The 141,783-nt window shown below is 42.1% G+C and overlaps 10 protein-coding genes and 2 non-coding genes across 17 annotated transcripts in view; 3 read left to right on the forward strand and 9 right to left on the reverse strand.

Moving 5' to 3' along the window:
* Positions 1 to 4,214: 4,214 nt before the first annotated feature.
* On the forward strand, positions 4,215 to 12,554 carry scoca (short coiled-coil protein a). Of its 2 annotated transcripts, none has more exons than XM_071917133.2 (4): positions 4,215 to 4,442; positions 8,524 to 8,595; positions 8,801 to 8,881; positions 10,317 to 12,554. In XM_071917133.2, exons 1-4 carry the CDS (start codon positions 4,307 to 4,309, stop codon positions 10,457 to 10,459), a joined length of 432 nt encoding a protein of 143 aa, XP_071773234.1. In that variant the 5' UTR covers positions 4,215 to 4,306; the 3' UTR covers positions 10,460 to 12,554. The 2 variants fall into 2 exon arrangements, with proteins under 2 accessions (XP_071773234.1, XP_071773235.1); XM_071917134.2 differs by lacking the exon at positions 4,215 to 4,442 and adding an exon at positions 6,592 to 6,698.
* Positions 12,555 to 13,534: 980 nt separating this feature from the next.
* Positions 13,535 to 27,580, reverse strand: clgn (calmegin). Of its 2 annotated transcripts, none has more exons than XM_071917129.2 (15): positions 27,433 to 27,580; positions 24,640 to 24,921; positions 24,398 to 24,471; positions 24,154 to 24,212; positions 23,802 to 23,943; positions 23,535 to 23,616; positions 22,592 to 22,784; positions 22,100 to 22,289; positions 21,385 to 21,498; positions 21,073 to 21,229; positions 18,558 to 18,773; positions 17,545 to 17,661; positions 17,249 to 17,405; positions 16,928 to 17,088; positions 13,535 to 15,219 (listed from the first exon to the last, which is right to left on the reverse strand). In XM_071917129.2, the coding sequence occupies exons 2-15, from the start codon at positions 24,919 to 24,921 to the stop codon at positions 15,145 to 15,147; spliced, it is 2,019 nt and encodes a 672-aa protein (XP_071773230.1). In that variant the 5' UTR covers positions 27,433 to 27,580; the 3' UTR covers positions 13,535 to 15,144. The 2 variants fall into 2 exon arrangements, with proteins under 2 accessions (XP_071773230.1, XP_071773231.1); XM_071917130.2 differs by having other exon boundaries at positions 13,535 to 15,210; positions 16,922 to 17,088.
* Positions 27,581 to 28,201: 621 nt separating this feature from the next.
* Positions 28,202 to 34,995, forward strand: exosc9 (exosome component 9). The gene is made up of 12 exons (XM_071917150.2): positions 28,202 to 28,341; positions 28,838 to 28,932; positions 29,580 to 29,699; positions 30,052 to 30,154; positions 30,263 to 30,400; positions 30,779 to 30,861; positions 31,983 to 32,115; positions 32,235 to 32,323; positions 32,895 to 33,041; positions 33,401 to 33,600; positions 33,946 to 34,027; positions 34,219 to 34,995. Exons 1-12 carry the CDS (start codon positions 28,276 to 28,278, stop codon positions 34,280 to 34,282), a joined length of 1,320 nt encoding a protein of 439 aa, XP_071773251.2. The 5' UTR covers positions 28,202 to 28,275; the 3' UTR covers positions 34,283 to 34,995.
* A 417-nt stretch (positions 34,996 to 35,412) lies between these two features.
* Positions 35,413 to 35,484, reverse strand: trnaq-cug (transfer RNA glutamine (anticodon CUG)). Its single transcript has one exon. It is a non-coding gene; the product is annotated as a tRNA-Gln (tRNA).
* A 365-nt stretch (positions 35,485 to 35,849) lies between these two features.
* Positions 35,850 to 35,923, reverse strand: trnai-aau (transfer RNA isoleucine (anticodon AAU)). The gene has a single exon. It is a non-coding gene; the product is annotated as a tRNA-Ile (tRNA).
* Positions 35,924 to 39,751: 3,828 nt separating this feature from the next.
* Positions 39,752 to 49,582, reverse strand: LOC139925681 (mitochondrial nicotinamide adenine dinucleotide transporter SLC25A51-like). Its single transcript, XM_078289994.1, has 5 exons — positions 49,388 to 49,582; positions 42,378 to 42,617; positions 41,550 to 41,692; positions 40,797 to 40,879; positions 39,752 to 40,446 (listed from the first exon to the last, which is right to left on the reverse strand). The coding sequence occupies exons 1-5, from the start codon at positions 49,580 to 49,582 to the stop codon at positions 39,932 to 39,934; spliced, it is 1,176 nt and encodes a 391-aa protein (XP_078146120.1). The 3' UTR covers positions 39,752 to 39,931.
* A 1,747-nt stretch (positions 49,583 to 51,329) lies between these two features.
* Positions 51,330 to 52,843, forward strand: LOC139925671 (thymosin beta-b). 2 transcript variants are annotated; one of them, XM_078282533.1, is made up of 4 exons: positions 51,330 to 51,446; positions 51,811 to 51,891; positions 52,267 to 52,402; positions 52,731 to 52,843. In XM_078282533.1, exons 3-4 carry the CDS (start codon positions 52,303 to 52,305, stop codon positions 52,754 to 52,756), a joined length of 126 nt encoding a protein of 41 aa, XP_078138659.1. In that variant the 5' UTR covers positions 51,330 to 51,446; positions 51,811 to 51,891; positions 52,267 to 52,302; the 3' UTR covers positions 52,757 to 52,843. The 2 variants fall into 2 exon arrangements, with proteins under 2 accessions (XP_078138659.1, XP_071773248.1); XM_071917147.2 differs by having other exon boundaries at positions 52,287 to 52,402.
* A 585-nt stretch (positions 52,844 to 53,428) lies between these two features.
* Positions 53,429 to 78,640, reverse strand: LOC139925670 (high affinity choline transporter 1-like). Of its 3 annotated transcripts, none has more exons than XM_071917146.2 (9): positions 78,263 to 78,640; positions 67,414 to 67,619; positions 66,487 to 66,600; positions 64,132 to 64,287; positions 60,598 to 60,746; positions 60,224 to 60,367; positions 59,736 to 59,889; positions 59,375 to 59,592; positions 53,429 to 58,022 (listed from the first exon to the last, which is right to left on the reverse strand). In XM_071917146.2, exons 2-9 carry the CDS (start codon positions 67,595 to 67,597, stop codon positions 57,468 to 57,470), a joined length of 1,674 nt encoding a protein of 557 aa, XP_071773247.1. In that variant the 5' UTR covers positions 67,598 to 67,619; positions 78,263 to 78,640; the 3' UTR covers positions 53,429 to 57,467. The 3 variants fall into 3 exon arrangements, with proteins under 3 accessions (XP_071773247.1, XP_071773246.1, XP_078138753.1); XM_071917145.2 differs by having other exon boundaries at positions 67,414 to 67,622; positions 78,263 to 78,639; XM_078282627.1 differs by lacking the exon at positions 78,263 to 78,640 and adding an exon at positions 68,313 to 68,477.
* Positions 78,641 to 100,198: 21,558 nt separating this feature from the next.
* Positions 100,199 to 104,749, reverse strand: LOC139925683 (high affinity choline transporter 1-like). The gene is made up of 8 exons (XM_071917162.2): positions 104,566 to 104,749; positions 104,165 to 104,278; positions 103,896 to 104,051; positions 103,591 to 103,739; positions 102,414 to 102,557; positions 101,567 to 101,720; positions 100,876 to 101,093; positions 100,199 to 100,732 (listed from the first exon to the last, which is right to left on the reverse strand). The coding sequence occupies exons 1-8, from the start codon at positions 104,747 to 104,749 to the stop codon at positions 100,199 to 100,201; spliced, it is 1,653 nt and encodes a 550-aa protein (XP_071773263.2).
* Positions 104,750 to 110,790: 6,041 nt separating this feature from the next.
* Positions 110,791 to 116,637, reverse strand: LOC139925672 (high affinity choline transporter 1-like). Its single transcript, XM_071917148.2, has 8 exons — positions 116,454 to 116,637; positions 116,052 to 116,165; positions 115,783 to 115,938; positions 115,482 to 115,630; positions 114,164 to 114,307; positions 112,972 to 113,125; positions 111,608 to 111,825; positions 110,791 to 111,348 (listed from the first exon to the last, which is right to left on the reverse strand). Exons 1-8 carry the CDS (start codon positions 116,635 to 116,637, stop codon positions 110,791 to 110,793), a joined length of 1,677 nt encoding a protein of 558 aa, XP_071773249.2.
* Positions 116,638 to 124,074: 7,437 nt separating this feature from the next.
* Positions 124,075 to 130,557, reverse strand: LOC139925676 (high affinity choline transporter 1-like). The gene is made up of 8 exons (XM_071917156.2): positions 130,374 to 130,557; positions 129,983 to 130,096; positions 129,610 to 129,765; positions 129,357 to 129,505; positions 128,521 to 128,664; positions 125,752 to 125,905; positions 124,899 to 125,116; positions 124,075 to 124,632 (listed from the first exon to the last, which is right to left on the reverse strand). The coding sequence occupies exons 1-8, from the start codon at positions 130,555 to 130,557 to the stop codon at positions 124,075 to 124,077; spliced, it is 1,677 nt and encodes a 558-aa protein (XP_071773257.2).
* Positions 130,558 to 135,933: 5,376 nt separating this feature from the next.
* The window catches only part of LOC139925684 (multidrug and toxin extrusion protein 1-like), an 8,818-nt gene continuing 2,968 nt past the window's right edge, over positions 135,934 to 141,783 (reverse strand). Inside the window, exons 5-16 of the mRNA XM_071917163.2 lie at positions 141,412 to 141,454; positions 141,173 to 141,217; positions 140,974 to 141,071; positions 140,499 to 140,596; positions 138,932 to 139,113; positions 138,256 to 138,364; positions 137,687 to 137,762; positions 136,905 to 136,974; positions 136,677 to 136,809; positions 136,484 to 136,578; positions 136,306 to 136,369; positions 135,934 to 136,181 (exon numbers count right to left, since the gene is read on the reverse strand). Coding sequence (XP_071773264.2) covers positions 135,934 to 136,181; positions 136,306 to 136,369; positions 136,484 to 136,578; positions 136,677 to 136,809; positions 136,905 to 136,974; positions 137,687 to 137,762; positions 138,256 to 138,364; positions 138,932 to 139,113; positions 140,499 to 140,596; positions 140,974 to 141,071; positions 141,173 to 141,217; positions 141,412 to 141,454 — 1,261 coding nt within the window. The remainder of the gene's footprint in view (positions 136,182 to 136,305; positions 136,370 to 136,483; positions 136,579 to 136,676; positions 136,810 to 136,904; positions 136,975 to 137,686; positions 137,763 to 138,255; positions 138,365 to 138,931; positions 139,114 to 140,498; positions 140,597 to 140,973; positions 141,072 to 141,172; positions 141,218 to 141,411; positions 141,455 to 141,783) is intronic.

Raw genomic sequence — 141,783 nt, forward strand, 5'->3', positions numbered from 1 at the left:
CTCATTCTCTCCTTGATGAAAGACATTCCTATCTTGGCCAGGAAGAGATTTCCCTCACAGATAGAGAGCAGCCTCAGTTCTCAACCTGCTTTATTACTCCACCTTACCTTTATGGCTCGCTCTCTCTATCTTTTGCTCTCTCTCTCTCTCTCTGTCTTTCTCTTACTGTCCCCTCAGTATGGCTTTGAAGTAAATTCAAAGAAAACACTTGCACACAGCAGTTTTTTAAAGTAACCGTTACAGAAAAGTCAGTGAATGAATGAATGGAGGAGCTAACAAATGCACTGAATCATTCCTATAAGACCTTTGAAGAAGACTGAACGAGGTCGTATTGAACATGTCTCTGAAAACAGAATGTTCGGGGTAAAGGTCAGAGGTCAGGACAGGTGTGTAACTTCCTGTATGCTTCCTTTTTCAGTCTTTCTGCCTTCCTCTATGCCCCTTGACTTGCACTCCAGACAATTAGACATTTTTTCGCTGAATAACATCCAGGTCATGTGGGGTTGCTGTCATGTTGCTATGGCGATCAAGACTGCGAGCAAACGTAAGGAGGAGGAGGAGGAGGAGGAGAGACGGAGACAGAGGCGGGTGAAAGATGAGATGTCATGTCAGCCTCAATGGGAAGACTTAAGACAATTAAAGAAAGAAAAACTTTAATTTTACATGTTAAGATGTTGACCTGCTACTTGTCCAGCTGACAAAAATCTATATCAAAGGCTGCGGTTGATTTAATCGCCTTTGTATTGCTGAAGTCTGTTGTGCAACCGCAGAGATTCAGTGTGGGACTCATTGTTACACATGCACACACACATACCACAAATACAGAAGCACGTCCACACACACACACACACACACACACACACACAATGAGAGGACACTGTAGAGCTGGTCAGAGAGACACAGACACACTGATGTCCTTAGTGCCACTGTGGCAGGGAGATGGACAGATGGACGAGTGCTCTTTTACAGCCTCTTCTTCTCCCTGTGTGTGTGTGTGTGTGTGTGTGTGTGTGTGTGTGTGTGTGTGGGCGAGTGTGTGCATGCCCCATGCCTAGCATAACACTGGCAAAGCATTAGTGCCAAAGTGGGCATCTGGTCTGTGGACTATCACAGGGGAGAGAGAGGAGCATAGAGAGAACAGTCACACCACTATCCATCCTTTCCTTTATCTCTCTCTCTCTATCCCCCTCTCTCTCTATCTCTGTCCCCCCCCCCCCCAAGTTTTCACTGCACAGCAAGTAACTGCAGCACACACACAGACACACAGAAAAAGGAGAGATAGAGATCACTGGTTGCACAAACACATTTCGATCAAACAAACAGTTGTGCATTCAATACACAAATAGAAAGAAAGGCAGAGGGGCAAACAGACAGACATACACACACACACACACACCATGCAAACCACACACACAGCTTGATGCTGGCAGAAAATGGAACCATTGAGCTAGGCAGTGGGTGTGACCTTTATTCTGGCCCCCATTAGGGTGTCCTGTGTGTGTGTGTGTGTGTGTGTGTGTGTGTTTTTGTGCATGTGTCACCACTTTTCTGATTTCTAGGGCAACTGGCCCACTTCAATTGACACCACCTATTTCAATCCCCAAGACACACACACAGAGACAGAGTAAGCTTAGTACAATTTATTTATTAACATTTCATTAGAAAATTAAACACACAGACATAGGTGGGTTGCCCTGCTCTTCCCCGTAACCTTAGTGTTAGCCCACACTCCTCAGTAGCCTGTCCAACTATGACAACCTATGCCAAAGATAACACTAGTAGGCCTACTTTAATTCACTCCACGCCAGTGTACACCGCAATTCAGCAAACCTCAAAAACATATATCCTCCTTCACACTACATGCATAAAATCAAGCTAAATCATTTAACACCATTTGTTTGACACATGTGCATGGTGTTTGTGTGTGTGCATGTGTCTCTGTGTGTGTGTGTGTGTATGGTGTATATTTTAGTGGACTGCATCCAGGTTGTGTAGGGGTCAAATTGTCTCTGGGGCCAGGAGTAACGCAGGTGCTAGAGCATAACACTGGACTGCTGACCACCACACACACACACACACACACACACACACACACACACACACACACTAGTAGACACACACCCCTTTTTCTTTCAATTAGAACTTCACTCAAAACTGAAGCATCAGCCTCCACCAGTCTATAAACAGTCCCGGTCTGCTTTGGGTCTACTTGCCTTTGAGTGTTTATCAAGACTTTCAGAGTTGATCTGCTGTTCTAGGGTCACCAGCCAAGTTTTCTTGGCAGTCTAATTCATTATAATGTGAGTGATAAAACTGATCTGTGATCAGCAGAACTGCTCTGAAGGAGTTGATCAACGGCAGGCTGCAGCGTCTGAAGGTAAGGTTTTGATTATCAGCAAACCATTGCGTGTTAACGGCTATCCCTTTCCGTGAAATTGCTCCCATAAATGTCAGTTTCCTCCTGGCTTTATGAGGCCGGTGGATCCTGTCCAAACACACATGCATGCGCACACACACACACACACACACACACACACACACAACTATGTTCATGTGAACACACACACACACACCAAAGCACAGACACACCCACGTATGTGAGTATGAACACACACATACAAATATATGTAAACATACATAAGCATACATACACACACACACACACACACACACGTATGCACACTTATGCACACCACACACATGTACACACACAAACACACACACACACACCACACACAGAAAAATGCAGATGCAAACACATTGTCTTTCAAACAACAAAACCACATGCTGCTATAATTCATACTATCTGGACAGAGCAACGTTAGTTATTTTCAGCTGGCTAGACTTAAATACCTGATTTTATTTGCCTGCCAGTGTGTCCGTCTGTTGTTTGTATATCATTATGACCACTTTCCCACTATTATTAGCACATAACTCTTAAACAGTAGCATTACTGCCATCTATTACTGTTACTCAGTAAATAGAAGCAGTGACAGACACAGACTTGGTTAATAACCAGTGTATTTTCCCTTTCTTTAATTTATTAGGATTTATGCCCTCCGGGTTGGAATCCCTCTGTTTTCCTTCCTAGCATCCGAATTAAAAATCATTAGAATATTATACCTATAGGGACTTGTAGTGTTTCTCAATACTGTGGTACTCAATAGTGAGTTTATGTGACCTTTTTGCACTTAATGGTATTTTTACCTCCTACTGTGTTATAATTTTTGACCTACAGTAGCTGCAAGATATTTTAAAGTTTTGTTGTGATAATTGTATGGTATTCCTCTATAGTTGTTTTTCATGAGGCTTTATTTTAAAATGACAAAATGTTTTTCTCATAATCTCTATGAATTTATGACCCTGTCCCTCTGAAATCTAATACGTCTGTCAAAACTGTGGTTTAACAACAGCATACAGATCCTGAGCCTTTGTTAAATCTGGATCACTCCTGTATGTGTGTGTAATGTCCACTATCACTGCTCGCTGCTGTGGGCTGCTCCCAGCTGGAAAATGTTATAGTCCGTTTTGCTTGTCACCTATCTGCAAGGATTAACATTAACCACCAGAGGGCAGGCTACATCCACAGATCTAATTCAACCATTTTTCATTCATGTCCTCTCCAATCACTTCAGTTCAACAGGACACTGAAGCTTCTGTTTTAAAGGGTGAAAATACACTAAGAGTTAAGAGAGAGATCCAGACTGTCATGCATATTACAGCAGTCAGCTTTTGTAGTTTTTCACAATAAAGTTTAACTGATTTGCAGTTTTGTAATGATTCTGTTTCTGAGATTCAGGAGAGAAAAGAAAAGAAAAAAGTATTTGACTGTATTTACCTGCCTTCATTACCAGCACACACTCTCGCCATTCAAGTTAATGTGTGACCAAGTGTGCATCCATTGAGGTGTGTGTGTAGGTGTGTGTGTGTCTTCTTTATGGCTCCCCCTTACTGTTTTGCTTGGAGCTTGAACTTCGACCCATGCTAGTTTTACAGGGGCACGCAGTGTCGTGTTTTGATCCAGGAATCGCCATGGTGACCTGTCCCCCCCCCCCCCCCCAACACTGTAATCTGAGCCACCAGTCAGGTAGAGCAGGTAACCGTGGCGATGTGAATGATTCAGAGGGAGACGGAGACACCTGACTGGAGCGGGCGTACAAGAAGGCAGGGCCAAAGGACAGAGAGAGAGAGAGAGAGAGAGAGAGAGAGAGAGGAGGAAGGAGGAAGAGAAAGAAATAAAAAGACCAAAGTTTCAAGAGAGAGAGGGAGAGAGTGACAAGAGCTGGAAAGCACGTGGCACTAATGAATGGCTGTATGTGACACTGTGAGACAAACACAACAAGGAAAACAGAAGGAAGAAGAAAAGGAGAGTGGAGCCATGGAGGGAGAGGTGGATGAGGACGATGGGACTTTCACTAACATCTCTCTGGCAGATGACACAGGTAAAGCCTCAAGGGACACTTTAACAGCTGTTTTCTGGCTTGTTATTCTAAGTTAACCGTCATTCTTTTTTTTTTGCGAACAAACATGAGTTTTTCTAATTAAAACCACAGAACCAGCCTCGTATATAACAAGCCTGTTAAAGTAGGAGCGCTGATCCAGGGCCTCAAACCAGACCTCCTTGACAAACTCATTAATTATCTTCTATAAGTTATAAATGATTCTAGACTTGCTCTCTGTTCTGAGGTGTGTTATAAATATGAAACAAGCTCCTATAGGGTGGCAAGTGACCATTGGTCTCTGTGGGAAAAATGTCTCTAAATTTCAGTGCATCCTTCCACCAAATCATTTTACTTCATCCTTGTGTAGTTAATGCTGAGACATGTGTTTTCTTCAGGATATATTCTCTATACAGAGGCTTCATTAATCTGGATCTTGCGTTCTGCACACTCATGGTGCAGGGAGGGTGAGAGGTGGGGTTTACGTTTAGCTGTACAGCCTGTCGGTCAATCAGTCAGTCAGACAAAGTCAGCCAGCCAAAGCAGTAACAAACAACTTGTAAAACCTGAGTGATTGTGTGGGTGTGTTCTGCTGTGACAGGACTGAGGTGTGGCTTGTACAAAAGGTGCATGGCTTTGTTTTTGATTTATACAAGTCGTGTGTCCCCACACACTCACTCACACACACACACACACACACACACATACAAAAACCAGTTGTCCTTTGACTCAATTTTTGAGTTGAAGGAAAAGCATTTTGTTGACTAAATCCTAAAAAGGTATTCAAGTAAATTCAAGTCGCACACTCTTCTCTTCTCTTTTAGTTTTGTGCTTTATTTATCCTGCCAAATGTTTTCAGCTACATGGCCTTCATCAGGGTGATGCAGAATCATAACTCAGTACAAATTATTAATCTATTGATAACATAAATACATTCAAAACTCACTGTTAGCACTCACATAGTGTTCATCCTTGTATCAACAACTCAGTCTATACATTTGTGAGCAAGGAATGTCTTCAATACAATGGAATAAACATAAATAATATAAAATAAGCATGAACAAAGTGATAGTGAGGCAGGCTCAGTACCACAGGTGGGCCTAAACCCTGATTCAGGATTGAGTTTTTATGAAACCATAACTTCCCTCTGCAGCTGAACTGTAAAACACCCCACAGTAGCTTAGTAGCTCAGTCTCATAATTGCAATAGAGTAGAGGCAGGGAGAGTTGCAAAATACATATTTAGAAATGTTGCATTAGATAGTCAGGGTAAGATAGTTTTGGCACACTCAGCTTGTGACTTCTCTTTGGAACACACACATACACACAGAGCAAGTGAGAGAGAGAGAGAGAGAGAGAGAGAGAGAGAGAGAGAGAGAGAGAGAGAGAGAGAGAGAGAGTAGACTGGTCAGAGTATTGGCTGAAGCAGTAGTGTCCCCAGGGTTTGGCTTGGCTAACAAGCAGCAGCATATGGGCTCCTCAGAGCGAGGAACTACGCGGCGCAGAGGCTGTAACCATACCACACACACACACACGCACACACACACACACACACACACACACACACACACACACACACACACACACAAACAAACACACCAGCACCACTTCATGCATGCACATAGACAGATGGACAGACAGACACACACAAACAAACACACACACACACATACATGTGCATCCAAATACTCATGCATGCACACAAACACAAAATACACAATGCTCCTGGTGGAAACGACATGGCTGGTCAGGCTTTGCCAACTGCTGCTCTATGACTGTCTGCGGCTGCGTGTATGTGTGTGATTTGCTACCGGGGGGAATGAATGAAACGCCTGAGCATCTGTTAGTACTGCAGTGTGTGTGTGTGTGTGTGTGTGAGAGTGTGTGAGTGAGAGAGAGAGAGAGGGACAGAGAGAGAGAGAGAGGGGTAATAAGATCTGAAGCCCATTGCTTCAAAGTGACCATGGGGAGACTGCTGGTTTAGGTTTAGTCTCTCTCTCTCTTTCTCTCTCTCATTACAAAGGGAAAGAGCTCACAGCTTCACTGTTCATCCTAGTATCTATACAGTACAGGGTTGTTATTAAAAAGCTGTCTGTGCAGTAGTCGCTCCCTCTGTCGGTAGGTGTAGCCCAGTACATACAGTGAGGTCGTGATGATGATGATGATGATGATGTTGATGTGAGTGAGATCCCATCATCAGAGCCTCGGTGTTTACAGGGTGACTCAAAACAGGAGTAACGCTAGACTTTTCTTGCTTTGGGTGAGTGTGAATCGTTTTGTTTAACAGAACGGTCAGAATAAATCTCAGCAAGTCGAGGATGGAGTTGACATTTATTCCACATCAAGCTAACTAACCAATCTAGCTAGCAGCAGCAGGCTAGCTAGCTACTAGCTACATTCTGGCCGATGCCAATCTGTCAGGTTTTTAAATGTATAAACGTATAGGAGTTTCCTTTCTAAGTATGAAACCTAAGGTTTGGTTGGTGCTGGTGAAACGCTAGCGTTGTAGTTAATGTTAAACTTGAAAGTAAACTAATGTTAGTTAGCTAAGTTAGTTGACTGGCACTTGCGTTGGCGTGGCTAGCCACAAAGCTAGCTACGATAAATGCATCCATGTTCGGACATGTCCCCGTGTGCCGTGATTCTTTCCCTTTTTCCAAAAAATGTGGACCACGATCCCCACACACAGATCAGCCCACGCCATTTAATCAGGTCTGCCGGTGCATGTGGCAAGTTTTGTAACGATCATACGTATTTCGGACTACAAAGTCGACTTGATCTCTGGCTACCGAAATCGGATTGGGCACATCTGCCTACGCTAGCGTTGGACGAGCAATTTACGGTGTCTCTCTCGGCTTCAAGCCTTGTGTCTTTGGGAAATGATATAACCCAAATACGAACTTGTGAACAAATACTTACACAAGAAAGGCAAATTGACAGCTTTGAGAAGTGACTGGCCGGGAAAGGTCAAAATAACGGCCGTTCAGCATTAACGTTAACGTTAGCTGTCTGCAAACAGGATTGACTGTCCGATAATAGAACTTGGGCTTTCTGCGTTGCATCGGTAGTGGTCAACCAAACGGAAAAACAGTCGTAGATTACACAAACGAACCACATATGTATGTTTGTAGAACTACTTTGATATTGTTAATCGCTGGTTTGTTTGTGGATATACTAACAAAATTGATGACCTTATTGGTCCCCAGAGCTAGCAAAAGTGTGTCCGATAATGGACGTTGTGACGTTAGCTGTGCAGGTCAGCAGCAACAACACCACATCATCACACTGGGCTTGGTGCTCCATGTCGGCCTGGGTGCGGTGTGTCTGCTCCACCCCGCTGCCATTATCTAAACTCTGTTTACCCAGTATCAAACTGTTTAAGTGATATGAAGCTAGGCTATTTTAAGGGGAAAGAACATAAATCAGTGCTTTTCTGGGAATGTAATTGGTTACTGTTTTATTTTGGTGGCTGTTTGTCTCATGATGATCACTGGCTGGAGGTCATAATTGACCCAACTTTTTATTTACAGCATCTATAGCAACTTAATATGTATAGCATCTTCCTGTTTGCATGGCATATAGCCTACCAGTGTAATGGTCAGTGATTCTTTTGACAATCCAAATGAATACTGGTGTGCTGTAGTGTTCATTTGGTGATCTGACACCTATTTCCATGATATCTTGCACACTATAGCCCCAGTGTATGTCCTTATATGAAGAGAGAAGGGACTGGCAAAATCATCATACTATCAGTGTTCCCTCTGTAATGGGATAATTCTAGTTTTGTTCCATATCTGTCACTGTTTGGGTCTAGGTTATGTTTCAAGTTGAGGTTATAGTGCTAAAAATGATTTTTAATCATAATAAAATCATTACTTCTAAAACATATGGACCACACTTACTTTATAATTTTCTCTAGCAGTGCTGGTAACTTCCTTGCTGTGGTGTCACAGCACTGCTAAATGCAGACAGAGGAAACACTGTATCAGTATACTAAGGTGGACTAAAGTCTCTGTTATGATTGTACCATCTCCTCTCTATGACTGTCTATGGAGCCCACATTGTCTGTCATTTGTCCTGTACAGCGGACAGTGGAACTGCAGCCCTGTATACTAAACAAGACGACGAGCTCTTCACCATGAACTGCGACATGGATGGTATGTCTGCTCGTGTGTGTGTGTGCTTCTTTGTGTGAGTGTGAGAGAGAGGAGGAGGGCACTTTTGTGAGATGGATGCATCATGTAATAATAATGTGATAATTTATTGTAATTGCATGTAAACTGCGTGAGCGTGTGGCCTCTCCCTGCGAGTGTGTGTGGAGTGGTTCTAAAACTGTTGTGTGTGTGTGTGTGTGTGTTTCAGGAGACATGGAGAACCAGGTGGAGATGGAGGAGAAGACGAGGCTCATAAATCAGGTTTTGGAACTTCAGCACACACTGGAAGGTAACACACACACGCAACACTTCACACTGTGGGTTTCCTCCACTGCTTGAAAACTGCCCCAACAGCTAGAAAAGCCCCCCATCCCACCTCAGTCCAAAAAACAATTACAGAACAGGAGTCATTCTTAAACTGCAACACACACTGAAAGTTCCTGGAAGGAGCTCAGGAGGAATCTGCATCTACAAAAAAGTCTACAGAAACACTTTCTATTTCTCTCTCTCTCTCTCTCTGTACTTTCCTCACTAATACCAACTCAACAAAAATAAAACCCCAACCACTGCAGTTGTTCTCTCTCCTCGTCGCCGCAGCATATCTGTCTTTCATGGTCTTTTGAGCATTGAACTTTTAAAACACAGATCTCATCTCTCCTTTCTGCCGCTCTAAGTCTTTTTTTTTTCTATCTCTCCATTGTTCATTTATCTCCTCCACTCTACTGTCTTGGTGTAGCCCGGTGCTAATGCTCTTTCTCTAGGTCCATTTTTCTCTCTCGCACTAAAACACACACACACACACACTCTCTCTCTCTCTCTCTCTCTCTCACACACACACACACACACACACACACAGACCAGAGCTCACGTTAGCTAATAAATGCCAGTTTTTGCCCTTAAAAGTGATGATAGTCTGGGAAACTATAAGTTCCAGACAAAAAAAACAAAACATTGTTTAGCCTATAGGTGAATTCAGATTTGTATCTGAATTACATCATTGAATGATAACCAAGTTTGGCAGAAACAGTCACATTTAGCTGTATGTCAGCAGCCAGTAGTTTGTATTTAGGGGAAAAATATTGTGGTTTTCAAAAATAAAAACTGAACCATTTAATTTCATTAAATTGTGCTTCACAAATTATCCACTGGCTGAAGTGGACAGTGTGGACTATTGACACACACACACACACACACACACACAGATTTACTTGGGCTTTACCTCTTTAAAACAGTTTTGGCTCCCTCCTCTCTTAATAGTCTAATACCGCCCTGCGAAGCATTCAGCTTTTTCAGTGAGAAATGTTTTCTGTATTCTTTTTGTAGCATTTGGCTGGGTAAGAGGAAAACAGTAGGAACTGAAGAACTATTGTCTGAAAAAGACTATCAGCTTGAAAACTCTACTATGTAGCTATTCGATGGCAGACTTTACGGCTATTTGCCTTCTTCACAGCTTATGTGGTCGTTTGGTAACTAGGGCAAGACCAGGTCAGGAAACTTTCCCCCCCTGGCCACAGTGTCTCCAAAATTCACCAGCCACTTTCACTGTTGAATCAGCCAGCTTGAACTTCACAATGGAAAAGAACCTCTGAAACCTGGATTAACTTCCCGTTAAGGGCAAGTGGATATAACTGGGCCAGCGTGGATGTTCAATATCTGTATACTCCTTATGCCTGTAGGGTTGTAATATCCTGTGTTTTCAGCTTTCCATTCTCAATGTGTTTCAGACTTGTCAGCGCGAGTCGACGCGGTCAAGGAGGAGAACCTGAAGCTGAAGTCGGAGAACCAGGTTCTGGGTCAGTACATCGAGAACCTCATGTCCGCCTCCAGCGTCTTCCAGACCACCGACACCAAGAGCAAACGGAAGTGAGGAACGCTCCGGAGAAACCTGAAGTCCCAGGCCAGCACCGGGCAGAGTAAACCCACCGCGGAGACACGGAGAGGGGTTTGTCTTCGGAGCAGACTTGGGTCTCTTCTGCAGTTGTTTGAGTTCGCTTACCTGAGTCAAAACGAATTGAATTGAACTGAAAGTGTGAGCCGATCGTTGGTCGCCCGCCCGGCTGACTCAGAAGTATCTGATTAATTGAACGGCAGTCTGGCCCAGGTCTGTTTTGCAGCAGCGTCCTCTCCACCCTACAGACTAGGTAGAGGTCACCCTTCGACCACTAGCGCACGATCAGATGGTTTCTAGCTCAACTGGTCAACAGTAAAAAAATCAGGAGAACCTGAATTTGTATATTAAGTGGTTAAGGGTCATTTGTACCTAGAGTTCCTTCTCATGCTCTCCATCAGACCTGGAGTCAAACAGTATATGCAAAATACTCCTTAGCCTTTGTTTTACCTGCCTGGTTTACTGCATCAGGACAATTCTGATGTGTCAGGTTGTCAGTCATTTAACTGTTTTTCAAATACTTTGCTTTCCAAACTATCTGACACTCATTTTGTCATTCTAAGTGGCAAACTGCAACCATCTGGCACGCAAGAAGGCTAAAAACAAACTATAAATACTATTTGCAAATACTGTTTGACCCTAAACCTCCCTTTCAGCACTGGTTTATTTATTTATGGTTTGTTGTACTGTATTTATACGTCAGCTGGATCTGAGTTTTGGTAGGTCTTGGATGTCATTATGACTACATGTAGCATGACTACATTCCTCCACTTTAAAAACTGGCAAACTGAACAGTATTACTGAGAATGACAAATATATTTGAATCGCATGGTCATGTATGAGTAATACACTTCCTGAACGGTTTTCTTTCTTTGTCTAACAGTTGTTGCATATCTAATGAAATGTCATTAAATTATTAATCACTCGATTGCAGGCTGTTTAAAGCTACTGAAGACTTTTTTAAAAATACTATTACACCATGAAGTGGATACTAGATTCATATTGGTACCACTGAGAGCTCAGCAACAAGATATTGTAAGTGACAGCACAGAGAAACTAAAGGGTTAAGTGTTAATAACTGTGCGGTAGATGTGTAGGTCTTTATTAACACCGGTGATGTTTTTATCTTGAAAATGGTTGCTTTTAAAATCACAATATGTTATGACACTGACGGGAGTTTTTCTTTCAGTAACAGAAGTATTTGCAACCCTTTCAATGTATGAATGATTGTTGGGGCCCAAACCATAATGCAATATTGTGACAAAGAAAACGGTAGGGTTGTAGATGTTGCCCTGCCATCACATGGCTGAATTACACAACATAAAATTGTAATTTGGTTCCTTATTTTTTAACGGCAAAAGATCGCAAAGAGTAGCAGAACAGACCAGGTGAAGTGAGAAAAGGAGATGGAGGAAGAGGATTGAGAGGAAGGAAGGCAGACATGCTTTCCCCTTTAACTGTAAGAAGAAAAGCTGTAATGAGGCCTTGAGTGCTATTGATCCGCACCCACCGGCCTGGAAGAATCTGTCTGGGTATTAGCAGCAAAATGCGCTGATGTCAACATCGTACTCCAGAGTGGGAGGGAGTATCCTGAAAGGCCCGAGCTGCCTTTGTTAACATTAGGATATAAGAAGGTGAAAAAAATGAGACGAGGGCCGAAGGAGATGAATGTGATCTGAACATGGAAGTTACAGGGGAGTTTCTAACTTGAATTAGGAATATGTAATTTATCCACAATGAATAGATATATCTAGTGATTTGATGTCTGAAAAGCAGTAATCAAAATGTTTATACATCAAGAGTGACTTTCTGGTGCTGTTGCAAAAGGGAAGAATTGTGAATATTAAGGAAGGCTGCAAATAACACTGTATCCTGTAATTTATGCAAGTTATTTTGATATTTTTAATGGTTGTACAGTAATATACTCCTATTCCCTTGATCAATGTGTTTCTGGCATGCTCAATATGCCCTACCTACACACATCCTCTGAAAACAACTGCCTTGTGTGTAACGCCCTGTACATTTTGACTAGGTTGCCTTTTAATGTTTTTGTTTTAATAAAAACTTAAGCTCACTCCTTTCTCTGGGTCTGTTGTGAACCTACACAATCCTACGTCATCTGTCAAGGGTGACACCGGGCGAGAGAGAGAACACGTCAAGAATGTCATAAGCACCTTGATATAGAGAAGATTCATGACAAAATGAGAAGAAACTTGCCACATCTTTCAGGGTTGGGGCCATTCATTTATTGAATTGAGAATGCACAGTAAATTCTTACTCAGTTCCTGGAGTTGGAATTGGAATTGCACCGAGCTCTAAGGAAACAGAATTGGAATTGAATAGGCCCTTTTCACGTTCTGTTTCTCAACGCTTCTGCATTGAGAAACCGGTGCATTACAACCCCTTTTGCCAGCTATGGGCTTCACTAAATCACTCCACAACCTGCCCAAAATTTTTAATTTGTTACATTACGTATCTAGTGCTAGTAACCATTACAATTTCGTTGTTTTTGTTGGATTGGTTTGTCAATAAGTCGCAAAAAGACACTTAACACAGGAAGTTGTAATGCACTGGTTTAGCTGTTACCATGATGATGTGAAAAGGGCCCATTGAAATCACAGGAAACAGAATTGAATGAAATTCCATTTCTAAGAGTTTGTCTTGACTCGCTAAACATTATAAATCAAACATTATGAATCAAATAATAGACAGTTAAACAAATCAAATACATTAAATCATAATGTATGTATTATGATTACATGTTATGGATCAAATTCCACCTGAAAGGTTCCTTTAACATGTTACGATATTCAGTATTGATAATATATAACACTATGTGTAACCTCTGATATGTAGTTAGAAAAAAACAAAAACAAAAATGGAATTTTGGAATGGAATTTCCTGAAATTCAAATTCTGCTTCCTGTAGGTTTTTTCAGATTCCAATTGAATAGGAATTGATGAGTTCATTCATGAATTGACCCAGACCCTGACATCTTTTCATCAGACATTTGACAAAGCTTGCAACCTTTTTGTATTAAATAGTTTTATTTCCAAGAGCAATGTACAATTTGCAAACATATGTAAACAGGGATATCTGCCATCGTTGGGCGAGAACATGAACTACAAAAGCTTGAGACAATAATATAAAACAAAAAGTAAGAAATTAGCATCAATGTCTTTCCCAGGCAACATTCTAGGATCAGACTTCCAGCTACTCTAGACATTCTGGGAAAGTCACTGCTGCGTGCCAACTGAATGAATGACCTCCCAACAGGTTCAACGTCCAGCTGTTTGAGGAAACCCACCTATTTATTCTGTTTTCTGACTGACGACTGACTGTCAAGGTGTTTAAAAACTGCTGGATTTGTGCAGCAAGCTACTCGGTGCTGGCAAGTTCAGTGTTTAGATCATAAACAGTACATAAGTACAGCACTTCAAACAGACCTAGGCTCAAAGTAAGGAAATCAGTGGCATAACATAAGAAAACAACTGCCTCAAGTCACTCAAAAAAACTGCATCATAAATGTTTCTTTACTCTTTATACTGGCATAAAATGAACACAAATTTTAAAACAATAAATAGGGTTATCAGTGCTGATCCTCACTTTTGCAAATCGCTATAACTTAGTAAAAAATAAACACACACACACACACATAAAAGTAACTGATGCTTCCTGACTCCCTTTGATAAACTACCTAAAAACAGAACATCCATTTTCTTAAAAGAGGTAATCTTTTGAACCTAAACTGAGGCGACTTATCATCTGAAACGTCCTGACACTGCGGTAACTTCTCAAAAGCAGTCTTTCCTCATCGCCTGGCATCCTCTCCTCCTGGCCCGTTCTTCAAACCCATTCAAGGAACAATTTCATAAAGAGGGAACTTCCGTCGAACTGTGTCCTCAAATGTGTTGTTCTTTCGAAAAGAGGACAACGCGAGAAGTAATAAAAAATTAAAATCAAACTTTTGAGATGTAGCCCCTATGCTCTGCGGTGAGTGCTATGAACAAACAGCGTTGACAGCAGTACAGATGCTCTCTGCTGTCTCACTCTGAGGAGCCAGACTGGTAGATCTTAAAATGCAAAACAGTGAACCCAAAGATCTATGATGAAATATATTCAGAAAAAGAAGACTGGAAGCAGAGACGGTGGGTGGGGGGGTGGGGTGGGGGAGTGAACGGGGATGGGAGGTAGAGGAGGCGGGGCTTTTTTTTTTTTCTTTTTTAGGCTGAGAGGCATTTTGACAGTAATGGCTTAGAAAGGGGGAGGAAGGATGGAAAGCATGGAAGCTCAGGAATGAAGAGGGGGGGGAAAAAGCTAAATGCACAAACTCTCCTGGGAATATATTTGATAGCTGAATGAGCGGACAGGATGGCGAAGACGAGGAGAGGGAAAAGAGATGACACGGGATGTCGTTGAAAAGCCAGCAGACCTTGGATGAGCGTAGCTGAGGGATGGAGGAGAGGTGGAGGAGGAGGAGGAGGAGGAGGAGGTGGAGGTAGCAGCCAGGGTGATTTGCAGGCTACCAGTTGGCTGGAGGAAGTGCATGCTGTTCAAACATGGAGGAGGGGAAGGAGCAGAGACGGCCCCTTCCGCCTCCTCCCCATCGGGGCATGCTGGGAGGAGAGGGGAGAAAGGAGACAGTAGGCATGTGGCTCACATCTTCAGTCTTTCCGTACCCTCCTCTTTCTCACAGCTTGTTTTTGGCTCTCTCCGCTGGTGTCTCCTCCCTCCTTCGGCTGGATGCCGGAATGAAAGTGATTGAGTGAAAGAAAGAAGAACAAGAGAAAGAAGAATTTAAGGGACGGGACATTGAAGACATCACTCTGCCATTTGCCACCATGACCAAAATGCTTAGCAAGGTTTAAATGTAGGGTTACCCCCAGTTTGGTTAAATGAGACTCAAACAGTTCTTTAAGTTATTAGCACCAGGATAGCATAAAACAAGCATGTAATTTGTGATAAACTGTGACTTATTTGGTTCTGTGAAACTAAACAAAAACAACTTATTTGCCAAACCTGGGATTAGACCCCAGGAGCCCTGCATGAAAGTCTGCTGCCCTACCAAATGAGCTAAAGCAGCAGTGTGGCCGCCTGAGAATATTATAGGTCTTGTATCCCTGTATCCTGCAGCTTTGCACAGTGGGGGTTTCTTTTTTGTTTTTGAAATTTAGAATTTTGAACCCGACTCTACCCACCGACCGACAGAGTGACTCATACCAGCTGCTGGTCGCAGCTAAAAATACTGCACAACCCCACTAACTTCAGTCTGAATGGTCTACTCAATACGCATAATGAACTAAATGTGCGTCAATGTGAAATTAAAAGGTTCAACTCATATAAATAGTAAATTATCAGACTTGAAGAGCACCATGAGGACGGCCGGTATGCGCCGCAACCCGTCGGTGCAACTTTTAATCTGTGATGTCATGCATTAGCCACTAAAATATAGGCTTTTAAACTTTATTTAAATTTGTTTCTCTTTATTGATATAAACAGTGAAATATGTGTACATGCATATTTTGAATAAGCTTTGGCCCTAGATTTCCACCTATTTAAGCAGTATAAAAATAGCCGCTTTACACTAGTTCTAGGAAGCATACCAATAGTTTATGATCCAGTTTGGATCTATGAAGTATTGCATCACATTCATTTTGTTATGTTTGTTATGTTATGTTATTGTGGCTGCTGGAGCGAGGAAGAGAAACAGAAAATGTGTCAGATAAGAACCTTAGGTAATCCCATGAACCCTGACAGACACACACACAGTGTTCACGGTGTAAGCTTAATGACCTGAATTGAAACAGTATTTAAATGCACTAGGAGGGGGCATTTTTACATTTTTAAATTACAACACAAGTCTTTTCACTCAAGAAAAAACAAATAATACCAGGTTGTCCTGCGTTCCCAACAGCAGTAGCATCAGACACTCAGATGGGGAAGCACAGGCAGGGACAAACCAGAACACCCTGAGGCCAGCTTTGTGAAATGTCAGGTGTGTTTACGCTACCTTCTGTGCTGGCTCTAAATAGATTTTAAAATCAACTTGAGCATAATTTCTGTCCCTGCGTGTGCTTCCCCATTCGAGTGTCTTGCACTAGGCTACATTTTAAAGATCCCCTATTATAGGAGTTCAAATTTCTATTTTCTATTCATATACATATCAAAGATGTTTAATGAAGACATTGAAAAACCAGAAGATTTTTACATTCTATTTTGTTTGTAAGTGGTTTTATTTTCAGAATACCCTGGTTGTTTAGCATTACAATACCTAGATTTATGCAAGATTTAATTTTGAGAGCAGCTGACCTCACTCCCCTAAGGAAGTTTAAGAGAATGTGGATGGGAAATCCTAGGATCCTGGTTCCAGGTATTAATTCCCAGCTATCTACTGACACCAGCACATGTTGCTGGGCACATAGGAATTATTCAAAGCGAAACACCAACCTCATCTTCTGATGTTCTCTCATGAGCTCTGCTTTCATCTTCTCCTTCCTCCTCCTCCTCCTCCTCCTCCTCTTCTTCTTCTTCATCATCATCCCCCTCTAGATTGTCTCCTCCCGCTTCTGCACCGTCGTCCTCCTCCTCCTCGTCTTTTTCTGTCTCTTCTAAGAGAGAGAGGCAGTGAGGATGAGAAAATTTGATCAGAACAATGTAACACTAAAAGTCTTAACTCCCATTTGCATTTCAAGGGAGTATTTTTTTCTGGTCAAATACAGCGTATAGAAAGGGTTGATGGAGAGCGTGTCCTGTGTTTGCCCTTCTAACCTGCAGCTGGTGCACTTTCAGTAGCTGAGGCCTCAGCTGCCTTCTCTTCCTCCTCTGCCGCCGCTGCCTCCTCCTCCTCTTCCTCTTCTTCCTCCTCCTCCTCCACATCAGCCCGGGGCAGATCCACCTTCTTGTACGCGTAGTCGTCGTCAGATTTCTGGGACAGCAACAGGAGATGGGATCACAGCCAGGCAGATTAAATGTCAAAGAATCAGTTTTGTTGCAGTTGTTGCAGGAGAAATAAAAAATCTTTTTGGTGTGCTTCTGTGTAAATCAGGATGTGATCTGAAAAGTACCTTTGGCCAGCAGAAGAGCACAGCCAGTCCTATGGGCAGGCCCACTGTCAGTATGTAGATCACCCAGAGCCACGGTCTCTCCTCTGCTGCCAACATCAGCTGGGCAAAAACCCCCGGCTGGTGGGATGGAGGGGTAAGAAGGAGAGAAGCGACCAGAGAGAAAGTGGAAACGGTGAGCATCAGCAATTTATTAGTCTGTATACTCCGTGTCTGAGTTTTAGTTTCTGTGCGAGTTTCTCTAGATCAATTGTAACCCCCAGAAACTGGCAGGCCAGTTGTCCACCATATTCCTGTGTAAGCTGATTAGGGTGTATTCCTGAGGTCTCTAGGGATGCAGCAATTAATCGATGTCACCATTTACTTTGCTTTAAAATGCCAAGGTTTTCTACCCGTAAGCATTTTAGAAGCTACAGTATCTTTCGCTACGGTTCTGTGCTCTTGAATGCAGCCTTACGTTCACACAAGATTGCATTTACCAAAAAGCACCTTAAATCAGCACTCTGGGAGCATTTGGGATTCCTCAAAAATGACCAGGGAGTTGTTGAAGACTGATATCCAACTGGAAAACATGCTGACGAAAAGTGTCTGCCAATGGGTCAAACCCATCTAACTTGCTAGATCAGATCGCCATCCATCCTTGCATGATCAAGTCAAGGTAATAAAAGAAAACTGAAACGCGTTTAGCTTGGTAGCAAGTTGCTTAATGAAATGTAAAGTTGGTAATAGATGTTTAGAGTTAACATCAAAAAAGCAGGAACTGGAGTACTACAGTGACCATCAATTACTTTGATTTTCCCATCCTTAATGTAAAAATAAAATCACCTCATAATAATCGTAAAACCGTGACTGACACCTCACACTACAATTGTACCATCAAAATCTCAAACCTTTGCATCCCAAGAGGTGACTGTATGGAGTAGGTAGGTATGTGCAAGAGTACAGCTATGAATTCTTGGCATCCTGACAAGGTATCACATTGCCCCCTTACATCCTAATGTGTCTAACTTCTTTACCTCGTTGGCACTGGCCACCAGTTTCTTCAGCCCCCAGCTGTCAGAGGCCCAGCGGTCAGCCACCTCCTTGTGAGAGGTGATGATGAAGTTGTCGAAGTAGATATCCGAGGTCATGGACCACAGCTCCAAGCCCAGGGCCTTGAATGGAGTCATCCTGAACGGCTGCAGGTCCTCAAAATAGTCGGGGTTGTCAATCTTACGGGGGCTCCAGACTCCCTGGGAGAAGAGAACAAATGTGGGGGCAACAATTAAGAGTGAGAGATTTAGGTTTATGCTCATTTTAGGTCTGGTAAAGGTATACTGACTTCATGTAAAGAGGACAGCAAGGAGTGAGGGGGAGTGAGGTATCCCAAGGTATTTTCGGGTGGCAGTTATTATTCAGGGTTTCTGCAGGTTTCAACAAGTTAAATTTAAGACTTTTTAAGACCTTTTTAAGACCATTATGAATGCAATTTAAGATCTATTTCACATCCATACTGGCAAAAAAAGTACGAAGGATATGAACATTTTTAACAATAAATAAATAAATAACAATAAATATTGGGGTAGCAGGATGGACTAGTGGTTAAAGAGACCATCCTTAAACCAGATGATTTGTGCCCCATGTCAGCAAAAAACCAAAGTGTCCGTGAGCGAGTCAGTGAATCCCTAGCAGCTCACACACAGTTATTTATTATATTTATTGTTTATTGCATTATAGGATATTATAGATCCGTGTGTAGTCCAGAGCACCTCTGCTTTTAATGTTGGCGTAGATCCAAACGCTGTCCGGAGGTTGCTTACCGGAGTTCCAGGAGTTGCATCTGGACTTTGATGCTCCCGATGTGAAACCAGAATATTGGGTGATGGCAGGCGTTTGCTGCTGGCTTTTTACGGCGGCTTTATGTTTTTCAGACTTCCCATGCGACTCTAATGCCTTTATACCCAACGTTCCTAATTTCAGCGTTTTCTTGCACAAGGTGCAGCGGGCTTCAAATGTGTTTTCAACCGGCTTCAACCAAGCACTAAATTGGCTGTTCTCGAGCCAGATCTCGTTGAACTTGCACTTGCCCATTTTAGATGAAAGTAACGTTAGCCCACACACCACATCGCGACTCACTAGCTGGGTGTGCTCCGATAAATTCTGACCGGGCTGCACAGTTTGCATTAGTCGTTATTGGTTCCATGTTGGTTTCGTTTTGTAGTTTTGTTACAGCATGATCAATATACATTTTTCCCAAAAACACATTTAAAAGCGAAACTGAAGTTAATGCAACTTTATAAAAGTAATGTTAACTTCATAATCCAATCAATTTTTAAGATCTGTCAAAATCGTATTTAAGACATTTTAAGGCCTAAAATTCAGATTATTGGATTTTAGACTTTTTAAGACTTTTTAAGGACCCGCGGAAACCCTGTTATTGCTCCAGCTCAGACACCTTGAGCCTCCAACAGAGGAGGTTGGGAGTCGAGCACGTAGCACAGCGAGTGAACAGTCTTCTGTGTGAGCGCTATAGGGTCCACATGACCTTTCACGCTTTACACAAGGGACTGTCTGTAAATATAGGTGTATACACTGTATAGCATAGAAAACATAGAAGATGATGGCATATGTCAAGGCTTTTTGGACTCATTTGGCTACAAAATACTTGGATTATGCTTCACATGCTGTTTAGGGAAATCTGATGGTCATTTTATTTCCTTTTTGGAACTCTAAGAGCCCCAGCGCCCCTTCACTTCAGTTGTTTGGGAGACGGCTGAGATGGAACTGCAGGGATTAACTAGAGGCTTAGTGGGACACAAAACCACTAATGATTAATTTGTTATTGATTAATGTGGATTCATTTTTTAATTCATTTAAAAGACTTATTTACAATAACAAAAACGTTTCAAAGTCGACATTTTGGATCATTACAAACAAATTACATTCAAGCCTATTTTAGATTGAGTATTATGGGTGCGGCTGAGAATTACCCAATTTCCCCACAGTGATAAATAAAGTTTCATCTTATCTTATTATGGCTATTTCTAGCTACATTTGCAGTACATTCCTGTGTACAGACCTATCCAACCACTGTAGCACACCTGAGGCTGCCAAAGAGCTGATGTTATTGTAGACAGGGAAACTCAAGGCAGCTGACTGACAATTTGCTCTGCAGGGAATGAAGCTACACTACCATTATACACAGCTGTTTCATCGATGTAGCGGAGGACAGCAATTTGGCCGTTACACGGCAATAGCTGGCAATAACATGTCACATTAACTATAGCAAACTAGCTAGCAAGTTAACCTGACAAAGTTAACACTGCAGCCGTGCCATCACAGGCATTAAGTTGCATTGCTCTGGAATATTTTTTATTTTCAGTTGATTGTGCATGGCAGTTACTGCTGCAGTATGCAACTTTGCACACTGAACAAAACACCATGTTATTGGGTTTCTGTTTACAGTATATCCATAATTTGGATGCTCTAGGTTTGAGTTTTTTTTAACCATGTTTAAAATAAAATGCACCACCAACTGAAGGCAGCCGTCACCTGATAGCTGGGGTTGTCCACCAGAGGCGCCTTCCACTTGCCCTTGTACTGAGGATTGTTGATCATGGGGGGCTTCCACTCCCCACAGCCAGGGGCCGTCTCACAGGCAGGGTTAGGGATCTGTGGGGCCTCCCATTCGCCATCCATCTCCTCGTCCCTACACACAGAGGGGGTGACAAAGAGGGCAGCTGTGAGGTTGGATTATTCATTAGTAGAGATAACATATTTCAAGGGTTGCCACTGGATTTCATGGCAGTTCCTTTGTGTGGTGTGTTTGTGAAAGTGTGCTTGTGTACGCATGCGCATGTTTACCAGTCATCGGGTTTCTCGGCACTAGGGTCAGCGACAAACTCTGGTTCCTCGTCCAGCCAGCCCTCTGGCTTCAATGCATCAGGGTCCTCGATCTTAGCGGGGGCCTCCTCATCCCTGGGACACACACACACACAGCGCAAGTTAACGAGACCCAAGCTTCTGAGCTGCTACGTATAACATCAGGCAAGAGACTACAACACCACTGAAAATTAGATGTTTAAGCTTGGCGTATCAATGTTTGTTTTATTTAGACCATCTTCATAGAGGCCTTGACATTAAAACCTATCAAATCTGTCAAAGCCATTTGCAGGTGCTACCAGTCAGCTCAGAAAATACTCTAGCAACAAATAAAATAACTGTTGCCCTTGTGTGGTATCCTCCCAGAGTAGCATTATGAGTAGTATGACAGTATATATACAGTGCTGTGCAAAAGTCTTAGGCACATGTAAAAAATATCCATAAAGCGAAGATGCTTTCAAAAATAGTTTCTAAAGTTTCTAAATATAAATAAATGTACTAAAAAGAGCAGTCTACTGACACACTAATGCAGAAAACAAATAAATAAACATCTAAAATAAAATGTATATAAAAAATCGAAGGTGCATAAGACTATTGCACAGTACTGTATATATATATTTTTAGCCACAATTTGTTTTACACCTCATCTTTACTTGTGTACATCTTTTTCTGCCGACTAGTATGGGGTTGTACTCACCAGTCGTCAGGCTTGACAGCCTCAGGGTCAGGGATCTTGGCCCTCTCGTCCCAGTCCTCTGGCTTGGAGTCATTTGGGTCGTCTATGTCCTTGGCAGGGTTGACTGGAGGCACGACATCATACAGCAGGTTGCCACGGCTCACGCTGGACTGGTCGATGAACATCTCATAGCTGTTGTCTGGGTTCAGGACTGACAAGGGGGAGAAACACAGCATATGAGAATATTTGCAGAAAATTAGAAAGGCCTATAAAAAAGCAATAGGCATAAGAAAGCACAAAAGATATGAGCATGCATGTGAGGCTGAATAGGATTAATAAAGACACTTTCATATTTCATGAAGAAATTTGTCAATTTGTGTGTATCAATGGGTACAGTATAGCACCACCACTATCAGAGTTAAGAGTTATGCAAAAATATGCACTCATGGCAGTGTAAAGCTTTTTGGATGAAAGCATTCACCATTAGACACACACACATTCTCTCTTTCTTACCCAAAGTGTAGAGGTGAGTCTTCTTGTCGGTGTAGAACTTCTTGAGGTCCACGTCGGCCCTCTTGGCGTGCTTCTCCTCTAAGTCTTTGTTCAGAGGATTCTTGTGGCGGAAGATGAAGTGCAGCTTGTAGTCCTCGCCACACTTGTCGGGCCCAAACATGATGGTGTAGGCTGTGCGGTCTTGGAATTGCTCCTGTGGTGCAGAACAAACAAGAGTGTAACGTGGAAAGTAAATCTTAAGTCTATCTAGTTTAAATACAGACAACCTTACCCATTTCACCACACATAGCGGTTCTATGTAGATAAAAGGATAGAGGATGGTATCAATGCTCGTAAGGTTAGGGATTCTAATTCCCACTGGTGCCACCAGTGCTAAAAAAAATGAATGTGCTCACTACAGAGTAAAGTGCTTTGGATAAAAGCGCCCACCAAATGGCCTAGATTCAATCATCTCTCATTATCACTGCAGTCAACGTGCCATTTCTATACACAATTAACATTTCACGGTGCACATTAAGACTTTGCACATCATACATGGAGTAAGAAATAATGACAATATGTACACAATGGGTGCCAGGGCCTTCTCCTATGCTGCACCCAAACTTTGGAACTCCCTTCCCCCTCACATCCGCATACTGGACTCCATTACAGAATTCAAAACTGCTCTTAAAACCCACCTTTTTAAACTAGCTTACTCACTTTAACTGCATCAACTGCATCCTATTTTATACTACAATATCAATTTTTAACTCATTGCTGAGCTATGCTCTGTTGCTTATTGCATGTCTTACTGTTGATTGTACTGATGTCTTATTACTGGTGCTTTGTTGTTTATTGTATGTTCTATTACTGATCTTATATGTTGTAAGGTGACCTTGAGTGCCATGAAAGGCGCCATTAAATAAAATGTATTATTATTATTTATTATTATTATTATACCAACCAGATCCAGATTGTCAGTGTCAGAAAGCAGTTTGATGTACGCTCCACCACAGTCGATGCCATCCTGGAAATTCACCTCGTACCTAAAACGGAAACACTCAGATGAAGCAAGTCTCAGACAGTTTTTTCCCTTCATTTGTATTACCTGCATGATGCAAATTATAGACATTAAAGAAGTATTTAAACATCCACTAGCCTCTGCGGCTGATGGAAAAAGCCCCACTTGCATGAACAAATGACGAGAGGTAGTGTGAGCATGTGAACTCACTGTATAACCAGGGGGTCATCCTCGAAGACGAAGGGTTTGTTCAGCGCTGCAGCGATGGCGTGGTGTTTGGCCCGGGACTTGAGCACTAGGCCCTGGTCTCCTGGAACCTTGTTCTCCTTCAGCTGCTCCACGGCCCACTTCCCTACAGGCCCAGTGAGTCAAGAGGGGGAAACGTCAACACACAAGAGAACACTAACAACCCATGTATTACGCCTGTGGGAATCATACGTGAGAAAAATAGGTCTATGGTCCTATAAACCTATGACAAGTAAAGATAAGAACACCAAGGTGTGCCTCTGTACAAGGACATAAACACCAATCTGGATTAGCAGGGGGAAAAAAGGGAACAAACCGTCATATTTGGCTATGTCATCATCTGCATCCTCCTTCACCGTCTTGGACACCTGCCATCTGTGGAGATCAATATTATTGAACATTTAGCTTCCATAAAACACTATAAACACACACTATGACCAGTGATTCAGTAAGTTCATTCAAGGCATTCGAGACCATCCGAGACTCACGCATCCTGGCATGCATCAAAAATTTAGACTGTGTTTTTAGTGTTTCTTGATGGTAAATAAGTCATGCGATACCTGTCCAATGATCCATCGTCAAACGTCTCTGCAAAGTAGACCTCTCCGGTGGGAACAGGAGTCTTGTATGTTACCTGGGGAGATTGAAAACAATGGGAGAAAATGCTGAAAATCTATGCTGAGAGAATGTGTTTGATAGTAAGGCTTGATATTTAGTCAAATACTAATAATTAATTTAGATGCAATATATCTTTTTTTTATCCCACTTATGGCCTCCACCTGACCCGTAACCCATTCCTGACCTGGAAGGAAACATTGGCATCGGCTCCGTCCTTGCCAGCCTCTCCTTCTCCATTCTCTGTGCCCCTGCCCTCCATTTCGACAGAGTCCTCTTCCTCCTCCACCATCGCCTCCTCCTCCTCTTCTTCCTCCATCATAGCCTTAATCTCCTCCTCGTCCAGGCCCATATCAGTGTCGGCATCTGAGACGTCTGCCTCCGAGTGTTCCTCCTGGGCTGCTGCTGCTGCCACAGCCAGGGAGGACAGGAGCAGCACGCACCACATCCAGCCCCTACCCAACTTCATCTGTAGAGGGGGAGAAGAGAGTGGTAAAAAAAAAATAGAATGGGGAGGGGGGTGGTGGCAATAGGCAGGGGGGGAAGGGCAGATGGAGGCAGGAAGGTGAGAGGAGCGTAAGATAAGGGGGTCAGGGATGAGGATGGTGTGAGCAGGGGGGGAGGGTGTGGTACGGGAGGATGAGGGGAGGGGGATGGAAAGAGGAGGCAGGTGTGAGTGAGACACAGGTTATTTATAGAGAGAGCGAGGGGGATGAGAACGGCAACGATATAAATAGAAAACGCACAAGTGAGTAAAAGGATGAGAGTGAAGGTTAGAGAAACAATAGATGAGATGGAGGTCAGATTTGTACACAGACCGTCCTTCTTGAATTGGGGCTTGGGTCTACACATCCTATTCTTACATATCCCACCGTTACCTTAAAACAAATTAACCTCTGTCGCTTCCTCTGGTAATGGATTCCCACATCGAGACATTAACACAGACCTATATGACTCCCTTCCGAGTAGATGGCAGAAACCTCAGTGCTTTCAGATGTATAAAACTAAAGGAAACGTATAAAACTAAAGGAAGCTAGTTATATGCTGCAGCGTAATCTGCAGCATATAACTAGCTTCCTTTAGTTTTATACGTTTCCATTCCTTCTCACTACACATCCACACAGATCCTAATTTCTGATCTTTAATGCATAGGATTGACTACTGGCATAAGATTGTGTGTGTGTTTGTTGTGTGTGTGAGTGCATACTGATATGCTTTTAAATCCATGGAAGATAATGGCCTGAATAAAGGTAGGCCCACACTTCACAGAGGACTGTGACACACAAGGAGCATTTCAATGACCTCCTATTGATCAGGCCACGCCTGGCCACTATTGTTCACAGAGCAGCTGGAAATGAGAAACCAGGAATGCCGAGAGCACAGCAGGATGTTTTTTCAAGAAGTCTTAATCAACTTTAATGGCAAGCTCTCCCCATACAGGCGCTATTATATATTTTAACATTACCAATGCAGGAGGATCAAAAGGATGCTCGATCAACATAGGAGGGAGATGATGAAATGGGTTGTAGCAATGAGGGGCGAGTTATCCTGAACGGCCTCAAGATGTCGCTGTCGTTCAATTGTATTTACTTGCATCTTGGTTCTGAATGCGAGCAACGCAAAACATGCCCACATGACAGACAAAAAACATCAGACAGAGGCTGCCTGAGTGGAGTGAGAGCTTGGTGTTTACAAACTCCTGAAATCAGATTCAGCAAATTACTCTGGGAGTTTAAATTGAACAGTCGACTCTTTACATCTGTCAGAGAATTGTTTGATGGGTGAGTGTTTTCCTGGTTGATAACATCATATCCCACAGCCTCTCTTTGGGTACCATGTTTTCCATGGTACATCCACAGAGCATGCCAGGGAAACTGACCTGAGGATGTATTAGACTGGTATAGAGGGGATGCAGCATGACAAGGTCAATTCATCCATTTAAAAGGTAAATTAGTGCAAAATCATTATTGCTTGCAACAATATTCTGTTTTTTTTTAAATTTGTGTGAAGTAGCTTTAGGCTATTCCCTCATACCGGGCTAGAGGCGAGTGGAGTTGACATCTCACTTGATGTTTTCCCAATTATGATTCCAGAAGGTCTAACTGTGGCAGACTAGCTGTCACCAAAGTCTAGCCAAATATCTCCAGATAGTTGCATCCTGGCAAGGACTACTGTTCTCAACTAGGACATTCTTTATGACAGGCTAAGAATTACCAACCCAATGTAGGAGAAGGAGCTGATTTTATTTGCTTAATCTATGTGTGACAAAACCTGAACAGCAAATCACCAATTACTGCAACTAAATTAGCTAGCTATTCTGTCTTAATGTCAGCTAACATGAGCCTATTCGTGTTCCTGTCAAGCTTCACTGGTCTTGGGGTGCTCTTCCAACAGTACAGGCTACAGCCAGGCCATTTTGGCCAGACTGTACTACGGGTCACGTCCCCTACCGGCCTCTAGGACAACTGGCGCGTCAGCAAGCAACACTTTCACTAATATCACCATGATGAGATGCCCAACATTCAAAACATCTGCTGGAATCACCCGGCCACCAAGAAAAGGCCATGGGACAGGACTGTGGAGCTAACATGGCTGCCACCAAACCCTGCAACGTCCAAACTCTTTGGATCAATGGCTCGGACTACAGCACCTGCTCCGCTAGCTAGCTGGACGGCGCGCCAATCACAAATAGCCAACGTTAGCATAATATAAGCTTAGCAATAAACTAATGGGCTTACAAAGTAGTATCAACGAGACCAAAAATAAAACATTGTCTGACATAAGTTAAATAACACAACCAATAAAACGCATCTTAAAGGGCAGTGAATAAGTAAAAATGTTTTTATAGACTGCAAAAACATTAGGCAGAAAATGAATGGATGGTAAATGTTAGCTTGCTAACTAGCGGTTATCTATGCTAACATGATGTCGTACAGTTGTCAGGGAAGGATGGAGAATGAATGAGCGCACACAAACAAACCTTGCGCGTTCTGTTGTTGCAGAAAAATGCTCGATATATGCTTCTCCGCTTCGGCAATATTTTAAATGCACTACCTTCGGCGTTTGACCCACTTAAAGTATCGGGATACCGAGGCCTGCCGTGTACGCTTGGAAAGGAGACAGCTCGCGGCAGAGGGGGACCGACGATGACAGCGGGGTAACGGCAGTGTGGTTGCTGAGAGAGCGATTCAGTGGAACTGGGCATGCGTAGACGCAGAGCGCGAATGCTGCCTTCCCGTGCTGTCAAAATTCTAACAATTAGCAGTTGAGAGGACATGACATGAACGACCTAGCAAAGTGGTAAATACGAAAGGAAATGGGAAATCGGCTTGATTTACATAAATGCAATAACAGCCACCAAAAATGTCATTTGTTACAGGGTCCATTTTGTAATTATTTCCGACCAAAATCACTGGAATGAGATACAAGACGTATTTACGAATTTATTGTAAAACAAGATTACGGGGAGAATATGAAGGCATCAGAATGCCGCTGTGTAACCACATTTCAAAATAAAAGCTTCTTTTTCGTAAACTGGATTCAAGAGGTATTATACTTATACTCAAAAATGCTGTACGCCCACAGTAAGAAGTTCTAGTTTATAATAAATACACAAACATATGTTATCATCACAATTTCCCCAAGTATTGTAAGCGATACGTATGGGGAAAAAAATGTACAACATATTTTACTGTGGAATATGTTATGTTCTTCCGGGGCGGAGTTCACAAAACATTAATGGTGGCCACATGCTTGTGGTATAGTTGCGGTATAGTTGTGAATTAAATAATTTATATATCACGTAAAACATACAATTTACAGAATGAGGGATACGCCGTTGTCTAACTGTGAGCGGGATTTCTTGCTTAAAGCTATCGAAGAGAAAAAGGTATAGTTGCTGAACATGGACGTTGTGTCTAGTTTTGTCTATTGACTTGTTTTACTCTGCTAATTTGCTAGGGACTCTGCTTCCTAACAGCAACACTGACATGATGTTGTCGGTGTTCTTATATTCACAGAAGCAAAAAACAGTATATTGGACGGTTTAGTCTACATTTGTATAATAAACCCAGAATGAAGAATCTGTCTCTGTAATTAAGATGAACTCTAATTGCTGTACAATGAATGGAAGACTGACTTTGGGGACAATGTGACAGCACCCTTGTTTTTATCTGGTTGTTACAACTCAAACCCACATTACAGTCAATGAAGTTAGCCTCCAATATATTGTAAATGGCAAAGCTTCAGAGACGTTTACTTGAGACTTAAGTTCATGGATTCTGGCTTTTGGGGAGAATTTGTTTATCTCCAAGATCTCATAGAGAAAGAAAATTCTGTTTTAATGGGGAGTTTTCCATTTACACTCACCTCTACTTTCCCTACAGCGTCTGGATGGACGGCAGACCTACGACTACAGAAACATAAAGATCACGTTTGGTACTGACTATGGATGCTGCTTTGTGGATCTGGGGAAGACCAGGTGAACTTCTGAGCCAGATTTTTTTAAACCCTTTGGATTTTATCCCTGGAAACCTTGAAGGGATGAAACAGCTTCTGAAACGAGGCATTTTGATGCTGTGCAGAATCTGTGGGCTAGTCTGTAAATACACATTGCACATCAGAGAAAATGTTTCATTAGGTTTGAACTGAGCACATCCTTTGCCAGTGGTTCTCAATGTGGGGTCCGGGGACCACCAGGGGTCCCTGAGGGGGTTCCAGGGGGTCCCCAGCAAATTGCTGAATAGTTAAACTTCACCATTATTTCATTTTATTTCAAGTTAACAATTAGAGAATGTAGAAGAGTTATTATTTTGATCTTAGTTTCACTGTTATCTCTCTACCTACAATACAGATAGTCATGGAATTCATATGCAATTCATTCATGGACAAAATCATGTCTAACAATAAAAAATATTCTCAGATTTGGGTCTGAGAGACAAAATCTCATCAAATGGGGGTCCGTGGCCCTAATATGTATTACATTTGGGGTCCTTGATATGACCCTTGATATGATATCACTGTCGTATGCAATAGCATCAAATTGTGGCATAAATGATATCTTTTTTCGTCAGTACTGTGCTATTGTCATGTTAAGATGGTGGAATATCAGTCTGTTCCTCTGTCCAGGGTCATGGCCCAGGTGTCCTGTGAGCTGGTGGCCCCCAAAGAGAACCGGCCAAATGAAGGAATCATGTTCTTCAACATAGAGCTGTCTCCCATGGCCTCACCAGCATTTGAACTGGGCAGGTGGGAAAAAACCGAATAAGACTATCCTGTGTTTTCGGCTTATTTACTGCTGCTTACACATCATACTGATTATGTCTTGTGTTTCACCATGTCAGACTCATGTAAGTCTGGTATGGTTAAGCAATGAGTGTCTCTTTTCTGTCATTTCTTCTTATCTTAATCTCTTGAAGGTGAATACTGTTTACAACCTACTGCACATAATAGACCATTTGTTTCTGTGATGGAGTTCAGCCACATACAGGATATTTCAACACAAGCTTATAAACAAGACTAGGCCTGGCATGTTTAGTTTGTTGTCTGTTGGGCAGGGAAAGCAGTGTGTAATGCGGCTGTGGGTTGTCTTTCTCTACAGGCAGTCTGAGTTATTAGTGAAGCTAAACAGACAGCTGGAGAGATGCTTGAGGAACTCCAAGTGCATTGATACAGAGTCGCTGTGTGTGGCGTCTGGAGAAAAGGTAAAACACACACACTTCAAAAGAGAGACAGAAAGAGAAAGGAAGCGTATCAACTTATCCTGCCAGTCATAATGTTGATGATGTAGCTGTGTGTTTGTGTGTGTGCAGGTATGGCAGGTCAGAGTGGATGTTCACACGTTGAATCATGATGGAAACCTGATGGATGCAGCCAGTATAGCCGCTATCACCGCTCTGTGCCACTTCAGACGGCCTGACGTCGGTATCCAAGGAGACGAAGTCACTGTGGTGAGTCGGCAGCAGCCGCAACAGGCAGCGTTTCTGTTTCACTCAGTCTACTAGGAAATGCATCAAAGTACAAAACTGCTTTGTCATTTGAATTTTGTGACTTTAGATTTGAAGTCCTTAAAGCTGATATAAGCTGATGTAATTTTCATGGTTCGCTACAGATGACCACTGGCTAATTCATGAACACTGTTTTATTTGAATGGAAATGTTTTTCACATGTTTTTTAATGGTCAAGACTGAAGCGATGACCTCACAGTTATCATCTGTGTTGCACCACAGATTTGTAGCTTGTGCCAAAACAATTAATTTTATAACACACATGTTTATGTAACACTTTGCCCCGGTTGTAACGGCGTATTTGCTCCTGTGCTCCCTCAGTACAGTCCAGAGGAGAGAGACCCTATTCCTCTGAGTATCTACCACATGCCTATCTGTGTCAGCTTCTCCTTCTTCCAACAGGGGTAAGGCCAATCTAAATCCTTTGGTGATAAGCAGTCATAGACCTTTTTCACAGCAGCCATTTTGACGTGTCATAGCAGGGTAAACACAGGTGTAACTAATAACATTAATGATGGTTCCATTCCATTTAGGTGTTCCAGTGCCAGGGCCCTGGTATTGTGCATACTGGCTCTTTGGAATGGCACTGGAACACCTAAATGGAATGGAACCATCATTAATGTTATTAGTTACACCTGTGTTTACCCTGCTATGACACGTCAAAATGGCTGCTGTGAAAAAGGTCTATTGCTTTGGTGTTTTGTACTCAGTGTAGGCACTGGCCCAACATACTGTAACAGTAAAGACACTCGGTGTAGACTGCTGCTGCTTCTATTTCTTCTACCTTTTTACATTTATTCCAAACAAACCGCCGCTGTTGCTTCCGTTAACATAAAACGCATCACTTGCTGTGCAGCAGAGGATTTTTTCCGGGAAAGAAGGATCCTCTCATAGGTGTTTAGAACAGCAAATGTAAAAGCTGGTATGAGCTGGCTATAGGACTGACTATTCTATTCACTGTTATGGTATCAGTCGGCGATAGAGAGTAGAAAAAATTGACATTTATTTATATGAAGAAGTTGGAAGCTTATTATTTGAATGTCACTAATGCAGAGACAAATTAAAAATGTAGATAATAATACAATACATGCTGTGACATGGTACAGCAGAATCTCACATATGATGGAAAGGGACAGTGCAAGACATAGATGTTAGAGTTAGACTATACATACATTCACTGTTCAGTCACTATAAACGAGCCTCCTTTTTGTTCTCTACTCTGCTTCTCCTCCCTCTCATACCGCTCTTTTCCTTCTCCTTTCACTTCATTCTCTCCCTTCTTTTCTTTTCTCCCTCTGAGCTCTCCTCCTCTCCTCTCTGCCCCTCTAATATTTATTTCCATCTGCTCTCCCCTCTCGTCCTTTTTGTCGTATTCATTTTATTGGTTTATTCGAAAGCGACAAGCACAGATAAGATTGACTCCATATCAGTGGCAGCATCTGATGAACTGACAGTTCATATGTGTAGGCGACGCTGACTTCCCGCAGCAGTCTCCCTCCTCATATCCTGTCTTCTCGCTCTGCAGAACTTATCTGCTGGTGGATCCGTGTGAGCGGGAGGAGCGCGTGATGGACGGCTTGCTGATGATCGCCATGAACAAACACAGGGAAATCTGCTCCATCCAGTCCAGCGGGGGCATCATGCTGCTAAAAGAACAGGTGAACTGACACTGACCGGTGTTACTGCCGTCCATGAGAGTTAAAACACGTATTCTCGAGGGGAAAAAGGGAGAGGAAGTCGTTTTTGACTGATGAAATGTTTATCTGTGGTGTTGAAGGTTCTCAGATGCAGTAAGATTGCCAGTGTTAAAGTGTCGGAAATCACAGATCTGATCACCAAAGCCTTGGAGAATGACAAGAAAGCCAGGTGGGTCGTTGCGTCACATTGCTATATTTAAGTCTTGAGCTGTGGAAGTGGAGATGTGTACCACTAATGTAAGCCCCAATGTTGTCATTATAAGAGATAAAAGGTTTCATTTATTTATAGCAGCAGTAGTGTCTTTTTGCTTTATCATTTATGTTTTTTTTGTTTTTTTTTATGATTGATATTTTATTGAATTTTCAAACTTTATAACATGTACATACAAATAGACAAATAATAATGAGGGATATAAATGAAAAAGGGGGGGGGGGGTGGCATTCAAAGGGGTTAAAACAAAAAAAAAACAATAATAAAATGACGATAAAATAAGTTCTCTCTCGTTCACATCTGAGATCAGTACAGTAATGCAGCATTTTTCATGTCAAAGTTCTGCACAGGATACATAGACAAAACATTGTATCATCTCAATACGAATCTAGTGCTAAAATTAGCAAATGCAATGCAGTTCCCCCATATTATCATTTTTCACTGTAAATATACATAAGATATTTGCCCCATTTTATATACTGTTCTGTCCTGTCCCTTATTCTGTCATTTATTTGTTTTAACTTTCCAGGAAGGAGGGTGGCAGGTGTGGCTTTGCAGAGTCGATGCCTCAGGAGCGAATCACAGCACTGAAAATGGATGAGACTCCAGTGGAGATGACGGATGTCACAGAAAGAGCCAATAACATTGTCCAGAGAGCCGAAGCCCCGCCTCAAACGTATCCTACACTGAGCCTGAACCAGAAGAGCATCGGCAATTATGAACAAGAAATATGTCTTGTCACATATAGGGAAGGGATATATTGTCACATTTTTGTATTGCCATATTGAATTTCGATATATCGTCCCATCCCTAGTCACATAACAATAACCCAGTGCTCTTTCCACCAATTAGCATACAGCAATACAAAGATACACACTATTTGATATAAAACAAAGCAAAAATAGCACCAAGAGACGTGGGACTCTTGCAGTGAGAAGAAACCTTTGTGGTTACTCGCTCCATCTCTCCACCTGCATGTGAGTCTTGTGTTTTCTCCCTTCCTCGTGTTTTTTGGACCTTAACTGTTCATACCAGGGTGCCGTCCCCAGTGCTGCCCGCCCCAGGCGTGGGTCAGGTGGGGGAGGGGCTGCAGAACACCTGGGGACTGGAGGAGGAAGACGAAGAAGAAGAAGAAGAGGAGGAGGAGGAGGAGGAGGATGACGACGATGACGAAGAGGAGGAACAAGTGACAAAGATGGAACAGGGACAACATGGGAAGGAAGAGAGCAGAAGAGGTAATTTATTTTTATTTTGTTTAAGCTTTACTTATCCAGGTGGTTCCATCTCTTTTTCAAAGCAGACCTGGCAAAGAAAAGAGCCTCAAGACAAACGTAAAAATTGTATTTAACCAAATTCACATAAGTAGACCAATATCAAACAGGCTGATGGGCCAAACATATTTAAATCGTACATAGCTTTTCACCCTGCCTCGGTAGAACATGTCTTGGTTTTAAAAATGAGTGAATTGTTTTTAGGATGAGGGATTCATCTGTGAGTGTAGGTCACATTATATTGATTTTGTTGTGAATGAACTGTCAGATGAAACTGTGCACATCATTTGGGGATTTGTTTTGCTGTAGCGGGAGATGTGGTTGTGATATCTGACAGCGAGGAGGAGGAAGTGGTCATACTGAATCCAGAAACTCCAGACACAGTGGCTAAGTAAGTGCCTCGGTTGCCATCAACAATAAAGGATCAATAAAATAAATTAAAATAACATAAGTTAAAGAAATGTTTCATGTAATCACAGGATGGTTGTTGGTAACAGAAGAGATATGATGCTCATTTTACACATAGACGCATCAGATAGTTTGTGTTTTTTTAATAGAAATTGTCTTCTTTCTGTCTCTCAGAAACGCAGGATCCAGTTCCCACCAAAAGGGGGCAGCAAAATCCAAGAAAAACACAAAAAAATGAAGATGGAGGCATTTGAGGTCACAGCCATCCGAGAGTCTGGGGCCTCGACTCCTGATAGAGGTCTTCAATGTAAAAAGACTCATTAAATCTGTATATTTGTAGCAGTGGCAGAGATTCCTCCCAGTTCCTCCTCATGGTAGGTTTACCTGCCCGGGCTAAAATGGTTCCTGCTCTCCAGAGCTGGGTATAGAAAAAAACCCACAATATTACCTGGTACCACAACTGCTTTAGGTATCAAATTGATCAAAAAGCTTCAGTATGTTGGATTCTCTTCTTCTTGTTTCTAGCCATTTGAATCAACAGACTCAGTTGGTCTGATTCTGTTTAGAAACAGATGGTGTGTGCAGAAGTTATAGAGAAAATGATTCACTGCATAATGTGATGTACTTACTTTTAATAAAGAAAAGTATTAAAAAGTACTGTTTTAGGACTGTCATCAGAACCAATATCAGTATAGAAAAGTTTCTAAAAATACCAACATCTATATTGCTCACTGTTGTCAGGAACTGTGTAACAGCCTACCACATTTCAGTTGGTCGGTTTTCAGACTAGAGAAAAGAGACCATGACAAGAATGTGACTCATCTTGTATCTGGGAAAATGTAAAAAAATATATATCTTTTTTTCTTCTCTTGCAAGGAAACAAAGTTTGATCTGTGGTGTTGATTTACAGTTTTTATAAAGCACATTGTGAATACAATTCCAATTAAAATCTTTTTCAACAAAAGTGACCTTTTTATTGTTTAAATTAGGAAAAAAGGTGTGTAAGGTTTGTAAGGGGTTCTTTAGTGGGGTCGGTTTAAAAACATTTAACTGAAAATAAAGCAGGCAGGTCTATTGTAAATGAATTCTGTTGGGTTTTCCTATTATAATTGAAGAGGCACACTGTGTGACTGGAATGGCTGTTGAAATGAAGGTCTTTGGATGTAGTCAGATTGTTATAGAGGGACTTCTGCCCTGCTGAAGTGTCCTCCAGCAAGACATTGAATCCCTGCCACCTCGATCAGTGCTGTTCTGTAGCTGATTCTGTGCGTTGGTCTCCCTGTGGAAAGCAAAAAGAGAATCGGATCAGAGGTCAAAGTATCACGTTCTCTTCAACCATAATTGTGTAGCAAGAAAGAACAAAACCACAGGTTCCACCGAGATTTGAACTCGGATCGCTGGATTCAGAGTCCAGAGTGCTAACCATTACACCATGGAACCCCAACTGTCGTTTTCCGCACATATCATAGTTTATAAAATATCTACTCACCCGGATGTGGTCCTACATTTGATAAGCATCTAAATGCGAAAAGGATAACATACAATGATGACCTGTTCGTTTTTTTTATTGGTTTATTTGTTGACTTTTCGTAGCTCTACGAGGAACGACAGAATTGCATAACGCTTTGATTCAACATCACACAACTAAATGTGCGTCTAATGCTAATTTTCTGAAATGACAGCAGCTAGCTAAATTCTGTACTGTTAGCATGTTTGCTAATGCGCGTCCGCTGTAGAACGCTGCACGTGTGACACATTTTAACAGTTAACATAAATTCAGTTTCAATAGAAAGAAAAAACATCGCTGGCCAGTACGGGGATCGAACCCGCGACCTTGGCGTTATTAGCACCACGCTCTAACCAACTGAGCTAACCGGCCATGTGTCACCTCACACTTCATATCAATATACATAAATTATCAATCAGTAGAAAAGCACAGTATGTGTTTAATGAAATCTAGTAGTCCAAAAAAGGCCATTGCGCGGACTCCAGAAGATTCAGTTTAAACAAGGAATGGTTAAATCGTATTTTATTTACTGGCAGTCAGACGAATAACAGAACAGAATATGAAAATGACTATGACTCCTCTGATCCCATTGTTATCTCTCCTCCTATAGTATAACTTCTCTACTAAATCACATCTAACTATAACATTCACATTTTTCGAGCTGCAAACGTTTATAGCCTATGCCTTGTAGTGAAAAGTATCGATCTGGACCATTTTGTAGACAATATCATGCAGCCATTAGATTTGTAACTGTTACCATTGAATGAAACAACGCCCTTTTGGGTTCAACATTTCAAACATAGAACTTTCTACATATCCACAAATCCAATCTCCCATTCATTATCAATAGGTGTCACTTGATGACATCACACATTAGAGTTTTAATTGGTTCTTTGGTTTCTAGCTTTTCTAGCACACAGCTGGTCTTCTCCAAAAACATTGTTTGGGCTGCGTATAATGGAATAAAGGAGTGTATTCATTTTTAGGGCGAGTTCTCCTATTTTCTGTTTGGCAGTATTTTTTAATCACATAAAGACTGCAGTGCATATTTGGGCTGTAGCTGATTTAACTGCTAATTAGAAATAAATAGGACATCCATTTGAGAAACCAACACATGAAACTGATGATAACAAAGCCTAAAGAATTTCACTGTCTGTACGATTTTCTGACTGATAAATCACTCATATGTGTTGTCTCATGTCATGTCTCGTGTTCACACAAAGCACACAACTGACATTAAATAATGATTACAAGTTGGAATGCACATGCAGCACAAGTGTTTACACTATTAATATTAATGGTGTGTGTACAACGTTCATTTTCACTGACTGAGCACAAAGCAAACTTTCACAAACTTGCAGACCTCTTATGCTGCAATGAGTCACGATGTACTAAGCATTCTCCCATAAACCGTTTATCCGTCTTTTACATCTTTTTCTGTATGAACACAATGGCATGAGATCACTTAACAGATCAAACATATACACACCCGATCACACACTGATTTGTTAGGGTGAACAGAACTTCTAAAGAACATGCACAAGTGTTTGTTTAAAAGACGGCATGATGTTGTATAGATGTGTGATAGCTTTTTTTTTTTCTCCAAAGATAGATAGGCTATACACTGAGGTTTTAGCTTTCTGTGGCTGTGCTTTATAGTATGTTTGTTCCCAAGAAAAGCAAGGCATTCAAGTAGAGAAAGAACTTACATTTTCAGCATTTAGCTCACGCTCTTATCTAGAGCAACAATACCATGAATGCAACAGTATGATACCCTTTAATTCCTATATCGACAATACCATTAAGTCAGTGATTCTCAACCTTTTTCACATCAAGGACCCCTAATTTACTACACATTAGAGCCACAGACTCCCATTTGATGAGATTTTTGTCTCTCAGACCCAAATCTGAGAATATCTTTATTGTTAGATATGATTTTGTCCAGAATTCCTTAGCTATTGTAGGTAGAGAGATAATAGTGAAGCTAAAATAGTCATTCTTCTACATTCTCTAATTGTGTTAACTTCTTGTAAATGAAATAATGCTTAAGTTTAACAATTATCAATTTGCTGGGGACCCCGAGGAACCCCCTCAAGATAAGTGATAAGTGACACCAGTAAGCTGTACCAGTAAGGAAGACGGAGGTAGAAAAGTTATTTCCAAATGTCTCTGTGAATCGACAGCTTGAATGACATCAATGTTTTTCCTCTTAAGGCCCATTCACACTTGTGGAATGCAACCATATTAGTGTGGTACCATACAATACTATACAATACAATACAATATACAGTACAGTGATTGAGCATGCATATGAATTAAGTGCAGGAGATGGAAATAGAGATTGTGCGTGCGCATGTTAAATGCTGGCTAAAGCAAAATCGTAGCTGTATGCATTTTTAATCATCTCATTATTAATGACTTGCTTATTTTATTGTTATTTGTTGGTCTTTCCATTTCTCCTTCTTTAAATTATGCTTCATAACTGCATGTAACCTTGATATTTTCTTCCTTTTTTTTCTCTTTTCAAGACAAGCCTAACTAGGGACAGGAGTTGGAAACTAGCAATAGCTATAATCTCTCTATGCAGAACATCAGTTGCATCAACTTGTTTGTAACCAGTTGAAGTGGCACTGTGTTCATTTGCATTGTCTCTATCAAATGAATTAATAAATAAAGACATAAAATAAAATGTGTTTCGAGGCAAGGTGGGAAAGGCCTGCGCTCACATCCAGGAGTAAATTCAAAGCGCCTGCCTGGAAGAGCGGCTGAGATGTGGCTGAGAAATGTGCAGTCATTCGTTTTTGAGGTTTTCATCCCAAACGCAAAGAACATTTTGAAGAGATTGTGAGATTATGCCTTCACTGTGTGGCCTGTTTGAAGAGTAATAACTCCAGGCATTGTAAGCTTTTGCACTTATGTAACAGACTGATTCTAAGAAATGTTTTTTCGGGGGGGGGGGGGGGGGAGAGGAGAGGTTGCCTCATTCTTGGCACATCACAGGTGCATGACAGCAAAATATGTCGGTCATTTAAGCAGCACTTGACATGCCTCATCCTGTGGATGCGTTTATGAGGAATCCAAAATTTGTTTTAATCCAAACAAAATCCCTGATGGTAGTAAAGGTGTTTACTGAAAAGTCCTGGCACTCATCTTATCTTTCTAGTGGAGATAATACATTTTGGCAGCAAAGCGTTACTCAGAGAGGGAGAAACAGAGAGACTGCAGCCAACATGTTTTCCCAACTCCCTTATCCTTAAAGGAACTTTTGTGGTGGTGGTGAGGCTGGGAGTCACAGGTACATCATTTCAATCCCTCATTTACAGTTTAGACAGAAGTGAATGTCCTCTAGATCAGTGATTCTCAACCTTTTTCATATCAAGGACCCCTAATTTAGTCCACATTAGGGCCACGGACCCCCATATGATGAGATTTTGTCTATAATATTTTTTTTGTTATACACGATTTTGTCCAGAATTCCATGACTATCTCTATTGTAGGTAGAGAGATAATAGTGAAACTATGATCAAAATAGCCATTCTTCTACATTCTCTAATTGTGTTAACTTCTTGTAAATGAAATAATGGTGAAATTCAACAATTTATCAATTTGCTGGGGACCCCCTGGAACCCTCTCAAGGACCACTGGTGGTCCCCGGACCCCACGTTGAGAACCACTGCTCTACATGGCGCTCTCGATGCTTTACAACGCTACGATTGAACATATCGGCTGTCTCGTGAGCATGGAAGTGGGTCGCAGGTTTTGCTTTCATAGTAGAGTTGCCTACTGAATAAACACAGATTGAATGTTAAGACTATAAAAGTGTGCAAGTAAATTTCTCTTCACCCACCATCCACTCATCCACAATTTTTGAGACTTTCTACTTTCTTTTTAATTTGTCCCCGTGCTCAAAAACAGATGTATCATAGATAATGGGAAAACTGTCGGTTGGACGGGGATGTTTTACGAGCAGACATCAATCAAACAGTAACCTGTAATTCTATTTGTCACTGCTTGCGCCTGAAATTTCCATAAAGTTGACTTGAGCTCTAGTTTCGACGCCTCCCTCCTCGCCACTACGCTTGCAAATTTTCAACGCTCACCTTTCCACATTTACCTGTCCACATTCAAATGAACTTTGCCTGCGAATTTACACCCCAGTGGACATTCACAGTTATTTACTGTTTTGAGGATTAGGGAGGATTAGGGCCGTGCTCTCACTGAATCAGAGGCATACCGTACATTTCCTTCTCATTGTATCAGAAGCGTGCCGTACATTTCCTTCTCATTGTATCAGAAGCGTGCCGTACATTTCCTTCTTACATTCTGCTGGGGAGGGAAGGAGTGTACTCGCTGTTTCCCCACACTGCCCTCTCCTCCCCTTCACAGCACTTTCAGCAGCAGCTCATAAGTGGCATTAATAATCCCCCATGACAGAATCGACCTGTGATAGTTGAGGTGCACCCCGCGGTACAGCAGCGCCACCCTCCCCTCACGCTCTTTCAAAATGGTGGCTAGGATCTCCCGGACGGTTAGGAACCTGCCTCCGACTTGGGCTTGGGCATGGGACTTGATCACGTTGAGTGGGTAGAACATGGCGCCCAGGAAGGCTCCCAGCAGCCCGCCGCAGATGAAATCATTGAGGAGGTGCGTGGCATGGCCCTGGGCCTCTGGGAGGAGCTCCTTCAGAGGGCCCCGCAGGGCAAAGAACAGGGCGTTGCTGGGGCCGTTGCGGAGCAGAATGGGCACCAAGCCACGGTAGCACTCCCACACGCCATGCTCTGAGCGCAGCAGGAAGCTGAAGGTGTGGGCGGTGTTGTGGAAGCGGCTGTGGTGCCTGGGGTCCTGAAGCAGCGTCTGCACCCGCTCAAAGGGAGTGAGGACAGCTTCAGCCGTGCCTTTTAGAAAAAGAATATGTTTTTAGTTCAGTGACAATGAATTTGACATTGAATGATAATGTTTTTCTTGAGCTTAAGTATTTGACATAGTCATGGACATCATATTTTACCATCTCAGGGAAACCTGTTACTTTTGTTTACGAAACAGTCCGCACTCCTATATGTATTCCAGGTTCTCAAACTATAAGGACGTCATTAAATCATAAAACAATTACACACACACACACACACACTGATATTCTTGCTACTTAACTTGTGGAAATAACTGCCTATTATTTCAACATAAAGTGAACTAGCAAGAGTACCAGTGTGCTCCAGTAATTTTTTATGATTTAATGTAAACCTGTTACCTGCCAGGATTGCAGCAACACTGCGTGTCAGCAGCTCGGGCGCTCCTTTGGGGCGAGGCAGGAGACGAGAGAAGTCTTCATATCTAGGACGACACCATAAAATCAACTACAAGACAGATTTGCGAGGTTAGGAAAGATTTATAGTACAAACTGCTCTCATGGAAAAAACCCAGGAAACAACAAACTGGCATGGCTGGCAAGTCCATGTTAGGAATGCAAACCGCATAGTTTCACACTAAAACAAATAAGTTGTTTGTTTCCTTGTTCTCCAAGGTAATGTATCTGTGTGTTGTGTGTGTTGTCCTTGTTTCAAATTGTATTCAAAACCAGGTTGAATGGGTTGTTGTATATACCCTCTTGATCTTTGATGCCTACTGAAAATATACAATGATTTATACTTTTACTAATATGATTTCCAGTATGCATATTATTAATATGTATTGATGTGAACCCATTTGATGAGGATATGACTTGAATGGTTTCACCTGTGACCCACAAACACCCTATATAACAGAGTGCAGAAAACCTTTTTATCTTTCATAAAATAAATTTTGCTTAAAAATATCCTGAAATGTCCTATGTCTGAAAACTGTTCAGTACCTACACATTTGTCTCTACTAACCATGCTGTATTCTGTAGCATGCAGTGTGGAAAAATATGATCATACTAGATGAAAATTACAACATTAACACCTTCAAATCATACTGTAGCCCAAATGCTGAAACTGTCATGCGCACACGTTTAGTCACTTACAGGCCAAACATGATGGCTGCAGTCGTGGTTTTCTGTAGCAGGGGAGGCAGCAGGCCCCTGTACAGGTTCCTGAGGCCTTCTGACTGCAGCTGACGCAGCCCCTCCGACGCACAGACCCCGAACAACTGCTGACGAAACAGCACCTGGAGGGAAGAGGGTGGATGGATGGACAGATGGGCAGACAGATGCATAGACGGATGGGTCAACCACTTGCATCTAAATGGATTTCACAGTCACTGTCATGAAAATGTGCATAGAGATCTCCGGATCAAATTCTCAACCTGCATTTCCGTCACTTATATGAGATGTTTATATCATCAGGCCTCTAATCATCATGATCATCATCATCATTATCATGATCATCATCATCATGAAGCTGTATAGAGAGAAGAGAATCTTAGGCCTAGATTTCGTTAGATTTCTCTGTTTAAACAAAGATACAACATTGAGAAAAACTAATCAGTAAATAAACGATGGCAGTTTGGCTGCTCCTGAAACAGAGAGAGGCTTAATGAAGCATCGCATTAGTTCAGACAGGACACGTAATTCATGCGTGCCACATCAGCTGATTGTCAGCTGATCTAAACAAACACCAATCACATTCGGCAGTTCAAACAAGGCGGTCCACTTAAACTGTCAGCTGCTGTTGACTGTAAAACCATTAATACATGGAGTTAAAACCTGACTGAAATATATGCAACATTGTGCAAATTAAAACAGTACAAGGCCACATGCAGGGAGTTAACGTTATACAAACAAGCACTCTAAACAACAACAGTAAGTAGACGAGCTCTGTGTTCAAAAAGTAAATCAACTGAGCTCCTTTACCTTGTATATGGGGAAGGTGATGAATATGTTGGTGAAGGCGGCGCAGGAGCCACAGATGTCGTGCTTGTTTCTGTGGTCCACATTAGGGAGGAGCGCCCTTCTACTTCCTCCACCTCCTCCTTCCCCCTCAGTCTGCTGTGACCCCGGGGCCATGAAGCTGCCTGAGATAAAGAAGGTCACACTGCTACAGGAGGCATGTCCCGGGCCGAGGACGCGCCCCCAACTGTACCTGCTCCTGTCCTGAAGGGAGAGGAGGGGAAAGTATCAAAGCATCAATTCAAAACTATGGATCACCCCACAAATAAAACACCTTCTCAATAAAAAGAAACAAGCCTTCAGGCAGTGGGACCTCGCAGCACTTAAAACTATCAGCCGAGACATAAAAAATGAAATTTTCAAAGCCAAATTGAACTGCAAAAATAAACTGGAGCAGGAATTTGCAAAAATGAACACTAAACAAGCCTTTCAGCGAGTTAGGGCACTGACTGGACAAGCTGCTAAGCAGACCACTTGCACATCAGACCCCATCTCCTTTGCCAACAACCTCAACGACTTTCACGCCCGGTTTAACACCTCTGACTTTTCAGCAGAGTGTGAAAGCCTCCTGGACTCTCTGCCCTCCCATGAGTTGGAGTACGAGTCCCTCCTAACCAGGCGAGATGTCTACCTCTAGCTTCTGAGGTGCAAACCTAACAAGGCCCCCGGGCCGGATGGAATCACAGGGCAGGTTCTGAAAATCTGCACCCTGGAACTATCACCCATCCTCCACTCCCTCTTCCTCAGATCTCTCTGCACTTCCACAATTGCAGTCATATGGAAGACCTCAACTGTCATCCAGTTCCTAAAAAACCCCACCCATCTGGCTTAAATCACTATAGGCCTGTAGCCCTCACCTCCATCATAATGAAGTGTCTTGAGAAACTGGTCCTCAACATCATTCTCCCACACGTCGCACCATCCCTGGACCCCCTCCAGTTTGCATATAAGCAAAAGAGAGGCACAGATGATGCAGTGGCCTGTCTCCTGCACTATCTACTACAACATCTGGACACCCCTGGAAACCATGCCAGACTACTCTTCATTGATTTTTAGCTCTGCCTTTAACACAATCCAACGTCATCAGGTCATCAGAAAGCTACGGCACCTTCAAGTTCCATCTCCACTAATTCACTGGATCCATAACTTCCTCTCCAACAGACCACAGGCAGTGAGGGTTGACAACTCATTGTCACACACTATCAGTCTTAACAGTCTGATGCACCCCAGGGCTGTGTGCTGAGCCCATTTCTCTACACTCTCTACACAAATGACTGCCAAAGCCCATCTCCCACTACCATCTACTTCAAATATGCAGATGACACAGCCATCCTCGCACTGCTCAATGACAAGGACTCTCTCTCTGCCTACCAGCACTCCATATCCCACTTCAGCACATGGTGCGACAATAACTTTCTACACCTCAACATCTCAAAAACCAAAGAACTGCTCATAAGCCCTCCTGCAACACCGGATCATACCCCCAGTCACACCATAATTAAGGGAGAGACGGTAGAGGTGGTTGAGGCCTTCAAATACCTTGGAATCACATGGGACAATAACCTCAGCTTCAATCAGCATACCACAGACATTCACAGACGCTGCCAACAGAGACTTTCAGCCATCCGCAAATTAAAACATCTGTCCGTCCAACCCCATCTCCTCCTCTTCCTGTATCACAGTATCATTGAGCCAGTTCTTCTGTATGGTGCCATCTGCTTTTTCAACATGCTGACAGGTGCTAATAAGAACAGACTCCTAAAAATCACCCATTCAGCCACCAAACTAATCGGTCTTCCCACTCCCAACTTATCCAACCGTACCACCAAAACTCTGACCCATAAAGCACACATAATCGCACAGGACCCAGAACACCCACTTCACCAGCACTTTACCCTCCTTCCCTCTGGTCGTAGATATAGAGTACCCATGTGCAGGAGGGCCCGCTTCAGCAAGAGCTTTGTCCCTTCTGCCATACAAGCTTTAAATAGGAACATCCCCCCGTCCCGGTGAATATTAACTTTTTGTAACTTGTTTGTACAATGTCAGTATGTTTTTGTCTCTGTACCACTGTACAATGTCAATGTGTTTTTGGGTTTCTGTTTATTGATTGTGTTTTGTTTTGTTTTTGTTTTTTTTCTGTTATTTTGTATCATGTCTGAACTGTTTTCGTGTGTGCATCAACTGTGAAAAGAATTTCCTCTCTGAGGACAATAAACTAACTAACTAAGTGAGTTTACTGTCTTGTCATACCAGTGTGCAAGTATGCTGCTGCGTGTCAATAGCACCTTACACATTTCCCCTACAACCACATGAAATCACCACAGTGTTGCCACGGGAAACAGATTATAAACGAGTTGCCTAACATTAGCCAGCATCCAGATACAGTATCTGTTCTGCAGAGTGGGCCTTAATGGAGTCAGCAGTGCATGTCATCCCTTTAGTAGAGTTGATCGGTTTGTTTTGTTCCTTTTCTAACATTACTTTGAATCTTTTAATGTGTTACACAAATAGATTTTAGTTTTTAGAAGCACTGCTATTCAGAAATGTATAGTTGTATTATTTTATTATTGTTATGATGATGATGATTATTGTCTCTTCAGACATCTTCAACATCTGAGAGATTTTTTTTTAAAAAGCATATCGAGTTCTGCATTAGTGCATGCATGCAGGTGCTTGTGCGTGCACACAGCCACACACACACACACATGCACACACACAATTTTGCTACAGAGAACCAGTTGAAAGGGGATTGTCCCTTTGTCTGGAGATGAATAGAAACAAAAACAACATCAACAACTCACTTCCCCATTCGAAAACCTTCAATTCAACACCATGTGATAGGAGAGGAAGATAATGGACAACTCTTTTTTTTACATTTGCCACATCTAGGGCCATAACTAATGCCTTGTCATATTCATAGAGGAAGCAGGCTCAGCTAAGACCACATTCATCCTCATACACAGACCAAGTCCACATTACTTTGTACATGACACCAATTATGGTAATCGCCGTGCCTTCTTTAACATTCACAATGTCAACTAAACAGAATCAATCACACTCTCACCAAGTGCAGTAAATGTGCAGGAATGTCTAGGTGACATTTGTGCAGGGACACAGTGACAACTGGCAGAGTTTCAGGACACAGTGGCACAAAAAACAACCTCAGGACCTCACAAACAGATGCCACAGCCAAGGAAGCAGTGTGCTTACGATATGCATCTAAAGATAAGAGAAGAGCTGCAGAACAAACCACAGAACAGTGTACAGCAAAGAAACTGTATGTTAGAGGTGCCAGAGTCGGGATGAGAGGCTCTCTCACATACATGATCCAAGAAGCATTAAATATTGTTTTTTTTTGTTTTTAAATACTCCAGCTTAACACAACCCTGAAATGATCTAAAACAGCAACAAATATTAACATTGTATACTGTAAAATACTGTTTTGTCTGATAAATCTGTCTGATAAATATCCATCATGTCCTATGTGTACATGTCTACAGGAGACACCCTCGGTGGTTTTCTTGCCCTGGCATGCCAGGCAGCCTCTTATCAGGCCTAATATATCCTTAGCAAATATTTCCAGACTCTACCATTACATGACTTACGTATGTGAGTGTGTGTCTTATGCATGTGCAGACATATATGGTTGTGTGTAGAGGAGGAGTGGCATAACACATTTCTATAGGAGCTAGCAGCCTATGTTGCAAACTCAGAGCTCCTCATATTTCCTTACAGGTGGAGCGTGCCAAGAGATGAGTTATCTATGGAGGTTAAGAATCTATTGCCTCAATACATGGCATTGTGGGAGCCATAATCATGTAGCTACGCCTCTGTTTCACACCTAGAGAGGAGAGAGATCATGGGAGCGATATTAAACACACTTTGAATTGGAAATGTTGGCCTCTTAACTGATGAGCTACTGATAACTGATAACTACACATGACTACCTGCTATGAACGACTGACTAATTCTTCATAAATTGCTGTGTGACTTTGTAATCCTCTCTTTTTAATCTCTGCCACCCCAAGAGTTCAGGACAAAAGGTTGCTGTTTTTTTGGGCTTTTTTTTTCAAACTGGCTGATAAAGTACAGCGAGTGCAGTTGTGTTCTCTTCACACAGACTCACACAAACACGAACACACATGCAGACACACACACACACACACACACACATCCCAGTAGCTCGGTCAGTGGAAAAGTACTGGACAAAGCAGAGAGCCCTGCAACCCACACCGGTCCTGACTTGCTCCAGCTACCCAAACAATGGTTCAAAACAAAGGTGATGGGTGCCAACTCAGTGTATTAAATGACACACAGGGATACTGTTCGACAATGTGGGTAAGATCCAACTGTCATTCTATCACTCAATGCATACATTATGTTCTCACTTATGACAGCTTTACTAGCATGTGAATGTTGGCTGTATGTCAACCCTACAGCCTTTCAATGCCATAGGGTTGACAATGCCTTCGTTGTAAATGTCATTAGGAGGCGTAAGTAAAAACTCCAACCAACAAATTCCTTCCCCAGCATCATGTTTCAACTGGAAATACATCAAATTAGTGAAGTGCAGATGCCATTTCATCAGGCCTTTAATAAAGAAATGATGAGCAAGTAGCTCTTCCTCAGACTTACAGCATCATGGCGGCCACCGTGTTTTGTTTTTAGCTCTGTCAGCCGGCTCTACGTTACATTTCTTAACATTTTAACCCATTGAAATAGATTTTAGCGGTTTTATTTGTTTAACACTATTTTATCACAGCTCCATTGGTTTTACGAGATTTCCCAATTGGGTTTTCTTTTTATTGGACTATATTCTGCCAGCTTGATAGCCAAGCCGCCCCGGCTATTTGCTTGGCTAGGTTCGCCTTTAGCCTGTGGCCAAGCTGAACAAAGTGAACTTCAACTATGCCCTGTGAGTACTGTGTACTGCTTCAGAAAGCAAACAGGAATATTACTAACCTCAAGGAAGACATTCGACGGCTCTCTGATGAATTACAGAAGAAAGACTCACTTCTGTCCAGCTTTATGGATGTGGCTTCTGGGCAGTCTAAACGGATTGCTACCCTCAGCTCAGCCATCCACGACACAGTCCTGTGGGACCCTTCCACTTGTCCACGACCTTCCTCCTGCTCAACACCCAACCATCAGTCGTCCTGGGCAGAGGTGGTGGCCCGCGGCGGAAAGAGAGATCCGGTCAGGGCTGCCCCACCACCTCGCTTAAATCTCTCGAACCGCTATGCGATGTTCACCAGGCTGATGCCCCTGCGGTCACGATCCCACCTGACCTGGACCCCTCCCTTGCAATGGCACCTGCTGACACTGCTGCTTCTTCACCACCGGTGGCTAGGATCGACCGTGGGAAAGCCAAATAAGCGCCCCCCTCCCCGGGCAATGACCTCCTCTTCCCATCGTAAGATGCTGAAGGAGGCCGTGATCTGATGCTCTGGAGGTCTTCCTCGCTCCGAGCCAGCAGGATTTCACTCCCCAAGAGTGATGCCACCTCCTCGCCACAACACTTTCCACAGCTTCCGGCCTCGCTACATGATAGTCGTCGCTGCTCCCTCGACGGCCCCTTATCACAGCCACAGCCAACAACCCTCATCATCGGGGACTCCATCATCAGGGACGTCAAGTCCAGGTCGGCGGTGACCCACTGCCTTCCTGGAGCTAAGGTAACTGATGTTATCGCCGAACTTACTGGCCTACTAACTCTGTACCCCTCTGTATGTACGGTCGTCATTCACGCTGGCACTAATGACATCCCACGTCGACAATCTGAACTATTGAAACGGGATTTTTATCTTCTTTTTAACGCACTAAAGTCCAGTGGAAAGGATATCTTTATCTCCGGCCCCCTCAGTCTTAATCCTTCTAGACCTGAGTGCAGCTTTTGACACCGTAGATCATGCTATTTTAATTGAGCGCCTTGAACAGTGGGTAGGTATCTCAGACTTAGCACTGAGTTGGCTTAAATCCTATTTATCTAATCGGACTTTCTCTGTCACAATAGGCAAGTCATCGTCGACCACAGTAGACATCACCTGTGGGGTTCCACAGGGCTCAATTCTTGGCCCCATCCTCTTCTCCCTCTACATGCTTCCACTTGGTCATATAATTCGTAAGCATAATGTTTCCTTTCACAGCTATGCTGACGACACACAGTTATATCTACCCTTAAGACATAATGATCCCAACTGCTTTAATACTCTCAGAAACTGTCTCAAGGACATTAAGTGTTGGATGTCACAAAACTTTCTTCAGTTAAATGAAAGCAAAACTGAAATAGTCTTATTCGGGCAGCCCAACGCAAGAAATCTTATTTTACATGATCTTGGTGACTTATCATCTAATATAAAGCCTGTGGCCAGAAACTTAGGAGTGATTTTTGACAGTGACCTGACTTTCGAGGAGCAGGTAAAGAGAGTCGTGCAGTCCTGCTTCCTTCAACTAAGAAATGTATCAAAAATCAAGTCATTTTTATCTCATGCTGATTTAGAGAAGGTAATTCATGCTTTTATTTCATCTCGTCTAGACTATTGCAACTCTCTCTATACCTGCCTCAGTCAAAAAGCAATCTCACGTCTCCAGCTTGTTCAAAATGCTGCAGCTAGAATTTTAACTGGCACTAAACGTAGAGACCATATTACCCCAGTCTTAGCACATCTGCACTGGCTACCAGTAAGATTTAGAATTGATTTTAAGATTTTACTGATTACATTTAAAGCACAGAAAGGTCTAGCCCCTAGCTATATTGCTGACCTTTTAACTCTTTATGAGCCGGAACGCAGCCTTTGATCCTCAGGCAAGGCCCTTTTGGTTGTTCCACAGTCTAGGCTCAAGACTAAAGGTGACTGCACTTTCTCTATTAGGGCGCCTAGACTTTGGAATGACCTGCCTGAGGAAATTAGGCTAGCTAAATCAGTTTAATCTTTTAAATCCCTTCTGAAAACACACTTATATAAACAGGCTTTTATCGCTGGGGTGGCATTGAACTGGTCGGGGAGTGCAGCCGGGGCATTGATGGTGTTGCGGACTGCTGCCTCTGTTTTCAGGTGGCTGTTCTGTTCTTCGGACTTTCTGTTCATCGGTAGTCCTCTGTTCGCGGCGGTGGGGACCTGGCGGCTGGAGTGCCTGGGGTCTGCGGGGCTGTCGCTGCTGCGCATGGGGGATTCTTTGATGGGCGGGGGGTTTGGGGAGTGGAGCAGTCGTTTGGAGTGGAGGTACAGTATTGGTTTGTGGCATTGTCGGTGTCATTGTTGGCTGTATTTCTGATCGGTTTGGTGCTGCCCTGGTGGATTGGGGTATCTGTCTCTTTCGGGGGCATGGAGATTTCTTGGTGGTTCCGGACTCTTGAACGGTAGTGTAGCCTACTTGTACCTGTATCTCCATTTTATTGCTTTCTTGTGTTTTGGCACACACTTTTATTTAAAGTTCCATCTGTTTTTAATTGTATCTCTGTTTGTTTGTTTGTTTTTAATTGTACCTGTTTATCTCTTGTATTACCTTTTATTCCTATTTTTTATAATTTCTTTTCGGCACATACTTTTATGTAAAGTTCAATCTGTTTTTAATTGTATCTCTGTTTGTGTGTTTTTAGTTGTACCTGTTTACCTCATATATTACCTTTTATTCCTATTTTCTATTATTGCGGCTTTTGGGTTTTATTGTATGTAAAGCACTTTGTAAACATTGTTTTTAGAAAAGTGCTATATAAATAAAGTTATTATTATTATTATTATTATTATTATTATTACTGGCAACAAAGCAAGTCATAGCCGCTGGCAGGGACGCAAAAGACAAGGATACAACTAATGTTAACTTATTTGTAACCAACATGAAAGAAAAGTGCTTATTGAAAAACACCCCTCTTTTTGTTACAATAAACTATTTTGATCTTGAGTCACGGTCACAGTGGGCTATTCCACTTCTAGTGTGATTTTGCCACTTGACCTTAAGCTCATTTTCCTTGCCATTGCATCAGTAGCCCATGCATGCATACTTTTCCCAGCCCCAACTTTAAGGTAATATATAGAAAGGATGGATTAAAAAGGGAGGGGGTTGGGATTTAGGGGGCCCCCATGCTTGCCTTTGCCCAGGGCCCCCAAATCACTAAGTCTGCCCCTGGCCACTGGATAACTGCACCATGACAGTGATACCCACTCTTCTAGCAAACACCATGGCAGTTCACTGACAGACGTTCAAGCTAATTGTGGCTAAGCAGGGCTGGTGCGGGACTGGGTACCTGGACTGAAGTTTTACTGCAGAGTGGATGTCACTTCTCAAATGACTCGGGGGTGTGTGACATCTCAGACCAGCTGCTGAAGGCCAGCAAACAGGCCAACATCACTAGGAGAGTGGATCTGGGTTGAGGCTATGCAAAAGGACTGCATGCCTAGACTGGGTTGGGGTCAATTCCAATTCACCTGAGGAAACTGAGGAATTGAAATTTGAAAAAGAGGGGGAGACAGAAAGGGAAATAATGAGGAGAGTAAAGTGGGCTGCTCATACCACCCTCTCTAGGTTTCTGGTCCTTACAGAGCTTAGGTCCTTACGAGCTAGCTAACCCCCCAAAAAATAAGTTAAATTTACCCCAATAATAATGGGTGTGACCCAAACATGAATTAGCATTACATCACTTCAAGAGCAGCAACAACGTTAGCTCTGACGCTAACTCAACACTACCATGCAGAAGGCTTTTTTTTCCAACACGTTACTATAATATTTCAGTATGCCAGTCTGTCTAGGTCTCATATAACGGAAAGAAACACCTGCAGGACAGCAGCACGCACGAGCCACGCCCAACTTAAACCAAAACAAACGCAGTCTGCATCATCACACATTACTAAATTCATGTAACTTCATGCCTATCTGAGTATCAGTAGTTATACGGGCTTTACCCTCCAGCGGCCGGACGCTTTTGGTTGTCATTTATTGTTAGACAGTTTTTGATTTGCCTCGACGACTCTTCTTGGCGGACAGTTCACTTCGACATCAAACTAGCAAGAATAAAAAAAAATAGGACTTCCGGTCAGTATTTTCAAAATAAAACCATTTTAGTATGAAGCAGCGTTGGTAGGTAGGTTGCAGCGTTTTGGAGTAATAAAAAAATACGACAGGAATTTGTAGCAAATTAAAATTGCAACAAAGACTTGACAAAACTTGACATTTCAATTATATTTTTTTCCCTTTGTTTTCTTTATTTTGTTTGTGTTCTTTTCTACCCCTTCTTTACTCATCTTGACTGTGCCCAGATGGAATTTGAATGTTGTGTGATGCTTTCAGTTTTCTAACTGCTACCAATTAGGTGAATACAATTAATCCCTTACTTTGAAAAGTGAGCTCCTCTCTCTGATAATTAGAGGTGTTGATTGCATCCACCTGTTATAAATAGAGTGAAAGAGGTATGAAGAGGATGGTCCATTCCTTCCCCTGGAGGACTGGCTGTTTGAAGTGTTGTCTGCTACAGTGAAAGGTAAAGTTGTTGTTTTTTTCTTTTAGTGGGAACTTGTGTTTTTGTAATGGGCAGTGATTTGTTATCAAGTGCCTGTATGACCGGTTTCTTTCACATAGTCAAACCTGCCTTGTCAAATAAAAAAGCCCAGTACAATTATGCCTAGCTTAGAAATGAAAGGCCCTAAGCTCAAGGCATAACTTGAATGGATTTCTTACCTTGAATACCAGACAACAGAAATATACAATGCCAGAGAAAAGAGTGTTAGTATCTGCTGAGGTGGTTTTTGGCTGTGCGCCTTCCTCGGCCTGTAACTATAGTTGTCCTTTGAAGTATGCTGGGTAAGAAGTCCTTACTAAACCTCCTTTGTTTGAAATTTGGACTGTTTTATGGCAGTATGCCCTTTCCTCTTTCAGAACTGTGCGGTGAACAATGTCCGACAAGCCAGATGTCAGTGAGGTGTCTCGGTTTGACAAGGCCAAGCTGAAGAAGACTGACACGCAGGAGAAGAACACTCTGCCCACCAAGGAGAGTGAGTATCAAACTAGGCCTGCCAGTCAGCTGTAGTCAGGTGTCTTTTCTACAGCCCCAAGCACAAATCTCTTCTAGGTGACTAACTCCCAGGATTAGAAGACAAAAAGGAAATTGGTCACATGAGATCATTTGCATTTCAGTTGGTCTTTACTTGTAAGCAAGCAGCTCTTGCATAACATGACCTGTAAAATTGGTGCCACACCTTGATCTCCCTTGTGCTGCAGAAAGCTGCACTGGATGTCTTTGGCATTTCTGTGCTTACTTCAGAGTATTAAGATTTAATGTTATGTTTGCTGTAGAAAATTCAACAATCTCTTTCTCCACAGCTATTGAACAGGAGAAGGAAGGGTAGTCCTGGGCATCTGAGCCTCCATACTCGGCACCTGAAGATGACTTATCCACTCAGTGTTTACTGTCCACCTGAGAAATTGTGACTGAATAAAACGAATGGAAAATGGGATTGTGTGGGGTGTTTTTTTTTTTTTGTCTTCAATTATCTAATATGAATAGACGGCTTATCTTTTGTGAAAGCCTGCAGGTGATTTGCTCTAATCACATGCTCTTATTGCAGTGGCTGATCCAATGGACTAAAGTAGTAAGATATTGACTCAAAAGTGACCAAGAATCGAGAATTAACACCCGACAGTCTCAACAACTGTATGTTGTGAGCAAAACAAAACTTGTATTCCACACAGCGTACAAAGATGACCTAACAGGTGTAAGAGCACGGAACCTGGACTTCAGCAATTGGCAAACGAGTAATGGTCTGAGTCACCCTGTTTCTTACATCACTGCCCCTATTCTTTATTCGTGCTTTTGTCCACCCACTGTATCAGCTACTAGAACTTTGCCAGTAGTCTAAATGAATCTAGGCAAAGTATGTGAAGTTGACTGTTTCTGACAAAACTAATTTCTACTTACAACTCAGGAAAACATTGTGCAGTGTTTGTTGGATGGTGAACCTCATGCAAGTGTTGCATAATTCACTAACAAGTAAAAACAACGCTATAAAACTCCACAGTAGTCTTGTTTCAACCTTTTATTCTGACAGAACATCACCCCATTGGGATTTACATAATGATTAAAAAGTAGGACCTTGCCAAGTGGCAAGAAAGAACAGCCTTCACTAAAGCTCAGTATACAAACAAGTCACAAGAACCAACATGCATAATAAAACCAAATACATTTGATGGGGGGGACAGACATAGAATTCATTACCTATCTTATATAATGGGCTTTATATTAAATCAATTATAAAATAGTGTAATTTTGAGCTTAAAGTCGAGATGAAACGGCATTTCGAGAGTATCTAACTTCCGTATCGTGACGTATTTCCGAGTGAAACAGGAAAGACAGGTGGGACATAACGTTGGGAGGAATTTGATTTGAACGTTGAAAAGTGGGTGTGTCATAACACCCGAAGACACACCGAAGTACCGTGCTGTTGCTAGCTAGCTAACTAATGAATCTTAGTCTCTTAGCTCTGTGCGCTAAAAGTTGAAGATTGATTGATGGGTGGATGTCATGATATTATTGGTTGAAATTAGTTACGGGCATGCTTACGTAAGCACACGGCATATTTTGTTTTACAGGAAGAAAACATGATTGAATTTTGATATAAGAATACAATGAAATTGATTTTTGGTATTTTTTTTGGCATATATTGTTAAATAGGTGCACAGTATGACCGGGGATGTGATCTAAAAGGGTTAAAAAGGCATTTTTCATTTCATCTCGTCTTTAAGGATGAGGTTTGACAATTTCTGTTTTTCACTGAGTAACCCAATTTAGAAGTGCAATGTTTATGATCAAAGTGAAATGTGCAATATACGTACACTCCATTTGTCAGGTATTGCAAACATTCACATTATGGACGGTTTGCTGAGGATTGTTAGTAATGCCTAGATAGACAATCTTGAAGGGCAGGAGTGCTATAGGTTCTGATAAGTGCATTTATTCAAACGTGTGTAACTTTTTCATGTGGCACGTCTACAAGCTACATGTCTTCAGGTTCAGCATTGATCCAAGAGAATTGGTGCCCAATGGTTTGAATAAGGCCGAAGGTGAATTCATTTTACATTCAATGTTCTTAAAAGTCTTGAGATAAAATACACAATCTTTGTGTTTTTCTTTGTCTAAAACTTTTTGGTTACACAATGCATAATGGTAAACTTTGATAAAAACATAAATATAAACTTTATATGATAAGGCTGTACAGTACAACAGTATAATACAGGTACAAATCACATAATCACACATGTATAAAAAGATGCATGTGATGTTTTCTGCATGCATCCTCCTGTTTTGAAACAATTTGTTCTGTGCAATTAGTCTTTGGAAAATTACAGTTTTTTTTACATTCATATGCTTTGGTTGGAAGTTAGAATCATAAGTAGAACTGTAATATTTTTAAAGCCAACATTACCACACAGAGGTATTTGAAACATAGCAACTACATTACACACCCATTTGATGTTGTTCAGCGATAACTGTTGACATTTGAGTGACAATTTCCAATGAAATTACAAGGTTTGGTAGAGGAAGGCTTTCTGACTGTCACTTATTACTAGTAGGAATCACCAAACTACTATGTAGGCTCAGTACGAAACAACATACAGTAAATAACCTCAAGGCTCATCATTGTCTCATGTCTGTTTGTTTGTTTGAGCAGTATCTAATTAATTTTCACATCTTAGCTGCGCAAACTTTCTCACAACTCCCAGGGGGAAAAAAAAAAACGAGCCCATTGTAAACTACAGCTTTGCATATATAACCATAGAAAACAACTATACAATACAAAATCATTTACAAACTGTGAAAGGTTATTGTTTATATCTCTAGGACCTTTCCAGACTGGTGGAGGAGAAGAAAGAGGAGGAGAAATTGGAGGAAAGGAATGGGTGAGGAGGAGGAGGAGGAGGAGGAGGAGGGAGATGTCTGGCATTCTTTCTCTCTGTGCATTGTTTTATTTATCACGTTAACAAGTGGCAGCTTTTAACTCTGGAGCCCATCCCACCGGGGGAATGAGCTAAAAACTACTGCCTGGGGTAACTGCGGCTCAGTGGGACATTGAGATCCTGCGTTGGCAGGGACTGCAGTGTTGGCTCTCACTGCCCCGGGGAATATTAAACATAGCAAAAAGAGCAAAGAAGGATAATGAGTATTTATAAAGCCTGAAATAGTGTTTGTGTCACTTCAGTTCAAGCGTTGGTGGTTGCCATTTGTGGTTTTCATTATTTCTTGCATGCGCTATTAGTTTTTACCATGGCACAGTCACCAGAGCACAAGAACCAAACTCAGGTCCGTCAGGGTGACGCTTCACTCCAAGGAGGTTTGTTCCTCCTCTATACCTGGGTGCTGTCAGGCTTCCTCACAGTGTGGTAAAAATATATATATTTAAGCAAAACGTCTGCACTTTATTGAGCCGTATCCAATTAAGAAAAGGAGGCAAAAGTTGTATTGTGAAAATGTAGCTATAAATCTTCACATCTTAGATATGATTTTTCACACAGCTCCCATAATCCTCTTCTCGTATGCAAATTAATTTTTATGTTTAATGACGGGAGAACTTCTGGGTTCTTCACCTGTTAGTTTGCCTGGACTGCTGCAATACAGTGATGTATGATGATATATAGCTAAATATGTTGGTCATCGTAAAAACAACGCATACTCTAGCATTTTATAGTAAATCACATTGCTGTATAAGCAGTGCCTCTACGTATGTATGTATGTATGTAATATGTTATAAGCCACCTTTGCTAACGATCAATTTTCTAACATTAACTAGCAAGCCAAGTAGCTTTACTGTTACTGTATTCTCCACAAACGAGATTGAGGCAGCTGATCAACTAGGGAGCCAGAAAGCTGAGATCACATTCAAATAAACTGCAAAACAATTATATGTATATGTCGTTTTCACCAATGCGCTGTGGAGCTGCACAGGATCTGTACTTGTTCATGATGTTGTTCTTTGGGTTGCTTTTTTTTTGTTCTCGCGTAAAAGACGACCCTGTCATGCTGAATATGGTTGCAAATAGTTTGCAGAAATTCACATTGAGAGAGAAGTTAGCTTTACGGCGCACTTGCAGCGTCATGAGACGTGCCTCTTGTGAGCCACACCCAGAGGTGCTTTATGTTTATTCACAAAGGGTTGAAGAAGATGACTTTTTGCGTTCCATTTTCTGAGAGCGTGTGATTGAACAAGCTGTTGCCCTCCCCGAGGAAAGGAAAATATATTAATAATGAAAACACATTTTGTTTATGTGGTTTGTAATCTAGATTTTGTCATAATTTCTGTTTGGTTGAACAGTTCCTTTGGGATGGAGTGTTTCTTGTGCGTGTGTCTTTTAGCCACAGAGCAGTGGTCTTCAACAGGGGTGAGACACTTCCTCCCTCTATACTTGGGCGCTATCAAACTTTGTCAAGGTAAAAATAATTTTCAGTAAATCTGTACAAATCTACAAGTCTGTTCTTTATTGAGCAGTATCTAATTAAAGGAGGTAAAAGTTGTATTATTGTGAACATTTAACTTTAAATCTTCACATCGTAGGTTTTTCAAACAACTCCCATAATCCTTTTCTCGTATGCAAATGAATTTCGATGACATCACATGTTGGTTGAACTTGCATCTGGGTTCTTTGTGTGGACTGCTGCAATACAGTGATGCATGACGATATATATAGCTAAATTTTTTGATGATCTTAAAACAACACATACTCTGGCATTTTATAATGAAACAGATTGTTGTATAATCAGTATCTCTATGTATGTATGTAATATGTTATTATAAGCTATTTTTGTCTCACTTGCTAACGCAAACTAGCTAGCTAGGTAGATTAATGTACTGTAATTCTCCATAGAGGAGCCAGAGAGCTGAGATCACATTCAAATAAACTGCTAATTTAGGCCTATATGTCATCGCCACCAATACACCGTGGGACTGTACAGAATCCGTACTTGATGTCCAACCTTTGCCGTTGTTCCCCCTCTGCGAACTCCTGCTAGGCAGACAAACAAAATGTCTGCCTCCGGCGCCCATCTTCTTTCTCTCTCTGTGAGTCTCCTTAGCAGCTGGTGGTGTCCAGTAGCTGCTTGGACACGGAGAGATTGCCGTTTTGAGAGTTGGTCTCCTTTTCTGCTCTGACTCTGGCCGCCGCCGCCGCCACTTTGGCCTGCTTGCGGTTGATCTTGAACACGTCCCACCGCTCGGACAGCAGGCCCTTGTTGAAGATGACCGAGGCCAACCAGGAGACGAGCAGGATGGACAGCAGCGAGACGACCATGATGGTGGAGCGGAAGGGGAAGAACTGGGTGAGCTTTCCCTCAGCGTCCGGCCGGCAGCCGGGGAAATGGATGGCGGGCGGGAGGCCGATGAGGGGCTCGCCGCTCAGGACCCTCAGGATGATTCCCATGAGGTAGCCCACAGTGGCCCCGTAGCCGTTAGATACCTTGAAGAAGAGGATGCAGACCAGCTGAGGGAACATGATGGTATAGGACATGTCCACACCCACGAGCCAGAAGACCAGGACGCTGTTGTCCAGGAAGGTGAGGGCCGTGCCAGAGACGCCCACCACCACCACTGAGATACGGATCACCCACTGCATCTCACGGTCTGAAGCCTGGAGGGAGGCAGAGAGAGAAAACGAGAGAAACAAAGAAAGAGTAAGGTTGAAGATTAAACCTCATCGTGCGGCATAAGGATCCTAAGGAACGCCTGGACTTGAGGCCTGCTGGAAGCCAAGTGAGAATAAATATTTATTCATTACCGTACTCGCATTGAACTAAGGTGCCTGAAGAGTTTAAGGTGGTTACCTATAATTTCTGCAGACTGGGTCTAGTCACTGCAAAGCAAACTTTTGTATTTCTTTAATTCCTGCCTAGGTTTTCGCCGTTAATCTATAACTTAACCTGCATGTCAGAATGAGAGTCATGAGGTGGCGATCGTAGTCTTTGAGCTTGTGGGGTCAAACCTACAACATGGGGTCTTAATACATAGGATTGTGTGATCAGCCGTGACACTCCCATGTGTCTTATTACTTAGCGGGAAGAGGCTCAATAAGACTAGAGTGGCAGGTTGTAACTCACTCACAGTGTACAGTTAGCTATTAAATCAGTTATGACTCTGCAAACTGCATGACAACCTACAAGATCCTTTTAAGTGAATGCAAATGTGAAGATGCTCACACAACAGCTGCACCATAAAACTTTGTAATCGTGTCCCATTGAGTAAATAGACTTGAACTATGTCCTGTATGTCCCGGATAACTCCCAAGTGACATTATATTCATCTGCTGACAGTGGCTGTCAACATGACCGATTGAAAAATGGGTTGGAAATACACTGCGGGGGGGGGGGGGGGGGGGGGGGGGGGACAACAGCCCAAGGACACTGTCACACTTGACAGTATGGGACATCATGGAACATTCTTTAGGGGTGAAAACATGATGAAATAACTCAACGTTCAAGAGGGAGCAAGAAGAAGAAGACGAGAAAACAAAACAAGATGCAATATGAAAACAAGTTTTCCCTCCGCCGGCAGTAGCTGGCTGCCTCTGGCTTGTGTTGCAAAAGTACAATATAATAACTCAGTCAGGGTTGTAAATATGGTTCTACCCACACAACAATGTACAATGTTGACCCATAAAGGCTTCTTGTTTTCAGAAGAAAATTAATTTAAATGAAGGCAGATTTAAGATCCTCCTCTACACACACTGAAAGGGCCATACTGACAGTGTCTGAATAAAGTTAAGGATTGAGCCTGTTTGCTGCAAAGACATGGATGATAAATGGACTCAAAATCTGTCATTTTGTTTAGGGCTGATTAAAATATAGGCTGTCTTAAGGATACAGCAACATTCTTGGGGCATTCAAGTGAAGCTATCTCAAGGTTTGGTTGAGGACATAACACTCTGACTTGATATTCAGGGAACATTTTCTGGACTGCGTTGGTATCTCCCCCTGAAATTCTCACCTGTTTCCTGATGATGTTCTTGTAGATATTTGAGGAGAACAGCGAGGCGGAGGAGAGCAAGGCCGAGTCCATGGAGGACATGACAGCAGCGGCTACCGCCCCGATGCCGATGATGGACACGTAGGCCGGGGTGAGGAACTGCAGGGAGATGGGGAGGATGGAGCCCGCCTGGCCGCGTTCATATGGGGTGGGCATGCCGTAGCTGGTTGTGTTCCAGTCTGGGCGGAGGACAAAGAGGAGGATGGGACAATTTAACAGTTAGAGCAGAGGAGCGGGATGTGTAAACGAGGAAAGGAATAAATGAATGAAACAGGAAACAAATCAAAGCAAAGCTGGCATTAAGAGTGTGAAGAGTGTGTACCTGTTGATGCAGCCACGGCTCCGATCAGCATGGAGGGGATGCCCAGAACCAGGCAGAAGGCTGAGGAGGCGAAGCAGGTCACCTGGGCCTGGGTATAAGACGAGGCAGACAGGATCCTTTGGTAGAACGCCTGGTAGGCCAGACCACCCAAAGCCTGCCACACACACACACACACACAGTTCAGACAGTGATGAGGGAAATCAATGTGTACAGCAATAAAGGGGGAAAAAAAGGAAAAATTCCCTCATGACTTGGATTTTCCATTGTTAATTTTGTTGTTGTTGTTGTGCTTGGTTGTTTTCTCATCTAATGAAATAAGCCAAAACTGCTGGGTTTAATTAAATTGTAAAAAAATTCATTGCTGCGATGCCTGGAGCTAAGTAAATACTTTTTTTTCATTAATTGCATAAGCTGTGTGTTAGAAGACACATTTTTTTAATGCACATTTGTGTGGTCTGTGTGTGTTTATATGGACCTCTCCCACTCACCAACACCATGAAGTCATCGACCCACTTGCCCGCGTCACCGGGCTCCAGCTTGCCGATCCAGGGGGCCTGGAAGGTCTGGTTGAACGCCGTCAGTGAAATGTCCACTGAGTGAGGGTTGGTCAACAGGAAAGGAACACACACCCACTATGTACAAAAACACATCCACAAGAACACAAGGCGAGGTTTTCAGTCTGCAATTGGAAAATTAAGTCATTGAAACTAGGGTTGCAGTTTAGCACTAATTTGTATTCTGTCTAGTTTAAAGTACAACTGAGCTATCTGAAGCTACTTTTAAGGGTTCCCCTCATGCGAAAAAGAGGCAAAAGCTTTCATAAACAGGGAAAATATGAAAAATATGAGTCCCAGTTACTCACCAGGCTGACGAAGATGAGGATGAGCTGGATGACATCTGTGTAGGCCACAGAGTAGAGGCCCCCCAGCAGTGTGTAGATTATGGCCACCACTGAGGAGATGATGATGGAGTACACATAGGACAGGTCCAGGATCACACTCATAGTTCCACCTGGAACAACACAGCAGAGCACTCAGAACCAGTGGATTGACGGGGGAAACTTCTTACTAGTAATGTACAGCTGTTAAGGTTGCTAAAGGTGCATGCAACTGCTGATAGTTAGGTGTTTTTTATTTGGTTCTTTTCCTCATTCTTTCTCCCTTTCTCTCTTCCTCTCTCACACAAACACACACATATACATGCATACACTCTTTCCTATATAATCTTTCATACTGCAGTTCTAATACTTATGATTTACTATGAAACTGGGCAATGACATTGCCTTGTTATTGCATTGTCCATATGCAATGTTTTCCAAAGAACACATTGACACACAAATTGACATTTACCTGCATACGGTAAAGCAATTCAATTCTAGTAGTTTAAGACAAGAATGAGGTTTACACTTAAGCATGGGTGGGTTTGGTTCAAACCTTTTAAAAAGTGTCCGAGAGCTTAGATAAGCAACAAGCCAACGTAAAAATGATTATGATAAAAGTATAACAAACAGAACCATACAGAAACACATAACAGAAGCAGCCTATTGATTGTGAGACTCCAAAACATTCCTTTCCTTCTCCCTCTTGGGTGAATTATCATCACCTTCTTAATAATAGATACTAATACTAATACTAAAAAGAAAAAGAAAAGGAAAAAGTGTGAAAAATGAAAAAGCTAAAATGAATAAATAAGTAAATAAATGAATAAATAAAGACATCTTGTTACTCAAACAAGGCAAGCAAAGCATCACTACCTTCACCGTCTCTTCTCCCACATTGCCAGGGTCCCCCCAGCCGCAGCCTGCAGCCGCACCACAACAATGCCCTTAAACAGAGAAGTGTCAGATCGGCACCATCGATCGCTACTCACCACCCCGCTGACCTCTCACCCCCGCAGACCCCCCTTAACCCCTGTGTAACCCTTCAACTCAGCCTGCTAGGTAAAGCATACCCGACCCATTCACGCTGACCCTTCACCCCCTTGCTTGTCGTTTTGACATTTTTTCTACCTGTTTTTACATCTCATCTGTGACCTTTTTGCCACCCCATTTGACCAATCTGATGTTTCATATTATCTTAAATTGTTAGATTGTGGACTTTTTCCTGTTGTTCCTAATGAGCTGAAAGTATTGACAGACTAACCCGTCACTTAATTGCCATAAAAACAAGTCACTCCAGATATTATGTGTTGTTGTTTGTCCTAAGTGAATTCTCCTCTCCTGGTGGGAGATTATGCAAACAGTATCACTAGCTGCACTCCACTGTGCTAAATTTAGGAAGAGGAAAGAGGAGGAATGAGATTTAGGGGTCTCTAGGGCTTAATGGAGAGCACCAGGGATGGAGAGAGGGAAAGAGCTACCTAAATACCCCCCATGTTCTGTTTTTAGACCCTCCTCCCCCTCTCAAAATGCATGCTTGCGTGCACACTTACACTCACACTCACGCACACACACACACTGTTTCAGCCCTCCTGTCACTCCCCATCTCCTCCCTCTCCAATCCCCCGGCAGAAATTTGATTAACAATGATTGTGTATTATTGATTCCACTCTGGCGACACATGGACGGTGTCTTTACAAGTTAAGGCAGTTTTGGCACTGAATCCTGCACAGCAGACACACTCACTCAAGCAGACCACAAACTCAGTTTACAGTATACATACACACACATAAACAGTCTCCCGGCAACAGCACTCCTGTGGGCCAAGTGCTCCGCTCACTCTCAGGGGTGTCAAGTGTTTGTATGTGTATGTGTGTGTGTGTGTGTGTGGTGTATGTGTGTGTGTGTGTGTGTGTGTGCGTGTGAGACATGTGCATGTAAGGAATGTATGCAGGACTGTCCCAATAACAATTATGGGAGATTTTACTTAGAAAGCTGAGGGATTGAGGAGTGAGGAGCCCCTCTGATGCTATATTTCCTACTTTAATAGGTTTTAAAGTTTTGGACAAAAACGTCCCAGGAACATTCCTTCCTCTCTATCAGTCCTTTTGTGGAGTGTCAGCACAGCGACCTTGGTGCTACCTTGGTGACTCAAACACTAGATTTCACTGTTGCCCTTTCACTCTTTTTGTACATCTTTTATCACACAGAATTGAGACAATACATTATAACTAAACAGTGTACAGTAACATTGTTTTTTCTGTCCCTCAGTCAGAGCTTTGGAACAAAGAATGGAAAGAAGTCTCTTGAGACTCAACAACCTGGTTTGAATAATTGATCACCTTTCACAATCAACAGGCTGCTCGTTGTTTAAACCCCCTTTTCAAAAAACACTGGAAAAGAAAACAGCATTAAAAAACACACACAAGAGAACATTATACTCTCTCTCTCTCTCTCTCTCACACACACACACACACACACACACACGCATGCACGCACATGCACACACACACACAGACACACACACGCACACACACACACACACGTAGCGGTGCACACGGACACTTGCACCCACCCACCAATGCGCGTAATCACACACCCACACACACAGTGAATTCATAACTTGCAGAATAAACAATAATACCATTACATAAACAGCGTCACAATGAGCCCACTTCAATTGTCAAATAACCACAACTGGAGCAATTTTCCGCACTACAGAATAACAATCAATTGCACTAGTAAGTTATTTCAGTGAATGACCCTCATTGTGCTTATATGTCATGGGTCAACCTTTGCGTTTTCTCACTCCTTGATGTGAGAATGTGCCCATAGGTTTCTTACATTTAGTCAGAGTAGCAGAGAAAATCAACAGTGCGGCACATAGGCTACTTAACATGCCTGTATGCTTTTGTACCTAGGGCTGGAAATCAATTGAATATTTTCAGTGCCGGTACCGACACGGGTACCTTGAATTTGATACCGGTATCAAAATGGTAATAGTCATAACAGTTTTTTGACTGTTATATAATTTTTGGCATTAGTTCTCCCAACTAAAAGAAATAACATTTGAAATGAACACATTTGAACAACATTTGAACACAGAAGTGTGAATTCTTTTCTGTATTTATTATTTTTCTTCTTCAGTTTAACAGTATAACACAACCCTTTATGAACAAAGTAATTCCTGTATTTGTTTATTCAAAACTATCAGATTCAAGACCTTATTATAACTACTAAAACAATTGAATGGCTTAAATGTAAAATATTTATAACTGTGTCAACAACACCTCACTTTGTATTGCACAAAAATGAATTAAAACAACACTTCTAACGTGTTGATGGGCAGAATTAGGTTTCTCTTCCACTGATGTGAAAAAACATCAAAGAATGCAGCCATTAACTAATGCAATAAACAGCATGACACTGAACAATCTGTGTGTGTGTGTGTGTGTTTGTGTGTATGTGCGGGTATGCTTGTGCCGGTGTGTGTAAATGGCACAGTGTGAAGTAACTTACCTAGGCTGACGAGTGTGCGTGCCACCCACAGGACATCAGCCACCAGTGCAGGAATGATCAGCGCACTGCTCAGGACGTTCCCGTACTTCTGCTGGAACGGGTCCATCATTGTCACGTACTTGTTTTCCCTCATGGGCTTAGCAAAGAAAAAGCCACCTGGACGGGGAGGGAGGGGGCAGTATGAGTGACATAAAAACGACCACACCAGACAGAAAGGGAGAACGAGAAGAGAAGGTGCATGTGGGGAGGGGAGGGGCAGGTGAATGCCATAATAACACGGAAAGCAACAAGTGTTCTGTCCCGATAACACAACAAACAACACCTTCGACCGAGCTTCCACTTGGCCACGAACAACAATGGACAAGAACGGATAATGGAGTTATGTTACATTTCCTGATTGGCCACGTCCAAGTTTCCAGTTTCCACGGGCCTGAGCTCGGACCATTTCCACTGATAAGAGCACTTCTCGCCTCGAATGACTTAATGTTGCGTTTTCATCATTATTTTCATTGTTTGCAACAGCAGCTGTTGCAAATGTTTACAGATTGAGAACCAAAGTTGTCAGTTCAGTGATTTGAGAAGTTAGAGATCTAATCCTGTTGGTGAACTCATCACCTCGCACCTGTTGCCTCGAGTTACAATGTTAAACTGATTTCTCATAGTCCTATTTTTAAAGTGAGCGACACTTTGATTGCTCTGCGGAGTCAGAGGGAGGTGGGGCAGACGCAGGGGCTGGGGCTGGGTTAGTGAGTGGTCAACAACAGTCCAACTCTAAACTAATGTCTGAGGTTCATTTGTAATGTTATATTTAAAATATATCAAACTGTCTGTTTCTATAGATTGTGCTTGTGTTTGCTGGACTTGTCTTATTGATACATGCAGCTACAAACACTTAAATTGCAAATTATGCATGTCAGAATACACATGCATGCATAGTTCTCATTAATAAGCTTTAGTCTGGATTTGCTATGCACTCAACTGTTCATTATCCCAAATGACTTCCATTCCCTACCAAGTAGAAAATGCGATGTTCTAAAGTATAAATAAAGGATGCACTGAATGCCAAATTTTGAAAAAAGTAAAGTGATACTGGAAGTTATTGCGTGACCTCATGAAGAGGTTTGAACTGAAACAGATGTGAGAATGGACCGCTCCTACACCTGTCCCAGGAACCTGCGCAAAACAGACCAGGTGATGCGGTCCATGCACCCTGCTACCTCTATCCCTACCGATTTTGAAAACATCAGGCTGTCTGTTAAACTGTTTGGTGAACATAAGAATCAGTGCTGATCAAATTTCAGGACAAAGGTGCTGTTATGTCCCATTGTCACAGTATTCGCCTTGCAGACGGCTCTGAGGGAGTTGACGTCAACTGCAGGATGCAACAAGGTTGCAGTGACAGATGCGAGGAGTGTCCCAGTACTGTGTCATTGGATCAAATGAGGCCAAAGTGAAATATGGATCAGTGGAGCAGCAGACTGTAGGGTTCAGTGTCAAGTTTCAAATGTTTTTTTTGGGTCAATAGCATGGGTTGGAGTGAGTCATACACTCAGTGTCCAATAGTAACCTTTTTGCTCACGTGCCAAGAATAATTTTTACCAGCCAAAATAATTTCTATACGTTATAAAATTTTATCTAATGTCTTATATAAAGCACTTTAAATTGCCTTGTGTACGAAATGTGCTATTTAAATAAACTTGCCTTGCCTTGCCTTTCAATGCTATTTTGTGTGTAGAATCAGGTATCAGGTATGTTAATTTAAAGCTTGCTCACTTATACAATGGATCAAGTTTGTAATTCATCATGAAGTGCAGCGGAATTCAAATTATAATGGAGCATTTTGAAGCTTAATTTCTAAGTTTGAGAGCAGGCAAAGACCAACGACAACTGAGAATTTCAAATGTTATCGTCTCAAAAAGTTGCCAGCCAGTGGGCCCGGTGACCTTTATGCTAAAGGAAAATTTTACTGGTACTTGATGCTTGGCGGGTGTTAATTTCAGACCCTGCATACAGTAAAAGGTGAATTATCTTAAGAAATGCATCATTACAGCTTGTGTACAAGACGGTTTGCTGTGAAATGTCAGGCTGGATGAAATTCATGTGTAGTTTATCATTTGTGTCTATTTGAATCCTTAAGCCTGTAATGTGGGGATGACATGGACCATTTACTTTCACCAACTCCATTTTACATCTATTTCACCGCTGTATCCTATTGAATTTGGCCCAGTTTGCAATCCAGTGATTGCACTGATCCTTAAAAAATACGTGCCTAAATAAAGACAGAACATGAAATCTTGTCAGTGTTCAGGGCTTGGAGTTCAGGGGTTAAAGGTCAGGGTCGGTGGTATGACTCACCTAAGAAGAAGGTGAGGACGTAGGGCACAGGCATCAGAGCCCACACCAGACCTAACGTTGGGTTGTAAACGGCTTCAGCTATACCCAGTATGAAGCCTCCACCCACCCATGTAGCTGTGGAAAGACAAACGCACGTTAACGATAAACACACACACACACACACACACACACACACACACACACACTCATGAACTACATGGCCTTCTTCACCCATATCAACCAAGTAGTGTTTCTGTGTTTAGACCAGAGCTCGGACTCGAGTCACATGACTTGCACTCAAGCCAGACTCGAGTTACAATTTTAATTGCTTGAGACTTGATGCATGAAGAGAATACTTGAGACTTGGGTTCTGGTGACTCTGACTTGTACTTTGATGACTTGAAAAGGTTTCTAAAGTCTTGACAAAAGATCTTGTGTTTGTGTAAATGACTTTGATTGAAAGTTATGAGATCTGTTCCACCAGACGACTGAATTTAAATTCTGTTTTCTGAATTTGTATGGAATGATTGAATTTATTGAAGATTAAACTGATTATAGAAATCAAACTCATGATGCTCTCATGATGTTTCTATCCTAGTAAAACGATATTGCATTGGAAAGTCCTAGATATTTTGTTTTCTTTAAGATATAAAAATGATACTGGACTCTTTAGACTTGAGACTTGACATTAATGACATGGACTTGACTTGGCAATCTACATTTAGACTTTGGACTTGACTTGAGCCTTGTTCCCCAAGACTTGAGACTGACTTGGGACTTGAGCAAAGTTGACTTGATCACACCTCTGGTTTAGACACACCACTGCTCGGCCTCTGATACGGTTAACACTAGCTTCTCCCTTTTCACAGAGAGAGAACATTCCAACCTTTAATTTCAGGAGCATAAAAAAACACCCAGACTCAAAACAAATCCCATTGGCTGCTTTACCAGTCAGTGTGAAGATGCCGACTAGGAGGTTGATGTTGCGTCCGGCTAGCAGCGTTATCTCCATGCCGTCGCCTGTGCATTTTTTCTCCTCCCTCTTAGAGCGCATGGAGGCCCAGATGCCTGTGCCCAGAATCAGCAGGTAGAACAGCGCCATCACCACCAGACCCGGCACATTCAGAGCCATCCTCAACCTCTGTCTGAGTCACCTGCTTGGGGGGAGATGGATAAAGAGAGAGAAACAAGAAACATCAAGGTCGATGCGGAGTCTACACCTAAAAAAGGTAATACACAAATGCTGTTTGCAATGGCTATCAGATCATTCTAGCATACAGCATTACAGAATGGTGAAACAAAATCAGAGTTCAACACAAAACATTTGCTTCCTTTTACTTAAAAAACAAAACAAAACAGATCTTTGTAGGATTGGAGGGCAGTGGGGAACGGGGGTAGGCAAGTTTGCAAAAATTCGACTGCCATCTAAGATGATTTTGAAACAAAGAAAATGCTGAGGTACATTCGTCACGTGCAGAAAGCTATTAAGCGCAAAAGATAAACAATGATGAGCAGAAATCAGTGGCAGGTATTCAAGTCAATGAACAGAGGAAGGTGAGGGAGGTGGAAATAAGAAGATAGATACATCTCTCCTTTGGGAGAAAAGTGGGTAAAGAGAAGAATGTTGCAGCAGAAAAAAAAAAAGAAAAAAGAAAGGAACAGTAGCTTTTTTTCTCTCTGATGACCTGGCTCTGCTGGCTTGGCAGAGGGGTGGATGGGGTGAGGATGAAGACAGAGTTGGAGTGAAGGAAGAGGTAAAGGAGGAGGTGGAGGAGGAGGAGGAGGAGGAGGCAGGGCGTGAAGGGTGGAAGAAGGATGAAGAGTCGGAGAGGTGGAGGGGGTCTCACCATAGGCTCGGCGGCACTGACAAGATGGCGGACAGTTGTTGTCCCCCCTCTTCAGTGGTTGGATGGCCCGAGGTTCGACTGAAAACCTCGGGAAGTGAGCACAACTCATAGCCACGTTAGTGTGTACGTGTGTGTGTGTGTACGTGTGTGTGTGTGTCTATGTGATGACTGTAACTGGGCATTGGACAGATGGTTTCCAAGAGAGGACCAAAAGAAGATGAGAAAAGCTTTTGCATCTATAAAAAAAGATGCATGTCTTATCTTAAACACCCACTTCTCTGTATATTGACATGGCTAATGTCATGCTACAGGTTTTATATACTATAGTCACTGTATTATGCAGTCTAGGGAAGCTGAATTGACGGTTGCAGCTGCTATAAAGTTTCTAAATTCACAGAGATAGTGACCATTAGCAGTGTTATTTTCGTCTATATTGTTTTTTATGGTCTCTGTAGTCTATGCTGTGGTTTTTTTGTATAGATCTGTATGTGATTTGTGTTTTTTTATACTTGGCTGCACAACAAATTTCCCATCTGGGACAATAAAGTTGAATTGAAATTGAATTGCACTTATTCTCCAGTTTACTGAGTGCTCAAGATTAGTTTTCGGTCCAAAGTATCACAGTAAGGCAGTTTCTTACAAATAACCTTTTTTTATTATAAGTCACCCTTTCTACAGACAAAAATTGATTCGTCAAAATAAAAGCCATAATTTCCATTGTCACAAACAAGACATGTGTTTTTTTCTTTTCCCCCAAGTGAAAATCATACTTCATAAGCTCTGGAAGGAAGAAGGAATGCATTAAATTAAGGAATGCATGTTACATCCAACTGGGAGAATGGAGAGAGGAAAAAGGAAAGGGATTGTGAAAGGAATGGATTTGAAAAATATGGGTAGGAGGTGGATATGTGAGTGACGGTGTGTGTGTGTGTGTGTGTGTGTGTTTATGTGCGGGCATGGAAGGAATGGGTAAAAGGCCGAGGAAGGTTCTATGCCAAAGTCAACAAGGACTCAAACTCACTCACATGGCTCATGTGTATTCTGTGTGTGTGTGTGTGTGTGAACGCTGTATAGACACTACAGCCCCAACATACCAGACATCGTGGAACTTAAACTGCATCTTTATCTTACATTACAGCACACTTAATATCTGTTAATATCTAGAAAGCTTGTCCAGTCATGCTTTTTCCATCTCAGGAACACTGCAAAAATCAGATCCATTTTCATCCTGTTATTTTTTTATTCCATTTGTTTTATATATGGCTCGGCCTATTTATTTGACCTTATTTTGTTTTATTTTACTCTCACTCTTTTAATTTATTACTGTTTTACTTGATTGATCTTTCCGTTTTATTGATCTGTGCTTTGTCTCTTATTATTATTATTACCAAACTCTGCTCTATAAAACATTCTACCACTACTGCTGGTGCTGTGCACTTGTACCTGGAATGCAGAGAACAAAAAAAAAAAAATTGGACCGTAAGCCATAGCAGTAAACAGGACTAAGCAAACAAATATGGCTATGTTTAAACTGTGGTGTTCACTTAACCCACTTTTGGAGGCAGTGGCAGCTATTTGACACTGTGAAAACATCCAATAATGCTCAGAAAAGGGATACGGCACAGTATGGAAAACCATAAGTGACCACAAATCAACAACAAATCACTCCCAAACCATCATGCTCCTAATACTGAGCTTCTGTGACTCATGCCTGTCTACAAATACAGTGAATAGCTATTTTGGACTAACTGCAATCACCTTGTTTCCCCCCTTTTTCAGTGACTAGTGAGTAAGTTGAACTGCCTCTTCAGATTTCACTGGCCTCAAGGAGGCCAGTGAAATCTGAAGAGGCAGCCTGGATGAAGGAGGCCTGGGAGGGAGAACAACCCTGCAAGCAAGTAGGAGTCATCTCCTATGTTCTCAAGATGAGAGACAAACTTGAGCAGTTGCCTCAGCTGGCTCACGCCAAAGTCGACCAAGCCCAGCTGAGGCAGAAGAAGGGGTATGACAAGGCCAGTAAATACCGCTCTTTCCAGCCAGGGCAAAAGGTGCTCTTGTTGTTGTCCACCTCGGACAGCAGTTTACTAGCCAAATGGTAGGGTCCCTTTGAGATCACCTGCAAGATGGGACCAGTTATATATGAACTCCACTTGCCAGCACGCCGGAAGAAACATCAGACATTTCATGTTAATCTCCTGAGGGCGTGGAAAGAGAGAAACTCTCAGCAGCTATGGGCCAGGGTCGTTCCAGATGAGGAAGAGTTGGAGGAGCAATATTTCCCTGTACCCCACCAACTTTCCTCCATTCCAGACCTCAGCCATCTAAGTCACACAAAGCAGGAAGAACTGAAAGCTTGTATTCCTGATGGACTGTTCAGTGACAAGCCTGGCCGTACCCATCTCACCACCCATGAAATCCATCTGCTTTCACCCGAGCCGATCCACCAGACCAGCTACAGAATACTGGCCAAACTGGTTCCTGCTCTCAAGAATGAGGTGGAGATGATGCTAGATATGGGCATCATAGAGCCTTGCTCAAGTCAGTGATGCAGCCCAGTAGTCCTAGTACCCAAGAAAGAAGGACCAGAGCTGAGGTTTTGCATCAACTTCATTAAAGTCAACAACATCTCTGCCTTTGACCCCTACCCAATGCCACGGGTAGATTAACTTATCGAACGGCTGGGAAATGCCCATTATGTGACAACCGTTGACCTCTGCGAAGGTTATTGGCAGGTTCCCCTGACAGAGAAAGCAAAAGACATCACCGCATTCAGAGTACCTTCTGGACTGTATCGATTCACTGTGATGCCTTTTGGATTGCATGGCGCTGCCGCAACGTTCCAGCGTCTCATGGACACCGTCTTGAGAGGGGCTGAAGCCTATGCAGCAGCTTACATTGACGATGTGGTTGTCTACAGCTCTACCTGGGAAGAACATCTCCAACATCTCACTGATGTCTTCCAGCGCATCCGCCAAGCTGGGCTGGTGGCAAATGCCAAGAAGTGCCAACTAGCCCGGTCAGAGGTCCAATATCTGGGGTATGTGCTGGGGCGAGGCCAGATTCGTCCTCAGGTGAACAAAGTGGAAGCCGTGAGGTCCTGTCCACCACCTACTACCAAGAAACAGGTCAAGTCGTTCTTGGGGCTTGTAGGTTGGTACCGCTTCATTCCAAACTTCTCAGACAGGGCGGAGCCTCTCACTTTTCTAACCCGAAAATCTTGCCCACAGAAGGTCAAATGGACACCGGGATGTGAAGCACCCTTCCAAGACCTCAAACAGTGTTTGTGCCAGGATCCAGTTCTCCAGAGTCCGGACTTCTCACTACCTTAGACTGTACAGACCGATGCCTCTGAAGTTGGTCTGGGGGCAGTGTTGTTGCAAGGTGAGGAGGGAGATAGGAGGCCAGTACAATACATCAGTCGTAAGCTCTTTCCGAGAGAGACACGATATTCTACAATTGAAAAGGAGAGTCTTGCCATCAAATGGGCTTTAGATACACTCAGGTATTATCTCCTTGGGCAAGAATTTGTGCCCTCCAGTGGATACACAATATGAAAGACTCAAATGGCAGAATCGCAAGGTGGTATCTGTCCTTGCAGCCCTACAAATTCATAGTAAAGTACCGCGCTGGAAAGGACAATGTAGTGGCTGACTTCCTGTCCCTGAACGATGGATGAAGGACAGATCTTAAGGGGAGGGGGGGACTACTGTTTTTGAGAGTATACTTGTCCTTTGTTATTATTGTTAATGGAGTATAATGATGATTAGAAACCTACATATAGTAGTGTATATTGTATGGGTAACGTGATATTTTGATTTCTGTCTAAAAGTTTACCTGTGTTTTAGGTGAAACTTCATACCACCCTGGACTAGTAAAGTGATATGGTCCTAGGAGTGGAGGCTTGATTGAGGCCTGTATTTAAGCAGTCTGTGCTCAGACATGGCAGAGAGAGGTTGTGGGCACAATGCTGAATGCTCTGTCCCAACTACCAGTTTGTTGTTTTGAGCAAACGTAAAGCTGTCTGATTGATATATCGAGCTTGACTTGACAAAGTCTGATTAGATGTTTTTCTTTTCATTTTTGTATTTTCATCCTAAATAAACCGGTAAAGACTGATCATTCTGGTTTGTCATCGTTCCTGTTGCCTAGGCCCTCATCAAAGCCACCCATTTACACTCCTCAAAAGGTAAATAAATAAAAACAATCTTCATGTGGTCTTGGCTTGTCTGAGCCTTTCGCCTTTCACTGGTCTTTGCAAATGTGACACCTGGAGCCAAACCTGCCCCAATCTTTTAATCTGTCTCGGTGACTAAATGTACAGGTTCATATATTCCTGCAATAACAGGAAGAATGGGACCGCTGCTATTCCGTTTATTGCAAAGTGTTGTAGTCATAAAAAAGGCAAAAGCTACTGGCCAACATTAACATCAGCAGCAAAAACAACACATAGAGAGCAAATAATGATTGGAGCGATTCCAGAGACTCTTAAAACTTTATGGGTCTTTATACAACTGCTGGAACAGCAGAAATCCCTGTGGGGTGCTGGTATTGTTTGGAGGGGATCTCTCTGTGTCCACTGGGACAACAGAGAACACTGTGTCCCTGAATCCCCCTGAATTAATAAGACCATAACTTCCTGAGATACTTGTACTTTAATGAGTGACAGATTTGGATTTTATGACACACAACTCACACATAACTCTGTTATGTAACTCTCTGGTTCTCTTACGAGTCTCATTTTCAGTTTGTCTATTCTATATTCTTCTTTCTCCCTAATGTCCTTAATGTCTCTCTCTCTTTCTCTCTCAAGTTCAGTTCAACTTAGACACTTTTCAGCTAGGCAGGATGACAAACCACAGAGTCTTTTTCAGTTCCACTTTTTCTCGTTCGGCCCTCTCTCTTCTTCGTGACAGTATGTGAGATATTCCGCAGGCCAGACAGAGAGGAAGAGTGAGAGAGAGAGAGAGAGAGAGAGAGAGAGAGAGAGAGAGAGAGAGAGAGAGACAGACCGAGAGAGACAGAGCAAGAGATTGAGACTGAGACAGACAGAGTGAGAAGCCTGGAGTCGCTCTATAGGGGTATGCCAAGTCCAAGTATACTAACTCATTTTGGACAGTGGTCCAAAAATATTTCTTCTACCCTATCCTCCCACCCGCCCCAAAAACCTCACATACTCGCCCTCTTCTTTCCCTCTCATCCCCTTGCTGTCTATCTCCACCTTCTTCACCTTCTCCAGTCTCTCCTGCTCTCTCTCTCACACACAAGCGTAATACATGCTTGTGCGTCGGCCTGTTTGCTCTGTAAACATCTCGGAGGGGACCGAGCAGCAGTGGGTTCCCAAGGTCTCACTGGGTTCTGCTCCGGGGCCAAACAAACAGCCAGCCCTCCTCCAACCTGGACTGCTGACCAACACACACCACAGCTGGGTCGCAGATTTCACATGTTGGCCCGGTCTGGCCTATTGAAACCTACAGGACTGTCTCACGTATTTGTCAAGAATAGGAGGGGCTGTAGTTGCCACCCTAAGGTAATAATGAATGTGAGGCTGGATACACTTAAGATACTGATCTCTGGTTCAACTCAAAACAGGAAGGAAGGAAGGCAGTTGATTTTCTTTGATATTTGCACCCTAAGCCAGCTCAAGAAAATGGTCGAGTTGACTGAATGTCAGGTTTCTATTTAACTCTAAGGTCTGCTGTAGGAAACACTCCAACAGGCAACAACACTCTCACTGTAGCAGATCTATAGAAAGAGTCAGTCAATAAAACGTGATGAGGACAAGATTTATTTTTAAAACACCCCCAATGCACATGTATATACCAACATGTAAATACATGTAGGAAAACATGGACAGATATAGACACAGAAATGCTTGTGTGCGCATGCACATTCACACACACTGTAAATGCAGAAATGAATTGAGCCATGGTTGGGTGGCTTCTTATGTAGGTTTGAATTATGACTGATCAGTGCACTATGCTTTGAGGAAGTTATAACCTATAGTGTGTCTGCTGCTGATGGCTGATTACTGGCCTGAAGGGCCGCAAGATGTAGATGCAAATAAATGCCATGCATTTGCATTTATTTGCATCGTTTACTTGTATCACACTTATTCTGAAATTTGGTCTGCGAGTGCTACAGGCAGCGTGGAGTTTTCCATTTCTGAGATGTTCTAAGTTGATTTTAAACGCTGAACTTTAGAAAGTATATTGTTCCAAATGCATCTGTTTTGTGTATTCTCAAAGAGGAAGGCATTGCTTCAGAACTTGTTTGTGACTCTTGCCACAATTGTTGTGTTATGTGGTTAATTGCAGCAACACCTTGAGGCGGCTCAGGCTAAGTTGGACACATGCGCTTTGATTAACTAGATAGATACATTTAGAGTGAGTTCATGGACAAATTCTACTATTTCTTCCCACATCGCCTCTAGAGTCTGATCAAAAGGCTACTAAAATTACAGATTCAACATCTACAATAAAAAACCTCTGACAGTGGCATGCAAAAGCTACACTTTCTATAAACTCTCTCTATGGAAGTTGGAATTTTCCCACTTGCTACAGAAGTAACAAGTGATAAATCATGTAAATTACTGGGCAGTGTAATTAATTTGCAGGAAAGCGATGGGCAGGATACGATAAGAGGAAAGTGGGAGATAAGGCTGTAGCGCAGGAAGTTGACTTGACAGGGTTAAACTCACACACACACACACACACACACACACACACACACACACACACACACACACACACACACACAGGCACAAAGACACACGCAAGAAGATGGAGGTCGTAAGTATAAACAAACTGGCATTTTTCTTTCTCTCTCGGTCACACACACATACACACATTTTTTCCCACCCTCTTGAGAAATAGTGTGGGCAGCTGAGAGCCCTCTCACATGCATCTGGGCCCGTCTGAGGTGTGTGTGTGTGTGTGTGTTTATACAGTACAGTATGTGTCGTGTGTGTGTATGTAAGGGACGGTAAAGTTACAGCACAACTCTTAAAAACATTATTCTACTGCCTCCAAAGTGGTCCCACACCTACTGCCAACAGTATCAGTTGGTTAAACACATTTATCTCTCTCTCACACTCAAACATAAACAGGGTTTTAAAGACTGCTATTACTTCCCAACATTAGCCAACACACATGCAGAACAGCTTGAATGTGAGAGAGCAGGCATGCCTGCCGGCCTCAGATTGCGTCAGTGATGGGAGTTTATCTTAGGACACGACTGCTTTCTTTGTCGAAAATATTCCATGCGGTACTCTCTTGTCTATAGGTGAAAGTGTTTGCTTGGCAACACCCCAGCTACAACACTTCTTCTTAAATACCACACACACACACACACACACACACACCCAAGCACACCCACACGCACCCCAGTACTTTTCCATCAGGTCTAACCCATTTGCCAACTGCGTGTTTGGTGCTTGTCTCCTCCCCATCTCCACCCCCTGCGGTTTTGTGATCTGCAATCTGTTTACCAAAGTTATCATCTGCTATTAACAGACAGAACTGAGTGTGATGATCATGTTTCACTATAAGTATACACATATGTGCACACACACACACACACACACGCACCCACACACACACACGGCAAAAGACTTCAGGTTGAAACCAGGTGCCAGTGAAATGTGACCTCGCTATAACCCAGACACAAGCGTGTTGTCTTTCACACAGAGAGAGAGAAAAGAACAACAGATATCATGGAAAAAAAAGCCATAAGTCCGGCCTGCTAACTCTCTCCCTGCCTTCCCTCTCTCCTCTATCTTTGACAATTTGACAATCGCTTTTACATCCTGCAACACTTGCAGGGGGAAAATAATCCTTGTTACTTTCAAGGGCGGCCGGGTTTCCCTGAAATAGACAGCCCAGACTGAAACCAGTTCTGGGAAATCATCCATTCAGCATCAACAAGCAGAACAAGAACCAATGACATGAATCAACTGCAAATAGCTGCAGATAGCAAAGCCTCTGTAAGCACTACAACATTTAGCCTACTACTGGCATGCGGTTTTGAAATCCACACAACTAAAACAAAAAGTGGTTTAACATGTCGTGGTGTAAAATTTCATACTTTATCACTCACTGTCACCACATAAAACAAAAATAACTCATATTTGGGGAAAGCTGTCCTACAAGATGACTAAACAACACACAGAACATACGAATGTATGTACATGCTCAGACATAGGTCACACACCCACCCATCTATAGAGGAAAGTCTTCTATATGCATAGCCAGAACACAAGGTGAGGTAATGATGGAATATTTTCATTCATTGCCGCAGGTATTTTTAGCGGAGGGTGGAGGGAGGGTTCGTCTGTATATGCCTCCCTGTCTGTCAGTTCATCTATACGTGTCTGTCTTTGAAGAGCAGTGGAAAGCCAGCTTTGCTTTTTGTGGTGACTTATCTCTTGAGCTTGAAATGCACATGTGGAGGCAGTGAGGAGGTTGTGGTGGACGGGATGGGGGATGGGGGATGGGGGAGTTGGGTAGAAAAAAGATGTAGAGCTGCATTCACACCCACATCTTATACACCATTATGCATGTAAAACTATGCAAAGATATTAAATGTTGTTGGACAGGTTTGCTGGATATTGCCAATAGTTGGCACAGTAGAGGTCACAGGTGGCGGCAGATCACTGCATGGATGAGGGACACAGAAATCACCTTGGGACCCTCACCACCGTATTAATATCTCTGACAAGTTGCTAATTCGCTCACAGAACAGGGAGGTGGGTGTGACAAAGGTTGAGCTGGGAACAAAGGGATCTGACTAAACACATGATTAGGACATCAAAGCCCAATCGCTTTGAAGACAAATCAGAGATAATCTCTCGTCTTAGAGGTGTTGCTCACTTGGTTAGTTCAATCACGGTGCTGTGTTGAGGAGATTTTAGGGTTTTGCTGGGTGAGTCAGCCATCGGAGACGATGACATTGATTGACTGGAATGATTAGAGCGAGAATGAACTGAGAAGAGGACTGCCTCCTTGGAAGGAGCCGATGAATAAATGTGAAAGTCAGTGGGGTGATGAAGAGACGTTGAAGAGAGGAGAAAAATACAGGAAGAGAGAGAGAGACTTATATAAAACAATTTCATTCCACGTGGTGAAGATCGACAGGTTGTCTTTACATGAAGAAATACTGCCATGAAAAAAAACATCATCATCAAGCACCGACAAATTACAAAATCTATAAAACAACCAACAAATAAAAACATAGGAAACCCTTCTGAGTCGTCATATTGAAAGTAAATGACAACAATTTCTCTCAGCATCCTTTACAATTGCTCTAAAACAGTCATTAAGTGGTAAATAAAAAATTTAGTAAACTGAATTCTAGTCAGTGATCAGCACAACTCTCAATATAAACCAAGAAATATGTCTAAATATGATTTTTTTCATAACAGCATTTTTTCCTAACAGCATAATAATGATTTAAATTTAATTAAATAATATTTTCATTAACTTATATCAATCTAATACTACTTACTATAATATAAACTACAAATCTGAACAGGGTTTTCTCCACCACATCCCCGCTCTCAGACCAAGCTCAGTGGAAAATTACAGGCTTATAAATACCATTGATAGCGACATCACAGGAAAACAAAGATAACCAGGTTAGCCAGAGAAGGGACCAAATTAGTGATAGCAATCCCTTCAGGGCTATTTCTAGGTCCGGCATGCACTCTCACATAGTGTGTCCCTTGCAACTTGACCGAGCCAAAACGACCATCTCAAAGAACACACGCACACACACACACACACACACACACGCACACGCACAGACCCAGGAATACATATACCTCTGTATTTGAAAATTCAACAAAACACCCTACCAAAGTAAAAAAGACGTACATAAACTAACAAAATTAAAATATTAAAGTAAAATACCTACACTCAACACAGCAGAAACGAGCGAGCACATACAATACATACCTAGTGTTAACAGTACGTGTCAGTTCTTAGTGATGTGAAGAGGGAACAGAGGCTATTCCCACAGGACAGAGAACAGGCCAGATGACAAATTCAGTCCGGGAGGTGAGGGATGAGCGCAGCACTCAGAGATGGAGGGCAATGCAAAGAAAACAAGTCCTCAAAGTCCTAAAAGTCAAAAAAGACCAAAAATAAACTTTTTTAAAAGAGTGTTCTGTTGAAATTCAAAGTTGATGTTCAGAGCTCATGAGGCAGGTTCAGCAAGGAGGGATGGGACTCTCTAGAATGATCACTCAGCCCTCCTCTGGTTATAAACCTCAGGGGGGTGGGGGTGGTGTCAGATGACACAAAAAAAAAGCAGGAAGCTGCCAAAATTACCACCTGATTGGCGACTGCATCAATTTTCTTGTTTGTAGCCAATTAGCGCTGTGCAGAATGCAGGACAGACCCAGCCCCTGTTTTGCTGTGATCCGTGTGCAGAACTGGGCTATAACGGGGCTGGGGTGGGGTGGGGTGGGGAAGGGGTGGGGTGGGGAAGGGGTGGGGAAGGGGTGGACCTGTAGCTGTTCATGAGCCGCTCAGCAACAGCTCTCCCTTTCTCTCTCTCTCTCTCTCTCTCTCTCTCTCTCTCTCTCTCTCTCTCTCTCTCTCTCTCTCTCTCTCTCTCTCTCTCCCCACCTCCGGCATCTCTCGCTGCCTTTACCTCTATTTCCTACCTGTCACATTGTTCAAATAATGAGGACATAACCAAGCAATATCACTTCTCTCTCTCTCTCTCTCTCTCTCTCCCTCTCTCTTTTCACCTAGATTAATACTACGTCATCCTGCCTCATCTACCTGCTGCGCCACCAGTATCCTGAGAAACCTGCTACACATCGAGAAAAACATATTCCCCCCCCCACCCTCTCCCTCTTTTTCTTCCTCATTTCTATTGGTGTGCGTGTCCGTGTGTGTGGGCGAGCCAACCGCTTCCATGCCCAGGACTGCAACAAAGCCTTGCTTGTTCTCTCCGTGCAGTTTACTGTATCAAGCATTTAGAAAATCACCTGGGACGAGCAAGACAGTAGCTGTGGGCTACTGTCTTGCAAAAGTTATATAGTCAGTGAAGAAGCAGGCACGCGCTTTGGTTTAAAATCCGTAGAAAAAGTTTAAGTTTGCAGAGGAACTCCCTTCTCCTGTGACTTTTTGAAGGGTGTGAATGCTGCTGATGATTTGATCTTGTATACGTAGATCAACAAAGTCTGTCTTGGTGGAAATATAGGTAAGTAACACCTGCTGTAATTTCTGTGTGTTCTACAGGTGAAGTAAAATGTCAGCTATTTGTTGCACACAGCTTCAAAGCCAAATGTCCTCAGATAGTCTTCACACAGTCTCACGCTGGTGGGGAAAGAGAAAAAACACGTTGCCACATTCAACGAATCTGACATACTGTATGTGTGAATATTTGGCTTCTGTCTGTGGAGCACAGCAACAACAAGGATAAGACCATTTATAGTTTCCAAAAATTCAACATCCTTCAGTAAGTGTGGAAATGGAAACTCCACTAAAGCATCACTAAAATATCTGAAAAGTATGTTCATTGTCAATATTCAGCATGCAGTTTTGCCAAAAGAAAACAACTGCAAACTAACTATCAACAAACAGAAAAGGGTGGGGGAGGGCATCAATTAATGGGCATAAATATAGCCAAGGTGTTAAAGAAAGACCACTGGATGCTGCTGAAAAAATCTGGATAAAACTAACAAACTAGGTCTATTTTGATTCCCAACTGTGAGATCAAAAATTGCCATTCTTTTTAATATAAAGACAGAATGAAGAAAAAAACAGACAGGTTGCTTCAACACCAACCGACACCCTCAGCTCCCCTCTGGTACCCACTCTCATCCTCCATCACTTACAAAAAAAAAAATCCTTATGCAGCCTGACAGTTTTTTTTTCCTCCTGCTTTTTCTTTCCTTTCTTTCTTTTCTCAATTTGAATCAACGAAGACACCGGCAGTGCAGAGTCGAGGCAACGCTGTCCCTTTAAGAGTCCCCTTCCTGTTCTGAGAAAGGCTCAGGAGCTCTCTCTCTCTCTCTTTCTGTGTATGTGTGTGTGTTTGTTTGTGTGTGTGTGTGTGTGTGTGTGTGTGTGTACACGCATGCTTTATGATGATATCGTCACAGGAGGGAGAGGCAGGAGAGCCACAGCTTGCTGCACACTGGAGCTCTTTTGTTGACCATCCACCATCGCCTGTTGATGTTTTTCCTTATTGCTTGCCTGCGCTCTCTCTCTCTTGTTCCAATTTTTGCTGCTCACTCTCTCTGTCTCTCTTTCCCATTGCTCTATCATTCTATCTCTATCTTTCCATTTATTTCCTTCCAAACCTTCTGTCCTTCTACCAAACACTATCGGTATGTACTTTTTATGGATTATTTCAGATGCCACTAAGATGGTATGTAGCAGAAAGTTTAGACAATTATAGTTAAGTATTTGAACGTCAATTTAATATTTGTGTCTGTGAGTAACAACTCATCTGACACTACTGTATGTGAAATGTCCTGACGCAGTAAATTTCAATCTGCTATTTGAAACAGGCTAAAAAGAAATATACGCAAATATCATTTGACCCCAGGTTTGTTAGAACCAATTAATTAATATGAACACTGGATCTTAAAGCATTAAGGAGTTATAGTAGTTTCAAGAAAAATCAGTTTTTCCTCATTGACTATACAGGAAGGCGCTCCAAAAACGAATTAGATCATCTACTATATAGGGGGAACCTGTATAAGTATGAAGTTTCTATCATGTATTGTTCTAGAGTTTACAAGTACGTGTCCACACACACACAAACACACACACACACACACAGACTGACAGATGCCACCATGGCAACATCATGTCCCACATACCGTGTACCATGGTGGTTGGACATAAAAAGACATCAAACAGAATTATTGTGATGCCTCCAGCCAAATATAGCGTGCTGTGCTTTATGTGTTAAATTGACTCCTGTATAATCTGACAGGAGAGACGCTGAAATCCGCAGTGCTGTTCATAGCCCACATAGGCTTAGACCTTCAAGTGCAGTGGGATAGTGAGTTCACATCAATCTCTACACTTCATATCAATTTCTCAAAGCAAATGTTGCTTGACGGATGCAGATGTGGATATACTGTTGTCGTAAATCTCTTGCTGTGTTGTTTGTTACTGCCATTAGATTTGTTTCTCAGCAGTGTGTTGGATGCATGATGGAACTTGTGTGGTACGTCCGCGTGAACGTGCGCGGCATCAGCTGAGGTAAAGGTAAACATCCAGCTAGATAGGGAGAGATTATCTACGAACAAGAGACATACCGGTAACCATGCTTGTCTGGCTAGGTTACTGTCACTGTCTGGGGAGATGTGAAACAACATATTCATCATTTTCATTTGAATTTGTATTCTTCATACTCTATTTCATTGGTTTCATAAAAAGTCATCCGTTTATATCTGTTTATTTATTTAGGGCGTCAGAGCAAGAATAAACACTGATAACACTAAAATACATTTTTGTAGTCTGACTAATCTTAGTCAGACTTGCCCCACCCAAAGGTTCTTCCATTTGTTTTCCAAGTAAGTTTCTTCCTCAGGGGTTTTGGCACTATTGAGACATTGAGACTTCTACATGGCAATGCAATACACGTACCACACACACACACACACACACACACACACACACACACACACACACACACACACACACACACACACACACACACTGCACTGCACGTCAACATCTAGGTTGCAGTACAGTGTAGCCAACTGAGAATCATTTCTACTGTATGGCAAAAGTACACACACACAAACACACACCCACACACACACACACACACATGCACACACGATTGCTTCAGTGATAAAGTGAAGTCTGACAGCGCCCACCACCCGAGGCAGTTAGGCCCAGATGAACACACACACACCAGCGCATGTAATCTGAAACAAAACTGCGACTGGTTTCACTTACGGAGAGAGACTAGGCCACTGCCACTGTGCTCCCTTAGGAGTTAGATTTTATTTTATCTGGGTGCAACATTAATAACCAAGTACAAATTACATTTGAAATAAGTAAGAGAATGGCAGTTGATTATAATTTTTTGTGAATTATAACTTTTAAATAACTTTTATCGTTTGAGGAGAGGTCAGGCCTCTGTCAAGGGAGCTCAGCTGTCCCCGGCTCTCCTGTAATTTGAATCCTGATGATGTAACCCAAATGCAAGCAAGTGAAGCGCCTAGCCGCCAGAAGTCTGTTTGACTTCTCTGACATGACACAGCAGAGGTTGACCCAGGCATTAAAAGTTGACCCTGTCTTCAAATAGCCTGACCCCCTCAAAACGTCTTTTTAAAGCCGAGCCAAGCCTGAGGAATATAGATTTTTGTAAGCCCAAACCTAACTAAAGCCTAAAGCTGTTAAACTATTTTGTAATGATGAATTTGTAACTATTAGTAAGCAGTAAGTACTAGTATTAATTATCTTAATTATTTTTCAACAATATTTTTTTAACACAAGCCTGACCTAAACCCAAGCAATCAAAAGAGAGATTAAATACGCAGTGTTCATTGTAAATTGCTCTAGATGACAGCGTTTGCAAAAAAAAAAACCTAAACTGTGAAACAAACAAGAAGTGAAACATGTTGTCCTCCATGAATGATGCAGGCAGCCCACTTGGGCCAATTAGTAACAAGATGCATCATCCCTCCAAGTTTCATCAGAATCGAACGGTTGATGTAGGAGTTACGGCCTTTCAAAGTTTAAAATTTGGAACTTTAAAGCTGCACTAAGCGATTTTCCGACCACTAGAGGGTGACAGAAACACATTTTGTAAACACACACAGTAAAGCTATTGGGCGACGGAAGCCCTTAAGGACAAACTAAAAAATAAACGTACCTACGGAGAAGTCTCACCGGTTACCAGTCTCCGCTACATGTCCCACAATGACAAGTGAAGCGGTAGGTAGCAAGTTTACTAGTTGAACAAGTTTACTCGCTCGCTTCATCGATTCTGCCATTACGAGAATTTTTTTTCAGGGAAGGGACGGGTAGAGCGCCGCTTTCAAACAGCGAGGGAGGAGACGAGCTAGTTTTAAAAAAAGGAAAAGCCACTGACTGAGTCCGGAGGAGCTACGACTCGGGCCGAATTTGACAACAAACTTTAGAAAAGAGGTGAAAACAACAACACAGCTGGCCCCTGTGTGTTGTTTATATCATTACGTCTCACGGAAATCTATGTATTTCTTTTTTAAACCCCCTAGTGCAAAGATGCATCATCCCTCCCTGTTTTGTCAAAGTGATGTGAGATATGTGACATATGACATTTGACGGGCAGACGGATGGAGGGACGCTGCTCAGACTGGTAGGCCAATGTGGGGTGAGGGTTAACAGAAGGAGAGAGGTAAATGAGGCGATAACTACAGTGTGGGAGGGTGAGGGTGGTGACAACAGTCCAATCACCAGTAGATGCCTAACAAATGACAGTTCAGCTCACTGTGGTGTTTGTCTGTCTGCCCTGAGGATGAACACTTCAACACTTCTGCCCCGTCTTCATTCTGATCAAATGACATCACATCACTAATGCACAGTGTGTGTGTGTGTGTGTGTGTGTATGTATGACACCACTGATTTTCCCAACAGCTCTTTCCATTCTATGGTTCGATAGATTAAATAGCACAGAGATTTGACTGACAGCTACTTGGCCAGCAGGAAAACATCACTTTAGTTGATGAAGTAAAACAAGGACACACACACACACACACACACACACACACACACACACACACACATGCACACACACACACAAAACCTGTTTTGACTTCAAATGATATGATGACTGTATAGTTTATTGAAAATGGCTGTGAATATGTGTATATACTGTATGTGTGTGTGTGGCTGTGTGCATGTGCACGTGTGTGTATGTATGTGAGAGTATGTATTATGGATGTATGTGAGAGAGACAGCATGCATGTTTATGTGTATTAATATGAGTTTATAAATTTGGCTTTGTGTCTGAACAAAAGGCTTTGTGTGTGTGTGTGTGTGTGTGTGTGTGTGTGTGTGTGTGTGTGTTTGTAACCTTGGTGCCCTGGATAGGTAAAGACTGTTGTCTTCCTTCATGAGTGAAGGGAGCTCGATGGCTGAGCCCACAGTGGGCATGTAAACTGTAAAATGAGAAATGTTAAGAACTCTAACACTTCTTATTCTCTAATTCCACTTCCATTCCTCAGTTTTATCTTTCTGCTTTTATTAAAGGTGCTACATGTTGCATTTGACATCAGCTCCCTGATAACTATTTAGTAACATTATTACTGCATATCCATTACAGTCGATAGCTGCATGTAAATTATAGCGTTATATCGACAAAAGACAGCGACTGTTTACAGTAATGTTAGCACTAGACCGACGTTAGTACTCAGCAATAGATCTAACAAGCTCCAACTCAATTTCAGTTCTGGTCCAACATAATAATGAAGTTACTTGATCTAGACTGCGGCTAATAAACGATAGCGAAAACTACCGGTCCAAAAGAAAAATCGCCCCCAATTCACCATCAATCCAAAAGCCACATCACTGCATCACTCCTCAGTCCCTTCTCAGCTCTGAGTGCTTTTCATCTTGGAAGGGCAAGAGACTCTGTCTGGGAGGAGTTTTCATATATGAAAATCCTGGTATTAAATGCTTGAAGTCTCAAATTCTGGTCGTGTCATTTCTTTACAAAGAAACACACATACAGAGTGAATTTCATTACTTAACAAGCATTTGTGCTGGCTATGAAAAAGGCTTATTAGCCAAATCACTGTGAATTTAAGTTCTACTGAAGCATTCTCCTAGACCCGCCCTTTGACATGATAAACCACCAGGTACTCCTTGCCAGCTTGCTGACCGTATCAGGTACAGTAGCAGCACTAGTGTCTGTCTCCACTTCCCTCCCCACTGAGGTCCCCCAGGGGTCAATGTAGGCCCCTCTCCTCTTTTCTCTCTACACTAAATCAAATGTCATCACATACCACAACTATTCCTACCTCTCCAATGCCAATGACACTCCTCTACACCATTCTTTTCCTTTCTCTGACTGTCTGGACACTGACTCAAACTCCCTTCTTCCTTGCCCTCTGTATGATCTCTCTATCACTCTATTTGAAAATGGTGACTCCTGACCGGACTGATGAGAATCTTGATCCTAGACAACTGTTGTGCACGGTCCACATCGTAGCATCTCTACAATATCTGCCAAATTAGTCCCTTCCTCACAAGGGACTCTGCCCAGCTCTTTTCTGGGTCATCTCTTGTAACTTTTTTTGTTAAGGCATTGTGGCTCTGAATCTTGCTCTCCTTACTTGGTTGGTTATCTGTAATGCTGGTGATCTGGGAAATTAAACGTATTCTACTGTAGCATGCATTGTGAGTCAACTAAATACCTAAAATGTAAAATGTAAAAACGACTATATGCCAAAAAAGCAAAATGTAAATGCAACTACTTTACTTAAAAAGGGTCCAGACCATTTAGTAACACAGGGAACAACTTTGCCTATGGACAAGAAGCATGAAAAGAGCACAGCCTGTCTAATCTGCATGACACATTATGTCATAGCCATCTATGCAGAATCAACCTTGCACTGGGACAACCATGTCATACTTGTAGATTCTGAGAAATTATCCAACAATCCATCTCCATGGCAGCAGAAGTTGAAACCACAACAAAAACACAATGAGTGCCCTATGAGTGCCATGCTGGCAACCCGACAGAGATAAGTAGATGCACGGCCAACCAAACAAATGGCTACTAATATTACAGCTGGCATCATGTGCCGGACACTTCCAGAACAATCTAGAACTGGAATTTGTTTTCATATTGCATAAGGGTGGTTGTGTGTGTGTGTGTGTGTGTGTGTGTGTGTGTGTGTGTGTGTGTGTGTTCAGATTGTATGCACTTGTAGGGACTTGTTTAGCCTGGTGTCCAGCCCCTATGAATCACAGTCTTCAGCACTCTTCGAATTTGTAAATTTGAAGAGTGCTGAAGACTGTGATTCATAGGGGCTAGACACCAGACTAGGACTTGTTATAAACTTCAAAGTGAACCTCACCTCCACTTTATCTGTCACAAAAGTCAATCCAGCTCAAATTTCGATCAGCAAACGTGACTGACAAACACACACGTCCAACTGCCACTGTACATTTACACACAAATACACATGTGCAAGGAAGGAAAAGGCACTAAATGAGTTCTTGCACAAGTCTTGAACTCATGCAAGCCAAACTTACTTAGTGTACTTAAGCCAAAAGCTGCCATCTTAGTCAATTCAATAGGTGAAAAGTGTTTAATTGATCAAAGTAAACCCCAAGTAGGTGTAGCCTACTACATTCATTCAGAAAAATCAGGGTGAATGAATGAATGAATGAATTTATTTGATGATTAAAAAAAAACCACATATAGGCTAACACTGCAATGCAGTCATTACATACATTAAAAATCACAGAGGATGAAAACACAATAAAGCCCGAAGGCTTATTTCCATTGCGGTCCTCCAGTATAACACTTAACACAACACAAGATAAAAGCAAAACAACAAGACAGCAAGCGAAGACAATACTATCAACATATAAATAGCAGGCGGCGGGGTAGCTATGTCAACATACTCATGTTTAAAGGGTGAAAATGAGAGGTCTTCTCTGTTGCCACAACCTTTTCAAAGCAAAGGGAGATTAAGAGGTTGGTTGGTTGTAAATTTAGAATTCATTTTAATCCTAGTCTTTTGCCTAAAATTTTAGTCACATTTTAGTTTTACTCAGCAAAATCTTTGGGCATTTCAGTCTACTGTTGTCGCAGTTTGTAAGCTATATTTTCATCCACTTGTAACGTTTCTATCAGTTGAAATAGGTATACCAATAATTTCCAAACAGTTTTCAGAATTTGTGTGTGTCTGTCTGTTTGAAGACATGGGACAATGTGTGTGAGAGCTGAGGTGAGGGAAAAGGTGAAAGGTGGTCACAAAAAAAACATTTAAATATAATATAAATATAATTTAATGTAATAGCTCGTTTCATTAGATGAAATTTGCTACATACACACACCCACACACCGTCTCAACACATTTGACATTTGAAAACACAAAGCATGCATGCATTTTAAGATGCTGTGTTATGCATGTGGGCATGCACATGCATAACACAGCTGCTTTTCTTGCACAATTGCACCCCCATGTCACACATACTGATGCTATACATACTGTATCATCTGTCCTGTACTCTAACCCACGTACACATATGCATAGACCTACTCACTTGCGCGGATACACACACACACACACACACACACACACACACACACACACACACCACATGCAGACTAACTTCCCAAACAACAACCTGAGACCCATTCAGTTCTACAAGTTAAATCCCATCTACGAACACGCAACAGTATACATTTTCCGCTCTCGTAGTCCAGCGCTTCCTCTCGCCTGTGGAGGAAGCCTGTTCCATTGTGACCATCAACAATAGCAGGGGAAACACAGAGCAAATCCAGGTTAAAAAAAATAAGAAACTTTACTTTAACTATAACCTCTGCCTCCACAACAAAGCAAAAAAAAAAAAAAAAAAAAGTTTTTAGCCATTTGGTCAAAGCTAAAAAAAGAGGGAGGAGTAAATCAAATGCATTTCTAGAGGTGATTTAGACTCACATCTATTATCAATACACTAATACTATGAACATCTTGAGGGGATTTTTTTCAACAAAGTGTAATAGTGTGTTGATTGTTAGCCATAATGAATATAAAGCACATTATAACAGAACATTTCCAGGAAACATTCTGCTTGATTCTGGTTATCAAAATACTAAAGTTTAAACTTAAACTGAACAAATAACTAAATTGAATTATTCCTGAAAAAACATACATTGAAACAAAACTACTGTTGGAACCCCGAAAATAAAGAGAAACTAAATGAATATTACAAACCACTTCTACATTACAGAAGCATTCTGTATATTCTGACGTCTTTACTGAACTCAGTGTTTCATATTTTTCTCGCGGTTTGAAAATCTAAGCGAAAAACATGCCTCAGTTTTCCCATGCAGATGATTTGTTGAACTGCGTTAACGACTTATGCTCTTCTATCTTCGATGCCGTCACCCCTTTCAAACTCTGAAATGTTCTGTTAGAAGAACATCCCCGGGGTAGAGCCAAATATTTTTCTGATCTAATTTCTTCCAATCAGCACAAATCTAATTTGATTGCTTTACAAATTCTGCTCATACTGGTGTTTCTGCTTCTTCCTGTTAAGTTTTTATCCTCTTCTTACTGTTAAAAGTGATTTGACACCACTGATCATAACATTGTCATTGATAGACTTATAGGCAACGGATTGGTAACATCTTACCTTGGTACCATCAGGTACCTGTCATCTTACCTGTCAAACAGAACATTTTGTGTTTCTATGGGTGACAATGTTTCCTTTGCCTCTATAGTTACATGTGGTGTGCTTCAAGGTTCAATTCTACGCCCAATTTTATTCACACTGTATACAGTATATGCTACTACTTGGCCACCTCATCCACCAGCATGGCACTGCCTTCCAACTGCTACGCCGATGATACTCTTAAAGTTCTTAAAGTTTTTTTTAAGTTGGTATATTTTTTATATGGTTTTATCCAACTAATAAGGGCACTTCATCAGAAACAAAACAAAACAAACATTAAAGATGCACGGTATTTGAAGGTAATGCCTCAGCAGAAAGATGTGAAAAGGCAAAAAGTTGCAAAAAGGCAAAAGGTTTCGAATAAACCTGTGTGTGAGCAAAGGCACTTGCAAAATCCTCCGTGTGCACACTGAATAGTGCCAAGACTGAATAGGAGCAAGTCAGTTGTGCAAATCTCAATCCACCCAACCAAGCAAATGGCTACTACTATTACAGCTGGCATCATGTGCCGGACACTTCCAGAACAATCTAAAACTGATGAACTCAGGCTTGGGATTTGTTTTCGTATTGCATAAGGGTGGTTGTGTGTGTGTATGTGTACACGCATAAGCATGCCTGTATGTTTGTGTGTGAGTTCCATCTAACTTTATGCAGTCTGAATCAGGTGCTACGAGCACAGAGTGAGTGAGAGTCAGTGAGAGAGAGCGTGAGAGAGAGAGTGAGAGAGAAGGATGAGTTGTATGATAAGGGCAAAACAAGGCAGAGATGAATAGTCGACGCAGGTAAACTCTGAGAGACAGAGAGATTGCTCAAGAGAGATTGGATTGCTTACATCGAAAAGGAAATGCTGCCAGTGAGTAAGGAAGAGAGAATGAGAGAGAGAGAGAGAGAGACAGAGAGAGACAGAGAGAGAGAGAGAGCGCAGATGGGGGCTCATAAAACTCGTTCCAGGAAAGATAAAGTAACCCAGGGACATTTTGGAAAAACAAAGCGTGCTAGAACCAGTTAGCTGGTCTAACCGAGATGGATACTCTGTTTATCAGCCTGTCTCAGCCTTTTCTGCTCAACCTCAACCTCATTTCAGGGGATTTTGATTCACTTTTAATTCCGATATACAATGAATGTGACATAGTACTGGACATTGTAACGAAGGCACACTTTGTTACCCAATATTTGCACTATTTTGCACATTTATATGTTACAGCAGGTATTTTTGCACAGTAAACATTTGCACAGTATTGCACAACAAGTCATGATTAATTAATCAATTAATGATGAATGTATTTTATTGAATAGATTTTACTAAACATTTTAGGATTGTTGTGAGATTGATCTTTGTCTTGTAGGCGCTGGAGCAGTAAGTAAGATTGACAGCTACAAACTATGTTAAGTTGGAACATTTTCACTGTTTGGCTAACAAATGCCATGAATTAGTTTGGGCTTGTGCAATATCTCTATCTGCAATAACTTTAGAGCAATAATATATCTAAGTGCAATAATATATTGGTGCAATGTGATGGGTTATAATGGTTTGTTACACAACCGCTTACCTGTGCTGTCTTGCTCCTTTCTTTTTTGGGCTGATTAGGCTGCTATTAATTAACCATTTTGTTGCTGTCAGCAGGGGGTGTTGTGTAATTGGGATAAAATGTGTAGAATTGTTTATATGTTGTTGTAATATTTATTTGTTTCAGATTAGGATCTGTGCATTGTATGTATTAGATAGACAGTTAGGTTGGTAGGTTAGTGGGAAATGTTGTTCGCCAAGCAGTCCTTATTGGTTGCACCGCCTCCTTTGCTGTGAGCAGCCGCTATCAGGTCATTCTAACATACTGTACATAAATAAATAAAGTGATAGAATAATCAATCTTTAAGTCAACCCAAATTTGTTCATAAAGCACTTTTAACAAAGAGTTTTAGTATCTTAAATCACTGCCAATCCCAGCCAAATGGGTAACTAAGGAGGACACACATTATAGCCAAGGCCTCTGGTATTTGCCTTTTTTGTAAACAACTTATTTAGCTTACAGCTTTACAGATGTTTCTCAGCTGTAGGCCTAGACACACAAATACAATCTCAGTGGTACCCAAGAAGAGCTGAACAAGTCATTGAAAAAAATAAAAATAAAAATATGAATTTCTGCAATTTCCAAATCATGGAAGCTGCAATTAATTGCTTAAGAGAGAGGGGCGTTCAAAATGGTTTTCTAAACAAGGTATATTACTGATGCGGGTAATCTTTGGTCCATGAATTAAGTACAATATTGGTAAAATCTTTCATCATACTCAAACTCAGTAAATCCTACACACTGACAATCACTTTTTTTTCACTTTCTTCTTTTCTACAATTTTCAAATTCTAAAAAATGTATGACAAGAAAATCTTGTGATGATATGAATCCAAGCTAAAGTCGCAATTGCAATATTCTGCCAAATAGTCGCAATTAGATTTTTTGTCAATATCTTTCACCCCTATACCCAAGCCCACAACTTCACATTTAGCCGTTTCTCCTCTTGTGTGTGATGAGAGATACAAGAGCAAGAAATAGAGAACATAAACATTGACGACAACATAAACAAGAGGGAACGAATCAAGCACTCTCAAGAATGTATGTCCTGAAACACACACACACACACTCAGTTTTTCCACAACCTGTTTGCAAACACAACTGATGTAACATATTGGAAGTGTCTTGCTGTCACCATGGCGATAGGGTGTCAGTTTGTAGTTATCGGGACGTTCTGTCTGCCGCACATCGCCATCAGAGTGGTCTTTAACCTAACACATTACACCACACTACCCAGATTAACCTGCTGCTGATTAACCTGCCCAACCTGCTGAACCCAAACTACTAACCCTAGTATCCTAGCATCCATGTAAAGAAACTCAATACCTACAATCAGCTCATCAGCTCTTCAGACCTGTCAAAAATGCACCATGTAATTCCTGAACACTGTCCAGGTCACTCAGCCCCTGATTAAACCTTAATCATAAACACTGTCTAATAATAGGGATAGTAGAGTTTAAGCGACTAGACGTTTAGTTTCCATGAGTTAGCTTCCATGTGCTTTTGCGAACTGAGCGTAGGCCTACATTCAGTGATTAAAATGGGAAACGCCTTTTAATCTAAATTTGATTAGCAGTATTTGAGTGTGTAAATGTTTATGCGTGTGTGAATAAACACAATGAAATAGACCTCAAATTACGTCAGTTTGGCCAGACAGGTAGTTGGTTACATAACTTTGATTTAAACAGCATTATTAAACACAATTCCCATGCATGCCTATCTAATGAGACGGTATTCATCATAAGAGACACTTCATATTGGCATGTTGATTGGTGACAAATCTCACCCACACCCACACAGGTGCACATGCACACTTGACACCTCGTAAATTTACATTTGCCCAACATTCTCACCGCAAAGCAAAGATTGGCAAACACATACAGCACGAATATTAATAGATCTGGCAAGACAGGCGCCTTTTACAGGTGCTTTCACACCTGATTTGAGCTCAGGCATGTAATTTTTTTGTATATTTTATTTTGTTTTTATCTCTATTTTTATTGATGTATTTTATTCTGTTATATTGAATTCACTTTAAAACCATGTTTTTTTTTAGTTCTTATTTTATTGTATTTTGTATTCAATGCTGAATTATTTTTATTCTGTTGTGTTTGCACTTTGTAGCTCTGCTTTTGAAAAGCGCTATAGAAATAAAGTTATTATTATTATTATTATTATTATTAATGATGGCCTAAATCACTGGTTTTTAATCTGTCTAAACTTGGTGGGTCATGGGATAACGACACAAAAAGGCAAAAGAAGTGTTTACGGTTCCATGAGCTACAGGACTGTATGAAGCCTTATGCAGATAGATAAATACAGTAGATTTCAGTCAAGTGGTAGTGAAGAAAAAGCAATGCTACTGTAGTTATACGAGTCTTTATTTGGGCAAGTTGACTCTGACAGCATGAATTACCATGCGACCGCGACCGATGATGCCAATGAGCGAGTGAACAGTGCAGAGCTCTAACTAAGGCTCTTTGTCAAAGTTGACGTCAAAACGGACTCATTCTCCTGCACAGCTCAGTCCTGCATGTAGAAAATTTAGCGACCTTCCCATGAACCATTGTCCATTTTCTGCACAGTTGGTGGGCTCTGAGCCAAATAACACAGCTGGAGGGTCGCATTCTGAAAAAAAATATACTGTATATACTGTATATAAAAAGGAAGGTCCTGGTCTATTTTTTGTGTCAAAATCCTTCCACCAACTACGTTATACTGTATGTCTGAATGTCGACATTTTTAAAGTTTGCGAGGTTCAAAGGGAAGAACATTGGAAATCCTCCTAGTCATTTGTTAGAAGTGACCCCTGACGAATGCCCTGCCATTGATTTATTCCTTTATTTAGCCCTTATTTTACCAGGAAGTCCCATTGAGGGGATGGGAGGGGATTGGTTGGCTCATCCCAACCCGTCCCCTCATGGATTTTGTTTTCCTGCTAATCATTCAACAGTGGGCGTCGGTGCCAGCTGCGACCCCACAAATAGAAGCACAAAAGAACTTGTCTTGTTTTAAACCCGACACGGCGCGTACACGTGCACGCAGACACGTGCACACATGCGCATTTGCACACATGCATTCGCGCATGCACGTGTGTGTACACATGCGCTTTCTCTGTGTCCCTCACACTTGCATAGATGACAAATAGACAGAGACACAAGCACAGGCAGAAACAAACACAAACACATATTCTGTATACTTGCACTGCACTGCAATGCACACACACATACACACAAACACACAGTCTTAATTAAGTCACTTTTGGGGTATTTACATAGACTTACATTCATTTCCTGGAGACTTACGCTAACCCTAACCATAACCACTACTTGCCTAAACCTAACCCTCACCCTAACCTTAACCTAGCCCTAACCTTAACCTAACCCTAACCCTAACCTTAACCTAACCCTAACCTTAACCTAACCCTAACCTTAACCACTGAACCAAAAATCTGCTTTTTACAAATTGGGGACACGGCTTTTGTCCCCAGTTGCACAAGCTGCCCCCAATCAACTGGTCTTAAGTCTGGTGTGTGTCCCTGAAAGTGACTTAAGTCATACCCACACACACACACACACACACACACACACACACACACTCTCTCTCTCTCTCTCACCCACAAGGTTTTAAACAGGAGTGGGACCCAGCAGTAATTTCACATCATTTTCTTAACTTTTCCTCCCTCCTTCCTACCTCCTAGTGTATTTCCTGACAAAAGCTCCCTCCCTCTTTTTGGCCGAGGGAACACTGACATGACAACCTTGGGGGACGTGCTGTTCCAGAACATCTAATTGGCTCATCAAAGCTCCACTTGTTTTGATGGGCAGGACGGGAGCTGCCTGTTCCAGTTTACAAGATGTTTGTCGCTGACTGCAGACGCTGGGGGCTGCTGTTGATGTTGACAGGGACTAGAGGGAGACCTGATAAGACTACAGTTCAGACCGAATAATCCAAAGATTATCTCACGTCACTTTCCAAAATATAACGTGTACTCTTGAGCGGATCATTAAGCATTTTCTGCCCACATTGCCTGTGACACAACACAAGGACCACTGTCATCCTGTTAGTTATACCCTTCTGTAGAGGGTATGTTGCTATACAGTATGTTAATATCGAGAGATCATTTATTGATTCTGTCTGTCTGTCTGTTTGTTTTTTTCCTTTCCTTGAGGTGGGAGAACAAGGCATCAAATTACTAGGTAGCAGTCTACATCAGTGTTTCTCAGCCTGCAAGGTTATTTACAGATTGTAAAAAAAAAAAAATAATAATTCGGATATACAAAATGCATGTTTCTAATCTGTGATGATTTCTTTTTCTTCTGAAATAATAAATAACCGCAACACCAGGGCTTCTTTGAATAAGTATCTGAGTAATAGTGGATAAAAAGGTTCAATAGCAACCAGTTTGATTTCTCAGTTCACTGCCATGTATGTCAGGGATTCACTAATAGAAAGGACCTACAATTTGTCGAGGTTGCGAGCCAAATAGGTGAAGAGGTAATCTAGAGAATAGGATGAGATACAGAGAGTGCAGGGAGAATGGCAAAGTTACCTTTGACGCTATGACAGAATGACATACTCTAAATCCCAGTAATGGTCATACCCTAAATTACGGTATTGGTCTAGAGTAACTGAAATATTTTGACCATATTTGGGTTTGAACGTGTGACAGAGAGGCTAACATAACTTCTTAATGGCAGCAGCAGCATCTCTGCCAGTAGTCAACACACAGAGAGCCAGTTGGCTTACTACTCTGCCACACAGAGAGAGAGAGAGAGAGAGAGAGAGAGAGCACTCACAGTGGAGTGTTTTTCCATGACGTCTCCTGTGTGTGTAAGTGTGTGTGTGTGCATGTGTACGTGTATGTTTCCCCCGTTACAGTAGAGTAGGTGTGGTTATGAAGTATGCCATGTCTGGGATGAGCAGGCAAGAGTTTTTATATGAACCACAACGCAGTATTTCTTCACAAATAACACATAGGCCAACATTGGTTCATCAGAAAAAAATGCATCTTTCCAATGAATGTCCCTTTGCCTTGCCATGACTTATGACAAATTCTGTAAGACTTGACTTGCAGACGGGAGATTACAGACCCGACCACAATGGACAAACCGGCAGACCAGACCTTGCAGGCCATTTTATGCCATGGAGCGACACTTTCTAACACATTAGTGGGACTTCATATAATGACAGTACAAAGGTTATGCCAGTGGTGGGGCATCAGGAAACCAAAGTTCCTCCACTGAGTAAAACCTGAGAAAGCAGATACTGATGGATCAATAAAGTCTGAAAGATAAGAATGCAAAATCTGGTTATCGTGTGTACGCCTAACACCTCTACAGCTGATGGGAAATCATACAAATGTTGCCAAAATAGTTTTGACAACACCGTCACAAGAAAAACAACTGCCACAAACGATGACATCACAACTAAATGGGGTTATGACAAACCGTAGGACTTAGGACACATATATAAGAGTTAAGATGCAAAATATTATGTCTATAATGTCTGTGATGTAGCGCTTCTCTTTAGTGTTACTTTTGTTTACTATTTTGCTGTATGCTGTTATGTTGCAGGGCACATAGAAGCAGACTATGGCATGGTGGTGGTGGGAAAGCATGAAATCCTCCTCCAAGACAAACATACACATGCAGAGTAGGCACAAAGAACCCACCAACCACCGATCACTTTTCCATATATGCCCTCTGATGACAAAGTGTGACATGTTTTAGATATGCAATGTGGCAATGCTTTTCTAAAATGGCGTTTTTTTGTGAAAATAGGGCCGTAAAGTGTGTAAGACAAGTCTGCACTACAGCATCAAGTAATGGCAGCAGTTATACAAAACCAGAAAATCTAACTGGCAAACTGGCACCGACTAATAAAGCACTGCGGCTGAGGTAGTGAGACGCCCAAGCCGCCGTGACACCTATTTTAGCTCTAGTTTTTGCATGGAAAAGTTCTTGTTTTCCACAGTCATGCATATCTGAACATCTTTTTAGGAAGTGCACAGAGAGTTATCCTCAGTTACCCCAATCAGTATTTATGTACTTTGCTCTCTCTCATGTCAGTGAAAAAAGGAAGTAAGTCATTTGTAAGCAGGAAGAAGACAGTGATGAATAGAGATTGAGAGTACTAGTAACTAAATGAAAACACAATAACTTTTTTTTTTGGCAAATCAGAAAGCATATATTGGGTATCACCCAATATTATTAAGTTGCTTACAGTAAATAATAGTGAATAATAGCAAATAATACTTCCTTCAATTCAGTATTATCAGAGCAAACACACTGCATAATCACAATGTTTATCTTATAAACTTGCTACAACTTGCCCTTGGGCTGAATATCTGTCAGTTGTTGTGATTATAATGTTACTGCATCTTGTATTCATAAGGTAATATCAAGTTTACTATTTTTACTGATTTTTATCACATAACGACATTAATAAAGGCGGCTGTTCATAGAAAAGGGAAAGGGCGCATCAAGTAACCCTAACCGGCAACGAGAAACCTCACAGCTACTAAATTATTCAAGTCAAATGGTCGGCCTGGGTCCAAAAAAGGATACAGATTACTACAACTCATTATACTACTGTACGGCCTAGCAGCACGATCAGAGTATGAAACATGAAAAAAAATGTAATTTTGAGCCACATTTTAAAGTGGATGTTTTCTGAATTCTTTGTTTACATTATTTACTCATTAGTTAAAACAACCATAAAAAAACAACAACATAAACATAACCCAGCACGTTGCTTTGCTGTGTAATGTTGTGATGAAATGTCTAACAATGATGTAATAGATGTAGCCTCATCCATTACCTCATTAGGTTGCTTCCATTTCACAATCAATGTACCAACACTTGAATGTCTATCAACAGCCAATTATCTCCACTGATCAACACTGAACTAGGCCAAGGACAGAGTGGTCTAACACAACCTCCTCTACATGCTGCATGGAGATGACAGTCATGAGAATTCATTTCTCATTGCAGGACAGATCGTGTGGCTTAAGCTGGGTTCAAGGAGCTTGACGTTCAGTTTATATCACTAAGATCACACATGACACACCAAACACAGAAACAGATATGAGGACTTGAATTGACACATGATCCCACAGTTTGATAAAGAGAAAATTAACAGAGGGAGGGTAAGGACAGAGTACGCTAATGGCGCCCTCTACTGTTTATTCAAAGGGAAAACCCTTTAAAATGTCATCCGAATTTGTGACCGCTCACTTGTCAGACTGGAGAATATGAAGACGAATTTGATGTCATCTAGAATCTTAACATAACTAGAATATAAAATAAGCAATACAAATAGTAGAAAATAGTAAAACAATAAGGCACAGCGTTAATACGTTTCATTGATGTTGTCACATTGAGGCTGTGAAAATATTTTCTATTAATTCGGCCTCGATGTTCCCCAGGGTTGATGGGAATATGGGGGCAATTTATTGAACCGATCACTCTCTTGATAACTATAGTCAAATAATGTAAGCTACCTGCTAACCCCCTTTTTTACGGAGTGAGAAAATGGCCTGGAAACGCTACAAAACTTTATTATATCTCTAATATAATAAATCATCATGGAAAGCAAAGTGGTTCTGCAGGTCTCTAAACACCGTTGTCCTGTCAACAGGCATTCTTAGGCTACTATGTAGATTCAAAAGTCATGCACCTTTTTTGATCATATCTGATTTTGTAGACGGATTTTTTGCAATACATGCTGTTTTAATAAAGTCAGCGGGATCCTCTAACAGTGGTGATGCCATTTTCCAGAAACTTGACTGATGAGGCGGCTGGCTTTTACATTTTTGGATCTGATAGGTTGAACCTAAACTGCTCCGGAGCAAGGGTTACCATGGTGATGCAAGCTAGCTACTGTACAAGTGAACGACCTTCGTGACATAGAAAACTCCAGGCTAAACCTGAAGTTATCTCTCTTACCCCATACTCTACTGTTAGTTAGATTAGCTAAACATAACATAAACAAAGCATAATGATGGAGGGGAAGGGAGACCTACCTGATTTCTGTGTTCCGTGTTTTTGTCTCTTCCACAACATTCCACACACAGAACGCTGTGACGCAACGGGTGGAACAAACGGTGTTGCCACTTTTAATATAAAACACAAATAACATGTTTATCTACAGATAGACTGACGTTTGGTTGACGTGCCATCCGCGCCTCATCCTTGTGATAGACTGTAAATGGGGTAAATTTAATGGGCTCCTTATGTGGGCTTGTTTGAGTAACTTTTAAAGATCATGACCTAAACCAAATGCTTGTTATCTATAAATCCACGCATACGGTACCCTAGTTTAGCTTGCTCTTTGTTTAGAATGGGGTTGAGTGATTATTTTGACCTCAATTTCAGCGCGAAGTTAATCAGTAGGGTGCGATCAGCAGTTGTCTATTAGGCCGAGGTAGCTCCAAGGTCTAGCCTAGACCTTAGTCATTTGTCAGAAAAGACAAATGACTAAGGTCTAGGCTACTCCCAACAATGATGGCTTAATAATTCAAAAATACTAAAAACAGTTCACTAATTCATAAGGGAGAAAAAAGTTTTAAATACATTGTAGCCTACCTGTTATTGGTGGGATACCTTTCAGAATTAGGCTGCAATGAGATCATTGGGTTAGAAAAAAAGGAATGTATTAGCATTACATTTGACAAAATGTATTGGTGCAAATAAAAGAGAAATTATGACAAATACAGCTGTTATGACTCACATTAGCCTATGCACAACCTTGCAATCTGCCTACCACTATAGACCTAGAAAATTAAGCCAATTCAAAGAAATGTGCACAGTTAACTAGTCAGGCATAGAATTCCCTATTCAGCTGCAGACAGTATTTTTCAGTTAAACTGTCTTAAATGGCTTTAAATATGGCTCCCATCAGAGGGTGGCCCACCAACACGTTGTCAAATAACTGTTTTTTTGAGCCCATGACCACAGCTTCAGTTACATGGTTGGTGCTGGGATCACTTGTCACTAAGAAACATGGGAGTCAGGAATTCCCGTTTACATTTATGATGCAGACTTACATAAGTCTTCCTGTTTTGAAATATACTGACCCATGTCAGCTCTTGAGGCCCTACAACCTAATTAAGTTAGTTAGTTAGTTCATCAACAGGTCAACTGTCAATGTGTCACTAAATAGGCGTCTGCTCTTTGCAGCTTTGCAATATACTGTAGGCCTCTAGACAACCTAGGCATGAAAAACCAATGACAATGACAATGACAGCTGTTTTTGAGAAAGGAAATGTGTCCCTTCAAGGTTTATGTTACACTGAAGGACACTAAGCATTGTGGGGGAGCGATAGAGCCATAGCATAAGATGTAACAAAACTTACCAACAACAATTAGGAATTTGCTCATTAATATAGAGAGTGTAAGTTTCAAAAGCTCAACAAACAGTTCAGTGAACTATCACACACACTTCAATCAGTGACAACTAAACCAAATGTATGGCCTTTATTTGTAGCCTGTCACACATTCACTTTTCAACTTAGATCAACTTTTACTGAGGAATAGATTAGATAGCATCAATGTGTTGGATATGTTAATAGATGAAGGGAAAATAAATTGTATATTATTATATAAATTCATCATTAAATATACTGTATCTGCCATATACAGGATTACAGTGTTGTAATCTTGACCACTAGGGGCCTATTAACTATCACAAGTACCAAAACTTGTATTATCTATTAGTTTGTGAGATCAGGTGTCACTCTGTTCAAATAACTTGCTTCAGAAAAACAAACAAACAATAGAATCCCTTTCACACAGAAGAAGGGTTACTCATCATTACAGGGAAAAAATGAGCTTTTAAGGATATGAAATACCTCATCAGCTACAGTTTGCAGTTGAGGTTGAAATAAAGGCAACATAAATTTTCATTTACTCCAAACAGAAACAATTTACGAGCCTCACAAAAAGTCAAGTCTGCAGCATTGGCTGTAAAGCAACTCCAAGTCCATTCTCGTCACACGCTGCATTGCTTCCAGTTGTATCAACTGGTAATGTAGAAACATTACATTTTACCTTGAACAGGTCCCACCTCTCAGGTAGCAGGCCACGGTTGAACATGAACGAAGCCAGGGCAGAGAAAACCAAGATGGTCGTAAAGGTGATGAGCATGCAGATTGTCCTGACAGGGGACCGCTGGACATAGATGCCATCTTCCAGTGTGCAACCGGGAAGAGGAAGAACAACAGGAAGACCTACAGCCTTCTCTCCCGACAAAATTCTTATCGTCAGCCCTGCAATGTAACCCACCGAGGCCCCGTAACCGTTTGACACCTTAAAGAAGAGGACGCAGACCAGATGGGGGAATATAAGGGTGTACGCAATGTCTGCTCCGAGGATCCAGAGCAACAGGACACTGTTGCTGTAGAAGGTTAGAGCTGTGCTGACCAGACCCACCACCACCACTGAGACCCGAATCACCCACTGCATCTCACAGTCTGATGCCTGGGAACACAGGAGGGAGGGAAGGAACGGGACGTACACAGAGAAAGGTTTAATTCTTCATTTATACACCTGTGCTTTCCAAAACCAATCCTAACCCACAACTCCACAGACACACTGAGCCACCATCACATACTGTACTTCACCTGTTTACGCAAGATGTTCTTGTAGATGTTGGAAGAGAAAACAGAAGTTGCTGACAGCAGGCCAGAGTCTGTGGATGACATGGCGGCAGCAGCCACAGCTCCGATCCCAGTGATGGAGATGTAAGACGGAGTGAGGTATTGCAGGGCCAGTGGGAGAACCAAATACCCCTCACCACGTTCACACGGAGATGGAGAACCGTACAGCGTCAAGTTCCAGTCTGGACAACAGGAGAACCTACAGGTTTATTCTTTGAAATTTTGTTCTGTTCTGTTCTGCCATACTAATCCATCTGGCCCTGGCATATTAGATTTCAGCTGGGTGCGGCCTTGTGTTGAGCCAAAGAAACTTCACCCAATCAAGTTAACAAACTATGTGATGCAATCAATGGGTGCTGCATCTACACGTTTGTTGACTTGCACAGCTGATAACAACTAGTAACTATGTATGCTAAAGAGCTAGCTGTAAATTATATTTATTTGGTTCATTTGTATGTGACATGAACCTCGTCCACCACAATCTCTATTGCCAGCATATTCCGGCACTTTTCATTCAGCAACCAAGTCTCTGGGAAAATTATTGACAATGAATGCCCCAAATTCAGCCAATGACCATGAATAGCTCCTAGCTCCCCCTAGCTCCCTGATGTAAATGTCTTTGTTAAAGGTCTGTCCCTTTTAACCTATTTCCCACCTGTGGAGGCGGCGACAGCCCCAACCACGACAGAGGGGATTCCCAGGATGGTGGTGACAAGGGCAGCAGCATAGCAGGTGACCTGGGCCTTTGCTGAGGAGGAGGCAGACAGTGTCCTCTGGTGGAAGCATTGGAATGCCAGACTACCCAGACCCTGGGACAAGGGAGAGCAGAGTTAGAGGAGGAAGATGGTGAGAACAGGAAAAGATGGAGGAGAGGAGGAGGAATGAAAGAGCGTTAGGAAAGAGATAAAAAAAAGACAAGTGGCAATAGCACTGTAGACCAAGGAAATAGACCCTTACCTTATACCCTTATTGGTGCCGTTTATGAATGAGAATGATACATTCATGGAAGACACACCACAAGCATTTTCGTTCTCATTGCGATATCTACCAGATCTTTCAATAAAAGACATTGTTCTTTTGGTGGACCAGATTTCGATTACAGAGAGAACAAAGATTGACTAGGTCTACAAGCTCTTTTTTGAGAATAACTACAAAGGTCTAGTTACCTCATGTTTGTTAATAATGTTAGAAGGTTATGCAGGTCGAAGGTAACGTAGCTAGAAAAAATGTTATTAAAGTTAAATGATACAACGCTAACATATATGACTGAAACAGCATGAAAAATACTTTGATAGCTGCATTACCTTGGACCTGCATAACCTGTTAACGTTATTAACAAACGTTAGGTAACTAGACAAGAGATTGTTTACCTTCGGAGTCATGGAGGTAATTCTCAAAAAAGAGCTTGTAGCCCTTGTCAAGCTTCGTCCTCTCTGTTATTATTATTATTATTATTATTATTATTATTATTATTATTATTATTATTATCTTCTTCAGCTCACCAGCATTAAGAAGTCATCGATCCACTTCCAGACTTGGTCCAGCTCCAAAGTGCCTATCCAGGGGGCTTGGTATGTGTGGTTAAAAGCCGTCTGGGCAATGTTTATGGATGCAGGGTTGAGCAGAAGGAAGGGGACACACATCCACTGCACAGATAGATACTGAGGTCACCAGACTGAGACTGACACACCACATAAAGGTCACTTAACTACGGCAAACAAAGACACAGGGAAAGGTAGAAAAATTGATGATTTAAACGGTAGTTATTCCACCGGAAGAAAGTCTTGAAAAATGTCCTGTGACCAAAATGTCAATCACTGGCGCTGGGTGGTAATGCATTATTCAGTAACACATTACAGTAACACTTACTTTTCCCAATACCCAGTAGTGTAATGAATTACTATTTCAATTTCTGTGATAATATTCAAGTTACCAATCACAATAATTAATATTTTTTGTTAGAATCCCGTTAGAATATCAGACTGAAGTTGAATTATCCAAAATCCATCCCCCCTCCACACACACACACTTCCCAATTCATTTTCATTACAGTTGTCATTAGTTTTCATCCTCTCAGCTAGGTTAGGTGAGAAATGACAGTTTACTGTATCTGTGGGGAAATATTCTCAATACTTAGATTTTATTGACCAAAAGGATTTTGTACTCTATAGACACCATTAGATGACCAGCCAATAGCAGATTGCCAGTTCAGTGCCCTACTTTTCACCATTAGGTGTCAGGCTTCACCACAGATTTGGGTGTTAGTTACTCTTTAAAAGATAAAAAAGATCGAATTTTAGCAATGTTCCTCAGCTGAAGAAAACATGCATAATGTGAGAGATATAAGACATAAAACGGGCCATGTTGCCTCCCTCCCCGGTTCTGAGTGGAACATAGAGCTGAGTGTCGTCAGTATAACAATGAAAGTGGATGCCATGTTTACGAATAATGTGCCCCAAGGGACGCATGTGGGTAGAGAATAATAAGGGACCTAAAATTGACCCCCTGGGGAACACCGCATGAAAGGGGGGCAAGTTGCAAGGAAACAGTCTTTTCTAAAATTTCTGATAAAAACAGTAGTTTAGAAATTGGTCTAAAATTGTTTAAAACAAGAGTATCTAGAGTGGCCTTTTTCAGTAGAGGTTGAACTATTGCGGGCAACAAGGCACTGTAACTCACCAGACTGATGCATATAAGAGACAGCTGGATGACATCAGTGTAGGCCACAGAATAAAGGCCTCCTAACAATGTGTAGATAATGGCCACTGCTGAAGAAATCAAAACAGTGTAGGAGTAGGGCAAGTCCAGTATCACACTCATAGTTGCTCCTGTTACAAAGATACACGCACACACACACACACACACACACACACACACACACACACACACACACACACACACACACACACACACAATTTAAATGTTAATTTGCATCCACTGAATGAACTTTGGAGTGTTTTTACCTGGCAAGCATATATGTTTACCTAAGCCAACCAGAGTGCAGGAGACCCACAGAATGTCCATCAGCAAGGCTGGCAGTACTAGCGCACCGCTCAGTACTTTTCCATACTTTATTTGGAACGGGTCCATCATGGTGACATACCTCTTGTCCCTCATTGGCTTGGCAAAGAAAAGACCACCTTACAGAGTGGATGAAATATTAACAGTTACTTCCAATCTAGTTTGTTTGTATTTTGTTGTACACTAGTTTCTGCTGTATACTTGTAGACTTGAATTGTGTGACGGGTCCTACCAATTATGAAGGACATAGAGTATTGTACAGGCATAAGAGCCCATATTAACCCCATTTTAGGAGAATACACTGCCTCAGCCACGCCAAGGATGAAGCCGCCTCCAACCCATGTAGCTGCAGAAGAATGATACACACACATACACATGCACATTCATGCACACAGACACAGAGCACTGTAATTAAAAATGGAATATTCCTATCAAGCCTTGAGTCCTATAGATTATGCTGAAACATTTAGCAATACACAGGATGTGATGTAGTGATCGCTTGTGCCGTAATCCAGGGTGAGCATCCATACAGATCACACAGTTTTACCAAGAACTGAGAACAGCGGCTGACTGCTCACTCTGGCTACCAACTCTGGGTCAAGATCAGCTTATCCGCCCCATAAAACAACTTACCAGTCATGGTGAAAACTCCCACCACCAAGTTGATATTCCTGCCTCCAAGGAGAGTCACTTCTGTCCTGTCTCCCTGGCTCTTCCTCTCAGCCCTCCTGGACTTCCTGGAGGCCCACATCCCCGTCCCCAGAACCAGGAGGTAGAACAGCACCACCACAACCACACCAGGGATGTTCAAAGCCATGGTAGTCAACCACTGTGGGGACAACACACTGACAGCTAGGGTAGCTAAATAAAAAATAAGGACCCTCGGACCAGTGTAACAGAACAAAGGTCACATCCACTGAGCCAATGTTTTGAAAGCACTCATGAACTCTAATCTGGGGTAATTGTGGTTATAATGTTGAAGTATTCATGTACTCTTCCATTCTTCTCTTCCATTATCCTGTTGAAAATTGGAAATATTTGAGCACCTTGTAGGATTTTTGGGGGTAAATCCAAACCAGAGTATATGCAAGACAGTCAAGGAACAACACCCACTATCTATTTTGCATAAATAAATATTAAAACAATTAGGCGGGATCTTTCACTGGGACTATACTAATAGTCTTACTTACTAATCTATCAACTAATTTGAATAGTTAATTTATATTTGAATATTTGTATTTGCTAACTTCACTGATCTTACAACCTTGTTATTGGTTGTTTGCATGTAATAAGCTAACTTTATTCATATAGGGAGGGATTTGCTGTGCATGCACATTTTTCAACATCCCACCCCTTCACATTCATGAACACACACACACACACACACACACACACACACACACACACACACACACACACACACACACACACACTTTTCAAACCAAGGGACATCTCAGGACAACTACATTGTTTGTTTTTAGTGCTGGCCTCTACAAAAGAGCAAAAGTGCCTTGCTTAAAGTCATTACATTACATTACATTACGTCATTTAGCAGACGCTTTTGTCCAAAGCGACTTACAATAAGTACATTTTGTCAACAGTAGTGAAACCAACTGTGCATCACAGTCTTCATCAGCTAAGACTTTTAATAGTAGGAGTAAGTAGCATTCGTTGAATTTTTTTTTTTTTTTTTTTTTAAGTTTAAGAAGGGTAAGAAGATAGGTTAGTTCAAGAAGGGTCTAGGTGTAACCTGAAGAGATGTGTCTTTAGTCTCCGCCGAAAGATGGGCAGTGATTCGGCCGTTCTGACAGAAGGGGGGAGCTCGTTCCACCATTGTGGCGCCAGGGATGAGAAGAGTCGCGACTGGGATGAGTGACTTCTGAGCCCACATAGCGATGGAGGGGCGAGGCGACCTGCAAGGGTGGAGGAGCGGAGGGAACGAGGCGATGTTTGGAACCTGACCATAGATTGCAGATAGGGAGGGGCAGTCTGATGTACTGCCCTGTAGGCGAGTACCAGTGTCTTGAATTTGATGCGTGCAGAGATAGGAAGCCAGTGAAGTGACCGGAAGAGGGGAGTGACGTGAGAGAATTTTGGTTGGTTGAACACCAGACGGGCTGCAGCGTTCTGAATGCGCTGTAAAGGTCTGATGGCAGAGGCAGGTAGCCCGGCCAGAAGAACGTTGCAGTAGTCCAGGTGGGAGATGACAAGTGCCTGGACCAGGAGTTGTGCCGCTTCCCTCGTAAGGAACGGGCGAATTTTGTGGATGTTGTAGAGGGAGAACCTACAGGAGCGGGTTGTCACTGCAATGTAGGCAGGGCAGGACAGCTGGTTGTCCAGGATCACCCCGAGGTTCTTGGCAGTCTGAGAGGGTAACACAGTTGTGTTGTCAATGGAGATGGAGAGGTCTGTGAGAGGGCAATCTTTCCCTGGGAGAAAGAGTAGCTCTGTCTTTTCAAGATTGAGCTTGAGGTGGTGCACAGACATCCAAGCACTGATGTCTTTGAGACATCAGTGAGTCATAGGAAAAAGTCATACTGTTTGAGTTATAAGCCAAAATGTCATAGGTCACGGCCACTTTCACTAATGACAACAAAGTTCAGATTTTGAGTAGGACATGGTCCTAGAGCATGTGTCCGAATTTCATGCAATTTCACCAATCGGATTAGGACATACAGTTTTCTGGCCTTTGTGGCGCCCCCTATTGGTCAATATTTGAATGGCTTTGCACACATGTTCATTTATTATATGTGAACATGTTGTCCAAGTTTCATGATGATTGGACCATCTATCACAAAGTTATAACAATTTAGCATATAGGCCACACCTCCTTCACAACTTTAAGAGTTAATATCTTTAAAACTACAGTAGATATCAACAATCTATAACAAACTTTAAAGAGCGTAATCGGTCAAACGGTGTAGGAGGTGTAGGAGGAGATGTTAAAAATGTGTTTTTCAAATAATTCAAAATATCTCAAAAATTTTCCAGGTGAACCTTGAGGGTCCTTATGGCAAATTTGTAGAGTACGGTTAGGTGGACGTGTACCAAGTTTCATGTTAATCGGACAAACGGTGTGGGAGATACAGCCCTTTAAACTTTTTATTTTTGACCTTTAATTATAGCGTCATATTTCTTGTGGGTCTAATTGAAGCCATACTAGACCATGGTGCATAGTTTCATGACTCTAGCATTTACCATCTCACAGGAAATTGAGCCCAAATAGAAAAACAATAATAATAAAAAAAAGTAACAGTACAAAAATTAATTGATTAATTTATTAATAATAATCACAGAAAGTGCAAACTTCATACAAATCTTCATAATTGCTTGAACAATTCTCTTGACAAATTTCAATCAAATATAATGCACCATTGGTGAGATATGGGTCCAAATAGCATGGAGATTAATTTAATCAGTTAATTAATTAATAATAGTTATTATAATCATAAACATATCAAAATCAATACAGTTCTTCCTCTAGGGATCATCAATGTCCATACCAAATTTGAAAAGATTCTTATAAAAACTGTTCAAGTTGCGTTCACACGAAGGATCGGCGGCGGACGTGGCGGCGGCAGATGGCCCAATGAAGCCATAGAACTCCATTGTATTAAAAAAACGATTAAAAACACGTCAAAAAGCCATGCCGTTGCTCTGGGCAACATATTTCATCATCGTGATGTACCGGGCCAGCCGACTTTTTCCTCAAACAACTTAATAAACCGGCTGTAAACACGTTTGCGATCTCAGGAAAGTAGTTCCGTAGCACCTAAAATAGTCCCCGGCATAATGAAGAATTTGTTCCCATTTGAATTTGATTTGGTAATAACTACAACAGTCTGACTTTTCGTGGTAACAGTTAACTATTTTTAAAATTGAAACTATGTCTTTGTGAGCTGTATTTCAAGGTTTTTAGCTTACAATTGGAGCCAATGACTTCCGGGTTGACGGCTAAAAACGGTACGTGGAAAGTCAGAAAGTAATGGGAGTAGAGCAAATGCATTGTTGATTTTGTTATTTTCAAAGGATTTGTTGACGGTAAGCAATGCATTAAAAAACACCAGCCTTATCCTTTAAGTTCCACTTTTGTTTTCACACCGGGAGGAAAAAGGTTTTAAATCAATTGTACATGTTATTGGTGGAATAACTTTCAGAATTAAAATGAAACAAGAGAAATGATAACACATACAGCTGTTTTGACTCACATTAGCCAATGCGCAGCCTGAACAATCTTCCTACCATTATAGGCCTAGAAAATTAATTCGGAGAAATATGCACAGTTACAGTAGGCAAAGGACTCCCTATTCAGCTGCAGACAGTGTTTTTCAGTTAAACTGTCTTAAATGGCTTTAAATATGGCTCCCATCAGAAGGTGGCCACCAACACATTGTCGATAACTGTTGTTTTTTCTGTTGAAATCTGCCTGTGTCTCCGCCTGTTATCTGCACTTGGGTCCATTACTCCTTGGGCTTTACAGCAAGATTTGGCCAGATCAAGGACCCAGCAGAGATAGACAAAGTTCAAGCTGCATTACATAAGTAGAGAACCATTATGGGTGCGCATCGAGCCAAGTTAAGCGCTATAGAAGAGAGAATGACTGACCTTACCTCATCAATTCACCAGCTCTTTGCCGAATGTCAGTTGTCCCCTAGTTTGGAGGAGCAGGTGGCTACCCTCAACACCTCTGTCCAGCAGCTCTGTGCCGAATGGAAAAACCCTGAGGCGACGGCTCCAGCAGCGACTCCAGTTTCAGTGTCTCTTACCAACCCGTCCTCTCTACCTTGAGAGACTGAATTCAGTCTGCCTATTCCTGAGAGGTATTCAGGAAGCCCCGATAACTGTACGAGTTGTTTTGTTCACTTTAATCTCAGAACATGCTAACATCTCCTATGTTATCACCCTGCTTTTGGGACGTGCTCAAAAGTGGGCAACAGCAGACTGGCAACGTCAGTCGTCAGCCACAATTATGAAGCCTTTGCTGCCGAGTTCTGGAGGGTTTTTGACCACCCTCTCACTGGTCGGGGGTGCTGGAGGTTGCACTCTCTGTTTTAGGGGAAAATAAGTCTAGCAGATTATACCATTGAGTTTTGCGCCCTTGCTGCTGAGTGTGGGTAGAATTCTCAAGCCCTGCTGACAACATTCTTCTATTAACAGAGGACATTAAAGAAGGCTTCACGTGAACAGGAAGAACTCATCAAGCTAGCTATCCGAGCTGCGGGAGCGACAAAGAGAGCGGGGTTCTGTCCAGTCCAGTTCATTCCGGGTCCCAGCATCTGCCAGAAGTGTCTCTCCCTCTGTTTCCTCTCCTGTTTCTCTTCTTATCTTCTCTCCAGGCCCAGCTGCAATGGAGGAGCTTGGCTGTCCAAGGAGTAGCGGGAGAGACGAATGAGAGAGAGGTGCTACCTGGACTGTGGGGAAAATAGTCACTTTCGAGCCTATTGCCGTAAGGGCTCGAAAGTGACCAAATCTCCTGGATTTGTCCCACGCCCAGGAGTGGGGAATTCTTTGCAGCCAGCTGGAGGAGGCCATAGATGTCTCTGCCTTGGACGGCCAACCATTGGGCTCTGGTAAAGTTGACCTTCTCACTATTCCTCGCTCTCTGGTACAGGAGGGTAATCATCATGAGATTTCCTTCTTCCTAGTCGACTCACCTGAGTTTCCCCTGGTGTTGGGTTATCCCTGATTTCGTCAGTACAACCCCAGACTAAACTGGACTACCGGAGTGTTGGAGGATTGGGGCCCTGATTGTCACTCCTCTTGTCTTCAGGAATCCTGGTAATCTGCCTTCTGTCTCCATGAAAGCTGTAGATTTGTTGTGCATCCCTCTTGAGTATGCAGCGTTGCCGAATCTTGGAAACGGCTTTCTGCTAGAATCTTGAAAAAAACATTCTGCTAGCATTCCTGGGTTTTGGCACAGAATATTCTGGAGAAGGACCTGATCCAGGATTTCAAGCGACAACTGTCAGCTGATGCATCTGGAACATCGGGGGAGATTCCAGCACTCTGCCTCCATCCAGCGTTCGGTCTGGCATTCTTCCTCTGCCGCTGTCCAACGCCACTCCGCATGCCTGTAAATGTGGGCTACCACATGTGAGGAATGCGGCCTGGCAATTAGTCAGAAATCTTACTTGTCTGGTATATATATATATATATATATATATATATATATACTGTTTGTGCTCATTTCTAAGTTGCTGAATCTTGGAAACGCCGTTCTGCTAGAATACACTACTCTGTTTTCTTGTGTGCGACAATGATCATCCTTGAGTTCCTGGTAATCTTTACCAGCCTAGTGATGTACTTTAGAGTGTTTATCTATAGTTCTCAGTGTCTAAGTTTAGATTTAGTGTGCCCTGTTTTGGCAGTAGCCTTTGTTGTTGTTTTTTGCCACAGTACGTTTGATTCCTGGCTTTGAATTATTATATAAAGACTCAGAAAATCTACCTGTGCCTCCACCTGGTCTCTCCAGGCCAGCTGTTTTTGAGAAAAGAAACCTGTGAGAGAGTATAAGTTTCAAAATCTCAACAAACAGTTCAGTGAACTATCACACACACATTTCAATCGGTGACAAGTAAACCAAATGTATGGCCTTTATTTGTAGCCTGTAGTACAGTCTGTTTTCAACATAGATTAAGTTTTACTGAAGAATAGATGAGATAGCATCCATGTGTCATTAGACATGTCATTAGATGAAAGGAAAATAAAGCTGGATTGGTGAGGGATAGTAACTAATTTCCAACTTCCAATTTACAAAATAAAAAAAAACTACTACTACTACGACTACTACTACTCCAAACAAACAATTTATGAGATTATTCTAAAAAGTAGGCGAACAGCCTCACAAAAAGTCAAAAGTCAAGTCTGCAGCATTGGCTGTAAAGCAACTCCAAGTCCATTCTCGTCACACACTGCATTGCTTCCAGTTTCCTCTTTGAGGCTCTCTGTGACTGTATCCACTGGTAACGTAGAAACATTACATTTTACCTTGAACAGGTCCCACCTCTCAGGTAACAGGCCACGGTTGAACATGAACGACGCCAGGGCAGAGAAAACCAAGATGGTCGTAAAGGTGATGAGCATGCAGATTGTCCTGACAGGGGACCGCTGGACATAGATGCCATCTTCCAGTGTGCAACCGGGAAGAGGAAGAACAACAGGAAGACCTACAGCCTTCTCTCCCGACAAAATTCTTATTGTCAGCCCTGCAATGTAACCCACCGAGGCCCCGTAACCGTTTGACACCTTAAAGAAGAGGACGCAGACCAGATTTGGGAATATAAAGGTGTACGCAATGTCTGCTCCGAGGATCCAGAGCAACAGGACACTGTTGCTGTAGAAGGTTAGAGCTGTGCTGACCAGACCCACCACCACCACTGAGACCCGAATCACCCACTGCATCTCACAGTCTGATGCCTGGAAACACAGGAGGGAGGGAAGGAATGGGACATACATGGAGAAAGGTTTAATTCTTTTCCAAATTCCAAAACTGATACATTTGATAATTTTTTTAGTCTGCACCCAATAGAAAATGACAGGGAAGATTAAAGAGAAAGGGAGGGACAGAGAAAGAAGGAATGACACAAAACAAAAGCCAATCCTAACCTTCAAGGCCAATCCTAACCCACAACTCCACAGACACACTGAGCCACCATCACATACTGTACTCCTTCACCTGTTTACGCAAGATGCTCTTGTAGATGTTGGTAGAGAAAACAGAAGTTGCTGACAGCAGGGCAGAGTCTGTGGATGACATGACGGCAGCAGCCACGGCTCCGATCCCAGTGATGGAGACGTAAGTCGGGGTGAGGTATTGCAGGGCCAGTGGGAGAACCAAATACTCCTCACTACGTTCATATGGAGATGGTGAACCGTACAGCGTCAGGTTCCAGTCTGGACAACAGGAGAACTTAGAGGTTTATTCTTGGAAAGGCTCCTTACCAATATACTGGATCCATACAGCACACATAGAGAAACCTGGCTTCTACATTAGAGGAAAGCAGTGCAGGTGAGAATGAGTATGTCTTGGGGTGATCAAGTGAGCAACTTCTACCACAGATTTGTCATTGAATTAGCCACACAACACCTTCAAAGCTCAATACTAAATTCTACAGTAACAGAATTACCTCCACCTCCACAGATTGGTTAAGAAAGCGCTGTAACCGTGCTTCAAATCAGCATAACAGCACACATAGCCGTGCTCAAATGAACAATACTAAGAGTTTAACAGCCCTGCGATGTTGAATTTTGTGGAAGTGTCTCTGCCGGGAATTGAATTCGGGTCTCCCGCTTGAGAGTCTGCAGTCTAACTCCCTGCGGGCCATGTGACCCATAAAGTGGTGAACAGAGAGACCAACCGACTGACGGACGGACGGATGGACGGACGGACGGACGGACTGACAATACCATCCATAGAGCTCCTGCTGTCGCGGGGCAAATGCCTTATCACCGTGAATATTACTCCGCCATTGATAAAAATTCCACAAACATTTCCATGGTAACAGCGTAACGTTTAGCCAAGCAATGCATTGTGTGCAGGGTGGGGCTGGGCAGACATGACACAGATAGCAACTAATTTTGCCATTGGAAGAGGGTACATGCTAGAGGGTACAATGCTGGCTTGCCTTGGCCAGGCACAGAAGGCAGATCCTTGTTCTGATGTTGGCAAGTTCTCCCTCTTGATGCAAACCCACAGAACTGCATTTTAAATCCTAGTCGAAGATCCCAAGGTTTCAAAAGATACCAAATATGTCATGCTGAATTTCAGGGAAATGTGTATAAAATGATCCACAAGACATCTAGATTTTTTCCATTTGATGTAATGGTGCAGCCATAAAAAATGGCATCTTGGGTTTGAATACTCAATATAAGCAGCTATAGCTCCAATGAAGGGTTGGAACAAGCAGATACATGTACATAATGTCATGTAAAAATGTACATGACATTGTCGTATGTACATTTGTTTTGTCTACCGTTGAAGCTACTTGAGGGAAAATTGAACGGGAAAGTCAGTGTGCAAGGGGTTAACCTATTTCCCACCTGTGGAGGCGGCAACAGCCCCAACCAAGACAGGGGGGATTCCCAGGATGGCAATGACAAGGGCAGCAGCATAGCAGGTGACCTGGGCCTTTGCTGAGGAGGAGGCAGACAGTGTCCTCTGGTGGAAGCATTGGAATGCCAAACTACCCAGAACCTAGCATAAGGGAGAGCAGAGTTAGAGGAAGAAGATGGTGAGAACAGGAAAAGATGGAGGAGAGGAGGAGGAGTGAAAGAGCGTTAGGATAGAGATAAAAATAAAAGACAAGTGAGATCTGAAGGGGGGAATGATAGCACTGTAGACCAAGGAAATAAACCCTCATCACATTTCTGGATTCTACGCAACGGAAGTGGTCATAGTAGGGAAACTCATGGCGTCATTTATGAATGAGAATGATACATTCATGGAAGACACACCACGAGTATTTTTGTTCTTGCGATATCTACCAGATCTTTCAACAAAAGACATTGTTCTTTTGGTGGACAAGATTTCGATTACAGAGAGGACAAAGATTGACTAGGGCTACAAGCTCTTTTTTGAGAATTACCTCCATGACTTCAAAGCTCTAGTTACCTAACGTTTGTTAATAATATTACCAGGTTATGCATGTCGAAGGAAACGTAGCTAGTAAAAAATGTTATTAAAGGAATAGTTCACCCAAAAAGTCAGTCTTTTCAAGTCACTTTGGGATTGTTTGGCTTCTGGAGACTTATTATGCTGGACGAGCTGCAAGGAGCCATTTTATGGTTATTTTCCGTTATTTTTTTCACCATGAAGTCAAGTCTAGTCAGGTCCCCAGCAACTTCAGTTGTTTTGGAGAAGGCTTCTACACCATTTCACTGTGGAGCTCAGGGCACTGTATGGACTAACAAACTTCACCCGAGTTTCAGCTGGCATGGGGGTGAGTAGATAATGACTGAATTTTAATTTTTGGGTGAACTATTCCTTTAAAGTTAAATGATACAACGCTAACATATATGACTGAAAGAGCATGAAGTATACTTTGATAGCTGTGTTACCTTGGACCTGCATAACCTGTTAACGTTATTAACCAACGTTAGGTAACTAGCCAAGAGAGTTTACCTTCGGAGTCATGGAGGTAATTCTCAAAAAAGAGCTTGTAGCCCTTGTCAAGCTTTGTCCTCTCTGTTATTATTATTATTATTATTATTATTATTATCTTCTTCAGCTCACCAGCATTAAGAAATCATCGATCCACTTCCAGACTTGGTCCAGCTCCAAAGTGCCTATCCAGGGGGCTTGGTATGTGTGGTTAAAAGCCGTCTGGGCAATGTTTATAGATGCGGGGTTGAGCAGAAGGAAGGGGACACACATCCACTGCACAGATAGATACTGAGGTCACCAGACTGAGACTGACACACCACATAAAGGTCACTTAACTACAGCAAACAAAGACACAGAGAAAGGTAGAAATATGGCTGATTTAAATGGTATTCCACCGGAAGAAAGTCTTGAAAAATGTCCTGTGACCAAAATGTCAATCACTGGCGCTGGGTGGTAATGCATTATTCAGTAACACATTACAGTAACACTTACTTTTCCCAATACCCAGTAGTATAATGAATTACTATTTCAATTTCTGTGATAATATTCAAGTTACCAATCACAATAATTAATAATTTTTGTTAGAATCCCATTAGAATATCAGACTGAAGTTGAATTATCCAAAATCCATCCCCCCTCCACACACACACACTTCCCAATTAGTTTTCATTACAGTTGTCATTAGTTTTCATCCTCTCAGCTAGGTTAGGTGAGAAATGGCAGTTTACTGTATCTGTGGGGAAATATTCTCAATACTTAGATTTTATCTACCAAAAGGATTTTGTACTTTATAGACATCATTAGATGTCAGGTTTCAGACCTGTGCCCAAATCTGTGGTGATGCCTGACATCTAATGGTGAAAAGTAGGGTACTGCACTTTGGCTGGTCTTTGTGCCAGGTGATGTCACCTTCTATAGAGTACAACATGTGGTGACATCACCTGGCACAAAGACCAGCCAGTAGCAGATGGCCAGTTCAGTACCCTACTTTTCACCATTAGGTGTCAGGCTTCACCACAGATTTGGGTGTTAGTTACTCTTTAAAAGATAAAAAAGATCAAATTTTAGCAATGTTCCTCAGCTGAAGAAAACATGCATAATGTGAGAGATATAAGACATAAAACGGGCCATGTTGCCTCCCTCCCCGGTTCTGAGTGGAACATAGAGCTGAGTGTCTTCAGCATAACAATGAAAGTGGATGCCATGTTTACGAATAATGTGCCCCAAGGGACGCATGTGGGTAGAGAATAATAAGGGACCTAAAATTGACCCCCTGGGGAACACCGCATGAAAGGGGGGCAAGTTGCAAGGAAACAGTCTTTTCTAAAATTTCTGATAAAAACAGTAGTTTAGAAATTGGTCTAAAATTGTTTAAAACAAGAGTATCTAGAGTGGCCTTTTTCAGTAGAGGTTGAACTATTGCGGGCAACAAGGCACTGTAACTCACCAGACTGATGCATATAAGAGACAGCTGGATGACATCAGTGTAGGCCACAGAATAAAGGCCTCCTAACAATGTGTAGATAATGGCCACTGTTGAAGAAATCAAAACAGTGTAGGAGTAGGGCAAGTCCAGTATCACACTCATAGTTGCTCCTGTTACAAAGATACACGCACACACACACACACACACACACACACACACACACACACACACACACACACACACACACACACAATTTAAATGTTAATTTGCATCCACTGAATGAACTTTGGAGTGTTTTTAACTGGCAAGCATATATGTTTACCTAAGCCAACCAGAGTGCAGGAGACCCACAGAATGTCCATCAGCAAGGCTGGCAGTACTAGCGCACCGCTCAGTACTTTTCCATACTTTATTTGGAACGGGTCCATCATGGTGACATACCTCTTGTCCCTCATTGGCTTGGCAAAGAAAAGACCACCTTACAGAGTGGATGAAATATTAACAGTTACTTCCAATCTAGTTTGTTTGTATTTTGTTGTACACTAGTTTCTGCTGTATACTTGTAGACTTGAATTGTGTGACGGGTCCTACCAATTATGAAGGACATAGAGTATTGTACAGGCATAAGAGCCCATATTAACCCCATTTTAGGAGAATACACTGCCTCAGCCACGCCAAGGATGAAGCCGCCTCCAACCCATGTAGCTGCAGAAGAATGATACACACACATACACATGCACATTCATGCACACAGACACAGAGCACTGTAATTAAAAATGGAATATTCCTATCAAGCCTTGAGTCCTATAGATTATGCTGAAACATTTAGCAATACACAGGATGTGATGTAGTGATCGCTTGTGCCGTAATCCAGGGTGAGCATCCATACAGATCACACAGTTTTACCAAAAACTGAGAACAGCGGCTGACTGCTCACTCTGGCTACCAACTCTGGGTCAAGATCAGCTTATCCGCCCCAAAAAAACAACTTACCAGTCATGGTGAAAACTCCCACCACCAAGTTGATATCTCTGCCTCCAAGGAGAGTCACTTCTGTCCTGTCTCCCTGGCTCTTCCTCTCAGCCCTCCTGGACTTCCTGGAGGCCCACATCCCCGTCCCCAGAACCAGGAGGTAGAACAGCACCACCACAACCACACCAGGGATGTTCAAAGCCATGGTAGTCAACCACTGTGGGGACAACACACTGACAGCTGGGGTAGCTAAATAAAAAATAAGGACCCTCGGACCAGTGTAACAGAACAAAGGTCACATCCACTGAGCCAATGTTTTGAAAGCACTCATGAACTCTAATCTGGGGTAATTGTGGTTATAATGTTGAAGTATTCATGTACTCTTGCCCCTTCTCTCCCATTATCCTGTTGAAAATAGGAAATTATTTGAGCACCTTGTAGGACTTTTGGGGGTAAATCCAAACCAGATTATATGCAAGACAGTCAAGGAACAACACCCACTACCTGTTTTGCATAAATAAATATTAAAACAATTAGGTGGGATCTTTCACTGGGATCAGGCTAGATACTCGTGCAAGTATGTGAAATGATAGCTTCCTTCTTTAATAAGAACAGAACAGTCACAATTCTCCCAGGATGAAGTCAATTACAACCTTCCATCATCTATCTTAATCAGTCATCAACCATAGCCTTACTTGGAGTAGCCACAAAATGTATACCAAATATACCTTAGGTTATACAGATCACCAGTTATAAGTAACATTAAGATATCACTATACCATAGACAAAATCTGAGATGGGATATTTTCTTGTTGAAGGCTGGGGGAGGGGGTCCGGTCGTTACACAGTTCTCTCGGGTCTTCCTTTCCTCTCTCCTCCCCCTTCTTTTCTCCTTCTCTTCTTATACCTCTTGGAGGATTTTCCAAAATAGCATCCATGTCAGGCTTTGTGCCACTAAGGACACGTTTTTAGGGAGCTAATAGACTCAGACTGTCTCTGGTTACTCTTCTTCTGCTGAGGCATCATCCTGAAGGATTTATGTGTTCTTCTGTCTCTCTGGTTCCTATGCATTGGCAGGTGTGAGGGTTCCTCATACAGTTGTTCAGGCTGTCTTGCTGGACACAAACACACTCATTCCTTTTTAAGGGATGATTCACTCTATTCTATTCACTACTTTAATACTTACTAATCTATTCATTAATTTGAATAGTTAATTTATATTGAATATGTATATTTGCTTACAACCTTGTTATTGGTTGTTTACATGTAATAGCATAACTTTATTTCAACATCCCACTGCTTCACATTTCTGAACACACACACACACACACACACACACACACACACACACACACACACACGCACGCACGCACGCACACACACACACACACTTTTCAAACCAAGGGACATCTTAGGACAACTACATTGTTTTTAGTGCTGGCCTCTACAAAAGAGCAAAAGTGCCTCGCTTAAAATCATACTGAAATTAAAAATGACTTTTTCACAACAGCAACATTTTCTCGGTTGACTTTGACGACCACAGTTGGACCACTGTCAACCATTTTGTACTGTCTGGTTGCCCTTGTTGGCAACCACCACCAAAAGAAAATAAATCCTCACCAAAAGACAAGAAAGTTGCTATTGACTATAGGGCTAAATTGTGTTCATGCGTAAAATATTGTTTTGTCATTTGTCAGAAAAGAGAAATTAATATGGTCTACTCTCTACAATTATGGCTTAATAATTCCAAAATAATAAAAACAGTTCACTGATTCATAAGGGAGAAAAAGGTTTTAAATCAATTGTACATGTTATTGTTTCAGAATTAAGATCAAACAAGAGAAATGATAACATATACAGCTGTACATATACAGCTTGAGTCACATTAGCCAATGCACAACCTTACAATCTGCCTACCATTATAGGCCTAGACAATTAATTTGGCAAATTCAAAGAAACATGCACAGTTAGTCAGGCAAAGGACTCCCTATTCAGCTGCAGACAGTATTTTTCAGTTAAACTGTCCTAAATGGCTTTAAATATGGCTCCCATCAGAAGGTGGCCACCAACACGTCATCGATAGTCCTAATTGTTTCTGTTTTTTCTGTTGAAATCTGCCTGTGTCTCTGCCTGTTCTCTGCACTTGGGTCCATTACTCCTTGGGTGTTACAGCAAGATTTGGCCAGATCAAGGACCCAGCAGAGATAGACAAAGTTTAAGCTGCATTACATAAGCAGGGAACCTTTGTGGGTGAGCATCGAGCCAAGTTAAGCGCTATAGAAGAGAGAATGACTGACCTTACCTCATCAATTCACCAGCTCTTTGCCGAATGTCAGTTGTCCCCTAGTTTGGAGGAGCAGGTGGCTACCCTCAACACCTCTGTCCAGCAGCTCCGTGCCGAATGGCAAAACCCTAAGGCGACGGCTCCAGCAGGGACTCCAGTTCCAGTGTCTCTTGCCAAGCCATCCTCTCTACCTTGAGAGACTGAATTCAGTCTGCCTACTCCTGAGAGGTATTCGGGAAGCCCGGATAACTGTCTGAGTTGTTTTGTTCACTTTGATTTGGCATTCAAGTCCCAGCCCTACAGGTTAATCTCAGAACATGCTAAGATCTCCTATGTTATCACCCTGCTTTTGGGACGTGCTCAAAAGTGGGTAACAGTCAACTGTCATCAGTCGTCAGTCTGTCACAATTATGAAGCCTTTGCTGCCGAGTCCCGGAGGGTTTTTGACCACCCTGTCACTGGTCAGGGGGGCTGGTAAGTGTCAAAGTTTAGATTTAGTGTGGCCTGTTTTGGCAGTAGCCTTTGTTGTTTTTTTGCCACAGTACTTGTGTGATTCCCGGCTTTGAATTATTATGTAAAGACTCTGAAAATCTACCTGTGCCTCCACCTGGTCTCTCCAGGCCTGTTGTTTCTGAGAAAGGAAACCTGTGAGAGAGTGTAAGTTTCAAAATCTCAACAAACAGTTCAGTGAACTATCACACACACATTTCAATCAGTGACAACTAAACCAAATGTATGGCCTTTATTTGAAGCCTGTCATACATTCCCTTTTCAACTTAGATCAAGTTTTACTGAAGAGTAGATGAGATAGCATCCATGTGTCGAACATGTCATTAGATGAAAGGAAAATAAATGGTGAGCTGGATTGGTGAGGGATAGTAACTAATTTCCAACTTCCAATTTACAAAATATATAAAAAAAAACTATTGCCTCAAGTTCATCATTAAGAATACATGATTAGTGTGATAATCTTGTCCTCTAGGGGCTTAAGTTACCTATTAACTATCCCAAGTAACTTTCTTTTATTTTGTATTATCTATCAGTTTGTGAGATTAGGTGTCAGTTTTTTCAAATATCTTGCTTCAGAAAAAAAGAAAAAAACCTCATTCAATAAAGATGCATCTTCATCAGCTACATCAACATTCAATTACTCCAAACAATTTATGAGATTCAGGGTCGGCCGCTGGCATAAACACTCTATGCGGTTATTTAGGGCCACAACCGCTAGGGAGGGCCACACGATCAGTGTGACTTTCTGTGTTGCTCGCTCCTCACACTTTGCACGGTGTTGACTCGCTCACAAGAACTAGTGTGTAGCCATGGTAACGCCAGGGCTTGCTTAAAGTGAGATTTGCGTGAGTCTCAGGCTCAATGCGTGCGAGTTGGCAGCCCTGTAGCGCTGTGCGGCAATAAATCTCTATTCGCAACTTATTTTGATGAACCGAGTAACGTTACACAAACTAAAAGAAAATTTAGGACTGGCGCTCAAGGGTGCGGAAGAAGAGAAAATTGGAGATGGAAAAAAGAACACAGGATAAAGGTATGTGATTGTTTGTTGAATCCAATTGAATTAATCTGACAGTCGTTTTTCTTGCAACATTAAAGTCTTGTTTTCGAACGAAACAGAACATAGCCACAGTTCATTTTAACCTGGCAAGCTGGCTAGAAATAATAAATGCATTATAACATTTAGATGCTGATTCTGAAACGTTTTTCATTAGAACATGCTTGTTTTTTTTTTTCACTGCTTGCTAGCTAACCTGAGTAGGATTGTAAGCATCAAATAACCTCCTTGATTGTAAGGCTAGCTTTGCTTGTTAGCTAGCTACCTACCAATGTTTTCTTGCAACATTAAAGTCATGTTTTGATTTTGAAGGAATTAAACTGAACATAGCCACAATAATTTTAACCTGGCAAGCTGGCTAGAAAGTAATAAATGTATTATTAATTTTAGCTGAAAGGTTTTTCATTAGAACAAGCTTGATTTCTTGCTATTTGCTTGCTAGCTAACATGAGTAGGATTGCAAGCATCATTTATAATTTATAAAGGCTAGCTTTGCTTGTTAACTAGCTACCAATGTTTTCTTGCAACATTAAATTTGTGTTTTGATTTATTATTTTAATACATAACATATTAAATGTCCAAATTGCCCCAAATAGTTTCAGGCTAACCATTTGCTTTCTAGCTATGTTAAATTGTATTTTTGTAGATCATATTTGGACATATGGACATATTTGGATAATTGGATAATTTGCATATTTGGATAAAATTGCATTTGTTGTGTGGTTAATAAATAGGCCTGGAAGATACATATAACATACCTATGTAATGTCTTCCAGCCTATATTTAAAAAATAATAATAATGATCTAATGTATAATCTTTTCAGGGGTGTTATTGAAATATTTTGGAGCAACCTCTGCTGCACCAGGACCATCTACCTCATCAGCTAACATGACTGCTGCTGAGGGAACATCGTCAGAGACTTCAGGGGCATCTACTCCCTCCTCTGATGTGACTGCAGCTGCAGAGGTCATAACAGAGGTACCACAGCCTTCTACATCATCCACTGATATTCCATCTGCCACCTCCCAATATCCAGTTGCAGCACAACCGCAAGATCCATTTGACTGGCCATCTGTCCTGTCAGATGCAGACAGGACAGATACTGTACGCAGAGGGCCGTTTCAGGTTGACCCAGCATTCACCTTTCCCAGAAGGCAGGATGGTAGACGTTTTCATCACCACTACACATACAGGACACTGGTAAATGAGGAAAAAAGTTAAGCGGAGCTGGCTCGTCTACTCCAGGAAAAACAATGCAGTTTACTGCTTCTGTTGCAAACTGTTCTCCAGCAAGACATACAAGTTGGTTAAAGAGGGACTGTCAGACTGGATGAACATTGGGGCCTTGTTGAAAGCCCATGAAAACAGCCCTGATCACACAAAGCATATGGTCACATGGAAAGAACTGGAGCTTCGACTCAAGAAAGGGAAGACAATTGACCAGGTAGAAATGTCCCTTATAGAAGCATCACGAAAACGCTGGAGGGAGGTTCTCAATCGCATGGTCGCCGTTCTTCAGTCATTAGCAGAAAGTAACCTGGGTCTCAGGGGAACTGTTGACACTTTGTACAGTCAGAATAATGGCAACTTCTTGAAAGAGGTGGAACTTTTGTTGGAATGAATTTTCATGCCACCTACTTAGGCAAAACAATTCAAAATGAACTGATTACTTGCATCAGTGACAAAATGATGGAGAGAATGGTGGCTGAAATTAAACTGTCCAAATATTATGCCATAATTTTGGATTGTACCCCAGATCTCAGCCACCTGGAGCAAATGTCTGTTGTGATCTGAACAGTCAAGCTGGAAGAAACACCTGAGATCAAGGAGCACTTTTTAGGCTTCCTGGTTGCACCCGAATCGTCTTGGGGTGTCTGATCTCATTTTGAGCAGACTGGAAGAGCTGAACATTCCCTTCAGTGATTGCAGAGGGCAATCATACGACAATGGTGCCAACATGAAGGGCAAAAACAAAGGAGTGCAGGCAAGGCTTTTGGTGAAGAACCCTCGTGCCCTGTATGTCCCCTGTGGAGCTCATACATTGACTCTTGTTGTGGCTGATGCTGCCAAGAACTCTATAGATGCTACCAGTTTCTTTGGCAATGTTCAGAAGATCTACACTCTATTCTCAGCTGCTCCCCAGAGATGGGCCATTTTGAAACAGCATGTCACCTTTACTGTAAAGTCCTGGAGTGAGACGAGGTGGGAGAGCCGTGTCAACAGCATCATCCCTTTGCGCTACCAGGCATCTGGCATAAGGGATGCATTGTTAGAAGTCAGGGAAAAGGCAACAGATGCCATCACAAAAATTGAGGCCCAATCTTTGGCAGAGGAGGTTGGGTCATTCAGATTCCAAATTTGCACAGTTGTGTGGCATGATGTCCTCTCCAAGATCAACACAGTCAGCAAGCTACTGCAGTCTTCCACAATGCAGTTGGATGTGGCAGTCAACCTCCTGGAGAGTACTAAGAGCCATCTGTTAAGCTACAGAAACGATGGCTTTGCTGCTGCACAAGCTTCTGCAAAAGATGCATGTGAGGAAATGCATGTGGAGACCGTACTCAAGGAGAAGAGACTGCGAAGCACGAAGAGTCACTTTGCCTATGAAGCACCAGATGAGCCAGTCAGGGATGCCCTGAAGAGGCTAGAGACCACACTTTTCAATGTGGTCGTCGACTCTGCCATTGCATCTTTGGACGACCGGTTTGAAACACTTGGACAAGTTAAAAGCAAGTTTGGGGTACTGCAAAACTTCCCAACCTTGGATGATGAAGCACTGGAGAAACAATGTGAGGAGCTTGAGAACACACTGAGGAGTGGAGAGGAAGCCGACATTGATGGGATGGAAATCAGGAACCTTCCTCAGTTACCCACAAACAGGATGACTGCATTTGAACTGCTGGACTTTGTCCGCAAGAAGGAACTGACAGAGTTGTATCCAAATCTTTGGATATCCCTGAGGATTGCCTGTACCCTGCCAGTGACAGTGGCATCAGCTGAAAGAAGCTTTTCAAAGCTTAAGCTGATAAAGACATACCTGCGATCATCTATGGCACAAAACCGCCTCACTGGACTTGCCATCATTAGTATAAACCATGAGGTTGGCAGGCAGGTGTCTTACGATGATGTCATTGACGATTTTGCTTCAAGAAAATCAAGGAGGCACAGATTTTGAGGACTTCACTGATGTTGGATGGTGGTGAAAGGCTGGATAGCTATAGTTTCTACAGTAGCCTATAGCTGTTGTTCTGTACAATAGTTAACACTTTTGTAGTGTTCACTTTATTTATTTTGAATATTTTGCTCTCTTTTTTTTTTGTAAAGATTTATTTATGGTACGCACTCTACTCGGTGAGCTACCGGGGCGCCCCAATATTTTGCACTCTTATATTGATTGTTCATTGCTATTTATTTGTCAAAATATTTTTGTTTTATTGGTGTTCATTTGTCATTGTCTTTAATTATAGACCTTTTTATGTGCAAGTTTGTTGCTTTTATAGTTTAAATATGTTGACTTTATTATTTATTATTTTGAATACTTTGCAATTGTTAATTGTTTCTTAACTAAGAGATTTGTTGTTAATTAATTTGTCCATCTCTATTGTGTGTGTGTGTGTGTGTGTGTGTGTGTGTGTGTTCATTCAGTTATGAGCAGTGTGTGTGATTTGGTGGCTGCGCTGGGAGTGTTTTGGGGCCACAAACAAAATCTTGTTTAGGGCCACCAAAATCCTAGAGCCGGCCCTAATGAAATTATTCTAAAAAGTAGGCCAACAGCCTCACAAAAAGTCAAAAGTCAACTCTGCAGCATTGGCTGTAAAGCAACTCCAAGTCCATCCTCGTCACACACTGCATTGCTTCCAGTTTCCTCTTTGAAGCTCTCAGTGACTGTATCCACTGGTAACGCAAAAACATTACATTTTACCTTGAACAGGTCCCACCTCTCAGATAACAGGCCATGGTTGAACATGAACGAAGCCAGGGCAGAGAAAACCAAGATGGTCGTAAAGGTGATGAGCATGCAGATTGTCCTGACAGGGGACCGCTGGATGTAGATGCCATCTTCCAGTGTGCAACCGGGAAGAGGAAGAACAACAGGAAGACCTACAGCCTTCTCTCCCAACAAAATTCTTATTGTCAGCCCTGCAATGTAACCCACCGAGGCCCCATAACCGTTTGACACCTTAAAGAAGAGGACGCAGACCAGATGGGGGAATATAAAGGTGTACGCAATGTCTGCTCCGAGGATCCAGAGCATCAGGATACTGTTGCTGTAGAAGGTTAGAGTTGTGCTAACCAGACCCACCACCACCACTGAGACCCGAATCACCCACTGCATCTCACAGTCTGATGCCTGGAAACACAGGAGGGAGGGAAGGAATGGGGCGTACACAGAGAAAGGTTTAATTCTTCATTTATACACTTGTGCTTTCCAAAACTGATACATTTGATAATTTTTTTATTCTGCACCCAATAGAAAATGACAGAGAAGATTAAAGAGAGAGGGAGAGAGAAAGAAGGAATGACACAAAACAAAAGCCAATCCTAACCTTCAAGGCCAATCCTAACCCACAACTCCACAGACACACTGAGCCACCATCACATACTGTACTCCTTCACCTGTTTACGCAAGATGCTCTTGTAGATGTTGGTAGAGAAAACAGAAGTTGCTGACAGCAGGGCAGAGTCTGTGGATGACATGACGGCAGCAGCCACGGCTCCGATCCCAGTGATGGAGACGTAAGTCGGGGTGAGGTATTGCAGGGCCAGTGGGAGAACCAAATACTCCTCACTACGTTCATACGGAGATGGTGAACCGTACAGCGTCAGGTTCCAGTCTGGACAACAGGAGAACTTAGAGGTTTATTCTTGGAAAGGCTCCTTACCAATATACTGGATCCATACAGCACACATAGAGAAACCTGGCTTCTACATTAGAGGAAAGCAGTGCAGGTGAGAATGAGTATGAGTCTTTGGGGTGATCAAGTGAGCAACTTCTATCACAGATTTGTCATTGAATTAGCCACACAACATCTCCAAGGCTCTATACAAAATTCTACAGTTCCAGAATTACCTCCATCTCTATACCTGCTTGCAGCACAATCTGATTGGTCAAGAAAGCATTCTAACTGTATTTTAAATCCTAGTCAAAGATCCCAAGGTTTCAAAAGATACCAAATATGTCATGCTGAATTCCAGGGAAATGTGTATAAAATGATGCACAAGACATCTAGATTTTTTCCATTTGATGTAATGGTGCAGCCATAAAAAATCATCTTCGGCATCTTCGGTTTGAATACTTCACTCAATATAAGCAGCTATAGCTTCAATGAAGGGTTGGAACAAGCAGATACAGGTACATGTATCTATACATTGTCATGTAAAAATGTACATGGTTTTGTCTAACTTTGAAGCTACTTGAGGAAAACTTGAATGGGAAAGTCAGTGTGCAAGGGGTTAACCTATTTCCCACCTGTAGAGGCGGCAACAGCCCCAACCAAGACAGGGGGGATTCCCAGGATAGCGATGACAAGGCCAGCAGCATAGCAGGTGACCTGGGCCTTTGCTGAGGAGGAGGCAGACAGTGTCCTCTGGTGGAAGCATTGGAATGCCAGACTACCCAGGACCTGTGACAAGGGAGAGCAGAGTTAGAGGAGGAAGATGGTGAGAACAGGAGAAATTGAAGGAGATGGGGAGGAATGAAAGAGCATTGCAAAAGAGGTGCGGACTGAAGGGAAATTTGCATTGCAACTGGCTATTTTTGTGGTTTGTGCATAAACTGGTCTGTCAATGGATTGAGGGTGGCAGGGAGTGGTGTGGGAAATGTGGATGGGGTGGTTTTGGTTCAGGATGAGGATATGGATATGGACAACTGGACTCAGGTGGGGAGTGGAAGAGAATGAGGGAAAAGGGTTGGAGGTGGTGGCAATGAAGGTCACAATCGTCAGCAGCCGGAGTGCGATGAGGACTCCCTGGAGCCTCGCCCCTCCACCCCAGCTCAGTTTTCTCCACTGCCAGCCTGCCCCCAGGAACTCAGGAACTGGAGGACCACCCCATGCTCTTGGGAAAGAGTGACGATGAGATGTCCTCCATCTCCGCTGACCCTGCCCCCTTCTTCGGTGCGGTAAGAGAAGTGCGGAACCTCTCAGAAAGAGCAAAGCACCGATTCCTGGCCTCGTTGATTTTGCCAGAGTGGCGGGGAAGTCAGACATCTGGCATCATGGCATTCCCCCACTTGAAGATGCACTAGCCACCCAATTTTCTCCTGGCTCCACTACCTGGTCGGGGAGTAGACGACCTACTCCACCGCAGCCTAGGGATAAGGAGATGGTGGAATTTTTCAAGAAAATTCCCACCTTCCACCAGTGGCTAACAACCTGGGGCTGTTGCAGATTATGACAGGCAAACCTCCTTCTCAGCCGAGGAGTTGGACCTGGTGTCAGATAAACAACCTCACCAGGGGAGCCAGCGTCCGTTCGCTGTCGGTCCCTGTATGGAGGAAAACACACACAGCGTGCCGGCTCTCTGCTTAGGGGCTCCACTTCCCACAGGTACGAGAGCCCACACTCCCCGAGGGGCAGCGAGCTTTCGGCTGTGTACCAGCTCGCGCAACCCGTTCTCATTCCCAACTCATCCTATGTTGACTCTTTGTCAAATCCCTTGGCGTTGCTATAACGACGCTAAAGGTACCCTTCTGCGTCAGTATAGGACGCAGAATTGTGTAGTGCTCATAGGAAGTGCAAACTGTTTGCTGTTTACTGGCAAACTGCTCAATATTAGAAAGATGCAATACAATCTGAACCAACAGGTTGATGTTATAAGAGGATATAATCAAAAAAATTACAAAAGTATGCTTTTGTCGGTGCTATTTTGCCGCGATTTCATCAGCTCTGTTTCATGGGCAGAAAGAGGTATGTTCAATGACGAAACGGATTATGCAACATTTAGAAACGTTAACTCCCGACTGCGTTCTTCTATTTAAATTGTGCTTATTGTAAAGTAGATGTAACGATACAGTCGTTATAAAGTGCTATATTTTATGGAGTTTATTTCATTTGGCCTCGAAATTGATCTACAACCATACTAACCTTTTTTTTAAAAATTATTAATATTAGCACCAATGAGCTCAAGCAAAGAAATGCATCAAAGCGGAATGCCTTATTTGGGTTAGGGTTAGGGTGTCACGGCTCTTGCCGTGACTCTAGTTTTCCTTGTGTTTCTCGTTGTTCCCTGCCCCCTGTGTGTCTCCGCCTCCCTGGTTTGTCTTTCTGTGTTTGTCTGTGTCTGTCGTGTGTGGCGTGGGCGTGGCTCCCTCTCCTTCCCAGCTCCTGGGCTCCTGAGTTGCCGACACACCTGAACCTCATCACTCATCACCTCCTGTTTATCAACCCCGGCGTACCTACCAGTGGTCGCCAGATTGTTCCACCAACTCCGTGGTAGACACTCTCGGTCGCTCTGCACTTTTATGTCTGGACTTACCTTGTGTATCAAGTTCTGTTCATGTTGATCGTGTCTCTCCTGTGCCCAGGATTTCCTCCATGAGTCTCTCCACCTGCCCACGCCACATCTGCCAGCCACCCAGCTTTCCTGTCTGTCCGCCAGCTCGTTACACACCAACCCGAGCTCCAGCCAGCCGTCTCGCTCGCCGGCTAACCCGCCAGCTCGTCAGCTCGCCGGCCAGCCCAGCTCCGATCATCTTCCCTACTCCGGCTGCCTGCCTTCATCTCACCACTTCTAATTCCAACCTCCAATAATCCTCTTTTCCTTTTACACTTTGTCCGTGTCTGCATTTGGGTCCAAGAAGACAACCATTCCTAACATAGGGTTAGTTGCAGGCGTCCAATACTGCCGCAAGAGGCTTTACCATGAAGTCTATGGAACACCCGGTGCGTCCTATACTGACGCAGAAGGGTACCTTTAGCGTCGTTATAGCGACGCCAAGGGATTTGACAAAGAGTCAACATAGGACGAGTTGGGAATGAGAACGGGTTGGATCCTTGTTATCTGTCCACCAACTTTCAGCCAAATCTGTTGGTAAGTATTTGAGATATCTTGCTTACAGAGAGGGGAAAACATCTCATTTTGTTGGCAGAGGTAATTACTGTTTGACATTACTGTCAGTATCATTATTGTTGTTGTTGTTATTATTATTATTATTATTATTATTATTATTATTATTATTAATATTATTATTATTATTATTATTATTATTTTATCATTATTATCTTCTTCTTCAGCTCACCAGCATTAAGAAGTCATCGATCCACTTCCAGACTTGGTCCAGCTCCAAAGTGCCTATCCAGGGGGCTTGGTATGTGTGGTTAAAAGCCGTCTGGGCAATGTTTATGGATGCAGGGTTGAGCAGAAGGAAGGGGACACACATCCACTGCACAGATAGATACTGAGGTCACCAGACTGAGACTGACACACCACACAAAGGTCACTTAACTACGGCAAACAAAGACACAGAGAAAGGTAGGACAAATGTGTGATTTAAGTGGTATTCCAGTGGAATAAAGTCTTAAAAAATGTCCTGTGACCAAAATGTCGATCACTGGCACTGGGTGGTAATGCATTATTCAGTAACACATTACAGAAACACTGTTAATTTTCCCGAGTAGCATAATGAACTAGTATTTCAATTTCATTAAAGTTACCAATCAAAATGATTGATGATTGTGATTGATGACTGATTTTGTTTCACTATACAAAATCCAAGAAAAAATGTCTTCCACACTTTCTGTAGCACGAACACAGAATAGATGCAGAAACCTGTGATTTTTAGAATGGTTGCCAGTTGCCACCAGAGCATGTGAGCGGAGCGGGAGGGAGGATTTTGGGTGGAGCGGTGAGCGGATTTTTTAAAAAGCTGGAGCGGCGCCTTATCTCCCGCTCCATCCCGCTCCAATTTCGCTCCGGTACCGTGAGCGGAGGAGCGGAGAGAACTGACAGCTCCGTGAGCGAGGAGCGGAAATTCTCACTGCTCCGCTCCGCTCACATGCTCTGGTTGCAACTATACATACTTACATGTATAGGTTAATATTAAATTAACAAGGGCCACAAGGCACTGTTACTCACCAGACTGATGAATACTAGAGACAGCTGGATGACATCAGTGTAAGCCACAGAATAAAGGCCTCCTAACAATGTGTAGATAATGGCCACTGCTGAAGATATCACGACAGTGTAGGAGAAGGGCAACTCCAGTATCACACTCATAGTTACTCCTGTTAAAAACAACCACCCACACACCCACACACATTTTAAATGCTATATTGGCATCAACTGAATGAATTTTGAAGTGTTTTAATTGGTAAGTATATATGTTTACCTAAGCTAAACAAAGTGCATGCGACCCACAGGATGTCAATCAGCAAGGCTGGCAGTGCTAGCACACCGCACAGTACTTTTCCATACTTTATTTGGAAGGGGTCCATCATGGTGACATACCTCTTGTCCCTCATTGGCTTGGCAAAGAAAAGACCACCTTACGGAGTGAATAAAAAATTAAGTCATATACGCTTTGATGTAGCGTCATTCAACATGAAAATAAAGTAAATACGTTTCAGAATCATATATGCTATGAAGAAATTTTAAATTGTTGTATAGTCATCTATATTTCTCGTCTCAACTATTACCAAGAATAGCATACCATCTCTGTTCCATGGATTAACTTGAATTGTGTGTGACAGGTTGAGTCTTACCAATTATAAAGGACACAGAGTATTGTACAGGCATTAGAGCCCATATTAACCCAATTTTAGGAGAATACACTGCCTCAGCCATGCCAAGGAGGAAGCCGCCTCCAACCCAGGTAGCTGCAGAAGAATGATACACACACATACACATGCAGATGCATGCACACAGACACAGAAACACAGCACTGTAATTAAAAATGCCAGGAGTGCTGCACATTATGCTGAAACATTTAGCAATACACAGGATGTGATATAGCGATCTCTTGTGCCATAATCCAGGGTGAGCATCCATACAGATCACACAGTTTTACCAAGAACTGAGAACAGTGGCTGACTGCTCACTCTGGCTACCAACTCTGGGTCAAGATCAGCTTATCCGCCCCATAAAACAATTTACCAGTCATGGTGAAAATTCCCACCACCAAGTTGATATCTCTGCCTCCAAGGAGAGTCACTTCTGTCCTGTCTCCCTGGCTCTTCCTCTCAGCCCTCCTGGACTTCCTGGAGGCCCACATCCCCGTCCCCAGAACCAGGAGGTAGAACAGCACCACCACAACCACACCAGGGATGTTCAAAGCCATGGTAGTCAACCACTGTGGGGACAACACGCTGACAGCTGGGGTAGCTAAATAAAAAATAAGGACCCTTGGACCAGTGTTACAGAACAAAGGTCACAGCATCTACTGAGCCAGTGTTGAACACTAATCTGGGGTAATTGTGGTTATAATGTTGATGTATTCATGTACTCTTGCCCCTTCTCTCCCATTATCCTGTTGAAAATTGGAAATGATTTGAGCACCTTGTTATTGTTTATGTGCATATAATAGGCTAACTTTATTCCTAAAGGAAGGGACGTGCTGAGCATGCACATTTTTTACATCCCTCCAGTTAACATTCATGAACACACACACACACACACACTTTTTGGCTGGACCGCAACAGCGGTTTCGATGCATATGTGCGAGCTCAGTCCACCCAACAGCCCTCTGTTCTGTCGGTGGAGAGAGAGACACAGACAAGCATGGAGGTTTCGGCGCGCCGAGGGCTTACTGCCGACGCTTCCCGGAGTTTCCCGGGGGCACGGTTCTGGCCAGTGCTGATAGCTGGGCACCGATTTGTTCCCGGTGATCCGGCTGAGATTTCGGCGGGGGTCCCGACGCCGATGCGTCACCGGGTGTCCGGCGACCGCCATTTTTGGCACCGATGGGTACCAGAGCGACTGGCGCTTGGATCGGGAGGATCAATGCGGGCCGTGGGCGCGGTGGAGAGGACAGCGGCGGAGAGAGGAGACGGGACGCGCTGGAACGGAGATCAGTATGGATGTATGCATAGGCTCCGATTCTGTGGGGAAAATAGACTTGATAGGCCTACTGTATATGCGCCAGCGGCTGGGGCCAAATTTACATTGATTTGATAGCAAACTCCACCCGCTGTGCGGCATAGCCCACATTGCAAAACAAGTTGATCCAACTTGTTTTGCAACGTGTAACGATATTATAACTTGTTTGGCTTGTTAATAGGCCCCTTGTAGCCTATACTGTTATGTTGCGTTCTTTATGGGTGTAAGTTACTATAGCAGCGGTGTCTCACAGCCACGGTGGTGTCGGATTGTGCACTTGGCCTATGATTTATGTTCATGTGAGCCTTTTTACTAAATCATTTCGGTGGCATTGATTATTATTTTCCGTACGTTTCATGGTGTGTATCGTTAGTTAAACTTTTGATCTCCAATGTGTGTGTGTGTGCGTGTGTGTCGGTCGCTGTTAATTTCCTATGGTGCTGAAATGCGTGCGTTTGACTACTTTTTCCAAATCCGTATAGCAACAAGTCATGTAGGCTATGGTTATCGCAGAAGGTTTATCTTGGGCGTGGGGGTGGGGTTCTGAGCACCCACCGGCAGAAACATAAATCGGCGCCTATGGATGTATGGACTATTATTCTGTATTAACAGTCTACAGTGGAGTTAGTTACACCATTGGTCGGCCGTGACACGTGGCACACCCATACATGGTCCAGCCATATACTAGGTTTTGACATAGTCTTGTTAAACCAGGCGACAGCTCAAGACAACCACACTGTTTTTACTGCTGGCCTCTACAAAAGAGCAAAAGTGCCTCGCTTACCTTATCACACTGAAATGAAAAATGACTTTTTCACATTTTTAGGTCATTCTAAATACACCATACCATACACACTGTTTGACAATTTATGTTTTATTGTATTTGTATTGTATCAACATCTCTATTATTACTTCCTGGGAAACAGAAAATCTTCATTGTTGCCTGGCACTGGCCCCTGATCGCTCTCGCTAGATTTTGAATAATGAAGACGAAATGGCCATTCAGTCCAATATCAGGCAAACTTCATTGTGTACCAGGTGTACAAGAAAATTCAAACCAATAAAACAGCACAGATTTTGAACGATCCCGCTCCTCCACTCTTCCCATCAAATAAAACTGTTTCTCTCCCTAACTGATAGGCTATCATATTGGTTTATACTTTTGAATGATGCCTCCCCGCGTTACAGATCTTATCCATATTGCCAAACATATCGCCAATTTCGGCAACCACAAGCTGATGCCTGGTTGCCTGCCTGGAAACCACACTGATAAAAGTTAGCATCAGTATAGTTAAGCCAGAGTAAATACATTTAAAAGACATTTCACTCAAATACATTTCATTCAAAAAACAAATTTGAATTTTTAATATTCAACAAAAAATGTGATAATCACATTGGCTGCAAATTTTATTTTGTATAATTTGTACCCTACACCCACCCTAACCACAGGCTACAGTTTAGAACTGGCCTAACCTAGCTAGTTATCCTACACTAGCATTAGTCTAACTGTTGTAGCTATAAGTTACAGATGGTAACGACTTACTTTATTACCATTGCTGCATCACGTTAGGCTAGTTCCCGATTCGTATAAGTAAGGCCTTCTGTGCAACTTCTCTGATTATTATTCACCTCACACCAAATCACTGTAAGCTTATCTTAAGCCGGCTAACGTTAATGTTGGTAGCCAAAGCCTGTGCTAGCTGACTGAGATAACACTTGGTGGCTACTTTTGATTAAACAAAATTTATGCATTCCCCTCATACTGATATTCATAAAATAATTTGATATATATACATTTCTGAGATACCTATATTCCAACAGTAAAAAACAAGTTAAAAGCCTAGCCAGACCGCGAATGCAGTCATGACTTCCTGTCCATAAATGGTACCTCTTTCATGTAACGCTAGGTTCCAGAAGATTCTTCCTCCCTGTTGAAAGTCAGACGTAACGTTAGGGCAACATTTTCAGGCTCTTGGGCAACGCCCTGCCATAAAACAGCTACTGTGACATAAAATGTGGCATGGAAAATGGATTAGAGTGCTCTGAATCTACAGGATCAATTACTTGTCCTTATCTACGGCCACAACAGTGTGTCCGATGAGATCCAACGGTAAAACAGGGGCAATTTGCACTGCACTGCACTCATGTTAACTCTCTTAGTGTTTCACTGTCACACATCTCCGATTACAACTTGTTACTGTTACAAATACCGTTACTAACACATGCGCGTTTGGAGCGAATTGTGGAATTTTTTTTTATCACTTTCGTTTTCACAATGGCAGACTGTCAGAATGAGTACAATATGCTACTGGTCTGTGCATCACCAAATGACAAACATGACGTGAGATGTGCATATTAGGCGCATTAGAGATCTAATTAGATACATTTCTATACACTGCCAACTTTTGATTATGTGGTGACCGTGCCGATATTGTAGCGGTGCACCACAGAAAGCCTACGTTTGGGAAGGCTGCACATGCGCGTTTCAACAATGGGGAGTATTATTGGCTGGCCCCGCTCCAGCAAAAAGCTTGCAAACTACTGTAGAGCTGTTTAGCTGAGCAATATGCACAGACTATTTTTAACGTAGTTAATGTATTAATGTGAAAATTTGCTCCACCTAGTGGTCAGGTTAAGAATTGTGCTACAGTTGGCAGCTACTCATCATTACCTCCGCCAATGTTTTCACCCGCGTCTGTTTGTCCATCCATCTGTTAGTAGGATATCTCAAATAGTTGGGCACGGATTTGCACAAAACTTGGTATGAAGGTTGGTTATAGGCCAAGGGAGAACTGATTAACTTTTCATGTGGATTTACCAAAAGGTGCATAACTTCCTTGCGGGATGTTGTCACACACGGTGGAGGTCTGTGCTCAACTGAGCACATTTTCTAGTTTCATGTGGGATGAGTAGCCTAGTTTAATACATCCATGTGAATAGCCTGCCAGTTAGTGAAACTAGTATAAAGAAACCACTTTGTTGTGTGAAACATGTTGTTTATTACAGAGAAATATTTGCATCATAGAGACAATCTCTCATTTTTATAGCCCCATGTCTTGTCAGAAGTGTCCCTGAAGACTCTGAACCCCTGTGCACACTCATGGTAAGTTTCTTTAGATAAGATGTGGCACTCATCATAATGTACAGTATAATGGGCACCTCCCTCATCCTCTCAACTATTTGTTGTTTTTTTTCCAATTATTTTCCCTCAAACTGGTTTTATGGTGTTTGTAACATACAACACTGAGAGGAATTCCATCATGTGAAGTCAAATTTTGACATCATGGTCAAAGTTTGAATCGTTGCACATCATCTGAATAAACAAATGTTCATCATTCCAGTCTATTGATCATTACTCTGCTTCAGCTATGGTATACTATTTTATTAAATACTCTATGATTCCTGACTGTAAATACATGTGCATCATATAATAAATTCTATAGTTACAGATAGCAAACTCAGCAGAATTTTCAATGTTTTGGTTTGTTTTTGGTCTTCCATTCATCATACATTAATGTTCCATATACAGTATATATTAATGTTAGTATTATTACACATTCCGGTAGTGGAGGAAGACTTGGCTGTGTGCTGATTCTGTCTTGGAGCCATTTGAGGAGGCAGCAGTCCATTTCCTAAGTATCTTACTAGTTCAAAAGAGGGCAAAAGAAGGGAAGAGATGGACAGTTGGAGGAAACCAACAGGAGGACACTCTGGGCTTCCTGGGAAACTGTTCTGAAGGACTTACCAAACCCACAGGAGATCAGGACAGGGTTATAGTCTGGGTCTAAAAAGCCCAACTGCAGAATAAGATCTCTGAAACTGAATGGCTTAATTGCCATTTGTGTGTTTTTTAATGAACAGGCTAACCATTGGTCATTGTAACAGCATTCCCTGTGCTGCCCTGCCACTCTGCCTATACCCCCGATTGTGCCACAACATATGATGTGTATACAATATACAGTATATATTCAATATCACAACAGAGCAATTCAGGGCATTGTGTAGTCTACAACAATATTCTCAGGGGTTGATTGAAGTACAAATAATTAGTAACACAGATATCAGAGCTTGATGTTATGTTTTCGGCTTGCAACAACAAGCTTTTGATGACAAAATAACGAGTACATAATTTAATGCAATCTTTCAAGTACTCTCAATGCTCCCACGGGATGGCAAATGCAATTAGTGATGTCACTATTTACCTGTTCTTACCATCAAAATACCATCAAATTTGAAGTGTCTATACTTTAGCATCATATTCACTTGACACGCAAAGTACAGAACCAAGACATCCCAAATATGTCACTCGCCAAAAATTCACTCTATATGACTCCTATCCTTGCATGCACACCTGACCTACCTTGCTACGGCAAGTTCTACTATATGCCGCAGGGTAAGGGTCAAGATGTACCTTACTGTCAGAGCCTGATTTTCTGCATGATGCCTCATTCATAGTATTGTAACACTGAGGCAAACAGTGCAGTATCTGTAGGTGTGTAGAGGCCAGGAGCTCTGCTGCTGTGTGATGGCTGGCACTGAGAGATTGTACATCAAAATGCTATCAAACCTGATGCAAACAACCACCAGCCTGACTGCCAGCATTCAGCCATAGGAGGAGTCATTTGAACAGCATGATGAGCAGCTCGCTGATGAAGATTCCAGCAACGAGGATGAGGACCATGAGCAACGTTGTCAGGCCACGCCGTACAACCAGCTGCCTGACTGACAGAACAACTCCCACTGTAGTGGTGGTGGCTCCGCCCCGGCCTGAACCAAGCACCTCTGGGTCTGTGATGCCCTCCTCAGAACTCACACATATAGATGGAGTAGTCTTGACCTGGGCCTGGCTCTGATCCACGTCTAGGGCTTTGAGTGACAGAGGGGACAGTTTTCACAATGCATCTGTACTAGGAACAGTTGGCACACAAGTGTCCTGGAAGCAGGTATGTTTCATGGGACTGTAAAAGGAGCAGGAAATGCTGTTACTTACCCTTATTTTCCATCCCAACCATCTCGTTTTCTCTTGTGATCTGGACTCCTGCTCTCTCCAAAGCCTGATCAGAGACATTAAAGACAGTTGCTTATAGCACGTCAGCTGCAAAAACATGTCAAACAACAGAAAAATTGCCAAATAATATTTTGACTGTTCAAGTGATGTAGGCACGCACCTCCTCAGTGGCTTTCTTCCAATTAAGTTTACACAGAAAAACTATATAAAACATGGACTGCAATGACACACAAATGATAAGTCCTGACCACAGTCCTATAACAGAGATGGAAGGAGGGTGTTATTGGCTTTCCTGAATGTTACTTGACAAGAATTGCAGGAAGTGGTACTGTAAATAGCTCATCTGTTCTCACCTACGATGCCCATATTGGCCGCGAACATCAAGGACACACCGATGGGGAAGCCAATGAAGTAGTATCCCACCAGGTTACACAGAGCACCAATCAGCTGCTTCCCTGCTCCTCTAACAACGCCCCCTGTCACACCCTGTGGAGATCAAACACAGATTTGGCAAAATCACGTTCTGTGTACAAATTGCTTGGCTTAGCAATGGCATGAAGTTAGTTTGTTTAGTCCCTCACCGCAATGGCGTCCATGAGATGAAAGAAACCATACATGATCATGACGTCAGCAACCCTCTGAATAATGTCTCTAAAAGATGTGCAGATAGAGATTATTGTCAGATGCAAAAATATATGAAAAACTGATAGGAGGCTGGAAAGCTTCTTAGCATCTAGTGTTAAACATAGTGAGGTTTGGTGCTCTACGTAAAAAAAAGCGTCTTGTAATCATGAGGAAAAAGTGTTTTTAACTTTTGATAATGAATAGCCAAATGGAATAAAGGCTTTTAAACCTATTCTGCAGTGCCTAGGATCACCTTTTCCTCATGCAAAAATATATATTAGCAAAGACAAATGAAATACAAGGTCAAAGGACAGGCTCAACCTCTGGATTTTTGAGTTCTTTGGTGAGGTAACTGCATCCAAAATTATTATCTGCGAATTGATGAATAAGATGAACGGATTAATTTGACAGACTCTGGAAACATGAGATGAAATACCAATAAAGCAGAATAGTAGTCCTAGCAGTGTTATAGTCACTGTGGCCAAGAATGAACCGTAAAACCTGTTTAAACCAGTATAAATCACTCCGCTGTCATGGTTCAGTGTTTCTGAGTCAGCATGAAGGTGATGATCTTAGTTAATGTGTGACTGTCATGATGGCATTATGTAAGCATGACTGTCTGATTTTCTGTGCCACGTGGGCCGCCTATGAATTGTGATTACAGGTACACAAAACTTACTTTTTTATAATTCTGTGAGTGCAAGAAAGTGAATGTTATTTTTTCACAGTCTATACTCACTGCTCTGGTGTGAAAATGTATCCAATGACGTCTTTAGGGATTCCAAGACTAGCGCCAACAAAACATGAGACTATGACTGGATTTGGGAATAAGAAATACAGCACATGATAATAAAGCTGAACAATGTATGAAGATATCATTTAAAACAGTGTGCATATTAAAATCACAAAGGAAGTAAAGAGGTTCCTCTGGATGTTGCTGTAAGAACGAGAAAAGTTTGGTTTATGCATTAGAACTGGGCATAACTGGCCTCAATGATGAATGATAAAAGTTAAAGTTAAAGTTTTTAAATGCTTCCGTTTAAAAACTAGCCTTGATGCCAAAATTTGTGGGTTGTATTAATTTTCTCAAATCTCTCGTTTCTCCTCATTTTCTTGTGTTATGTCAAAATTCCTATCATTTCAGGCTCGGGTATGAATGACATAGATATTTTTGTTCGGTCTCAATTATTTTCATAAATGAGACCAAACATGTCCAGAAGGCCCAGGTAGAAGAGCTGTTTTCATTCTCATGACTTTTGTGCTTTTCTGTGGAGATTATGCAGGCAACATGTATGCATTGGTTCATACGTGCACAGATGATGGCGGTCTTGCTAGACCGCTTGGCCTGCTCTATGTTCCCCGCACCAAGAGCGTTCCCAACCCGAACGCTGGCAGCAACAGAGAATCCTAGAGGGAACTGTGGGAGAGAAATAGGAGAAAAATGTAAAGACACATTGTTACTGTGGAAACACACTATCTTTAGGTGATATTTCTCTTTGGTAGAACGTTTACATGTTTTAGTGCACATGCCTCTGTAGGAGTTAATGAATAGCTAACAACCAAAACGGGCTGCTCTGGGGACCTGTAGTCAGAACCATTTTCTTTCATACTACAAACTTTATCTCAAAATTGTACTTACACAAAGAAGGACAAATTAAATCCTGTTATATTCTTTCATTCTGGGTCCCGGATCTAACTTTTCTTAAAATACATTTGCCTGTTTGCAAGTAGTGATATTGAGCTGGAGTTAAATATCCTGAATGCTGGTGATGACAGCGGATCCCAGTACAGCTCATATTGCTTGACAGCTCCTGAGCTTCTGTAGAGGTGTTCAAGTAAATTTAAAATATGCGAGATATCCTGTTAAGCACATCTTCAAATGTGGCTGTACTTGCTCATAAAGGTGTAAAAGCTACCTTTCCTAAAATATTATATCATGGGTACAATCACCAACATACTAGCAGAGGGCCAGCGACTCACTTACCATGTAAGCTATAGTGGCCAGCTCGTATACTACTGACTGAGCTGCCAGCTCAACCTCACTAATCACACCGGCCAGGAATCCTCCCACTTCAAACATCCACCACTCTAGACAAATCATAAGCATACTGGGAATGGCCAGCTTGATGAAGGGACCCCACTCCTGCAGACAGTCAAGTGACCAACCTAGGAGTCAGAGGTTCGCAGGTCAAGCAAATGCATACAATAAAACATTATGTTTTCATTTCATTTCATCATGTTAGAGATTGCTAGCGAGCAACTGGTCATGCTACACTGGATAAAATCCAAATAGTTATAACTGACTGGAAAAGAGAATAAGGATAGATAAGTGCTGATGTGAGACTCATGCTATACAAAATATCTCTGTTTGAATTTATTATTTGAAATAATTTGAATATATCTTTTTGAAATCATACAATGGGCTTTTAACACTTTAATAGAGTCCAAGGATGACAATGCTCACTCAATACACAAACAACCATGCAAACTTTCAATTCAGGTAAGAAAAAGACCAGACTTGCTGTTACAAGGTTTTTGCTCATTTTGTTGGCTGTATTTTTGCTAACAAATTATGGGACTTAAAAATAAACTGGAGCTGTGTCCCACTGTCACCTCTCCTCTATATTGCATTAAACAGTGATAGAGTGGAACTAAATTTGTCAAACATTACACACTGAAATGTTCATAATCTACAACCAACTAACTTGAACTTGATGAACGTAAACAATTAACAAGTTGTGACAGGCCAGAGACTTTACAGGATAAGTTTGGCGATTTTGGACCTATATATAATTTGTCTCTTACATACCTGTAGTACTTGGACCTGCAGAGGATATCAGCGAGCTCCTGTTGCTCGGCCTCCTGCTGCTAACAATAAATCTAAATGGGGTTTGTCAAAATATCTACAAAAAAGCCATTTGTAGGCTCCACAGGGGAGTTGGGAGTAAGCAGAAACGTTGCTAAATACATAAATAAAAATTAGCTCTTATTTCATGACACAATTCAGTCATTAGAAATTTTCACTAATCAGGAAATCACTGAAAAAACAATTTTTCTCCGCCGTAGCACAGACTGCTGTGGGGTGAAACTGCATTACTGGCGGCGTGATCTAGTTTTGCGGACGGTCAGTTCAGATTGTAAACAATTGCACATGGAGCTGGGTAGAGTTTGGTAGAAGACTATCCACTGAGTGGAAATGGTGCAGTGCTGCTGCTTTCCATGCCGTGGATATAAATACATAGGTTAGCTGCCATATTTTTTTTACAGACTGGCTTTTTTGCAGATATTTTGACAAACCTCGCCATTTCAACTGACAGCTGACTCGGGAGCAAATATTGTCTGCGGGCCCAAGTACTACAAGTATGTAAGAGACAAATTATATATAGGTCCAAAATGACCAAACTTCTCCTTTAATGATGAAAAAGGACCAAATCACAGGACAGAATAATAGCATTACTGGAGTCAAGCCCAGAATGAATTCAGAGAAGGGAAACATTTTGGTAATATCAAATTCATATTCAAATTATACTCGAAGGGAGAAAAGGACTGACCTCCCCATGTGGCCTTGTGCAGCCCCCTCCAGCAGATGTAAATGTATAAAAACACAGCCAGGAAATACTGGGAGATCGCATTGGCTGCTGCAGATCCACTTCATTGGGATCAAGAGGAACATGCAGGTGTTAGAGCAAGGGTGGAAAAAAAAGAAACAGTAGAAAGCACTTACATTTACTGACAGACATCCATTCACTGACAACTATTCATAGCTATGAAACTAGGCTTCATACATTTATATCCCCAGATGGTCATTCAGTAGTGGTCATTCATAACTGATTAGTAATAGTTTGAATAGTATACTTAATATACCTCAAATTATTTGCATTCTTTGCTGCAAGAGTTTAAGTCATTAGAGAGACATGAAAACAAATCTCATTAATTCTACTGATGTGACGCTAATAAATGTAATATTAATGGTACAATAATAATTACTAATCTCTAACAAGTTATCATGATGGTGAGCAAACTCACGCGACACCCAAATCCAGCGGATAGAGGAAGACGTAGTTGATAATTGCGTTAAGAACATTCCCCATCGCTCCAGTTATCACCTGGGGCCATATAATTCCCTGTAAGCCACAGCACAGCTTTGTCTCAGTATTGATATTAGTAGCTATCCTTCAACCATTATAATGTTTCACATCAGTGGCCTTGTAGTCATAGACTGCACCTGATTCAGGAGATACCTCCCTTGCAGCTGGTACATGAAAGCAGCCTGCAGAAAGAATATGAATATGAGTCGGTAAAATGGCAAAGGGTGTCAGTCGGGTGTGGTCCAAATTTGAGCTTGCAGTTTTGATCATTATAATGGAGAGCAAAGATTAAGCAAAAATTGCCAGCGATCTATTTGGAAGCCATATCTATTGAATTGATGCCTCGGTAACAGGGTCTAGTAGGAACCAAACTTACCGGCAGAGCAGGCATGAAGACCTTCACATACAGCTGGGAGATCCTTTTTGGCAGAAAGACACACAATAAGTAAGCATGTAAAATCATGTGGCATCAACTCATATGATTACAGATGACAGTTATATTACATATGAAGTTACATCTCAAATTAGACCACTATGTGTCATATTTGGCAAACAGATGATGGAAGCAGCAACATGAGGTCCTGCTGTCCTTCTACTATGTCTGCCAGTATGTACAATTATGTAAGCTGTTAATATGTCTTTGCATCAATGAATTTAGTTGTTTATTTGCACCGTATTTTAATACCCTGAGACTGAGTATTCCAGTTTCCATGAATAAACCAGTTAACAGAATATTCCTGACCACCTG

Source organism: Centroberyx gerrardi, chromosome 3 (genome assembly GCF_048128805.1).
Source record: "Centroberyx gerrardi isolate f3 chromosome 3, fCenGer3.hap1.cur.20231027, whole genome shotgun sequence".
Classification (NCBI taxonomy): Eukaryota; Metazoa; Chordata; class Actinopteri; order Beryciformes; family Berycidae; genus Centroberyx; species Centroberyx gerrardi.

What these genes read in the sequence shown, in the direction of transcription:
- clgn (XM_071917129.2), bottom strand. Translation starts at nt 24,921, where the DNA reads ATGAAGTTGGGTAGGGGCTGGATGTGGTGCGTGCTGCTCCTGTCCTCC. An exon ending in ATGCCAATGTTTCCTTCCAG is followed by an intron (nt 24,472 to 24,639) that starts GTCAGGAATGGG and finishes CAATCTCCCCAG; the next exon opens with GTAACATACAAGACTCCTGT. An exon ending in GACTCACCTCTACACTTTGG is followed by an intron (nt 22,290 to 22,591) that starts GTAAGAAAGAGA and finishes CCCCCTTGTCAG; the next exon opens with TCCTGAACCCAGACAACAGC.
- LOC139925672 (XM_071917148.2), bottom strand. Translation starts at nt 116,637, where the DNA reads ATGGCTTTGAACATCCCTGGTGTGGTTGTGGTGGTGCTGTTCTACCTC. An exon ending in CTCTTATATGCATCAGTCTG is followed by an intron (nt 114,308 to 115,481) that starts GTGAGTTACAGT and finishes CTATCTGTGCAG; the next exon opens with TGGATGTGTGTCCCCTTCCT. An exon ending in GGCTGTTGCCGCCTCCACAG is followed by an intron (nt 111,826 to 112,971) that starts GTGGGAAATAGG and finishes CCTGTTGTCCAG; the next exon opens with ACTGGAACCTGACGCTGTAC.
- exosc9 (XM_071917150.2), top strand. Translation starts at nt 28,276, where the DNA reads ATGAGGGATACGCCGTTGTCTAACTGTGAGCGGGATTTCTTGCTTAAA. An exon ending in GAGAATGACAAGAAAGCCAG is followed by an intron (nt 32,324 to 32,894) that starts GTGGGTCGTTGC and finishes TTAACTTTCCAG; the next exon opens with GAAGGAGGGTGGCAGGTGTG. An exon ending in ACTCCAGACACAGTGGCTAA is followed by an intron (nt 34,028 to 34,218) that starts GTAAGTGCCTCG and finishes TCTGTCTCTCAG; the next exon opens with AAACGCAGGATCCAGTTCCC.
- LOC139925681 (XM_078289994.1), bottom strand. Translation starts at nt 49,582, where the DNA reads ATGCGCAGCAGCGACAGCCCCGCAGACCCCAGGCACTCCAGCCGCCAG. An exon ending in TCACCTTCCCCATATACAAG is followed by an intron (nt 41,693 to 42,377) that starts GTAAAGGAGCTC and finishes TCTTCCCTCCAG; the next exon opens with GTGCTGTTTCGTCAGCAGTT. An exon ending in GCAGCCATCATGTTTGGCCT is followed by an intron (nt 40,880 to 41,549) that starts GTAAGTGACTAA and finishes GTGTCGTCCTAG; the next exon opens with ATATGAAGACTTCTCTCGTC.
- LOC139925683 (XM_071917162.2), bottom strand. Translation starts at nt 104,749, where the DNA reads ATGGCTTTGAACATCCCTGGTGTGGTTGTGGTGGTGCTGTTCTACCTC. An exon ending in CTGCACTCTGGTTGGCTTAG is followed by an intron (nt 103,740 to 103,895) that starts GTAAACATATAT and finishes TCTTTGTAACAG; the next exon opens with GAGCAACTATGAGTGTGATA. An exon ending in TCGATGACTTCTTAATGCTG is followed by an intron (nt 101,721 to 102,413) that starts GTGAGCTGAAGA and finishes CCCTTGTCCCAG; the next exon opens with GGTCTGGGTAGTCTGGCATT.
- LOC139925676 (XM_071917156.2), bottom strand. Translation starts at nt 130,557, where the DNA reads ATGGCTTTGAACATCCCTGGTGTGGTTGTGGTGGTGCTGTTCTACCTC. An exon ending in GGGAATTTTCACCATGACTG is followed by an intron (nt 130,097 to 130,373) that starts GTAAATTGTTTT and finishes ATTCTTCTGCAG; the next exon opens with CTACCTGGGTTGGAGGCGGC. An exon ending in TCGATGACTTCTTAATGCTG is followed by an intron (nt 125,906 to 128,520) that starts GTGAGCTGAAGA and finishes CCCTTGTCACAG; the next exon opens with GTCCTGGGTAGTCTGGCATT.
- scoca (XM_071917133.2), top strand. Translation starts at nt 4,307, where the DNA reads ATGGCTGTATGTGACACTGTGAGACAAACACAACAAGGAAAACAGAAG. An exon ending in CATGAACTGCGACATGGATG is followed by an intron (nt 8,596 to 8,800) that starts GTATGTCTGCTC and finishes TGTGTGTTTCAG; the next exon opens with GAGACATGGAGAACCAGGTG. An exon ending in ACTTCAGCACACACTGGAAG is followed by an intron (nt 8,882 to 10,316) that starts GTAACACACACA and finishes AATGTGTTTCAG; the next exon opens with ACTTGTCAGCGCGAGTCGAC.
- LOC139925671 (XM_078282533.1), top strand. Translation starts at nt 52,303, where the DNA reads ATGTCCGACAAGCCAGATGTCAGTGAGGTGTCTCGGTTTGACAAGGCC. An exon ending in CACTCTGCCCACCAAGGAGA is followed by an intron (nt 52,403 to 52,730) that starts GTGAGTATCAAA and finishes CTTTCTCCACAG; the next exon opens with CTATTGAACAGGAGAAGGAA.
- LOC139925670 (XM_071917146.2), bottom strand. Translation starts at nt 67,597, where the DNA reads ATGGCTCTGAATGTGCCGGGTCTGGTGGTGATGGCGCTGTTCTACCTG. An exon ending in ACGCACACTCGTCAGCCTAG is followed by an intron (nt 60,747 to 64,131) that starts GTAAGTTACTTC and finishes GTGTTGTTCCAG; the next exon opens with GTGGAACTATGAGTGTGATC. An exon ending in AGAACATCATCAGGAAACAG is followed by an intron (nt 58,023 to 59,374) that starts GTGAGAATTTCA and finishes GCCTCCCTCCAG; the next exon opens with GCTTCAGACCGTGAGATGCA.